This window comes from Lampetra planeri, chromosome 6, assembly GCF_965212315.1.
Source record: "Lampetra planeri chromosome 6, kcLamPlan1.2.h2, whole genome shotgun sequence".
NCBI classification, from domain to species: domain Eukaryota; kingdom Metazoa; phylum Chordata; class Hyperoartia; order Petromyzontiformes; family Petromyzontidae; genus Lampetra; species Lampetra planeri.
In genome coordinates, this window is record NC_136112.1 from 17,899,770 (window position 1) to 18,043,948 (window position 144,179).

Sequence of the window (144,179 nt, forward strand, 5' to 3'; positions counted from 1 at the left end):
GTATATTTAAGCTGGGTTAGGGGAGCAAGGGTGCCTTGACAAAGGAATTTGCATATCACCAGATACATTTAGCATATTTATGGAAAATTCTGATATGGGATTAGTCACTACTTGTGGAATGCGTAGGAGGTGGGGGGGGGTCTCAAAGTCATATTATGCCCGTGCATTATGTAGGATTAGCAGCAACAAAGGGAGGAGGTAGGGTTAGAAGTAATTAAGGGAAGGAATTTTTATAGTAAGGAGCAGCAGCAGCCAAACTACCACATAAAACACTAAAATATAAACTACATCAATATCATCAATATACTAAATATACTCTCCAATAAGCTGAGCTACTAACAATAAGTCATACATTACAATTATATGTCGCAAAAAATATAATATGCCTCCAGCTAAACTTTTTCCTTACATCACACGGATCGACCCCATACTATATACTGCCATAGACAAACCCAACTTTAAATTAAATACTGCATTACTATATACCAGGGGCGGTTTCTTCATTAGGGCGATTGGGCGACGCACCACCAATCTCAGCCGTTACTGTGCCTCTGGATATAGTCCAATCAGCGTCATGTCACGTTCTGTGGAGTACCGCCTCTTTTGGGGCGATTTCACTCCGGCTGAGAATCGCCCCGAGTGGCCCCATAGACTTACATTCAAAGATGCTTTTTTTTGAACGGGGGCGCTGCAATGCATTTCTCTATGGCTTCCGGGAGGGCTCGCACTAACGTGCTTACGTCATCATACGTAAGCACGTTTCATCCAACAATATTATTTGTCGCCACCTAGTGGAATCTTTAATAAAAAAAACTGAGTGGATTGTAATAATAGTGAGATAGAAACAAACAAGATGTATTGTAAGAGTCACTTTATTTTTCATTAATATTAAAGAAGTGAAATTGCCTTTACATGCTTAAGCTGTTAATTTATCCATTGCATGGGTGAACCTTATCCTTATCAATCATCCAGACATTTGCCCCCCCTGAGAGATTTTGCAGGAGCCGCCACTGATTCTGACCACAAGTATTGTGGTTAATGCAGACATGATTCCCTTAAAAGGTTTCAGTTTGGTGTTTTAACATCTTCACACCTGTTTTGTTGCCAGAAAAATGGGAACCCTATTCTCATAACACAGAGGTTGTATTGGGCTGTGTGAAGGTCAAGGTTATGTAATTCAACTCCTAAGTCAGGGCAGGAAGCATGAGTGACTGAAGAACGGTTATTTTTGTCACGGCCTGCAGCTGAGATTAACGTGCAATGTAGAAACAACTCAAAAAAACAAACGCAGCACCTGTCTTAACAGTTAAGCTGTTATTTGCAATCTTAGATTACTCTCAGAGTTTGGACATTGTAAAGTCGCTCCATCGTTACTTCTTGTCCACGGCTGCTGCGTGCTACACTTTCCCCTTCCAAGAACATCAGCCGCTGTTCACCGCTCATGGGTGGTGATGTCACCACGGCGCTTGTGGCATGCGAGGTGCACTTTGAAGCCACATGAAGTGTCAACGGCACGCTGGCACGTACGGGAACAGACTCAGGTGCCATGGGTTGACTGAGATGACTTGGCAGATTCACCAACTGTGCTCCCCACTGTGCCAACTTTGCGTTTTATCCACCCGGCGCTCCATACTTTTTGTGAGGGTCGCTCCTCTGCCCTCCGTTGTTGTTGGAGGGTGACTGCCTCCAACGCATCAGCAGCGTCCTTCACGAACCTCCTTCATTGCTGGTACCGGTCATCCGCAAGTCCAATCAGCTCCACATCCTTCTGTACCACATCAGTTCATCTCTTCTCTAGCCTGTGCTGCAGCAATTTAGCCACCTCTATCCAGCCGAACAGAAGCTAATTTGGCATGCGGTGGCTGGGCACGAGCTAGAGCGCCTTACAACACAGCACCTTACAACACAACGTGAGTCGATCCATATTAAAGGTTTTTGGGTTAGATCATGTAAATATGAATGTGTCGTTAAACCCGCCACCACCCGACACAGCCAATTAGTAAGGTTTGTCACGTAAGCAAAACAATCCTATTCTTTACTAGTTCAGCACACCGGAGTGTTGGAGAGTAAACCCACAACAGTCTACCTCTATTATGTTTAACACGAAGGCTTTCGCAACCAATATTATTCATATTATTATTCATATGAGTCTAATTTGCTAGACTCATATACATTGAAATGAAGACATCTTACAATCCTCGCTCTTGACAAACGTAATTGATATCACATTGCTAATATGTACTGCACTGAAATCCATACAAGTCTCCAGTATCACTCACAATTCTCCGTTTTGCATATTTCTGCGTGTCTCGTGGCAAAGGATGTTCACGTTTTTTATTATTATTTTACACGCTTTTATTTAACTCACCCTGTTGTCGTATCCTCAACTCTTGTAACTCAATTTTAACCCACTTCCCAATGTATCGACTGCAAACTTGGTATACGTATGTTATACTGATGACAATACTATATTCTATCATAAAATATATATATACAGTATTTTTAAAGAATATTTGTATATGTTTATTTGTCCACGCTCAACTCACGTTGGCTGTAAATCACCACGGTCCCTTACGTTATGGCAAGGTTCGTGGCCACTTCCTGGAGTTCTGCCATTACTCGTACGGTACATTTCATTAAAGCGTATTTTTAAAAGTAGTTTTAAATATAATTTTTGTTGCTTACCTGAAAATATCTCATTCGGTCCAATTTGTTTTCGTGCAGCGGCTTCTGCCGTTGGTTCAGGACGTGCGTGTATGTGTCAAGCTCAACAAGGGTTGTCTTTATGTACAGCATTTCTATAAGGAGTAAGCGAGAAACTCATAACTATATAAGATACATATTATATGGTATTTAATTTACGATGTGGGTTATCACTATCAAGTGTAAAGTAGCCTGTTTCTGCTAGAAAAAAACTCATGATAACCTCGATGTCTTCACCAGTTAACTGGTAAATGTTTCTGTGCCTCACTTCGTGGGTTTCTCTCTTAGTTTTTGGGTTATTCAGAAGGTGCCTCGCCACTTTGACCCCTTTTGCGGTTGACGTGTGTAAGATGTCCACATGAGGATTGCACACTAATTTGCATGTTTATCTTTCACGTCAGTTTTATGGTGTGCAATAACCAGGAGGGTGTGGTTCACAAACCGCTCAAGTGTAAATATAAGTCGCGGACATTTCGCTTAAAAAGCAGTCGTGATTGCAAAGGCATTTGGTCAGTATTGTTGGAAAAGTAAGTACAGTTTTCTGAATTAACAGTCTGCTGAAACGTGTCACGTATTGATGTTTTGCTATGAAGGCTTATGTCAGTTATACTCTGCATTTAGATTACAATAAAAAAAAATTCTGCTGCTAATTATGGTTGTGTTCTGTAAAATCATGTTCATGAAATAGCGATGTGTTTCACCAGCATACAACTCGAACTCTTGTGCGTGAGTGCACGCCGATAATACTGTGCTCGAGGCAGGGTTGGTGGGTGGTGCGGTGCCTCCAAAGCTTCGTGATTGAGTTTGGGAGCCAGCGGGCCACGATTGGGCAACACCATAGCAACCGGAGAGCACAGACATAGATATTTATTTGACTTATCGCTATAACAACACATATTTAAGAATGCACAATTTAAAGTAATAAGTACATAACAAATATTCATAACAAAATGTTGAAATTATATATTTTAGTTTACTTAAAACCGTATGAATGATTCTCCAAATGCTGTGACACTTTCAATATCGGACCAAGCTACTAACTAACCAACTGATCTACGAGAGGGGGGAACAAAGTAGCAATTGAACGGCAATACTTGAACGCCATCTGTCTGGGTATGGTACAAAAGGTACACTGTCTGTTTAGATGACACAACGTTGTTTTAAATAAAACCTTATGGTTACACTGTAAAAAGTGGCAGTTAAAGGACATTGCATCAATCGAAATACGGTAAAAAGCCATTGTGAAATAATGTTATAGCCCAAACACTAAATTTGACACCTTAGATAAAACAAAATGTTTCAATGTAACTGTTGAACCAAAGTATGCAGTGAAACTCCTCTTGTATGCAATAAATGAAGAAAGTGATGGATGTGGATGCAGATAAGAAAATTTGTGAAGAAGTTTAATCCTGTAGACAACACAACACATATTACATGTTCATCACTTACACATTATATGCCAGCTAAGGGAAGGAATTTAGTTCCTTGTGTCTCTTATATTAAAATATGTAATTAATTTTCCTCCCTGACTGTAACGTGGATATAAAATAAAGTAATGCAGCAGACTTTCAAGCATATTTGAGCAATGAAAATCATTACATTTTTCATATTATCACTGGAATTTGTTTTCGTGACCGGAAAGACATAAACAGAGCGTCTTTTGTGCAACTACAGTATTGCACACAATGCACTGGTCCTGCTTATGTGTATGACTCAGGGAGTTGCGGATGACAGGATTTAATTAGAACATGACTCACTATTATTCTGATTATTATTATCCAAGACATGCAATTATGAGGATAATGTTTTTTTACGTGGAATACTTCAACCATTTCCCATAATTCACTGTCATTGGTTAACAATATTTCTCCGTTTCTATTTTACTTGTATATGTGTTTAGTAATTTTGGCTAATCTCAGGATTTGCATTGATGTTTCCTCTATATTCATTTATGTAACTAGTTATTTCTGCACAGCATCTAAATCTGTCCATAGTATTCATTTGGGTTGCGGTGATGAGGAAAAACGACAATTAATGTTATGATAACAAATCTTCGACGATAATGATATCTTCCATTTTGTAAATTATAATTTCATGTGATTATCATTGCTCTTATTTTTTTTTACTTCTTTCACAATACCTGTATTTTTGAAAACACACAATAATTACAAATGTACAACAACAACAAATAAAATCTTCCATTTTGTAAATTAGAATTTCATGTGATTATCATTGCTCTTATATATTAAAAAAAACTTATTTCACAATTCCTGTATTTCTGTAAACACACAACAGTTATAAATGTACAACATACGTAGATTTCAGCAATTAAAGCAGTACTTTACAAAACGTTTTCCGCAATAATTGGCATGATTTTGTGGGTCTTGTTTTTTTATGCTTTCTCGTATAACTGACAACGTAAGCTTTATGTATCATAAAGTTACTATAATTAGAGGAATTATGGGAGAGTAATGTTGAGTAAACTGCAGTTTAAGATCTTTCGAATAACTTTCGTATGTATTGAAAGTACAGTATTGGAAAAACCTAAAAATACCAAAATATTAATAATTCTAAATACAATTACAAAGCTTTAGGAAACCGAAATGAATGATTATTGTCATATCGTAAACATGAAGATCGTGTCGTGCAAAAATACATTTGTAGCAACCCAGGTATGAAGACAGTAAGTTGTGAAAATTATTATAATTATGGTGACCATGTTATCGGAAAATACTCTATAGCTAATCCTCTGTCTGCATTGTATGGCATTAATTCTCCAATAAAGCTTCAGGAAATCTATTTTAATGTTACTGTGACAGTGAATCTAATTTTTCTTCTGCTTCTCTCTTCATATGCAATTAAAGTAGAGGCTTCTTTGATTTTCTTTTTTTTCTTTTAGAATTATTCGGTGACCCAGGCTACTCTTGCAAATGAGACTTATCCTAGTTTCTTGAAATATTTTCAGATTAAAGACATCTCTTTATAAGGCTGAGGAACCGTTGGAGACGCAATTATTTTACAGCACACCTTGTGTTTTTACTGCCCATTGCATAACTTATTAGGCAATTCAAGGCAAGTTATACATTTTTATTTCTTCTAAATTTAGGTGTTAAAAGTTATAATTTTGATAAACATGTTGTTGGTAAGTTGCAGTGCGTGAACATTTTTTTGCGGGCTGACAGTCGCTTTAAAACAAATGCCCTGGCTCAGTGTAGGTGATGAAACTTAGTTTCTACTTTCAATTTAAAGCTTTCGTGACTGCAGGGATTCATCTTGTTGGTTCTTGGTTCTTTCGGTAAAGTCACGTAGAAGGGAAATAATATTAATATTTCCCTGTTTTATAAAATAATATTTCCCTGTTTTATTTTTATTATTTCCCTTCTACGTGACTTTACCGAAAGAACCAAGAAGATTTCTACTTTCAGTTAAGTCATATTTCTTAAACATCCATTGTCCTGTGTGCTGGATTGTGCGATATGCAGCTATCGTCTGAGTCACTCGTTCACCGCTTCGCACGGCATGAGGGCACTGCTTCTACTTGTGCTCCAGTGCATCCTCATCTCCTACTATGGAGGTGACTGCTCTCACTCGGTCCACAACTTGTCAAAAATCAACCCAATTAATTTAGTTTATTAAAGAGTCCTCACATATGTATTTACCAAAACGATGTGAAATTCATATATTTTTTTTCATATTTTAAATATTAAACTTTATTTAACATTACATTTTCTACTTTTAAAAGACTTTCAGGGAAACCTACGCGACAATCAAAATGGCAGACTCTTATATGCAAGATCGTCCTCGACTTACGAACATCCGACAACCATACTCTTAGTTCTTTCGGTAAAGTCACGTGGGTAAAAAAATGAAATAAAAATTAATAAAAATAAAACAATAAAAATCACGACGTTTCGGAGGCAACACAAGCTTCCGTCTTCAGGTGAAACTGTCACAGCAAAATATCTGTCCCAAGAGGTACGAACTTATATAGTAGTTAAGGGGGGAGGAGCCATGGAAGGGCAGCGGGGGAGGAGGAGTTGTGTACCCACGGTTGTGATGATGGGTTTGTACCCATCATCACAACCGTGATGATGGGTACAAACCGTGATGATGGGTACAAACTTAGCAATCATTGGAAAGATGTTATCAACCATGCAAAAAAGATTTAATTACACATTTTTGGACCATCTTATCTGACAGGCACTATTTTACTTTACCGAGTGTTAACATCCCCAACGTTTAACAGTACTCTCTTTATTGTCAGCCAACACTGGTATAAACATGGGCATTTTCGTTCCTTTTCTATTATGTACATCCACAGTGACTTGCGCACAAACACGTCCTTGACCACGAGTACCCCGTCCCTCTGTTAGCCCCCCCCCTCCCGATATGTTCCATTCATTGGCTACCACATTCTGATAAGCCTCTCCCCCCCTCCCCCCTTAACTGGTACTTAGTGTTAACATCCCCAGCGTTTAACAGTATTCTCCAGCAGCATAACAAAATGCTGCTTAATCGTATTTAATTAATTTACCCACCCAGCAGCATAACAAAAAGGAGTACTTGACCACTTCACAACTCCTCCTCCCCCGCTGCCCTTCCATGGCTCCTCCCCCCTTAACCACTATATAAGTTCGTACCTCTTGGGACAGATATTTTGCTGTAACAGTTTCACCTGAAGAAGGAAGCTTGTGTTGCCTCCGAAACGTCGTGGTTTTTATTGTTTTATTTTTATTAATTTTAATTTAATTTTTTTACCTACGTGACTTTACCGAAAGAACTAAGAGTATGAATCCTTGCAGTCACGAAAGCTTCAAATATAGAATCCGACAACCAGTTTCCATGAAATAAAAAAATACATTGACTTACATTTTGACTTAAAACTTTCGTGACTGCAGGAATCCATACTCTTTGGTTCTTTCGGTAAAGTCACGTAGAAAGAAAAAGAATAATAAAAAATAAAGTGAATAAAAATAATAAAAAACACTAATGTAGACTGGAGCCTGGTTCTTAAGCTGGGCGAGTGTACTGGCAATCTACAATGTAGACTGTAGCCTGGTTCTTAACCTCGGTGAGCGTACTGGCAGTCTATAATGTAGGCTGTAGCCAATACGCTCACCAAGCTTAAAAACCAGACTACAGTCTACATTATAGACGGCCAGTACACACACCGAGGTAAAGAACCAGGCTACAGTCTACATTATAGACTGCCAGTACGCTCACCGAGGTTAAGAACCAGGCTAAAGTCTACATTATAGACTGCCAGTACAATCATTCTGGATGTTTGATTTTCTAACTGTTATTTCGAATTATTTCGCGAATTACAGCTGTTGACACAACAACTCAAGTCTTCACTTCAGCAATTACTGCCACCTCATCTCAAGGTGATCCAAAACTTTACATCATTAGCTAGTTTCCAATGTGCACTCAGTAGAATCTTTATGCATTTACTTTTTTATAAAAGCCCATTTGCTGAAAATGTATTCCATGCTACAATAAGGGAAATATTAATTATTGTAATTGTGCATAACAATTACAATACACGTTTAAATTGCAAATTCAATTGAAGAACCGCTACAAGGTACATTACAATACATCTTAATACCTAATTCGAAACTGAAACGCACATCCAATCAAAAAAGACCACATCCCCTTCTCATACGCAAAGCTAATTTTGAGACGTCATTAAGAAATAGGTACGCTTTGAGGCATGCCTTAAACCAAAGGATTGGAGTCCCCTGATCGATGTGCCCTAGACAGGTCAGCACTACCTAAATGCTCATTTTGGGAATTTTATTTGATATTTGACTAAACATTACTTTTTATAATTTACTAATGTGTTATTTGCATATTCTGAATCACAGTTGTCGAGACAACAACTCCAGTCTCCACTTCAACAATAACTGCTTCCCCATCTTATGGTAATCCAATAAAGGAATTGTGTACAATAATTACAATACATTCAAAGTGCACATTTCATTGAGGAGCTAATACAGGGCACCATACAACATGCCTCTTCAAAATACACCTTCACACCTTATTCAAAATATAAAATATGCAACCAACTAAGAGCACATCCTCTTCTCATAAGCAGTGCTCATTTTCAGAATTCCTTTGCCATGCTTTGAGACCTGACTAAAAACTAAAGAAGGACTTGAAGTTAGAATAATGCCTCATTTCCTTATTTAAAACTGACTACAGACCTGTTATCCTTTTATCGCACATGTATCAATTATCCCCAAAGATAATTGGAAACAGAATAACAAAGGCTAACCAAACATGGGAGCCAGCAGATTTATCTACCAACTACCATCCATGGGATAACCGATATCACTTATTCTTATAGAGTTACGATTGGACCAGAATCACCAATGTTGATTTTATCTTTCCAGAATTAGTAGTATTGAAGTGCAGCCCTGACATTACATACTCACGCGACTGCGGGTAGAAGGGCCCCCAGTTGAGGGAACTCGAGATAACCCTTCAAGTTGGCCCGCTCTTCTACACTTCCAGAAAGTGGAACTTATTCAGACAGGTGGCTTTTTGAGGTGCGTGCCACCCATTAGCAATTATTTATTTCTTATTTCTGTTTCTTCCACACAGCTGTTGACACAACAACTTTTTCCACTACAAAAACCACTCCTCCAAAACCTCCTGGTAAGATTTGTCATATATGTTTTCGGACTGTCCACATCTAATCATATATGATGACAAAGATTTGATGAAGATATGGTTTATCATTGATTGGATGGCAACTTAGGAGAGGTAATGGTGTGATAGTTTGAAAATGTAGTTCTCTTGCATAGATTCAGTGTGCACATTTACAGCCTTTTTGTAAATCCACTGCTGGATAAGAAAATTGAGCACGTTTATTAGAGAACATATACAGATCAGAGACATCATACTGCGCTCATTAGAGTAAACAGGCTTGGGCAGGACACATCACGAAAAGGTTTGATGGCCGATAGTCAAGATTAATGATGGAGTGGTGGCCAAGGGAGGGAATGCGCCTGAGACGATGTCCACGGTGAAGATTGAGAGATTTCTGCGTTGCAGGAATGAGAGACGGTGATGCCTTGTGCCCTTTATCTACCAATATGTTTATCATGGCTCATAATGATGATGGTAATACTAATAAATAATTTCAAATTGTAACGCGGCACACATCATATTCACTCGCTTTCGAATTAAGAACGACTCAGAGGCGTGAAGAACCACAGCCAAGCGGCAAGGCAGCAGTGAGCTGGTGCCAACAATTGTCCAAGCTCTGCGGTCCTCTATATATTAATGCAGTATCAGCCAATTAATGAGTGTTTACGTGTAGAATGAAACCAGAGCACCCAGAAAAAATTTCTCAACTACAAATTTCGCTTTCCATGTGGGAAAAACTGTAAGTTTTGATACATTTCTTCTTTTCATTCTACGCATCACCAGGCCATGCGATTCACATTCAGAAGGTGGCAAGTCGACCGTACTCGTAACTTTTTGAGACTGGCCCCTTCCATTGGAATGTGGAATTGTTAATGCTGTAAAAAATATCACTACCTCAGTGCTCACTTGATCATTGTTATGATATTTCACTAATACTTACGTTGCATGTTTTTTTTTATTAACTATTGTTACTTGGGATTATGTTATGAAACAGCAGTCAACTCCAGTTTTCACTGCAACATTCACTGCTACCTCACAGTAACCCAACATCTTTAGTTTCCAATATGCGCTAAGTTTTCAGATTATCCATTTAGGTATTTATTTACGTCCATATGCTCAAAATGTATTACATGTTACAATAAGGGTACTTGTAATGACTTGTGCATTCTAATAATTGATACATCTCCATCTTCATATCCATCTCACTCAGAAATTAATCATATATCCATAAAATAAAGCCCATATCCCGTTTTCATCTCAAGTTTGTTCTCTCATAAATGTGTCCCTCTTTTTATTGCTCAGTGTAACATTTCCAGCATGCATCTCTCCGTCCTTTGCACACTTTTCAGCTTTTGTTATGTTTGTTTGTCAATGGGTCCATGTTTCTAATACATGTCAAGATAGGCAATACTGACAACATAAAATTTCCAAAACCTCTCCATGCTGCTCTCACTCTTTGGCTTCTAAGCACTCTCTTCATATCATTTTGAAACATGATCCACCTTCAGCAGTTGCCATAATTATACTTTGTTTTCTCGTTTCTAGTTTTACCTCCAACAATAATTGGAAGCAAAATTGTTGTATAATCTTTATTTTGTTAATATTTAACTTTGGCCCATTTTGCAACTTTATTTGTTAATTTAAAGAATAACTCTGAGATGGTTTGTAATGTATGATGTTTATGCCCTAATTTTTCTAATCTAATGTTGAAAAAGTCATCTTCTGACTTAGCAAAAGGTAACTTTATTTTTGATATCAGTGGAATTTTTTCGTGACTTGATGTCTTTTTTTCTTCTTTTATCACAGATATAACAACAACGACAACAGCAACAGTAGCTCTGCCACGTCCTGGTAATTCGAGACTACATGTAATTTCCTCTTGACTAAAATGTTCATTGTAAAAACTATGCATGTGCTTCCATAGAAACCCTCATTGATAATGTAAAATGCACAAAGAAACACGGAGAGCTGCATAGTTAGAATACTGAGATACAAAAAGGCACACAGTGGATCAGGGAATAAACAAATTGGAGACATCAAATTGTTAAATTAAGAAATGTAAATGGGTTAGGGCAAGACAGATCCCTGCATGGCTGGTGGGCGAGCCAAATGAGAGAAGTTGTCCAAGCAGAAGATCGTAGCAGAGATGGAGCGATGAGCTCATGGTGCATTCGTGAGATGGATGGTGGCAGCACTGCACTATGAGGGCTGGTGATGGCGGGGGGAGGCCTTCATCCAGTAGTGGATAGACAATGGCTGATGATTGTCAATAAATGTAATATCTTAAGATAAATATAAAATACTACAGATTGATGTTTTAACATTTCCCATTTTAAAACAATTATAAATACGCATTCGTATTTAATATGTAAAATCAGTATTCTTCATGAATTAGAACATTTGTATTATTTGAGTGGATATTTACATTTCATATTCATACCTTTTAAGTCATACCTTCTGCTATGGAAAGTGCATACAGACCTCATTTAATTTAAAACACAAATAGCAGTGTGCTACTATGTGGTCGATATCACAGTAAAGATGTGGTTTTCAAACTTCTCTTTGAGTTGCAAGTTATAGTGGTACATTTTTACTGAAATGATCTTACCTTTCTCACAGCGTTTGTAATTTATGATCCTTGAATGTTGTGTGGTGCGGCTGCATTCAAACCAAATGGCGGTTGCAGCCTCGTTAAATCAGTGATGGAGGTGGAAAATGAAAATCAACCTCCTGACACCACAGATAAGGGTGGAATGATTCAACCCCTGCGAATCCATGACTTGCCCAGATTCATGGTCGCAATTCCATTTGTTTATAGATACTATTTATTTAACACTGCAGTGAATGCTATTGCCTACCACTCATTACTGTAGGGATGATGCGAACCCATTATATTAAGCATACACGAATAGAAAAACATACATTTTTACAAACACGATTCAATGTGTATATTGTTGAGCATAAGGATCACATTGATCGATGTTTTGAACCACCCCTTCGGGATAATTAAAATGGCTGCACGGGTAAGTTGGTCATCACTTTGGAGAGAATGGGAGAATGGTCACCGGGAAGTGAACAGAAAATTCTAAAATCTCTTTCAGTCACTACAAGATGCGTGATACAGGGAGACCCACATTACATGACGTTTGATGGACTCTATTACGACTTCATGGGCGCATGCATCTACACAACAGCCAAGCTGTGCAACATCTCCTCCCTGCCCCACTTCAACGTGGAGACGAAAAACGAACACCGTGGCTATCCAAGCGTGTCTTATGTCCGAGATGTTCACGTGGACGTGTACGGACACAGGGTCACCTTGTCTTTACAGCACGCCCTCCTGGTTAGTATTACACCTCGTGTTAGCGCCGAGATTATAGAACAAATGAGTTAAATGTAAAAGACAATTATGCATATACATGGTGTGGACTCAAGCAGAGGCGATGGAACAAACTAATATTGGGGAGGACAGACGAGACGAGCATAAGTGGAAGTGGGTGTGGCAGGCCTGGATTTAGCTTGAGCCTGGTTAGCATTTTGATGGGTGACCCATAGGGATCGCCAGGTGCTGTAGGCATGGCACTGTGAGGTGGCCAATAGATGGCAGGTCCGTTTCTCTGGTTTCCTTATTTATATAACTGTTCAAACATCTCAACGCAGGATCCTCTGAAACTAAAAGATGAATCAAGGTTGTTTTTGATAAATAATTTCCATTAATATATTTAGAATTATTAATAGATGAGAGAGACAAGGAATCCAGCCTCAAAAGTAATGTGAGGTTTTGTGTTAATCGAATGTGGCTTGATGTGATTTGGCTTCAATTATACACAAATTCTCAATAAGAGAATAGGGTACAATACTTAGGTCTCGAAAGCCCAATTCTTGAGCAGAAGTCATGAAAGTACTTTTTTACCAGAAATAATCAAACGTATATTAAACCAAAGACCACTGGGATATACAAGCATTATAAAGGGGAATCATTATTTGCTTAACGCTTGAATCACTCATGTGCTATGATCTACAGTTGGATGGGGAGCGGGTGACGCCCCCACTGGTGTTACCGGGGATGCATGTGTCTCTGAGTGGCTCATACCTCGTGCTCATGACCAACTTCAGCCTCACGGTTCGATTCGATGGGAACCATCAAGTGGAGGTGTCTGTACCAATGGAGTACGCTGGGCAGCTCTGTGGACTCTGCGGTGAGACCCTGCCCTGAAGATGTCGTTATTATTTTGTTACATGAAAATTTGACAAAGTACTTTGTGCAACCGGTGTGATGAATCCATGAGAAATCTCTCGTTGAAAATCCAGCTGTTCCCAGTACAGCTTCCAGCATTGGCATGAGCAAGGAATTACAGGGCTGTACCTTTATTATTTACCCATTTGTTTTATGGATCATGTGAATTTAGTCTTCTTTTCAACAGGAAACTTTAATGGTGATGCTGGGGATGACTACCTAATGTCGGATGGGATGGTAGCTGCTTCCTCAACTGAGCTGGGAAGTAGCTGGATATCAGACAATAGCTCTGCTGAGTAAGTGATCACTTGCCCATTATTCACACAAGCATTTCCATCACACGCAGCATTCCAATCACACGGCATTTCATTTACACAGCATTCCGATCACTCACAACATTCTGAGAACTCACTGTATTCCAATCACACACAAGCATTCCAATCACACTAACAGCACCAACAGCGGCAGCAGTAGCTACAACAACGGCAACAACAGTAGCAACAGTCGCAACAATAGCAACAACAGCAGTAAGAACAAGACTAGCAGCAACAACAAGAACAGCAGCAACAACAGCAACAACAAGAACAACAACAGCTTGCGATGGCGAGGATGCGACTGCTTCTGCTGCTGCCCGGCTGTCTGCGGCTGGGCCCTGCTCTCGCGGGACTCCGGCTAAGTGAGCTGAGCGGTCTGGTAAAGTGATGCCTCCACTCCTTCCTGGAGAATGGGGGGCATACCGGGAACTTCTCTTGGCTTGGATCGAAGAACCAGTTCCATTTCACCAAAACGTTGCCGATACTGCGATGGAACTCGCCAGCAGACTCGGCCCAGCATCCAACGTGCAGAAGGCAGTGCTGATTGGCTGAATTTTACACTTCAAGCGACTCGAATTCTGCTCCCACTGTGCTACGATTGTCTGTGGAAATGCTGACCACTACCCGACCGTTTTAGTCACTTGTTGTAATGCCTCACACATGGTTGTGCTGCAGATCTGGTCAGTTCTTCTTTTTGCCCTACATCCACACGATCATGGAAAAGAGCAGCTTCATCACCATAATGCTGCTGATGTTGGGTATCGAGCCAAACCTCGGACCAGGGCTCCTCAATTTTGGATTTGTCATTGCACGCTCAAAAGTCAACAAGACGGTGCTGATCCACGATCTTATCAACAATTGTGGAATCGACAATATTGGCCTTTTGCGAAACCTGGGTATATGACGACTCACCGGACGTAATTAAGCGTGAGGCTGCACCTAACGGATATGTTATTGTACATCAGCACCGTCGTGGGAAGCCTGGCACCGGAAACCCGCATGGTGGTGGGATCGCTCTGATTCACCATGAAGACATCTGCGTGAAAGTTCTGAACGACTAATGAACAACCACATTATTCCAGCTGCTGCTTGTGAAAATAACAAACAGCATACTGGGGCTTAAGTTTGTTGTCATCTATCGACCGCCGTTTTCACTACTGTGGAAATTCTTTCCCGAGCTTTCTGGTCTGCTGGAGTGTGGATCACTTGGCTCTCGCTAGAGTCGCTACATCATCTGTGGTGAGCTGAACTGTCCCGGACCGACTGGTTATTGTGGTAAAATCAACAGCTAGTGATCTTGCTAAGAGTCACAGTTTAACCCAGCACGTTAGCAGCGAAACATAACTGGGAAAATATACCAGATAACATCTTCACATCTGCCAATGCCGTAACTGTGACCTAAAGTGTTATTGAAGACATGGGTATTTCAGATCACAGTCTCGTGACTGGATCACGATGCTTTCCATCACGAGATCTGGTCATCATCGGTATGTCTAAATCCTGCATCGATGGTCGATTAATTTGCAGCTCAATTTAAAAATGTCATCACTGCTGTTCTTGATAAACTCTTGCCCATCTGAACAAGCACAAAGAGAACGGGGAAAGCGCACAGTAACTTGCTATCACCAGAGGCGATCGCTGCAAAGCAGACAATGAGTGGGCTGGAGCATCTTTGGAACAAAATTGGTTTTGAAACTGTCTGACTCACTTACAGAGCAGCCTGCAGATCTGACAACCGACTTATTATTGAGTCTCACAGATCGTTCTATGCTCTGTGAGTCAATGAGTTGGCTCTTGACCCCTGTGCTCTGTGACGCATCGTGAAGGGTCCTGCTGTACTTCAACCACCCATAAACTAGTCAACCTAGTATGTGCACAGTACTTGCGACATTCTTCAGCAATAAAATAGTGACGATCAAGATGGCAGTTTATAACTTGAAGACAACGCATTCTCCTGGTCTGCCATCTCAGTTTCATCAACCTAGAACCAATGCAGAACTCGAGACCCTGGCACCAACGTGGATGGCAGAGGTGTTGATGTTCATCACACAGCTGCCAAATAATATTTTGCACTCAACTACATCCACATGTTGATTCTCAAATCATGCTTGGACGTGCCTGCGACATTTATTGACCAACTGGCAAATCTTTCTTTGAGCAAGGGCTGTTTCCCAGACTGGTTCAAAATGGCACAGGTAACACCGCGCCTGAAAAAAAGTTGTCTAGAGCCATAGTGACCCTGCAAACTATCGCCCGATCTCAAACCTGAGTACAATTTAAAATGCGCCTATGTCTGATAAGGTTACTTCCCTCCGTCGCTGCGAGGGGCAGATTCAACCCATTGCAGTAGGCATACCAGAAGTTCCACAGCACTGATACAGCTTTGCTAAAGATCACTGATGACCTCTACAAGATCATTGATGACCAGTGTGCTGCAGCGTTGGTTGACCTTGATCTCTCAGCCACCTTTGTCACCATCGACTATGACATACTCATCGGGTTGCTATGGTAAAGGTTCGATGTATTGGGTATGGCACTGGGGTGGATTGAGTCATACATACATGGTCGATCATTGTTCGTCAAGCTGGGTAACGAACAGTCGTCGCCTATGCCATGTCTATTTGGCGTACCACAGTGGTCCATCCTCAGACTCTTCCTATTTTCAACATACGTCTCTCCGATCGCTGATGTCACCTCATCTTATGACATCAAGTTCCATCAATATGCTGATGATACGCAATTGTACACTGCAGTGAAGTCAAAGATTCCACGTGAGCTGTGCATGTGTAGATTGCATGAAACAAAATACTGCTTAATCCAGAAAGAGAGGAGGTTCTGCGGGTTGGCACTCAAGCTCAGGGGAAACAAATGTGGGAGGATGAGGTATGGCGGTCGCAGACTTCAGGATTCAGTTTTCTGCTTATCTAAAGTGCCTTGGCACCATACTCGACCAGAATATGCCGTTTGATCACCACGTGCAAAATATTGTTAGGTCCTACAATCTGCATATGAAGGCTCTATGACACATTCTAACACGATTGAATCGTGACACAAACAACACGGGTGGCGTGTATTACAATATCGACAAGGCTTGATTATTGCAATTCACTACTCTATGGGACGTCCGGAAAACACATTACCAAACTGCAGCGTGTATAAAATAATTTGGCATGTGTTGTGATGGGTACTGCAAGATTAAATTATGTCTGTCCAGTGCTCACTGAGCTGCATTGGCTTCCGATTGCTGAACGATACATTATAAGGTTGTACTTATTATACACACAAAGTGCTTGCCACAAATTAACCACAATACCTTGCTGATCTCGCTAAGGAGAATAAACCATCTTGCAAACTCCAGTCATTCACACAGTTGCTTTTGGCCAACCATTTAGAAAGACAGTCACTGTATCACACGCTTTCAGATCCGTTTTTGCGGCCTTCTTGAACAGTCTTCCTTCCGATATTAGGAAGCCACTGGAGCTACGCACTTTTAAATATATATTGAAAACTAATTCATTTCGAAATGCTTTTTAGGAATAGTTTTCTGTCCTTCCCCCGCACCTCTGATTAGAATGGTTGGCTGCATATGGTGCGAAAGTAATTTCAGCGTACATTTTCATCTGAAATCGTGTTCATCAATGGAGCACTTTTTGTTAATTTAATGTTTTACTGGACAGTTTTGTAAGTGGTAATTATCAGCAAATCTAATTTCCCGTTTTTTATGATAATGTTTTTACACCAGTCTGTCATTCAAATTGTGTGGCATTAGAAGACTGCCAAATGCATGTCACGGTGTAATTTATGCCCATGGATAAAGCCGACCATTCAATCTCACCCTCTGTTGTGGAATACCATGGAGTTTATGGATCTTGAATTGCGTCTTACCTCGACCCTAGCCTCACCTACATTGATTCATTCCCCCTGTAGACTCAGGCACAGCCAAATGTCCTGCACAGGTTGTGAAAATATCTTCTTAGGTTTTTTCGGTAAAGTCAAAATATCCCTGTGTGGATTGCAGTTTGTGGAATTGAAAACATCCATCATTCAGGTGGGGTGGATTGATGGCCAAATTAATTAGAAGATTTGTGTCCCATGTCTCTGATTCAGTTCGAAGAAGTCCAAGGTACTCCTGGAGACAATGCAAATATGATGAACGGAATTATGTTGATGTAGTAAGAGTTTGTTTTTGTTTTATTTGTAGCTGCGTCATTGACTTTGAGCCTCCAGTTCCCTGTGATGCAGGAGAACAGGCTAAGTTTGAATCGGAGGAATTTTGTGGAAAGATACATGATGTCAATGGTAAGTTCATTCTGTTCTGAATATTGAATCCTTCATTTCCTTTTCAACATTAAACAACTTTGTTTCAATTAACATTCCCTAATAACATATATGTTGATGATTTTGGTTACAAATGCTGTTGTGATGTAACTGATATTCATGTTGCTTGTGAACAGGAGCATTCCAAGAATGCCATGCAGTGGTCAATCCAGAGCAATTCTTCATCACCTGCGTTCTTGACCAGTGCTGGATGGATGGGAACGAGCAGTTCCTCTGTGCCTCCATGCAGACCTACGCTGACCAGTGTGCCCAGCATGGGGTCATCGTCATGTGGAGGAACGACACCTTCTGCCGTGAGTGCACATCTGTCTGAGCTTTAATCCGTAACACATCACATTGCATGAGACTGGGCCTTGTTTTTATTTTGTGGAAGCACAATGTACATCTGTGTGGTTTGTTCATTTGTATAGCTGCTTGCAGTTGTGTATCCCCATTGTAATTGATCTCTGAGTATGTTTATCATTTGTGTTGACAGCGCTCGAATGCCCAGCAGACAGCCACTATGAGAGCTGTGCCCCATCATGCCCAGCCACGTGCAGCAATGTGACCCTCCCAGGTGCCTGCCAGCAGCCCTGTGGGGAGGGCTGTGTCTGTGACGAGGGTTTTGTCCTCTCAGGAGACAAGTGTGTCCCTCAGGATCAGTGTGGCTGCATGGACCACAACGACTTCTATCACCCAGTGGGTTAACCCTTCACATCATGTTTCTACGACAACATTTTACTTGAAAATCTCAATAATCAATGAGTATATTTTTGGGTATAATCAAGTTTCAGATTAAATTAACAATGGTGCCCTATTGGCCAATATTATAGCTTATGCATTCTATACATTGTATTTTACCATTGACACTCATAATGCATTTCAAACCATAGAGAGTGTTTTGTCATTGTTCATTGAAAGAGTGATCCAGAATCCAAGTAAAAATCAGCAAATTCTTCTCTATGATAACAATCCAATACTTTGGATCAAACCACCCATATCAAAATGTATGTTGAACAACCTCTATCATCTAAAGCCACGCCAGTTTAATTTAAACAGGATGGGTGTCATTTACCCAATTCAACTGGGTTATTATCTCCATTAAGCAGTGGTAGATTAGATGTAATTGGGAAGAGGCTCTAGGCTTCAACTTTCGATTGTGTTGCAGCTTCAACTCCCCATGCATCCTAGCGCTACCATCCTCTTGCAAACTCCATCCATTCCTGATTTCTAAATTAAATCGTCATCTTCATCAGCGGTGATCTTTGCATGACTGGAGGAAGGCCACCTCAAGATGCCACCACATCTTAATGCTGCAAATTACCACAATCCATCTTTCTGTGCACACCAGCTGATCTCACTCCTCAGTCTTATCGGTAGTCTTCCTCTCATATTTGATGACGTTAATACAATCATATTCATCATGTAAATTAAGAGAAATGAGCCTCAGAAAATTGTTGAAGAGCTTAACAAGGAAACTGCAAAGTTGTACTGAAGATAAATACGAGATAAACTAAAGCCATATCAACAAGTTTGTTGAAAAAAATCTAAGGGACACAGGTGGAAAATATTTAAACGAGCATGTGTGATGAGTATGTGTGACACGACTGCTGGACCGGCCCACTATCCTTAACTCACTTTTGTGGCTGCATTGTGTGATTTGAAATCTATCAATGTTATTAAGAGTAAACAAATGCACTGCCTTTAATATGTTGAATCTGTACACTCATGTATCGGCTTCATTCTCAGATAGCTTGTCAAATGATATAGCAATACTTTACTGGATTTGTTATATGGAAATGAGTATGTTTGTGCCGTCTAAAAAATATTACTTCTATAACATAATCATCATGTGCAATTGTTTTGCTGTAAATAACATCCAGGATTCCCAACATTCATGTGTTTTTTTTGTAGCTTGGGGACAGCTGGTTTGCAACACAGAACTGCAGTCTGCATTGCTCCTGTGGCGCTGCTGGAGGCGTGGTCTGTGAGCCCTGGCAGTGTGGAGCCTCAGAGAACTGCAGTGTGCAGAACGGCATTTTCGGATGCCACAACGTTGGTAAGCTTTCACTTAATTTAGTGTCTCGATATGAATGTGGATTGTACACATCCAGAATGCGCGTGTTGTATTTTAATTTACCATCCCGTTGGTCTCCCCGGCTGCAAAAAGTCCCCAGTGTAAAATTCTATTTGGCTCACAGTCCTAGTGTTGGCCCATTAGGTTATTGGTTGTCCACAGAAATAAAGATTGCTGCTGCGCTTGATACAGTTTTGCTCAGAGATCGTAGACATGAAGCAGGATCATTAAGTTATTCCACTGTTAGAGCATGTGGCCTTAATACAAAACATAATCAGGTAGTCTACAGGGGACTTTACCGAAAGAACCAAAGAGTATTGATTCCTGCAGTTACGAAAGCTTAAAATCAGGATTGATGTCACCATCCCGGTAAAGCAGGTTTGATTCCAGATTGTATTTACGTTGAGAAGTTAATTAGGTTTGCTAAGCCTGCAATGACCACCGATGTTCTAATAATTCAGGTGTATACAGTAAGGTCTCAGAATACGCGGGCTCAAGAGTACGCGGAATCGCTCATACGCGACCGACGCCGCTTCATACTTAACACTTGCGACTCGACACTGTCGCGACACACACGGGGTGGGAAGTGAAGAGTCAAATCGCTCCCAGCCATCACGCCAACGTGGATTTGACGGCGTCTAACTGAAGTGCCTGCGCAAGAACCGAGTCCTAAACAAATATCATGTTCGATCTGACCTGATTGCTTCCAATGATTAGTGAATCATTAACTGTACAGTACTGCACTTTAACAAAAATGTATGTACATTTATATACATTTTATATATCCTCATATTTTATATATACACTCGTTTCGGAGAAACGAGGGTTAGGTGCACGGAACCTAACCCTCGCCGCATACTCTGAGACCTTACTCTTTCTTGATGCCGTGCAAGTCATCTGCAGCAATGAATATGCTGTGTATGTTTCTCTCCACAGCCGTTGACACAACTCCATCCACCATTCCCCAAACGATTCCCCCATTACATCTTGGTAAGATGCTATTTATTACATATTGGTCAATACATGTTGCATGAAAACTATATATTTTTGTGCATATTTAACAACTTTGCTGACATTTATTCTCAATACATTTTATATTAAATAAGAAATGAAGGCTAATGTCAAGAGTTTGGTCTATAATCTTAAATTAAGTGACAGTGAATAAAGGCTTCAAATGCTACCCTGCATCTTCTCAACACATGTCCAAACCATCTAAGTCTGCTAAAGCTCTAACATCTTCATTCCACCTCCTTTCACTTGTGAGAATAAAATACAGGTCTTAAAACCAATTCCTATATTTAAGCTTTCCTTAGTGGCGTGCACAATAAGCTATTCAATCCGGCGAAATTATGCATTTCTTGGCAACTGATTGTGTTATTGTGTGTGGGTTTGTGGCCGATGTTTTTTCATTGTGTTACATTACAGGTGTGCACTGGACGCAGTGGTTTGATCACGACAACCCCCATGAGATTGGTGACTTTGAGACAGTGAAAACACTCAGAGAGGAATATCCTCAACAAATCTGCTCCAATCCCATTATAATAGAGGTGTGTATTAAGCTGGTGGAAAATATTTCAATGACATTTTTTTTTAAAGGACATGAATGTTATTTATTTGTATACGAACATATGTACGCACATTTTGCCGAAAATAGGCTAGGACACTGGATGGAATTCTTGCTGAGGCGACTGGGCAAGTTTTCTACAGTAACTCAACATATGGATTTCAGTGTTTTAACCACCTCCAAGTGGACGGAAAATGTCATGACTATAAAGTCCGCTTCCTGTGTTGGGACTATGGTGAGTTCTGGAACATCTGGGCATTCTATGGTGGATACAGAATTTTAGAGAAATGCTAACATGTATAACATAATTAGTATTGCATTGCATGGATTAATGTGTGCATACATGGATTAATGTGTGCATACAATATTCTTAGTGTGGACGTGGCTGTGTTAATGTGTGGCTAAATCATAATGGCAGATAATGTATACTTCTACATTGTGCAATGGATGTTTGCAGGCATGATTTATGTTTGTGCAAGCCCATCACTTCCTGGGTTTTTATTTTGGTATTTTATAGTGTATAAACATGGACAATACTACTTTTGTTCAAAAATTGGTGTGGCTGACCAACAACTGCACATGTTACGGAAAATTGTGATGCCAAAATTTTAAACAATTGTTATCAGTCTTGATTTGAAGTTTTCGTGACTGCAAGAATTCATACTCTTTGGTTCTTTCGGTAAAGTCATGTAGAAAGAAAAATAAATAATAGATCACAACGTTTTGATCGCAACAAAGAGCATCGTCTTCAGGTGAGAGAGAGAAACAAGCCGAAAAAGAAAGAAAGAAAAAAGATGAGAAAGTGTTAACTGTTGTGTTAGCCGACTCTCTGAGTTGCATTACATTTCTAAGTTTGCTAAGTTTTATTTCTCATCTTAGTTTCTTTCTTTTTCGGCTTGTTTCTCTCTCTCACCTGAAGACGATTGCTTGTTGTTGTGATTGAAACGTCGTGATCTATTATTTATTTTTCTTTCTACGTGACTCTACCGAAAGAACCAAAGAGTATAATTCTTATCGGATTCACCATATTTAACGATGTCGTTAAGATGTATATGCACAATATATTTATAATGCTGTTTCATAACAGATGGACACTGGACACAGTGGTTTGATCGTGACAGCCCAACTGAGGATGGAGATTTTGAAACACTGCAGTGGCTGAGACATGAATATCCTGATCAGATATGCCCCCGTCCTGTTGAAATAGAGGTGAGTGTTAAGATATTGCAACAGTTGTTATGATCTTATTTTGTAAAGACAGCTGATGTCTATTTCTAACTGAAATATTCACGTACAAACAGGTTATGACACTGGATGGAGTACCAGTTGAGCTGACAGCAGAAGTTACCTTCAGCAACGCAACATATGGATTCGAGTGTTTTAACCACCTCCAGGCGAATAATCAGTGCCATGACTACCAAGTTCGTTTTCTATGTGGGAAAAGGGGTGAGTATTGAAGACCTGTTATTCGTAGTAAAACATTAAAGGCTTCATATTAAGCACAATTGCCTAGCTAACTAAGAGTTTCAAAGATATATCATCATGTGCTGCATATGTTGTTTGTAACAGACACATTTTTTACTTTTCCAGACGATCTTTTGGGAAACAATTGCCCAAGCTCTTTGGACTGGGCTGTGTGTATATATGTTGAACTTCTTTCACTAATCGTAATAAAGCCATGGGCCTTCTTACAATGGCATCGGAATGTTCAAAATTAGAGGTGCAATTGTTAAAATATGACTCGACCCACAGATTTAACATAGAAAAGTGTAGTTATATTTATTATTTTATTGTTTCCCTTCTACGTGACTTTACCGAAAGAACCAAGAATATGAATCCCTGCAGTCACGAAAGCTTTAAATAAAAATGTATACCAAGTAGTATGGGGTAAACAAACAATACGTTTTAAACATTGCTTGTATAGTTTTTACTTTTATTGTTTTTTTTACAGACATCACTGCAGCTCCGTCCGGAGCTCCATCATCTGGTAATCAGAGACTACACAGCACAATACCATGTATTTATTCTCACATAATTCCAGTGTAAATATACAATATCGCATTGTCAAAATAAACAAACTAAACATTTATATTTGGACATCATTTTACATCTTCTAGATAAATGAAGGTGCAAACAAAAAAAAATGAACGTTAATTTATATACAGCCCAAATAACAGAGACAAAACTGTGATGAAAACGAATAGTTAAAATGGTGGCATGGACGGTCACCGTGAAGTGAACGGGAAATTTGTGAATTTCTTTCAGTAGCTGCAAGATGCTTGGTGACGGGAGACCCACATTACACGACATTTGATGGGCTCTTTTACGACTTCATGGGCGCGTGCATCTACACAACAGCCAAGCTGTGCAACATCTACTCCTCCCTGCCCCACTTCAACGTGGAGACGAAAAACCAGCGCGCCAGCCCAAGCATATCTGTGCTCCAAGATGTTTATGTGGACGTATACGGACACAGGATAACCATGACTGCACGGGACACCCTACTGGTTAGTATTACACCTCATGATAGCACTGAGGTTTAAAGCATCAGTAATATGTGACTCTGGTTCTTTTGGTAAAGTCACGTAGGTATAAAATAAAATAAAATTAAAATAAATCACGACGTTTCGATTGCAACACAAGCAATCATCATCAGGTGGGAAAACCACAGCAATAATTTTTTTTTGCCAAGTTAATTGCATCCCCAGCGTTTGGCATTGCTGCTGCATTGGCATTGTTGCTTCATTGGCATTGTTGCTGCAGTGGCGTTGTTGTTGCATCCTCCCCCCGCGCATCCTCAGCTCTCTCAGCCTCCCACTTCCAGTCCCGCCCACTTCCCCCCCTCTCTTACCTATATAACCTCTTACCCACTTCAGCAAAACATTTTCTTGCTGTGGTTTTCCCACCTGATGATGATTGCTTGTGTTGCAATCGAAACGTCGTGATTTATTTTTATTTTATACCTACGTGACTTTACCGAAAGAACCAGAGAGTATGGATTCCTGCAGTCACGAAAGCTTCAAATCTAGTAATATGTGAGTTAAATGTTACATTATTAGCCTATTAGTTTGAGCTAGTGTAACAGACGGTGCAATTATACATCCACGTTGTGTTGACGCATGCAGAGGCTAATAGGAGGCACCAACCTAAGCCGAGTGTATATTCCACCACCAATTCATCTGTTATTTCTGCATTCTCACTTAACTCGCTGGTGCTTGGCTTCTAAGAAAAGAATGCAACATTTTCCTGGTTGTAATTCCCTACTGCCCACAATGGCAGTTCCTCCAAATATGATCTCACAGGCTGGAAATGGCAAATTGCGGCAACATCTTCATGATAACAGTAATTAGTAAACATCCTTAGACCATCATCTCCGGATGCTCAGGAACCCGGTTTATATTAAGGTGGCTGCCTGAATCTGAATTGAGCATCTCAGCAGAGGTGTCTTTTTAGATGTGCCCTCTTAACTTGAGTCCAACCTTCACCATTAAATGAATGTGAGCCTTTGTGTTAATTGAAGGTGGCTTCATACGATTCTGCCACTTACTGCATGAACTGTACACAAATGCTCAACAATGTGGTACTCGGGTAATCTCAATTTTTAATTAGCAGTAATTAAAGACCATTAACCAACCAATAATAAATCTAAATTTATATTTAGACTCCTGAGATGTACAAGCATTATTATCAAAGGAAATCATTTCCTTAACACTTGAATCACTCATATGCTATAATCTACAGTTGGATGGGGAGCGGGTGACACCCCCACTGGTGTTGCCGGGGATGCACGTGTCTCTGAGCGGCTCATACCTTGTGCTCATGACCAACTTCAGCCTCACGGTTCGGCTCGGTTGGAATAATCAAGTGGAGGTGTCTGTACCAATGGATTACGCTGGGCAGCTCTGTGGACTCTGCGGTGAGACTATGATCAAAATGTTCATGAGCATTATTGAAACCTGACTTGCGGTAGCATCAGTTACTAGATGAAACATTCCCCTTCAAATTGAAATTAATTGAGAATGGAAAGGTTGGTAGTGAATCCTATAGTTCATCAGCTTGTGATATGAACCTTATGGCGGTACCCCGGGGTACCATAGTACCCCGGCTCTCGCATAATGTCCGTGGTGCAGTCATTATTAGTCTGTTAATAGTCGGCGTTGTGGCAATCGACTCATCTCGACGAGCTGTGCACGATGCACTATTCAAAGTTGAAATTCTTCTGTACAACTGTAGTGACTGTGATTGTCACTGTGTGGTGCCGGGCTTACAAAGCCACGGCGGATAATGTCTTGGCATTACGTGTCGCCCGCTTACTGGGCATAGTACCAGCCCTAGCGAAGCTTGGGTGAGCGTTGGTTAACGCAGAGGCACCGCGTACAGTGTGCGGTGTGGGCTCCGGGTGAAGGAGCGGGAGGGAGTGTCAGCCAGCCAGGGTTACGTTGGGGCATGATACACTGGTTGACCTGCCGACACGTGACCGGAAGATATTGGAGGGTGGCAACATGAGCATTCAACACCCAAGTGTAGGTTGTGTTATGTTACGTTGATTTATTGAATGAATAGTGTTGCTCCCAAGGTAACGTCTGCGACTCAGTTGGACTCACTACACAACTGTTAAATGATGGGTGCTTCATCGGCCAACGAGATAAGCTAGAACCACTGGGATATAGATTTTAATCTAGGTTACAGCCACTTATCATTTAATTGGGTTATCAAGTGCATTTGATTGTCTAAGCCCAGTCACCAATGACTATATATGTGTAGAGGTGTTACGGAGGGCTTAACAATCACACTGGGCGTGGTTATGCCCATACGCCGAGAGGCGCTTACATCGACGTCCGCACCGTTCAGCCTGGGGGGCTGACACGGAGCTGGGATCCCCCACGGCCCCACCCCTCAGTGGGGGAGCTGCTATATAAGGCGGTGAGCCGGAGGGCTCGGGGTTCAGTGTTCAGCCTTAACCAGTGAAGCAAGAAGACCTGCTAGATAGGCCCTGGGACTCCCCTGGCTCGCTGTCCTTCTCAGGACCGACCAGGGCAAGCCAGTGGCGTGGCCCCGAGAGCCCAGAGCCGATGCTCTTGTAAGAGCCGGTCTGGGGACTCAGGGTGCCGTAATCCCAGCTTAACCAGGGCTGGGTTAGCTAGCCTCCCCTAGCCCAGTAGTGGAGGACCTAGGAGTAGGCTAGCTGTGACATAGAGTGTTGATCTCCCAGTTATACGGGTGAAGGGGCCGATACCCCTTCAAGTGTTGTACATCTCGGCCTGTTATGTACTTTGTGCTTAATAAATAAGTGTGCCTCCAACTACATCGTCCAAGTCTCCTGGAATCTACTACAACTGGCGTCAGAAGTGGTCTTCTAAGGATGGATAACAAGACGGACGGCTCGTACCAGGGAACCGGGGGAGGAGGAAACCTCGGCCGACTCAGAGCCCGAGATTGCGGAGGGCGAATCCGAGCAACCGGGGCCGAGTCCATCCACACCGCAACGGCAGGACGGATGGGGACCGTCGGCTGATGGACTACGGCTGGCTCACTCCCGCCTGGCGGAGCTACTCTACGCAGCAGCCGCCACGTTGGAGGAAATTACTCGCCTGGGGGCTGGAGGAGCGGCACGGGGCGATGACGGACGACACGTGGCGCCGGTTCCCGCCATTTCTACGGGCCTGGAAGTCGGATTTGCTGCCATCAGTTCAGTGGGTGCTGAGGGCGGGGCCGGGCTACGTCAGGCGACCGACTCTCGCCAACCAGGAACCGCCACGTCATCAATGGCGGCCAGCGTGTCACCAGAAGAGCAACCGCCGATGCCACCCGCCCTTCCCGCCAAAACTGTACGGAGTGGCGGGAACGACGGGGCGCGATCTTCAACTGCGGACGCCGCGTTACAGCAGCGATTACCACCTCTCAAGGAGTTCGTGGGGAAAGACGGTGACTGGGGAGGCTTCCAAAGGCGCTTCCTCGCTCACCAAGAAATGGCACAATGGACGGATGACGAGGCGCTACGCGCGCTACCGGCGATGCTCGACAGTGACGCCCTCGCTACCCTCACCTCGGCGCCAAGAGCGAAGCGCGCCATGCTGCAAATGGCGCTTCAACTCCTGTCTGCAGTCTATGGACCACCTTCGGACTGCAGGCAGCTGTTCTACGATCGCCAGCGGGGCGCCAAGGAATCGCCTTCGGCATACCGCACAGCTCTCCTGGCCCTAGCGAAGGCGGCTTTCCCTCGGATGGACGAGGAAGGGGTGGATTCCATGGTGGCAGAGAAGATACTGCTGTTGGCGGACGATTTGGACATTGTCGTCTTGGCGCAAGACGACACGGAGATGTGTTCCCTGCCAGCCGCGCGGCACATCCACGCTAACTTGCTTTCCCAGCGTCGCAAGGCCAGCAAGGCGGCGGCCGGGCATACCATGGCTGCAACCACCCTCCCATCGGAAGAGGTCTGCGCTGTGGATCGCCCGATGGAGTGGAGAGCCGGGGGACGACCGGCTCGGGACGGACCGAGCCGCCGGGATCAGCCCAAGCCGTCTGGGGCGCTCACGCGCTGCTACAACTGTGGCCTCCGGGGCCATGTGGCTTTGGGATGCCGGGCTTCTCGACAGCGCGGGGCGACACCTTGGCCGGACGTCGCGCCTCTACCCAAGCCTCACCAGCAAACTCCGGCGAGTCGTGGCACCCCACATGTTTGGCCTACGCACACACCTATGACACACTCACGCACTGCAACGAACGGGGGTCAAACATTGCCTGTCGTCGCGCCGAAACGTACCACAGTGGGGAGTGCGTTCCAACCGGGCCAGTGGTCCGAGTTGGCCCATCGTGTTGTTGCCACGTCGTCGGGGTCGTCGGTCGTTGTGGGGCATTTTGATGGGGTTGAGGTGCGGGTCTTAGTTGATACGGGAGCATCGGCAACTATTGTGTCCGATTTGATTTATAACATTCTCCCCGTTCAAAGCCGTCCTTTGCTCCCCGTTGATGTTCCATGCTACGCTGCTAACGGGGGCTCGCTGGGCATTATCGGACAGATCTGCGTGCAAATTTGTATTGGGGACATAAAATTATCCGGCCCCATATTGGTCTCCTCCTCGCTGGCGGTTCCGTGCCTGTTGCGGACGGATTTCTTGGCCAAAATGCCGATTCGTATCTTGGTCGACCAGGGTTGCATCGAACTCCCGTCGGGCCGACGTATGATGTTTTTGTCCTCTCCCGCTACTGTCCGTACGGCATTTGCGACGGTACAGGCGCTGGTGGCGAGGACGGTACGCGTACCGCCGGGAGCTCAGATGCTCGTGCCTCTTAGGCTGCGGCGACCATTTGCCCAGGGCGTTGGGGATCGGGGGGTTCTGTTGGGACCATCTAGGGCCGGGGTCAACGGACCCGATATGATAGCGGCCCAGACCATTGTAAAAGCGGACGGGGATCCCTTCATCGCGGTCCTCAATGTGGGATCGCGAACGGCTGTGGTTCCTCAAGGGACCGTGCTTGCGCATGCGACGCCGGTACCCTGTGAGGAACCGGTTATTGGTCAGGTGAGCGCCGCACCGCCGGCGCGACCGCATTCGGACCGTGACGAGGGGTGGCTGGATGCGCTTTGTGCGGGATCATCGGACCTGTCAGACTTACAGCGTGAGAGGCTTCGAATCCTCCTGCGCGAGTTTTCCGACGTTTTTAGTCAAAACAAATACGATATTGGGTGTACTAAACTGCTGCGACACCATATTGACACGGGTGACAGCGCGCCAATCCACCAGAATCCTTTTCTGTTGAGTCCCGCCGAAAAGGATCATGTCAAATCGGCCGTAGACGACATGCTGGCTGCGGATATTATATCTCCTTCTACCAGCCCTTGGGGTGCGCCGTCTTGGTTAAAAAACACTACGGCTCATTGCAGTTTTGTGTCGATTTTCGTCGCCTGAACAAGATTTCTGTAGCCGACGCATACCCGCTTCCTCGGATGGATGAATCGCTTGATGCCCTGGCAGGGGCGCGGTTCTTCTCCACATTGGATTTGTTGTCCGGGTTCTGGCAGCTCCCTCTGGATGATGAATCTAAACCGAAAACTGCTTTCCGTACGCCGCACGGCCTTTTCCAATTTAACCGGTTACCGAAGGGGCTACATTCAGCGCCGGCAACTTTTCAGCAATTAATGGAATTGGTCCTGGCGGGGTTGCAATGGGATTCATGTTTGATTTACTTAGACGATGTCATCGTCTTTAGTAAAACATTCGATGAACACCTACAGAGGTTGCGTGCCGTTTTTCTCAAAATGTGGGTTGCTAATTTGAAATTCAAGCCCCAGAAGTGTAATTTGCTCCGCGAATCGGTGCGGTATTTGGGTCACATTGTCGGGCGTTCAGGTATTGCCACAGATCCCGCCAAAACGCAATGTGTCAGCTCCTGGCCGACGCCCACCTCGGTGGGGGAGGTCAGGACTTTCATTGGATTCGCGTCGTATTACCGTCGGTTTGTCGCTGATTTCGCTACGATTGCGAAACCCTTACATGCCTTGACATCCAAAGGGGTCAAGTTTCATTGCGGTAAGAAGGAGGAGGCTGCTTTTCGCTCCCTCCGGGACGCCCTAGTGGGGGCTCCGCCGTTGAGTTACCCTGACTTTACGAAACCCTTCTTGCTCGATACGGATGCAAGCAACACGGGCATTGGGGGCGTGCTTTTGCAGGTTGTTGGGGGCGTAGAGCATGTGGTTGCGTACAGCAGTCGGGTGTTGTCTCCGGCGGAACAAAGGTACTGTGTTACCCGTCGGGAACTATTGGCGATCGTTTACTTCATTCAGTAATATCGCCCATATCTGTACGGTCAACGTTTCACCGTCCGCACAGATCATGCGGCGCTGCAGTACGCCTTGCGGGTTCAACAGCCATCGGGCCAATTGTCTCGATGGTTGGAGATTCTCCAGGATTTTGATTTTGAAACTACTTATCGTAAGGGCGTTTGCCACACGAACGCAGACGCTCTGTCGCGTTTGCCGCCCACCTCCGAGTGCGCTTGCCTCCTGGGTTCGGGGCATTGCAGACCTCCGAATGTGATCGCTGATTCGGTCCTTGCGGCCGCCGCTGATGCGCCTTCGGTTGTCGGTCCTATTGAGCATGATGGGAGGGATTCTTTGCTGGGGTTGTTGGTTGCGGAGTGGGGGCGCCTCCAAATGGAGGACACCTCCCTCCTCGCTTTGCGCCGTCGCATCAGGGGAGTTGGTCGGGGGGCGGAAAATGTCGACTCGTGGGGGTTATTTCAAGGTCTTTTGATGCATTGGGACGGGAGATCACGCCGCCACCGGCTGGTGGTTCCTTCCGCATTGAGGGGTAGAGTGGTGTGGGCTGCGCACGAGCGACTCCTTCACCTGGGGACTCACAAAACCCTTGCCATGCTCCAGCTGGATTTTTCTTGGCCGGGCATGGCAAGGGACGTGGATGACCTTTTAGGGTCGTGTACTCAGTGCGCGCAACGGAAGCCACCAGCGCGGGGGTCCAACCCACCATTGCAGTCTATCAAAGTCTCGTTGCGCTTGATATTCTGGGCCCATTCCCCGCTACACCTAGGGGAAATAGATACCTATTGACCGGGGTAGAATATTTTAGGCGATGGCCTATGGCCTGGCCCCTCGCCAACCAGTCGGCAGCAGCCATCACGGAGGCCTTTGTCCAGGGCTACGTCCTCGACAAGGGTGCTCCGGAGCGGCTGCTGACCGACCAGGGTAAAAAAATTTTGGGTAAACTTCTCCACGAAGTATACGAGCTCCTGGGAACGAAGAAAATTCGTACCTCCTCGTCTAAGCTGGTGCGGCCGTGGCGGGGGCCCGTGGAAGTGGTGCAGGTCTTGCGGCCACAATGTGTGCGTATCCGGTGGGGGAAGCGTAGGTGGTTCGTGCACCCCTCCAGGTTGAAACCGTTCGTTGCGCCCCATGTTCCTACCACACACACGCGTGGCCAAACATGTGAGGGGTCCACCGACTCCCGGAGTCCGACTTCGCTGCTTTCGCCTAACTTGCCACCAACTGTTCCACCTCCAGGTGCACCAGGATTGACGTGCTCACGACCGCCAACCCCTCCCGGGGGGGTCGGGGGTCGCTCGGCAGGGAAACCTGACTCTCTCACACCCGGACTGTTGACACTCACCACTGGGCCAACCGGGGTTGCCCCTTGTGACGGCCCCGCTGCAAGAACGCGCGCCAAAACGCGCAGACTTTTGTGAGGTCGGCCGCTTATGCGGCCCTTGCGGGGGTCGGGGAGTGGGGGGGGTCCTGGAAATTGTATATATGTTGGGTTTTTACGGGATGCGGTATTTATTCGGGGGGGGTGCGTCAGGTTATTGTTCTCTTTCTTGTTGTTCTTGTTCATTGTTGTTCTTGTTAAATTATGCGAGGCACACACGGATTTGGGGGGATGCATCTTTATTGAGATTTTGTTGCAGCCGGGACGGCTGCGGGCTGTACAGGGGGGGGGTGATGTAGAGGTGTTACGGAGGGCTTAAAAAACACACTGGGCGTGGTTATGCCCGTACGCCGAGAGGCGCTTACATCGACGTCCGCACCGTTCAGCCTGGGGGGCTGACACGGAGCTGGGATCCCTCACGGCCCCACCCCTCAGTGGGGGAGTTGCTATATAAGGCGGTGAGCCGGAGGGCTCGGGGTTCAGTGTTCAGCCTTAACCAGCGAAGCAAGAAGACCTGCTAGATAGGCCCTGGGACTCCCCTGGCTCGCTGTCCTTCTCAGGACCGACCAGAGCAAGCCAGTGGCGTGGCCCCGAGAGCCCAGAGCCGATGCTCTTGTAAGAGCCGGTCTGGGGACTCAGGGTGCCGTAATCCCAGCTTAACCAGGGCTGGGTTAGCTAGCCTCCCCTAGCCCGGTAGTGGAGGACCTAGGAGTAGGCTAGCTGTGACATAGAGTGTTGATCTCCCAGTTATACGGGTGAAGGGGCCGATACCCCTTCAAGTGTTGTACATCTCGGCCTGTTATGTACTTTGTGCTTAATAAATAAGTGTGCCTCCAACTACGTCGTCCAAGTCTCCTGGAACCTACTACATATGTATAAAAAATTGCAGGTTAAATGTTCAATTTTATTTGGCTGAATAGCAGATCTGTCATGAGAAAAATCTCATCGCTGCACACACATTCATACACAAAACTCATTAATTTGGTTTTAACTTACTTTGTATTCCAGCATTGAAAGCTTAAAAATCGGTTTGACTTTCATGGGAAAAGCTCATCGCAGGGTGCATGGGAGAGTTCGACCACGAGTTTGTAAGACATCCTGCATAAAATAATAACAATTCGCCTGAGACTTCCAAATGGCTTCTTCGTCTCATCATATGGCGCTACGACCTTGAAATAAATTGGACAGAACAAAAGATCCCTTTTTTTCCGTTTCACGTGCACAGTTTATGGCAAACGGGCAGCGAGCCTCACTCATCTTTCAAAGGGAATTTAGCGACACTCTTGCACCACGGTACCCCACAGTACACCCGAACAAAATCGCTACCCTCAGGGGTGTAAAGATTCACTCTACTCCCCCACCCTTCACTCCCCGAAAAAATAGTGTCCCAGAAATAAAATATTTAATTGCCTCGGCCATGTTGTATTATTTGCTACTCCGGGGTACCGCCATCAGGATCATATGACGGATGAGACACAGCACTTTGTGAAATGGATTGGCGAAGACACACAAATCCTATGTGGAGAAATAAGAGAGTAAGACAGTTCAGAACATAGGGTCACTGATTTGGGCATTTCAGAAAGGCTAGAAACATAAAAGTACTGTAGAAGAACACAACACATAGCAGCAGTACTGTAGCAGAGGCAGCAAAGAGATGTGATGAAGACAGTCCAGGTGCTCAGACAGAGCTACATCATCCATCGGGAGGACAGCGCTTGATTTAGTTGCACCAAGCAGTTGTAGTGCTCACTTTGATGCACCATCCCTGAGGTGGGAGCATTACTATATTTTAGGCAGACCATTGATTTGTTAGTGTTTTGAGTTAAAGCTGCTCAACAGATTGTGTGCAATCTTTTGCTTCTAGAATCCATGATTTTAAAATGGTCCAGCCCCTTGTGAATCCACTGCTAGATGAAGGCCTCTCTAAGTTGCGTCGGTCATGGGGGTTGTTTGACCATACTTCATGCTGGACACTGCATGTTGCAATGGGGCCCAGGACCGTTTCATATATCACTCACCACTCATGTTAGCCCTGGCTGGCAAAGTTTTCTTTTCATGTATTATTTGTCATTTTGTAATGTCACATAATCTTACAATTCCAAATGTTTGCTCCTTATTTTATGAGGAGCAGTATTCTGGGAGTGAAGCCACACGTTTGGTGGACCATTTGAATGTTGTTGTCTTTTGAACAGGAAATTTTAATGGTGATATTGAGGATGACTTCCTAATGCCAAATGGATCATTGGCTGCTTCCGAAACCAAGCTGGGAAACAGTTGGATATCAGATAACAGCTCAGCTGAGTGAGTGATCACTCACCTATTTTGCATCTTTGTTCACGAAAACTGCACTTTCTGTTTGCTTTGTGGCTTCATTGACAGTTTCGCTGGTGGTAAATTGCTGCATCCCATTTCACGCTTTTTACGATATTTAAAATTATTTTAGAAGTCAAGATTTGTGCCGCTCAATCCACTCAGCACACATAGAATTTGAAGAATCTGCCAAATACACGTCATTGTGTATTTTCTGCCCATGGACAAAGCTGATCATTCAGTCTCAGCCTCTATTGCCGAATGCCATGGCTCTGTTCATGGACTGGTGGACTATGAATTGCGTCTTAGCTTCACTATAACCTCACCGACTTTGATCCATTTCTCCTTGTGGACTCAGGCACAGCAGAATGTGCTGCACAGGTGGTGCAAATACTGCTGCGTGGATTGCAGTTTGTGGACCTGTGATAGGTTCTAGAAAGCACCCATCTTTCTGCCTAAGTAGGGAGGATCGATATTCACATACATTATATTTGGGTCCCTTGTCTCCGATTTAAAAATGGTTACAGTAAGTGACCGGTTTTTCTGAAGGCAATGCAAGGGTGATGAATGGAATGATGTTGATGCGGTAATAAGAGTTTGTTTTTTGTTTTATTTGCAGCTGCGACGTTGACGTTGAGCCTCCAGGTCCCTGTGATGCAGAAGAACAGGCTAAGTTTGAATCGGAGGAATTTTGTGGAAAGATACATTATGTCAATGGTAAGTCCAGATATGTATGACTGCTGAATGCATAATTTCCCTTTAAACAACTTTGTTTCAATTCAGATATAATACAGAAATATACGTTGATAGTTCTAGTTTAAGTTGATTGGTTTAGTTTTACTCTATGGGATGTCTAGCAAAACATTAGCAAGCTGGAGCATGTTCAACGGGTACTGGAAAATCCGACCATGCCCATCTATTTCTCGCTGAACTGCTTTGGCTTTCTGTTGCTGAACGAATACATTACAAGTTCACACACACTACACACAAAGTGGTTGCAACACATATGAACCACAATACCTTGCTGATCTCATCAAGGATCATAAACAATCAGGCATCCTCACAGCAGCTTTTGGCTAACCATCGAACAAAGATGGCCACTGCATCAAGGGCTTTCAGATGCACTTCTACAGCCGTCTGGAACACACTTCCTTCCAATATTAGCAAGCCACTGGAGCTCTGTACTTTTACATTTAAACTCATTACTTTAGAACAGTTTTATTGTTTAGTTTGTTGTCCTTCCCCCGCACCTCCGATTAGCACGGTTGACGACATACGGTGCGACAGAAGGTCAACATACGTACATACGTAGTTACAAATATCGCTGTGTTGTAAATTATATTCACGTTGCTTGTGAACAGGAGCATTCCAAGAGTGCCATGCAGTGGTCAATCCAGAGCAATTCTTCATCACCTGCGTTCTTGACCAGTGCTGGATGGATGGGATAGAGCAGTTCCTCTGTGACTCCATGCAGACCTACGCTGACCAGTGTGCCCAGCATGGGGTCATCGTCATGTGGAGGAACGACACCTTCTGCCGTGAGTGCACATCTGTCTGAGCTTTAATCCGTAACACATCACATTGCATGAGACTGGGCCTTGTTTTTATTCTGTGGAAGCACAATCTACATCTGTGTGGTTTGTTCATTTGTATAGCTGCTTGCAGTTGTGCATCCCCATTCTAATTTATCTCTGAGTATGTTTATCGTTTGTGTTGACAGCGCTCGAATGCCCTGCAGACAGCCACTATGAGAGCTGTGCCCCACCGTGCCCAGCCACGTGCAGCAATGTGACCCTCCCAGGTGCCTGCCAGCAGCCCTGTGGGGAGGGCTGTGTCTGTGATGAGGGTTTTGTCCTCTCAGGAGACAAGTGTGTCCCTCAAGATCAGTGTGGCTGCCTGGACCACAACGACTTCTATCACCCGGTGGGTTAACCCTTCACATCATGTCTATTCAACAGTGATCATTTATTAATATCCACAGAGGCAAGCTAAGCCCTGTATTGTTTTGGTATATGACGTACCAGTGAACATCTTCCTTTTTAAGACTAATATATGAGTAAAGATGAGTGCATTAAGTTTCACGCTGGAGTAAAATGGTGAAAATTATGAACAAAATGAATAAATGCAATGTATGTATGTTACAATGCTGTTGAAATATATCAGATAATGTTTCAGTAAGCTTTTCCTAATATGTACAGTATATTTCATGATTCTCATCGTGCATTGGTTTTCACAGCTTGGGGACAGCTGGTTTGCAACACAGAACTGCAGTCTGCATTGCTCTTGTGGCGATGCTGGAGGCGTGGTCTGTGAGCCCTGGCAGTGTGGAGCCTTTGAGATCTGCAGTGTGCAGAATGGAAGCCTGGGCTGTCACAGCAATGGTAAGATTTTCCCTACATGTCCTCCCCCAATGTAAGAAATAATCAAAACCGCTCATTTGCAATGACTTTTCGGCCCATAAAATGATAGTGATATTGCAACTAAAATTATAATATTGTATGCGTATTTTGTGTTCATCTTAAAATTATGCTTCCATTTGTGATTCATCAATATATGTATTTGTGTATATTTATGTATGTTGTACTTCTTTCGCTAATCGTAAGAAAGCCATGGGCCTTCTTGCAATGGCATCGGGATGTTTAAAATTAGAGGTGCAATTGTTAAAATATGACTCGGCCCACAGATTTAACATAGAAAAATATAGTTATACCGAGTAGTATGGGGAAAACAAGCAATACTTTTTCAAACATTGCTTGGCAGCGAGAACACTATAGTTTTTACTTTTCTGTTTTTTTACAGATATCACCACTGCAGCTCCATCCACAGCTCCATCATCTGGTAATCAGAGACTACACAGCACAATACCATGTATTTATTCTCACATATCTCCAGTGTAAATATACAATATCGCATTGTAAAAATAAACCAACTAAACATTGAAGCTTGGACATAATTTTATATCTTCTAGATAAATAAAGGTGCAATAAAAAAAAGTGAACGTTAATTTATTTACAGCCAAATAACGAGGACAAAACTGTAAAGCAAAGGAATGGTTAAAATGGCGACATGGACTGTCACCGTGAAGTGAACGGGAAATTTGTGAATTTATTTTAGGAGCTGCAAAATGCTTGGCGATGGGAGACCCACATTACACGACGTTTGATGGGCTCTATTACCACTTCATGGGCGCGTGCATCTACACAACAGCCAAGCTGTGCAACATCTCCTCCTCCCTGCCCCACTTCAATGTGGAGACGAAAAACGACCGCCGTGGCTCTACAAGCGTATCTTATGTCCGAGATGTTCACGTGGACGTGTACGGACACAGGGTCACCTTGTCTTTACAGCACGCCCTCCTGGTTAGTATTACACCTCGTGTTAGCGCCGAGATTATAGAACAAATGAGTTAAATGTAAAAGACAATTATGCATATACATGGTGTGGACTCAAGCAGAGGCGATGGAACAAACTAATATTGGGGAGGACAGACGAGACGAGCATAAGTGGAAGTGGGTGTGGCAGGCCTGGATTTAGCTTGAGCCTGGTTAGCATTTTGATGGGTGACCCATAGGGATCGCCAGGTGCTGTAGTCATGGCACTGTGAGGTGGACAGTAGATGGCAGTTCAGTTTCTCTGGTTTCCTCATTTATATAACTGTTCAAACATCTCAATGCAGGATCCTCCGGGAAAAAAAAGATTCATCAAGGTTTTGTTTTTGGTAAATAATTTATATTAAAATATTTATAATTATTAATAGATGGGTGATTGTCATGACACTGAGAGAGACAAGGAGACAAACATGAAGTCTTACAGATGCTGTGCTCCCCTCATTTGAATCCAGCCTCAAAAGTAATGTGAGGCTTTGTGTTAATCGAATGTGGCTTGATGTGATTTGGCTTTAATTATACACAAATTCTCAATAAGAGAATAGGGTACAATACTTAGGTCTCGAAAGCCCAATTCTTAAGCAGAAGTAATGATAGTGTTTTTTTACCAGAAATAATCAAACGTATATTAAACCAAAGACCACTGGGATATACAAGCATTATTATGTAGGAAAATAAATTCCTTAACGCTTGAATCACTCATGTACTATGATCTACAGTTGGATGGGGAGCGGGTGACGCCCCCACTGGTGTTACCGGGGATGCACGTGTCTCTGAGCGGCTCATACCTCGTGCTCATGACCAACTTCAGCCTCACGGTTCGTTTCGATGGGAACCATCAAGTGGAGGTGTCTGTACCAATGGAGTACGCTGGGCAGCTCTGTGGACTCTGCGGTGAGACTATGATCAGAATGTTCATGAGCATTATTGAAACCTGACTTGCGTTCGCATCGGTTACAAGCTTAAACATTCCCCTTCATATTGAAATTAATTGAGAATGGAAAGGTTGGTAGTGAGTCCTGAAGTTCATCAGCTTGTGATATGATGGATGAGACACAGCACTTTGTGAAATGGATTGTCAAAAACACACAAATCCTATGTGGAGAAATAAGAGAGTTCAGAAGATAGGTGCACTGATATGGGCATTTCAGAAGAGCACGAAACATAAAAGTACCGTAGAAGAACACAACACATAGCAGCAGTACTGTAGCAGAGGCAGCAAAGAGATGTGATGAAGACAGTCCAGGTGCTCAGACAGAGCTACATCATCCATAGGGAGGACAGCGCTTGATTTAGTTGCACCAAGCAGTTGTAGTGCTCACTTTGATACACCATCCCTGAGGTGGGAGCATTACTATATTTTGGGCAGACCATTGATTTTTTAAAGTGTTTTGAGTTAAAGCTACTTAACAGATTGTGTGCGAAACAGCGTAAAAAAACAACGCAACATTCACAGAGGCACTCTTACGAATTATAGGATAAGGCAGAAGATAAGGAGTTTTCAAGGATAACACATTAACGGCAATGGTAAAGAGAAACCGATTATGAAGACATTCACGATGGATTTGAATAAGTTATTATTAATCTTTTGCTTCTAGAATCCATGACTTAAAAATGGTCCAGCCCCTTCTGAATCCACTGGTAGATGAAGGCCTCTCTAAGTTGCGTCAGTCATGGGGGTTGTTTGACCATTCTCCATGCTGGTCACTGCATGTTGCAATGGGGCCCAGGACCAGTTTGTAAGTCACTCACCACTCGTGTCTGCCCTAGCTGGTAAAGTTATATTTTGATGTATTATTTGTCATTTTGTAATGTCACGTAATCTTACAATTCCCAATGTTTGCTCTGTATAAACGTATGCTCCTAATTTTACGAGGAGCAGTATTATGGGAGTGAAGCCACACGTTTGGTGGACCATGTGAATGTCATTGTCTTTTGAACAGGAAACTTTAATGGTGATATTGAGGATGACTTACTGATGCCAAATGGATCATTAGCTGCTTCCGAAACCAAGCTGGGAAACAGTTGGATATCAGATAACAGCTCAGCTGAGTGAGTGATCACTCGCCCATTTTGCATCTTCGTGTAAAATATTGTTCACAAAAACTGCACTTTCTGTTTGCTTTCTGGCTTTCTAGAAAGTTTCACTGGTGTTAAATTGCTGCACACCATTTCCCGCTTTTTACACTTTTTAAAATTATTTTATGAGTCAAGATTTGTGCCGCTCAATCCACTCGGCACCCATGGAATTCGAAGAATCTGCCAAATACACGTCATTGTGAATTTTCTGCCCATGGACAAAGCTGACCATTCAGTCTCATCTTCTGTTCCCGAATGCCATTTCTCTGTTCATGGACTGGTGGATCATGAATTGCGTCTTCGCTTCACTATAGCCTCACAGACTTTGATCCATTTCTCCTGTGGACTCAGGCACAGCAGAATGTGCTGCACAGGTAGTGCAAATACTGCTGCGTGGATTGCAGTTTGTGGACCTGTGATAGGTTCTAGAAAACACCCATCTTTCTGCCTAAGTGGGGAGGATCGATATTCACATACATTATATTTGGGTCCCTTGTCTCCAATTTAAAAATGGTTACAGTAAGTGACTGGTTTTTCTGAAGGCAATGCAAGGGTGATGAATGAAATGATGTTGACGTGGTAATAAGAGTTTGTTTTTCGATTTATTTTCAGCTGCGACGTTGACTTTGAGCCTCCAGGTCCCTGTGATGCAGAAGAACAGGCTAAGTTTGAATCGGAGGAATTTTGTGGAAAGATACATGATGTCAATGGTAAGTCCAGTTATGTATTACTGCTGAATGCATTATTTCCCTTTAAACAACTTTGTTTCAATTCAGATATAATACAGAAATATACGTTGATAGTTCTAGTTTATGTTGATAGTTTTACTCTACGGGATGTCTAGCAAAAACATTAGCAAGCTTCAGCATGTTCAACATTATTTTGCAAGTGTTGTGACGGGTACTGGAACACGTTCCTTCGGAGTGGGCAGGTAGGAACTCGGTTGGACAGCGCATTCGTGCACGACAGGAAAATATTCCCTGGTGGGCAGTGTGGAAGCTGTTGTTCTTACCTGTATAAGTGTAGTGTGTTGTCGTGTATAGTGTAGTGTGTAGGTTAAACGTTGAGTTTTATAAGGGCACCACGAGGTGACCAGCCCCTCCCCACCCAGCCCTCCCCACCCAGCCCCTCCCCACCCTCCCCTCCCCACCCAGCTCCTCCCTCCCCACCCAGCCCCACCCCTCCCAACTCTAACTGAATCACCTTAAGGCTGGGAATGTTGAAAGAAACACGAGGCAAAAAGATCCGCTTTTTTCTTTTCAAGGCTTCCATTTTATGAATGGAGCCACCCTCCCCCAGTTCCATTTTGTGAAGGAAACATCGCCCGTCTCCTCATTGGCCCGAGTCGCGGCGGTGCCCCCCCCCTCCCACCACTAACTTCCCCCTCTACCAACCCCAACTGACCGCTCCCATTGGTCGGCGCCCCCGAGCCAATGGGAGGGCTCTGGTGGGGCGGGGCCATGCACGACAGACAGACAAATAATCCCTGGTGGGCAGTGTGGAACTGTTGTTCCTATTTGTAAAATCCGTCCATGCCCATCTATTTCTCGCTGAACTGCATTGGCTTCCGGTTGCTGAACGAATATATTACAAGTTCACACTCACTGCACACAAAGTACTTGTTACAAATGAACCACAATACTCTGCTGATCTCATCCAGGAGCATAAACAGTCACGCAGCAGCTTTTGGCTAACCATCGAACATAGATGGCCACTGCATCAAGGGCTTTCAGATGCACTTCTACAGCCGTCTGGAACACACTTCCTTCCAATATTAGGAAGCCACTGGAGCTCTGTACTTTTATATCAAAATTTAAAACTCATTACTTTAGAACAGTTTTATTGTTTAGTTTGTTGTCCTTCCCCCGCACCTCCGATTAGCACGGTTGACGACATACGGTGCGACAGAAGGTCAACATACGTACATACATAGTTACAAATATCGTTGTGTTGTAAATTATATTCACGTCGCTTGTGAACAGGAGCATTCAAAGAGTGCCATGCAGTGGTCAATCCAGAGCAATTCTTCATCACCTGCGTTCTTGACCAGTGCTGGATGGATGGGAACGAGCAGTTCCTCTGTGCCTCCATGCAGACCTACGCTGACCAGTGTGCCCAGCATGGGGTAATCATCATGTGGAGGAACGACACCTTCTGCCGTGAGTGCACATCTGTCTGAGCTTTAATCCGTAACACATCACATTGCATGAGACTGGGCCTTGTTTTTATTCTGTGGAAGCACAATGTACATCTGTGTGGTTTGTTCATTTGTATAGCTGCTTGCAGTTATGTATCCCCATTGTAATTGATCTCTGAGTATGTTTATCGTTTGTGTTGACAGCGCTCGAGTGCCCAGCAGACAGCCACTATGAGAGTTGTGCCCCACCGTGCCCAGCCACGTGCAGCAATGTGACCCTCCCAGGTGCCTGCCAGCAGCCCTGTGGGGAGGGCTGTGTCTGTGAGGAGGGTTTTGTCCTCTCAGGAGACAAGTGTGTCCCTCAAGATCAGTGTGGCTGCCTGGACCACAACGACTTCTATCACCCGGTGGGTTAACCCTTCACATCATGTCTATTCAACGGTGATCATTTATTAATATCCACAGAGGCAAGCTAAGCCCTGTATTGTTTTGGTATATGACGTACAAGTGAACATCTTCCTTTTTAAGACTAATATATGATTAAAGATGGAGTGCATTAAGTTTCACGCTGGAGTAAAATGGTGAAAATGATAAACAAAATGAACAAATGCAATGTATGTATGTTGCAATGCTGTTGAAATATATCAGATAAGGTTTTAGTAAGCTTTTCCTGTTATGTATATTTCTTGATTCTCATCGTGCATTGGTTTTCGCAGCTTGGGGACAGCTGGTTTGCAACACAGAACTGCAGTCTGCATTGCACTTGTGGCAATGCTGGAGGCGTGGTCTGTGAGCCCTGGCAGTGTGGAGTCTCCGAGATCTGCAGTGTGCAGAATGGAAGCCTGGGCTGTCACAGCTATGGTAAGATTTTCCCTACATGTCCTACCCCAATATAAGAAAGGATCAAGACCGCTCATTTGCAAAGACTTTTCAGCCCATTAAATGATAGTGATATTGCAACTAAAATTATAATATGGCGTATTTTGTGTTAATCATAAAATTATGCTTGCATTTGTGATACATCAATATATTTATTTGTGTTTATTTCTTACCACAGATACCACAACAGTTTCACCGCCAACAACAACTGCTCCTCCAAGCATAAGTAATCAAGGACTACACATCGATATCTTTTGCCCAGGATATTTACTTACAAAATAAATGTTTCAGAACTTTTGCTCTAATATATATTGCTCTGAATGTGTTCAACAAAGCATGGAGCCTTCAAAACTGGTCCAAATGCTGGCAATTTACTAATTTATTCTCATTGTTCAAAGATTGCATGTTGATGGTTCAAACACGGATTTGAGAGATTGAAACAAATCTTGCCTGTTTTTAACTTCATTTAGTGTAGTTCTGATTTGAGAGGAGAATTTTTTAATATTAACGGAGAAAAATAATGGCTCCATCTCGAGTTCATGAAGATATTCTTGTTTCATCTTCTTGGTTCTTTCGGTAAAGTCACGTAGAAGGAAAATAATAAAATAATAAAAATAAAACATAATAAAATAATTCTCACGACGTTTCGGCCACAACGCAAGCAGCCGTCTTCAGGTGGAGAACAGGTCTGTCAAGTAGACAGAGTCTGAATGGCACGCTCCAGGCTTGGAGCGACTATTTATGCTGGGATGGAGGGGCGAAGAGCGTCTTGACAAAATAATTTGCATATCAAGAGGAATTTAGCATATTCATGGGAAATGCAGATATGCGATTAGTACTACTTGTGAAATGCGTAGGAGGTTTGGCGAGGGGTTTAAAGTCATTATGCCCATGCATTATGCAGGATTAGCAGTATCAAAGGGAGGGAGTAAGGTTAGAATTAATAAAGGGAATGAATGTTAGTAATATGGCGCCGCAGCAACCAATATGCTTATTGACTATACATTGTCATATTACACTGTTTTATTCTACCCACTCAACTGTATAACACACTGCTATATATTCACTATAAAATTACGATACTATATATTACCTTATACATTGTATTAAACATTACACTTTAATACTGTTTATTATTATATAATATGCTATACACTATACCATTAACCGTCGCGTGAAAGGTACTAAGAGGAAGCAACTAAATATGTCAATGGGAGAGTGGTGGTAGGAAGCTTGCAGTGGAGCAAAGAATCCATTCCCTGCGGAGTGCATATCAAGAGGAATTTAGCATATTTATGGGAAATGCAGATATGCGATTAGTACTACTTGTGAGATGCGTGGGAGGATTGGCGAGGGGTTTAAAGTCATTATGCCCATGCATTATGCAGGATTAGCAGTATCAAAGGGAGGGAGTAAGGTTAGAATTAATAAAGGGAAGGAATGTTAATAATATGGCGCCGCAGCAACTAATATGCTTTTAGACTATACATTGTAATATTACACTATGTATTATTCTACCCACCCAACTGTATACCACACTGCTGTATATTCACTATACAATTACGATACTATATATTACCTTATACATTGTATTAAACATTACACTTTAATACTATTTATTATTATACAATATGCTATACACTATACCATTGACCGTTGTGTGAAAGGTACTAAGAGGAAGCAACGAAATATGTCAATGGGAGAGTGGTGGTAGAAAGCTTGCAGCGGAGCAAAGAATCCATTCCCTGCGGAGAATACAAGATATATAGTCAATGTCAGTGAGTGGACTGCGGTCTGAAAGTCACCGTAAACGTGAACACAATCAGTTAAGATTCGAAATGGTTTATTACGTCCTTCCAATGATTGCTGAGCCAGAATCCATCTTCTCGGTTTAAATTGTCTCTGTGTTTGTATATGTGGATCGCCTCATGGACGAATCTCTCATGGTAGCCGGATGGCTTGCAGAGAACCTCTGTCTTGGAGAAGTCAATATCATGTGATTCTAGATTTGAAGCTTTCGTGACTGCAAGGATTCATATTCTTAGGTTTTTTCGGTAAAGTCACGTAGGTAAAAAATGTTAAATTAATTAAAGTAAAATAAAATAAAACAAAATAAAAAATCACGACGTTTCGGAAGCAACACAAGCCTCCGTCTTCAGGTGGAACCGTCACAGCCACGACAGCTGTATCAAGTAAATGAGAGATCACAAGAAATACCACCCCGTATATATAATGGTTGAGGGGGGAAGGGCCAGGAACGGCACACTTTTTATTAATATGGTAAGGTGAGGCTTAAGACTAAGAATAGACTGCATAACAAAGGACTGAGCCTTTGTTATGGAGAGGTGCGGTTTGTAACTAACACCTAGCATACATAACAAAAGTGTGAAAAAAGAAAGCAAGTAAAAACTTAAACTGGTGATACAACAAACTGGCTGTCTATCAATAACCTGTAATAGTTGTCAAATAAGATGGTCCAAATAAGTGTAGTTGCATCTTTTTTGCATGGTTAATCACATCTTTCCAATGATTACTCAGTTTGTAACCCTCATCACGGTTGAAATTATGTCTGTGTTTGTATATTTGTATGGCTTCGTGTACAAACCTTTGATGGTAGCCAGGAGGTTTGCAGAGCACCTTGGTCTCGGAAAAGACAATTTCATGAGAGCCCACAGAGTTGTAGCAATGATCGGCAACAGCCGAAGAATCAGTTCTGCCGTGTTTCAGATCTGACTGGTGCTCGCGGACACGATCAGAAACATGACGTTTCGTTTCTCCAATGTAGCAATCACCACAACTGCAACTCAGTTTGTAGACTCCAGGATACTGTAAGTCATGAATAACATTCTTCACAGATGGAATCAGATCACGGATTTTATGCACTGTACTGAATCGGACTTGGATCTTATGTTTGTTTAGAATTTTGGAGATCTTTTTGGTCACGCCTGCTATGTATGGTAACGTGATAGTTTTGGTCGGAGTTTCATGTGGCTGTTTCTGTATGGTGGGAGAAACAGCTTGGCGTATGGTGCGGTCAGAGTATCCGTTCATCCTGAGGGCCCGATGTACATGTCTTAATTCACCGGCCAGGTGGTGTTGGTCAGAAATGCCATGGGCTCTGTGGTATAGCGTTTTAATGAGAGAATTCTTTTGAGATGGGTGGTGGTGGGAATCCGGTTTCAAGTAGGAATCTGTGTAGGTGGCTTTCCTGTACACAGAATGTCCCAAGGATCCGTCAGGTCTCCTCTCAAACAGAATATCCAAGAATGGTAGTTTACCATCTTTCTCCACTTCCATGGTGAATCTGATGGATGGGTGTCTGGAATTGATGTGGTCCAAGAAGTGGTTCAATGCTGGGAGGCCATGTGGCCAGATGACGAAAGTGTCATCCACATACCTCTTCCACAGGGAAGGACGCAGGGTGGATGTCTGGATGGCGTCTGATTCAAACTTTTCCATGAACATGTTGGCTATCACTGGTGACAAGGGGGAGCCCATAGGGGTACCCTCATTCTGTTTGTAGAAGGTACCATTCCAGGTAAAATAGGTGTTGGTGAGGCAATGCCTAACCAGCACAGGTACATCAGTATTCAATCCATGTTGGACTAAGTCCTCAATTATTGTTAGGGTGTCCGGTACTGGGACTTTGGTAAACAGAGATACTACATCAAAACTGACGAGGATGTCATCAGGAGATAGTACCATGTCCTTAACCATAGAGACTAATTGGGTTGAGTTGAGTACTGCCGAAGAGGTCTTGCCTGTGAAGGGAAGCAGAGTATCTGATAGAAACCGGGCTAGTTTGTAAGTAGGGGAGTTTGTCGTCGACACGATGGGTCGTAGCGGGGTGCCTTCTTTATGGATCTTGGGAAGACCATAGAGTCTGGGAGGTCTTGCCGCCGATGGTTTTAGAGAGGCGGCAAGTTTGAATCAGACGCCATCCAGACATCCACCCTGCGTCCTTCCCTGTGGAAGAGGTATGTGGATGACACTTTCGTCATCTGGCCACATGGCCTCCCAGCATTGAACCACTTCTTGGACCACATCAATTCCAGACACCCATCCATCAGATTCACCATGGAAGTGGAGAAAGATGGTAAACTACCATTCTTGGATATTCTGTTTGAGAGGAGACCTGACGGATCCTTGGGACATTCTGTGTACAGGAAAGCCACCCACACAGATTCCTACTTGAAACCGGATTCCCACCACCACCCATCTCAAAAGAATTCTCTCATCAAAACGCTATACCACAGAGCCCATGGCATTTCTGACCAACACCACCTGGCCGGTGAATTAAGACATGTACATCGGGCCCTCAGGATGAACGGATACTCTGACCGCACCATACGCCAAGCTGTTTCTCCCACCATACAGAAACAGCCACATGAAACTCCGACCAAAACTATCACGTTACCATACATAGCAGGCGTGACCAAAAAGATCTCAAAAATTCTAAACAAACATAAGATCCAAGTCCGATTCAGTACAGTGCATAAAATCCGTGATCTGATTCCATCTGTGAAGGATGTCGTTCCTGACTTACAGTATCCTGGAGTCTACAAACTTAGTTGCAGTTGTGGTGATTGCTACATTGGAGAAACGAAACGTCATGTTTCTGATCGTGTCCGCGAGCACAAGTCAGATCTGAAACACGGCAGAACTGATTCTTCGGCTGTTGCCGATCATTGCTACAACTCTGTGGGCTCCCATGAAATTGTCATTTCTGACACCAAGGTGCTCTGCAAACCTCCTGGCTACCATCAAAGGTTTGTACACGAAGCCATACAAATATACAAACACAGACATAATTTCAACCGTGATGAGGGTTACAAACTGAGTAATCATTGGAAAGATGTGATTAACCATGCAAAAAAGATGTAACTACACTTATTTGGACCATCTTATTTGACAGACAACTATTACAGGTTATTGATAGACAGCCAGTTTGTTGTTTTACCATTTTTAGTTTTTACTTGCTTTCTTTTTTCACACTTTTGTTATGTATGCTAGGTGTTAGTTACAAACCGCACCTCTCCATAACAAAGGCTCAGTCCTTTGTTATGCAGTCTATTCTTAGTCTTAAGCCTCACCTTACCATATTAATAAAAAGTGTGCCGTTCCTGGCCCTTCCCCCCTCAACCATTATATATACGGGGTGGTATTTCTTGTGATCTCTCATTTACTTGATACAGCTGTCGTGGCTGTGACGGTTCCACCTGAAGATGGAGGCTTGTGTTGCTTCCGAAACGTCGTGATTTTTTATTTTGTTTTATTTTATTTTACTTTTATTAATTTAAAATGTTTTACCTACGTGACTTTACCGAAAAAACCTAAGAATATCATGTGAGCCCACTGAATTGTAACAGTGATCTGCCACGGCTGAGGTGTTTGTCCTACCGTGTTTCAAGTCTGCTTTATGTTCACGGATGCGGTCCGAGACATGTCGTTTGGTTTCTCCAATGTAACTGCTACCACAGAGGCAGCTTAGTTTGTAAACGCCAGGGTACTGTATGTCTGGAACCACGTCTTTTACAGATGGGACCAGATCACGGATTTTATGTACTGTGTTGAATCGGACCTGGATCTTGTGTTTTACCAGGATTTTGGAGATCTTTTTTGTGACCCCAGCAATGTAGGGTAAGGTGATGGTTTTGAAAGGCTCCTCAACAGGATCCTTCTTGGTGGTTGGAGTGATGGCTTTGCGGATTGTGTAGTCGGAGTAACCATTAGCCTTAAGAGCTTGGCGTACGTGTTTGAGTTCACTGGCAATGTGTTCCTGGTCGGAAATGCATTGGGCTCTATGGGTATAGAGCAGGGGTCGGCAACCTACGGCTCCGGAGCCGCATGCGGCTCTTTACGAGCTGCTTCTTGACGATGAGTACGTATGTACTCAGATGCATTGCGGCTCTTGAAATACTGAATTTTGTACCGAATTGGAAAGAAATGGCTCTTCTTGTTATTTTGGTTGCCGACCCCTGGTATAGAGTCTTGATGAGGGAATTCTTCTGGGATGGATGGTGGTGGGAATCCGGTTTTAGGTAAGCATCCGTATGGGTGGCTTTCCTGTAGACAGAGTGGCTCATTGAACCATCAGGTCTCCTTTTAATTAGGACATCCAAAAAGGGTAGCTTGCCATCTTTTTCGACTTCCATGGTGAATCTGATGGCTGGGTGTATGGAATTGATGTGGTCAAGGAATTGTCAATATCATGTGGGCTCAAGACAGAGGTTCTCTGCAAGCCATCCGGCTACCATGAGAGATTCGTCCATGAGGCGATCCACATATACAAACACAGAGACAATTTCAACCGAGAAGATGGATTCTGGCTGAGCAATAATTGGAAGGACGTAATAAACCATTTCGGATCTTAACTGATTGTGTTCACGTTTACGGTGACTTTCAGACCGCAGTCCACTCACTGACATTGACTATATATCTTGCATTCTCCGCAGGGAATGGATTCTTTGCTCCGCTGCAAGCTTTCTACCACCACTCTCCCATTGACATATTTCGTTGCTTCCTCTTAGTTCCTTTCACGCGACGGTCAATGGTATAGTGTATAGCATATTGTATAATAATAAATAGTATTAAAGTGTAATGTTTAATACAATGTATAAGGTAATATATAGTATCGTAATTGTATAGTGAATATACAGCAGTGTGGTATACAGTTGAGTGGGTAGAATAAAACAGTGTAATATGACAATGTATAGTCAATAAGCATATTAGTTGCTGCGGTGCCATATTATTAACATTCCTTCCCTTTATTAATTCTAACCTTACTCCCTCCCTTTGATACTGCTAATCCTGCATAATGCATGGGCATAATGACTTTAAACCCCTCGCCAAACCTCCTACGCATTTCACAAGTAGTACTAATCGCATATCTGCATTTCCCATAAATATGCTAAATTCCTCTTGATATGCAAATTATTTTGTCAAGACGCTCTTCGCCCCTCCATCCCAGAATAAATAGTCGCTCCAAGCCTGGAGCGTGCCATTCAGACTCTGTTTACTTGACAGACCTGTTCTCCACCTGAAGACGGCTGCTTGCGTTGTGGCCGAAACGTCGTGAGAATTATTTTATTATGTTTTATTTTTATTATTTTATTATTTTCCTTCTACGTGACTTTACCGAAAGAACCAAGAAGATGAATCCCTGCAGTCACGAAAGCTTTAAATCGAAATATTCTTGGTTCTTTCGGTAAAGTCACGTCACTTTACCGAGAGAACCAATAATATAAATTCCTGCAGTCACGAAAGTTTAAAGTCAAAATTTATAAAGATAATTTACCAATCACCAGAAGTATCCCTGTTGTACAGGACATTGGGCTACCCTGTGGTGCAATTGATTCACACATGTTGCAACCACTCAAGGAACCACATTCACCACAAAAGTAACAAAATCATTATTTATTGCATCAAATTGTGATCCTGAAGTGTGACAATTCATTGACTTGCAATAGGAGCAACTGTTGCATTCTTCATACACTGTAATATATCTGAGCTGCTCATATAAACTAAAGTAAACCAAACAGAGTATTCAGTTGATACAGGCCATGTATCTCATCAATTTAATCACATACGGACTATGGGAACCTACTTTTGGTAAATATATCATGGTGGCAATTTAATCTAAAACGCTGACTGTAGTTTATTGAAATAAATCATAATTAAGTGGGCTATGACAGAGTGACATTAAAGTGAATGTTTAAAAATCTCTTTCAGTGCCTGGAAACTGCATCGTGCATGGAGATCCACACTACGTCACGTTTGATGGGCTCTCACTGGCATTCATGGGAACGTGCACCTACACAACAGCTAAGCTGTGCAACAGCTCGTCTCATCTGCCCTACTTCAATGTGGAGACAACCAACGAGTATCGCAACCAGGGCTCCATCTCTTTTGTCAGAGAAGTTCACACAGAAGTCTATGGACAAAACATCACCTTGTCCTTGGGTCGTACCCTTCTGGTGAGAATTCAACTTTGCACAATTGAAGAATTGAAAGTGGCTATACGTCTGTCAAATTTTCTTGATGATTGCATTGGTCTAAATCCTTCAATTGTATCAAAAATGATGTATATTGCAGGAGGAAATATGTTTCCATTACAGTGCTGATTTGCATGAGTTTTTCTAATATGGTATTCATATGAATGCATCAATGTTTTAAATTATCATTGTCTAGAATCCTCACAAGCATATAATTTTGCATCCGACTTCAAACGTATGCTGGTTTTATTTCTACCCCCTTCGAAGAGTTCAGTGAGCACTGATTCACATTCAGAGTGGACTCTACTATTCGATTAGATAATATCACCATCATACTCTACGTTTTAGAATCCTTAAGTTGGTTGGAAACACGGTCATTGATAAGCAACTTAAAATATAATTAAGCTTACAATTAAAACAAGATAAAACCATACATATCCAGACAATGTACATATCAAGTCCAACTTTCCACCAGTGCAATGCAGATGAGAGGTTCAATTGTATTTTGGAAATAAATTAGTCAATTATGTGGTACCCACTAATTATCTTTGCAACATTATCCATTGATCGTGAGGTAACCAAGAGTAGAACCCACGTGGAATGACTTGCGATGCCTGTGTTTCCTGTGCGCTGATCTACAGCTGAATGAGGAGCTGGTGACGCCCCCACTGGTGTTGCCAGGGCTACATGTCTCTCTGAGTGGCTCATACCTCGTGCTCATGACTGACTTTAATCTGATTGTTCGATTCAATGGAGACAATCGAGCAGAAGTGACTGTGCCAAGAGAGTATGCAGGGGAGCTTTGTGGCATCTGTGGTGAGACCATGTTTGTGAGAGTTCCATAGCAGTGCTGAGACAAGGCTTTAACTGCTCTATTTACGTTCTCTCTTCAGAAAGAACTGCTGTGTTATTGCCATATAATCACCGTGCAGGATTAATTATGTCAACTGCCAATATTTAGGTTTTTTTTATAATTAAAATATTACACCATTCACGTTATGAAATTGTTCACTTAATTTGCAATCTGAGCGTAACGTACACTCACTTTACTGAAGACATTGCTTCTCGTTACATCACACATTTTCATATTGACTCTCCCGCCCATCCTGAGGAATGTGCTTTGGGGTTAAGTATTCTAAGAATAAAAAGGTTGCATACATTGGAAGATATATATATAGAAACATTTCAATTCAATTTAGAAATTCCCAATTACACCCCTTCACATGTGGCAATGTGTAATGTATGGATGTCCTTGCTAACGGACTACGATAGTTCTCCCCCGTGGACATGCGCAAAACGCCACTGGAGGTGCGCTCCCCACTCTCCCCTCCATTGAATCGCGATGGCGCCACCTACCGGGAATATTAGGCAGCACATTGAATGTCACCTTTTAACATTCTAATGTAAATGTATTTAGCTAGCAATGTTTTTATCAAATCAGGGCCTGGCTTGGCATATGCATAGTTGACCGCACCTCCGATTAGCGCGGGTGGCTATGTACGGTATAAAATAAGTTTAGCGTACATCCATACATCACACATGGTTCTGGAAGTGGTTTTAGTTGTTATAAGTTCATTTTACATTCATTCCTGTATTGTTGACTTGAATCCAGTTTTGAGGCAATACATGTGAACAGTTTAATCTGTGTTTTAACAGGAAACTTTAATGGTGACCGTGCTGATGAATATCTGATGCCCGATGGGACGCAAGCTTCTTCACCAACTGAGCTGGGAAACAGCTGGAAAACAGACAACAGCTCCGCCTAGTGAGTGGCCACCTCTCTATTGTTTACCATCACCTTGAGTCTTGCCTCTGGTTTGTGGTTATGGACTTGTACCTTTGTCTATTTGTAGCTGTGACGCTCCACCTCCACCTCCCTGTGATGAAGATGAGCAAGCAGAGTTTGAAACAGAGACATTCTGTGGAATCATCACAGATGTGAATGGTCAGTGTCATAAGTTATTTTTATTGCAGCAATAGTTATTGAAAGTGTGCTTCATAATCAATGAAGAGGACAATTGAGTCAAGCAAAATGTGTGTCCCTTGTGAACAGGATTGTTCACAGAGTGCCATGCAGTGGTCAATCCAGAGGAGCTGTTCACCAGCTGCGTGCTTGACCAGTGCTGGACACATGGGGACAAGGGGACCCTCTGTGGCTCCCTTCAGGCCTATGCTGATGAGTGCGCGGAAAATGGCATCGTCATCATGTGGAGGAATACCACCTTCTGTCGTGAGTGCAAACCCCTCTGAGCTTTAATTCGTAACACATCACATTGCATGAGACAGGGCCTTGTTTCTATGCTATGGAAGCACAATGTACATCTGTGTGGTTTGTTCATTTGTATAGCTGCTTGCAGTTGTGCATCCCCATTGTCATTGATCTCTGAGTATGTTTATCGTTTGTGTTGACAGCGCTCGAGTGCCCAGCAGACAGCCACTATGAGAGCTGTGCCCCACCGTGCCCAGCCACGTGCAGCAATGTGACCCTCCCAGGTGCCTGCCAGCAGCCCTGTGGGGAGGGCTGTGTCTGTGAGGAGGGTTTTGTCCTCTCAGGAGACAAGTGTGTCACTCAAGATCAGTGTGGCTGCATGGACCACAACGAATTCTATCACCCGGTGGGTTAACCCTTCACATCATGTCTATTCAACGGTGATCATTTATTAATATCCACAGAGGCAAGCTAAGCCCTGTATTGTTTTGGTATATGACGTACCAGTGAACATCTTCCTTTTTAAGACTAATATATGATTAAAGATGGAGTGCATTAAGTTTCACGCTGGAGTAAAATGGTGAAAATGATAAACAAAATGAACAAATGCAATGTATGTATGTTGCAATGCTGTTGAAATATATCAGATAAGGTTTTAGTAAGCTTGTCCTTTTATGTATATTTCTTGATTCTCATCATGCATTGGTTTTCGCAGCTTGGGGACAGCTGGTTTGCAACACAGAACTGCAGTCTGCATTGCTCTTGTGGCGATGCTGGAGGCGTGGTCTGTGAGCCCTGGCAGTGTGGAGCCTCCGAGATCTGCAGTGTGCAGAATGGAAGCTTGGGCTGTCACAGCTATGGTAAGATTTTCCCTACAATGCCTACCCCCAATGTAATAAATAATCAAGACCGCTCATTTGCAATGACTTTTCAGCCCATAAAATGAAACGTCGTGAGAATTGTATTTTATTATGTTTTATTTTTATTATTTTATTATTTCCCTACCATGTGACTTTACCGAAAGAACCAAGAAGACATAAAATTATAGTGGTATTGCAACTAAAATTCTAATATTGTATGCGTATTTTGTGTTAATCTTAAAATGATGCTTCTATTTGTGATACATCAATATGTTTAATTGCGTTTATTTTTACCACAGATACCACAACAGTTTCACCGCCAGCAACAACTGCTCCTCCAAGCATAAGTAATCATGGACTACACTTCGATATCTCCTGCCCAGGATATTTAATTACAAATCCATTTTTTAAGAACTTGTACTGTAATATATTTTCGTTTCCTTGATGATAAACACATTCAAAACATAAAATGTTCATCGTGGGTTGAGAAGGGAATTGGTTACTTATATTGTGAATGTATTTAACACAGGATATATCCTGCAAAACTGAGTTTCCTTGTTCAAATCCTGGCAGTTAACTGCTTTATTATCATTGTTCAAGGATTACATGTTGATGGTTCAAATACGAACCAAATTGATTGAAACAAATCTTGCCTGTTTTTAACTTAATTTAGTGTAGTCCTAATTTGATGGGAGAATTTGTAAATATTGACGGAGAAAAAAATGACTCCATCTCTAGTACCCCTGTTGCACAGTAGCTTGGCCTACCCCGTGGTTAGATAAAGAAGGATATTTCATCCCAATATGGCTTGATGAGTTTGATGGGTAGGTTCCCTCTTTGTGAATATAAAAATAATAAGCATTTATTTTATTAGATGCTAAAATACAAACACGATCTCAAAACAAAGTAATAACACGATTAAAATGGCTGCATAGACGGTCACCGTTAAGTGAATGGAAAATTCTCAAATCTTTTTCAGTAGCTGCAAGATGTGTGGTGCAGGGAGACCCACATTACACGACGTTTGATGGGCTCTATTACGACTTCATGGGCGCGTGCATCTACACAACAGCCAAGCTGTGCAACATCTCCTCCTCCCTGCCCCACTTCAACGTGGAGACGAAAAACCAGCGCGCCAGCCCAAGCATATCTGTGCTCCAAGATGTTTACGTGGATGTATTCGGACACAGGATAACCATGACTACACATCATATCCTACTGGTTAATATTACACCTAAAAGCGCTGAGGTTTTAAAGTATTGATCAGTAATATGTGAGCTAAATGTTACATTATTAGCCTATTAGTTTGAGCTAGTGTTACAGGCGGTGCAATTACACATTCATGTTGTGTTGACGCATGCAGAGGCTAATGGGAGGCACCAACCCAGGCCGAGTGTATATTCCACCACCACTTAATCTGTTATTTCTGCATTCTCACTTAATAACTCATTGGTGCTTGGCTTCTAGGAAATGAATGCAACATTTTCCTCTTTGTAATTCCCTACTGCCCACAATGGCAGTTCCTCCAAATATGCTCCCACAGGCTGGAAATGGCAAATTGTAAACATCCTGAGACCATCATCTCCCGATGCTCGGGAACCCGGTTTATATTAAGGTGGCGGCCCGAATGTGAATTGAGCATCTCAGCAGAGGTGTCTTCATAGATGTGCCCTCTTTACTTGAGTCCAACCTTCACCGTTAAATGAATGTGAGCCTTTGTGTCAATTGAAGGAGGCTTCATATGATTCTGCCACTTACTGCATGAATTGTGCACAACTGCTCAACGATGTGGTACTGGGGTAAAACTCACTTCTCAATAACCAGTAATTAAAGCCATTTAACCAATCAATAATAAAATCTACATTTAAATTGAGATCACTGGGATATACAAGCATTATTATGAAGGGAAATTATTTCATTAATGCTTGAATCACTCATGTGCTATGATCTACAGTTGGATGGGGAGCGGGTGACGCCCCCACTGGTGTTACCGGGGATGCACGTGTCTCTGAGCGGCTCATACCTCGTGCTCATGACCAACTTCAGCCTCACGGTTCGGCTCGGTGGGAATTCTCAAGTGGAGGTGTCTGTACCAATGGAGTACGCTGGGCAGCTCTGTGGACTCTGCGGTGAGACTATGATCAGAATGTTCATGAGCATTATTGAAACCTGACTTGCGTTCGCATCGGTTACAAGCTTAAACATTCCCCTTCAAATTTAAATTAATTGAGAATGGAAAGGTTGGTAGTGAGTCATAGAGTTCATCAGCTTGTGATATGACGGATGAGACACAGCACTTTGTGAAATGGATTGTCAAAAACACACAAATCCTATGTGGAGCAATAAGAGATTTCAGAAGATAGGTGCACTGACTTGGACATTTGAGAAGAGCACGAAACATAAAAGTACTCTAGAAGAACACAACACATAGCAGCAGTACTGTAGCAGAGGCAGCAAAGAGATGTGATGAAGACAGTCCAGGTGCTCAGACAGAGCTACATCATCCATAGGGAGGACAGCGCATGATTTGGTTGCACCAAGCAGTTGTAGTGCTCACTTTGATGCACCATCCCTGAGGTGGGAGCATTACTATATTTTGGGCAAACCATTGATTTGTTAAAGTGTTTTGAGTTAAAGCTGCTGAACAGATTGTGTGCGGAACAGCATAAAAAAGCAACTCAACATTCACAGAGGCACTCTTACGAATGATAAGATAGGGCAGAAGATAAGGAGTTGCCAAGGATAACAAATTCACGGCAATGGTAAAGAGAAATCGATTATGAAGACATTCACGATGGATTTGAATAAGTTATTATTAATCTTTTGCTTCTAGAATCCATGACTTAAAAATGGTCCAGCCCCTTCTGAATCCACTGCTAGATGAAGGCCTCTCTAAGTTGCGTCGGTCATGGGGGTTGTTTGACCATACTCCATGCTGGTCACTGCATGTTGCAATGGGGCCCAGGACCAGTTCGTAAATCACTCACCACTCATGTTTGCCGTAGCTGGTAAAGTTATCTTTTGATGTATTATTTTTCATTTTGTAATGTCACGTAATCTTACAATTCACAATGTTTGCTCTGTATAAACGTATGCTCCTTATTTTATGAGGAGCAGTATTATGGGAGTGAAGCCACACGTTTGGTGGACCATGTAAATGTCGTTGTCTTTTGAACAGGAAACTGTAATGGTGATATTGAGGATGACTTACTGATGCCAAATGGATCATTGGCTGCTTCCGAAACCAAGCTGGGAAACAGTTGGATATCAGATAACAGCTCAGCTGAGTGAGTGATCACTCGCCCATTTTGCATCTTCGTGTAAAATATTGTTCACAAAAACTGTACTTTCTGTTTGCTTTTTGGCTTTTTAGAAAGTTTCCCTGGTGTTAAATTGCTGCACACCATTTCCCGATTTTTACACTTTTAAAGTTATTTTATGAGTCAAGATTTGTGCCGCTCAATCCACTCGGCACACATGGAATTCGAAGAATCTGCCAAATACACGTCATTGTGTATTTTCTGCCCATGGACAAAGCTGACCATTCAGTCTCAGCTTCTGTTTCCGAACGCCATGACTGTTCATGGACTGGTGGATCATGAATTGCGTCTTAGCTTCATTATAGCCTCACAGACTTTGATCCATTTCTCCTGTGGACTCAGGCACAGCAGAATGTGCTGCACAGGTGGTGCAAATACTGCTGCGTATATTGCAGTTTGTGGACCTGTGATAGGTTCTAGAAAACACCCATCTTTCTGCCTAAGTGGGGAGGATCGATATTCACATACATTATATTTGGGTCCCTTGTCTCCGATTTAAAAATGGTTACAGTAAGTGACCGGTTTTTCTGAAGGCAATGCAAGGGTGATGAATGGAATGATGTTGATGCAGTAATAAGAGTTTGTTTTTTGTTTTATTTGCAGCTGCGACGTTGACTTTGAGCCTCCAGGTCCCTGTGATGCAGAAGAACAGGCTAAGTTTGAATCGGAGGAATTTTGTGGAAAGATACATGATGTCAATGGTAAGTCCAGTTATGTATGATTGCTGAATGCATAATTTCTCTTTAAACAACTTTGATTCAATTCAGATATAATACAGAAATATACGTTTATAGTTCTAGTTTAAGTTGATAGTTTTTCTCTACGAGATGTCTAGCACAATATTAGCAAGCTGCAGCATGTTCAACATTATTTGGCAAGTGTCGTGATGGTTACTGGGAAATCCGACCATGCCCATCTATTTCTCGCTGAGCTGCATTGGCTTCCGTTTGCTGAACGAATACATTACAAGTTCACACTCACTGCACACAAGTACTTGCTACAAATGAACCACAATACTCTGCTGATCTCATCCAGGAGCATAAACAGTCACGCAAACTCTGCTCATCCTCACAGCAGCTTTTGGCTAACCATCGAACAAAGATGGCCACTGCATCAAGGGCTTTTAGATGCACTTCTACAGCCGTCTGGAACACACTTACTTCCAATATTAGGAAGCCACTGGAGCTCTGTACTTTTATATCAAAATTTAAAACTCATTACTTTACAACAGTTTTATTGTTTAGTTTGTTGTCCTTCCCGCGCACCTCCGATTAGCATGGTTGACGACATACGGTGCGACAGAAGGTCAACATACGTACATACGTAGTTACAAATATCGCTGTGTTGTAAATTATATTCACGTCGCTTGTGAACAGGAGCATTCCAAGAGTGCCATGCAGTGGTCAATCCAGAGCAATTCTTCATCACCTGCGTTCTTGACCAGTGCTGGATGGATGGGAACGAGCAGTTCCTCTGTGCCTCCATGCAGACCTACGCTGACCAGTGTGCCCAGCATGGGGTCATCATCATGTGGAGGAACGACACCTTCTGCCGTGAGTGCACATCTGTCTGAGCTTTAATCCGTAACACATCACATTGCATGAGACTGGGCCTTGTTTTTATTCTGTGGAAGCACAATGTACATCTGTGTGGTTTGTTCATTTATATAGCTGCTTGCAGTTGTGCATCCCCATTGTAATTTATCTCTGAGTATGTTTATTGTTTGTGTTGACAGCGCTCGAATGCCCTGCAGACAGCCACTATGAGAGCTGTGCCCCACCGTGCCCAGCCACGTGCAGCAATGTGACCCTCCCAGGTGCCTGCCAGCAGCCCTGTGGGGAGGGCTGTGTCTGTGATGAGGGTTTTGTCTTCTCAGGAGACAAGTGTGTCCCTCAAGATCAGTGTGGCTGCATGGACCACAACGACCTCTATCACCCGGTGTGTTAACCCTTTACATCATGTCAATTCAACGGTGATCATTTATTAATATCCACATTAGCAAGCTAAGCTATGTATTGTTTTGGTATTTGACCTACAAATGAGCATTTTCATTTTTAAGACTAATATATAAGTAAAGATGGAGTGAATTAAGTTTCACGCTGGAGTAAAATGGTGAAAATTATCAACAAAATGAACAAATGCAATGTATGTATGTTGCAATGCTGTTGAAATATATCAGATAAGGTTTCAGTAAACTTTTTCTAATATGTACAGTATATTTCATGATTATCATCGTGCATTTGTTTTCGCAGCTTGGGGACAGCTGGTTTGCAACACAGAACTGCAGTCTGCATTGCACTTGTGGCGATGCTGGAGGCGTGGTCTGTGAGCCCTGGCAGTGTGGCGCCTCCGAGATCTGCAGTGTGCAGAATGGAAGCTTGGGCTGTCACAGCTATGGTAAGATTTTCCCTACATGTCCTACCCCAATATAAGAAAGGATCAAGACCACTCATTTGCAAAGACTTTTCAGCCCATTAAATGTTAGTGATATTGCAACTAAAATTATAATAATGTATGCGTATTTTGTGTTAATCATAAAATTATGCTTGCATTTGTGATACATCAATATATTTATTTGTGTATATTTCTTACCACAGATACCACAACAATTTCACCGCCAACAACAACTGCTCCTCCAAGCATAAGTAATCAAGGACTACACATGGATATCTCTTGCCCAGGATATTTACTTACAATATAAATGTTTCAGAACTTTTGCTCTAATATATATTGCTCTGAATGTGTTCAACAAAGCATGGAGCCTTCAAAACTGAGTTTCCTGGTCCAAATGCCGGCAATTTACTAATTTATTCTCAAACACGGATTTCAGAGATTGAAACAAATCTTGCATGTTTTAACTTCATTTAGTGTAGTTCTGATTTGAGGGGAGAATTTTGTAATATTAACGGAGAAAAATAATGGCTCCATCTCTAGTTCATGAAGATATTTTTGGTTCTTTCGGTAAAGTCACGTCACTTTACCAAAAGAACCAAGAATATGAATTCCTGCAGTCACGATAGTTTTAAGTCAAAATTTATAAAGATAATTTACCAATCACCAGAAGTATCCCTGTTGTACAGGACATTGGGCTACCTTGTGGTGCAATTGATTCACACATGTTGCAACCACTCAAGAAACCACATTCACCACAATAGTAACAAAATCATTATTTATTGCATCAAATTGTGATCCTGAATTGTGACAAGTTATTGACTTGCAATAGGAGCAACTGTTGCATTCTTCATACACTGTAATATATCTGAGCTGCTCATATAAACTAAAGTAAACCAAACAGACTTAATTTGTAGCTTTCGTGACTGCAGGAATTTCTCTTTGGTTCTTTCGGTAAAGTCATGTAGGGTGTTGACTGTTATGTTATCCGACTCTCTGTTGTATTACATTACATTTCTAAGTATACTAGATTTGTGTTTCTATTTCATTTATACATGTTGATGATTGCTTGTGTTGCAATCGAAACGTCGTATGCTAGTATTTAATTTATTATTTTATCTTTATACGTGACTTTACCGAAAGAACCAAAGAGTAAACCAAACAGAGTATTCAGTTGATACAGGCCATGTATCTCTTAAATTTAATCACATAAGGACTATGGGAACCTACTTTTAGTAAATATATCATAGTGGCAATTTAATCTTAAACGTTGACTGTAGTTTATTGAAATAAATCATAATTAAGTGGGCTATGACAGAGTGACATTAAAGTGAATGTTTAAAAATCTCTTTCAGTGCCTGGAAACTGCATCGTGCATGGAGATCCACACTACGTCACGTTTGATGGGCTCTCATTGGCATTCATGGGAACGTGCACCTACACAACAGCTAAGCTGTGCAACAGCTCGTCTCATCTGCCCTACTTCAATGTGGAGACAACCAACGAGTATCGCAACCAGGGCTCCATCTCTTTTGTCAGAGAAGTTCACACAGAAGTCTATGGGCAAAACATCACCTTGTCCTTGGGTCGTACCCTTCTGGTGAGAATTCAACTTTGTATAATTGAAGACTTGAAAGTGGCTATATGTCTGTCAAATTTTGTTGAGGATTGCATTGGTCTAAGTCCTTCAATTGTATCCAAAATGATGTATATTGCAGGAGGAAATATGTTTCCATAACAGTGCTGATTTGCATGAGTTTTTCTAATATGGTGTTCATATGAATGCATCAATGTTTTAAGTTATCATTGTCTAGAATCCTCACAAGCATATAATTTTACATCCGACTTCAAACGTATGCTGGTTTTATTTCTATCTCCTTAGAAGAGTTCAGTGAGCACTGATTCACATTCAGAGTGGACTCTCCTATTGTTCGATTAGATAATATCACCATCATACTCTACATTTTGGAATCCTTAAGTTGGTTGGAAACACGGTCATTGATAAGCAACATAAAATATAATTAAAAAAGCTTACAATTAAAACAAGATTAAACCATACATATCCAGACAATGTACATATCAAGTCCAACTTTCCACCAGTGCAATGTAGATGAGAGGTTCAAATGTATTTTGTAGATAAATTAGTCAATTATGTGGTACCTACTAATTTTCTTTGCAACTTTATCCATTGATCGTGAGGTAACCAAGAGTAGAGCCAACGTGGAATGACTTGCGATGCCTGTGTCTCCTGTGCGCTGATCTACAGCTGAATGAGGAGCTGGTGACGCCCCCACTGGTGTTGCCAGGGCTACATGTCTCTCTGAGTGGCTCATACCTCGTGCTCATGACTGACTTTAATCTGATTGTTCGATTCAATGGAGACAATCGGGCAGAAGTGACTGTGCCAAGAGAGTATGCAGGGGAGCTTTGTGGCATCTGTGGTGAGACCATGTTTGTGAGAGTTCCATAGCAGCACTGAGACAAGGCTTGAATTGCTCTATTTACATTCTCTGTTTAGAAAGCACTGCTGTGTTATTGCCATCTAATCACCATGCAGGATTAATTATGTTAAATGCCAATATTTAGGTTTTTTTATAATTAAATTATTACACCATTCACGTTATGAAATTGTTCACTTAATTTGCAATCTGAGCGTAACATACACTCACTTTACTGAAGACATTGCTTCTCGTTACATCACACATTTTCATATTGACTCTCCCGCCCATGCTGAGGAATGTGCTTTGGGGTTAAGTACTCTAAGAATAAAAAGGTTGCATACATTGGAAGATATATATATAGAAACATTTCAATTCAATTTAGAAATTCCCAATTACACCCCTTCACATGCGGCAATGTGTAATGTATGGATGTCCTTGCTAACGGACTACGATAGTTCACCCCCGTGGACATGCACCACACGCCACTAATTACGAGGCACCAATCTGTGCACAAACCCTAATCTCAGGGAGGTGAATCACCTCAGCTGGGAAAGCCAACATCGCTTTCCAACCTGTGCTGATGGAGGTGCGCTCCCCACTCTCCCCTCCATTGAATCGCGATGGCGCCACCTACCGGGAATACTAGGCAGCACACATTGAATGTCACCTTTTAACATTTAAAGTTTATCGAAAAATGGCATTGTTGAAAATTACTGATATATTGAACTAAAATGTATATGTATTTAGTTAGCAATTTTTGATCAAATCAGGGCCTGGCTTGGCATATGCATAGTTGACCGCACCTCCGATTAGCGCGGGTGGCTATGTACGGTATAAAATAAGTTTAGCGTACATGCATACATCACACATGGTTCTGGAAGTGGTTTTAGTTGTTATAAGTTAATTTCACATTCATTCCTGTATTGTTGACTTGAATCCAGTTTTGAGGCAATGCATGTGAACAGTTTCATCTGTGTTTTAACAGGAAACTTTAATGGTGACCGTGCTGATGAATATCTGATGCCCGATGGGACGCAAGCTTCTTCACCAACTGAGCTGGGAAACAGCTGGAAAACAGACAACAGCTCCGCCTAGTGAGTGGCCACCTCTCTATTGTTTACCATCACCTTGAGTCTTGCCTCTGGTTTGTGGTTATGGACTTGTACCTTTGTCTATTTGTAGCTGTGACGCTCCACCTCCACCTCCCTGTGATGAAGATGAGCAAGCAGAGTTTGAAACAGAGGCATTCTGTGGAATCATCACAGATGTGAATGGTCAGTGTCATAAGTTATTTTTATTGCAGCAATAGTTATTGAAAGTGTGCTTCATAATCAATGAATAGGACAATTGAGTCAAGCAAAATGTGTGTCCCTTGTGAACAGGATTGTTCACAGAGTGCCATGCAGTGGTCAATCCAGAGGAGCTGTTCACCAGCTGCGTGCTTGACCAGTGCTGGACACATGGGGACAAGGGGACCCTCTGTGGCTCCCTTCAGGCCTATGCTGATGAGTGCGCGGAAAATGGCATCGTCATCATGTGGAGGAATACCACCTTCTGTCGTGAGTGCAAACCCCTCTGAGCTTTAATTCGTAACACATCACATTGCATGAGACAGGGCCTTGTTTCTATGCTATGGAAGCACAATGTACATCTGTGTGGTTTGTTCATTTGTATAGCTGCTTGCAGTTGTGCATCCCCATTGTAATTGATCTCTGAGTATGTTTATCGTTTGTGTTGTGTTGACAGCGCTCGAGTGCCCAGCAGACAGCCACTATGAGAGCTGTGCCCCACCGTGCCCAGCCACGTGCAGCAATGTGACCCTCCCAGGTGCCTGCCAGCAGCCCTGTGGGGAGGGCTGTGTCTGTGACGAGGGTTTTGTCCTCTCAGGAGACAAGTGTGTCCCTCAAGATCAGTGTGGCTGCATGGACCACAACGAATTTTATCACCCGGTGGGTTAACCCTTCACATCATGTCTATTCAACGGTGATCATTTATTAATATCCACAGAGGCAAGCCAAGCCCTGTATTGTTTTGGTATATGACGTACCAGTGAACATCTTCCTTTTTAAGACTAATATATGATTAAAGATGGAGTGCATTAAGTTTCACGCTGGAGTAAAATGGTGAAAATTATAATAAAAATGAACAAATGCAATGTATGTATGTTGCAATGCTGTTGAAATATATCAGATAAGGTTTTAGTAAGCTTGTCCTTTTATGTATATTTCTTGATTCTCATGCATTGGTTTTCGCAGCTTGGGGACAGCTGGTTTGCAACACAGAACTGCAGTCTGCATTGCTCTTGTGGCGATGCTGGAGGCGTGGTCTGTGAGCCCTGGCAGTGTGGAGCCTCCGAGATCTGCAGTGTGCAGAATGGAAGCTTGGGCTGTCACAGCTATGGTAAGATTTTCCCTACAATGCCTACCCCCAATGTAATAAATAATCAAGACCGCTCATTTGCAATGACTTTTCAGCCCATAAAATGAAACGTCGTGAGAATTGTATTTTATTATGTTTTATTTTTATTATTTTATTATTTCCCTACCATGTGACTTTACCGAAAGAACCAAGAAGACATAAAATTATAGTGGTATTGCAACTAAAATTCTAATATTGTATGCGTATTTTGTGTTAATCTTAAAATGATGCTTCTATTTGTGATACATCAATATGTTTAATTGCGTTTATTTTTACCACAGATACCACAACAGTTTCACCGCCAGCAACAACTGCTCCTCCAAGCATAAGTAATCATGGACTACACTTCGATATCTCTTGCCCAGGATATTTACTTACAAATTCATTTTTTAAGAACTTGTACTGTAATATATTTTCGTTTCCTTGATGATAAACACATTCAAAACATAAAATGTTCATCGTGGGTTGAGAAGGGAATTGGTTACTTATATTGTGAATGTATTTAACACAGGATATATCCTGCAAAACTGAGTTTCCTTGTTCAAATCCTGGCAGTTAACTGCTTTATTATCATTGTTCAAGGATTGCATGTTGATGGTTCAAATACGAACCAAATTGATTGAAACAAATCTTGCCTGTTTTTAACTTCATTTAGTGTAGTCCTAATTTGATGGGAGAATTTGTAAATATTGACGGAGAAAAAAATTACTCCATCTCTAGTACCCCTGTTGCACAGTAGCTTGGCCTACCCCGTGGTTAGATAAAGAAGGATATTTCATCCCAATATGGCTTGATGAGTTGGATGGGTAGGTTCCCTCTTTGTGAATATAAATATAACAAGCATTTATTTTATTAGATGCTAAAATACAAACACGATCTCAAAACAAAGTAATAACACGATTAAAATGGCTGCATGGACGGTCACCGTTAAGTGAATGGAAAATTCTCAAATCTTTTTCAGTAGCTGCAAGATGTGTGGTGCAGGGAGACCCACATTACACGACGTTTGATGGGCTCTATTACGACTTCATGGGCGCGTGCATCTACACAACAGCCAAGCTGTGCAACATCTCCTCCTCCCTGCCCCACTTCAACGTGGAGACGAAAAACCAGCGCGCCAGCCCAAGCATATCTGTGCTCCAAGATGTTTATGTGGACGTATTCGGACACAGGATAACCATGACTACACATCACATCCTACTGGTTAATATTACACCTAAATGCGCTGAGGTTTTAAAGTATTGATCAGTAATATGTGAGCTAAATGTTACATTATTAGCCTATTAGTTTGAGCTAGTGTTACAGGCGGTGGAATTACACATTCATGTTGTGTTGACGCATGCAGAGGCTAATGGGAGGCACCAACCCAGGCCGAGTGTATATTCAACCACCACTTAATCTATTATTTCTGCATTCTCACTTAATAACTCATTGTTGCTTGGCTTTTAAGAAATGAATGCAACATTTTCCTCTTTGTAATTCCCTACCGCCCACAATGGCAGTTCCTCCAAATATGCTCCCACAGGCTGGAAATGGCAAATTTTAAACATCCTGAGACCATCATCTCCCGATGCTCGGGAACCCGGTTTATATTAAGGTGGTGGCCCGAATGTGAATTGAGCATCTCAGCAGAGGTGTCTTTATAGATGTGCCCTCTTTACTTGAGTCCAACCTTCACCATTAAATGAATGTGAGCCTTTGTGTCAATTGAAGGAGGCTTCATATGATTCTGCCACTTACTGCATGAATTGTGCACAACTGCTCAACGATGTGGTACTGGGATAAAACTCACTTCTCAATTAGCAGTAATTAAAGCCATTTAACCGATCAATAATAAAATCTACATTTAAATTGAGATCACTGGGATGTACAAGCATTATTATGAAGGGAAATTATTTCATTAATGCTTGAATCACTCATGTGCTATGATCTACAGTTGGATGGGGAGCGGGTGACGCCCCCACTGGTATTACCGGGGATGCACGTGTCTCTGAGCGGCTCATACCTCGTGCTCATGACCAACTTCAGCCTCACGGTTCGACTCGGTGGGAATTCTCAAGTGGAGGTGTCTGTACCAATGGAGTACGCTGGGCAGCTCTGTGGACTCTGCGGTGAGACTATGATCAGAATGTTCATGAGCATTATTGAAACCTGACTTGCGTTCACATCGGTTACAAGCTTAAACATTTCCCTTCAAATTGAAATTAATTGAGAATGGAAAGGTTGGTATTGAGTCATAGAGTTCATCAGCTTGTTATATGACGGATGAGACAAAGCACTTTGTGAAATGGATTGGCAAAAACACACAAATCCTATGTGGAGAAATAAGAGAGTTCAGAAGATAGGTGCACTGACTTGGGCATTTCAGAAGAGCACGAAACATAAAAGTACTGTAGAAGAACACAACACATAGCAGCAGTACTGTAGCAGAGGCAGCAAAGAGATGTGATGAATACAGTCCAGGTGCTCAGACAGAGCTACATCATCCATAGGGAGGACAGCGCTTGATTTAGTTGCACCAAGCAGTTGTAGTGCTCACTTTGATACACCATCCCTGAGGTGGGAGCATTACTATATTTTGGGCAGACCATTGATTTGTTAAAGTGTTTTGAGTTAAAGCTGTTTAACAGATTGTGCGCGAAACAGCATAAAAAAGCAACTCAACATTCACAGAGGCACTCTTACGAATGATAAGATAGTGCAGAAGATAAGGAGTTGCCAAGGATAACAAATTCACGTCAATGGTAAAGAGAAATCGATTATGAAGACATTCACGATGGATTTGAATAAGTTATTATTAATCTTTTGCTTCTAGAATCCATGACTTAAAAATGGTCCAGCCCCTTCTGAATCCACTGCTAGATGAAGGCCTCTCTAAGTTGCGTCAGTCATGGGGGTTGTTTGACCATTCTCCATGCTGGTCACTGCATGTTGCAATGGGGCCCAGGACCAGTTCGTAAGTCACTCACCACTCATGTCTGCCGTAGCTGGTAAAGTTATCTTTTGATGTATTATTTTTCATTTTGTAATGTCACGTAATCTTACATTTCCCAATGTTTGCTCTGTATAAACGTATGCTCCTTATTTTATAAGGAGCAGTATTATGGGAGTGAAGCCACACCTTTGGTGGACCATGTGAATGTCGTTGTCTTTTGAACAGGAAACTGTAATGGTGATATTGAGGATGACTTACTGATGCCAAATGGATCATTGGCTGCTTCCGAAACCAAGCTGGGAAACAGTTGGATATCAGATAACAGCTCAGCTGAGTGAGTGATCACTCGCCCATTTTGCATCTTCGTGTAAAATATTGTTCACAAAAACTGCACTTTCTGTTTGCTTTCTGGCTTTCTAGAAAGTTTCACTGGTGTTAAATTGCTGCACACCATTTCCCGCTTTTTACACTTTTTAAATTATTTTATGAGTCAAGATTTGTGCCGCTCAATCCACTCGGCACACATGGAATTCGAAGAATCTGTCAAATACACGTCATTGTGTATTTTCTGTCAAATACACGTCATTGTGTATTTTCTGCCCATGGACAAAGCTGACCATTCAATCTCAGCTTCTGTTCCCGAATGGAAATGCTCTGTTCATGGACTGGTGGATCATGAATTGCGTCTTCGCTTCACTATAGCCTCACAGACTTTGATCCATTTCTCCTGTGGACTCAGGCACAGCAGAATGTGCTGCACAGGTGGTGCAGATATTGCTGCATGGATTGCAGTTTGAAGACCTGTGATAGGTTCTAGAAAACACCCATCTTTCTGCCTAAGTGGGGAGTATCGATATTCACATACATTATATTTGGGTCCCTTGTCTCCGATTTAAAAATGGTTACAGTAAGTGACCGGTTTTTCTGAAGGCAATGCAAGGGTGATGAATGGAATGATGTTGATGCAGTAAAAGAGTTTGTTTTTTGTTTTATTTGCAGCTGCGACGTTGACTTTGAGCCTCCAGGTCCCTGTGATGCAGAAGAACAGGCTAAGTTTGAATCGGAAGAATTTTGTGGAAAGATACATGATGTCAATGGTAAGTCCAGTTATGTATGACTGCTGAATGCATAATTTCTCTTTAAACAACTTTGATTCAATTCAGATAAAATCCAGAAATATATGTTGATAGTTCTAGTTTAAGTTGATAGTTTTTCTCTACGAGATGTCTAGCAAAATATTAGCAAGCTGCAGCATGTTCAACATTATTTGGCAAGTGTCGTGACGGGTACTGGTAAATCCGACCATGCCCATCTATTTCTCGCTGAACTGCATTGGCTTCCGGTTGCTGAACGAATACATTACAAGTTCACACTCACTGCACACAAGTACTTGCTACAAATGAACCACAATACTCTGCTGATCTCATCCAGGAGCATAAACAGTCACGCAAACTCCGCTCATCCTCACAGCAGCTTTTGGCTAACCATCGAACAAAGATGGCCACTGCATCAAGGGCTTTTAGATGCACTTCTACAGCCGTCTGGAACACACTTACTTCCAATATTAGGAAGCCACTGGAGCTCTGTACTTTTATATCAAAATTTAAAACTCATTACTTTAGAACAGTTTTATTGTTTAGTTTGTTGTCCTTCCCCCGCACCTCCGATTAGCATGGTTGACGACATACGGTGCGACAGAAGGTCAACATACGTACATACGTAGTTACAAATATCGCTGTGTTGTAAATTATATTCACGTCGCTTGTGAACAGGAGCATTCCAAGAGTGCCATGCAGTGGTCAATCCAGAGCAATTCTTCATCACCTGCGTTCTTGACCAGTGCTGGATGGATGGGAACGAGCAGTTCCTCTGTGCCTCCATGCAGACCTACGCTGACCAGTGTGCCCAGCATGGGGTCATCATCATGTGGAGGAACGACACCTTCTGCCGTGAGTGCACATCTGTCTGAGCTTTAATCCGTAACACATCACATTGCATGAGACTGGGCCTTGTTTTTATTCTGTGGAAGCACAATGTACATCTGTGTGGTTTGTTCATTTGTATAGCTGCTTGCAGTTGTGCATCCCCATTGTAATTTATCTCTGAGTATGTTTATCGTTTGTGTTGACAGCGCTCGAATGCCCTGCAGACAGCCACTATGAGAGCTGTGCCCCACCGTGCCCAGCCACGTGCAGCAATGTGACCCTCCCAGGTGCCTGCCAGCAGCCCTGTGGGGAGGGCTGTGTCTGTGATGAGGGATTTGTCTTCTCAGGAGACAAGTGTGTCCCTCAAGATCAGTGTGGCTGCATGGACCACAACGACCTCTATCACCCGGTGGGTTAACCCTTCACATCATGTCAATTCAACGGTGATCATTTATTAATATCCACATTAGCAAGCTAAGCTATGTATTGTTTTGGTATTTGACCTACAAATGAGCATTTTCATTTTTAAGACTAATATATGATTAAAGATGGAGTGCATTAAGTTTCACGCTGGAGTAAAATGGTGAAAATGATAAACAAAATAAACAAATGCAATGTATGTATGTTGCAATGCTGTTGAAATATATCAGATAAGGTTTTAGTAAGCTTTTCCTGTTATGTATATTTCTTGATTCTCATCATGCATTGGTTTTCGCAGCTTGGGGACAGCTGGTTTGCAACACAGAACTGCAGTCTGCATTGCTCTTGTGGCGATGCTGGAGGCGTGGTCTGTGAGCCCTGGCAGTGTGGAGCCTCAGAGATCTGCAGTGTGCAGAATGGAAGCTTGGGCTGTCACAGCTATGGTAAGATTTTCCCTACAATGCCTACACCATTGTAATAAATAATCAAGACCGCTCATTTGCAATGCCTTTTCAGCCCATAAAATAATAGTGGTATTGCAACTAAAATTATAATATTGTATGCGTATTTTGTGTTAATTTTAAAATTATGCTTCTATTTGTGATACATCAATATAATAATTTGTGTATATTTTTTCCACAGATACCACAACAGTTTCACCGCCAACAACAACTGCTCCTCCAAGCATAAGTAATCATGGACTACACATCGATATCTCTTGTGCAGGATATTTACTTACCAATAAAAATTTTAAGATCTTTTACTGTAATATATTTTCGTTTCCTTGATGATAAACACATTCAAAACATAAAATGTTCATGATGGCATGAGAGGGGGATTGGTTGCTTATATTGTGAATGTGTTTAACACAGCATATATCCTGCAAAACTGAGTTTCCTTCTTCAGATCCTGGCAGTTAACAGCTTTATTCTCATTGTTCAAGGATTGCATGTTGATGGTTCAAATACGAACTTGAGGGATTTAAACAAATCTTGCCTGTTTTTAACTTCATTTAGTGTAGTTTTAAATTGATGGGAGAATTTGTAAATATTGACGGAGAAAAAAATGACTCCATCTCTAGTACAGTCTGTTGCACAGCTTGGCCTACCCCGTGGTTAGATAAAGAAGGATATTTCATCCCATTATGGCTTGATGAATTGAATGGGTAGGTTCCCTCTTTGTGAATATAAAAATAACAAGCATTTATTTTATTAGATGCTAAAATACAAACACGATCTCAAAACAAAGTAATAACACGATTAAAATGGCTGCATGGACGGTCACCGTTAAGTGAATGGAAAATGCTCAAATCTTTTTCAGTAGCTGCAAGATGTGTGGTGCAGGGAGACCCACATTACACGACGTTTGATGGGCTCTATTACGACTTCATGGGCGCTTGCATCTACACAACAGCCAAGCTGTGCAACATCTCCTCCTCCCTGCCTCACTTCAACGTGGAGACGAAAAACGAGCGCTTCAACCCAAGCATATCTGTGCTCCAAGATGTTTACGTGGACGTATTCGGACACAGGATAACCATGACTACACATCACATCCTACTGGTTAATATTACACCTAAAAGCGCTGAGGTTTTAAAGTATTGATCAGTAATATGTGAGCTAAATGTTACATTATTAGCCTATTATTTTGAGCTAGTGTTACAGGCGGTGCAATTACACATTCATGTTGTGTTGACACATGCAGAGGCTAATGGGAGGCACAAACCCAGGCCGAGTGTATATTCCACCACTACTTAATCTGTTATTTCTGCATTCTCACTTAATAACTCATTGTTGCTTGGCTTCTAGGAAATGAATGCAACATTTTCCTCTTTGTAATTCCCTACCGCCCACAATGGCAGTTCCTCCAAATATGCTCTCACAGGCTGGAAATGGCAAATTGTAAACATCCTGAGACCATCATCTCCCGATGCTCGGGAACCCTGTTTAAATTTAGGTGGTGGCCCGAATGTGAATTGAGCATCTCAGCAGAGGTGTCTTTATAGATGTGCCCTCTTTACTTGAGTCCAACCTTCACTGTTAAATGAATGTGAGCCTTTGTGTTAATTGAACGAGGCTTAATATGATTCTGCCATTTACTGCATGAATTGTACACAACTGCTCAACAATGTGGTACTGGGGTAAAGCTCACTTCTCAGTAAGCAGTAATAAACCCATTTAACTGATCAATAATAGCATCTAAATTTAAATTGAGACCACTGGGATATACAAGCATTATTATGAAGGGAAATTATTTCCTTAACGCTTGAATCACTCATGTGCTTTGATCTACAGTTGGATGGGGAGCGGGTGACGCCCCCACTGGTGTTACCGGGGATGCACGTGTCTCTGAGCGGCTCATACCTCGTGCTCATGACCAACTTCAGCCTCACGGTTCGTTTCGATGGGTACTATCAAGTGGTGGTGTCTGTACCAATGGATTACGCTGGGCAGCTCTGTGGACTCTGCGGTGAGACTGATCAAAATGTTCATGAGCATTATTGAAACCTGACTTGCGTTAGCATCGGTTACAAGATTAAACATTCCCCTTCAAATAGAAATTAATTGAGAATTGAAAGATTGGTAGTGAGTCCTGAAGTTCATCAGCTTGTGATATCACGGATGAGACACAGCACTTTGTGAAATGGATTGCAAAAACACACAAATCCTATGTGGAGAAATAAGAGAGTAAGACAGTTCAGAAGATAGGTGCACTGATTTGGCCATTTCAGAAGAGCACGAAACATAAAAGTACTGTAGAAGAACACAACACATAGCAGCAGTACTGTAGCAGAGGCAGCAAAGAGATGTGATGAAGACAGTCCAGGTGCTCAGACAGAGCTACGTCATCCATAGGGAGGACAGCGCTTGATTTAGTTGCACCAAGCAGTTGTAGTGCTCACTTTGATGCACCATCCCTGAGGTGGGAGCATTACTATATTTTGGGCAGACCATTGATTTGTTAAAGTGTTTTTAGTTAAAGCTGCTTAACAGATTGTGTGCGAAACAACATTAAAAAGCAACGCAACATTCACAGAGGCACTCTTACGAATGATAAGATAAGGCAGAAGATAAGGAGTTGCCAAGGATAACAAATTCACGGCAATGGTAAAGAGAAATCGATTATGAAGACATTCACGATGGATTGAATAAGTTATTAGTAATCTTTTGCTTCTAGAATCCATGACTTACAAATGGTCCAGCCCCTTCTGAATCCACTGCTAGATGAAGGCCTCTCTAAGTTGCGTCGGTCATGCGGGTTGTTTGACCATTCTCCATGCTGGTCACTGCATGTTGTAATGGGGCCCAGGACCAGTTCGTAAATCACTCACCACTCATGTCTGCCGTAGCTGGTAAAGTTATCTTTTGATGTATTATTTGTCATTTTGTAATGTCACCTAATCTTACAATTCACAATGTTTGCTCTGTATAAACGTATGCTCCTTATTTTATGAGGAGCAGTATTATGGGAGTGAAGCCACACGTTTGGTGGACCATGTAAATGTCGTTGTCTTTTGAACAGGAAACTTTAATGGTGATATTGCGGATGACTTACTGATGCCAAATGGATCATTGGCTGCTTCCGAAACCAAGCTGGGAAACAGTTGGATATCAGATAACAGCTCAGCTGAGTGAGTGATCACTCGCCCATTTTGCATCTTCGTGTAAAATATTGTTCACCAAAACTGCACTTTCTGTTTGCTTTCTGGCTTTCTAGAAAGTTTCACTGGTGTTAAATTGCTGCACACCATTTCCCGCTTTTTACACTTTTTAAAATTATTTTATGAATCAAGATTTGTGCTGCTCAATCCACTCGGCACACATGGAATTCGAAGTATCTGTCAAATACACGTCATTGTGTATTTTCTGCCCATGGACAAAGCTGACCATTCAATCTCAGCTTCTGTTCCCGAATGGCAATGCTCTGTTCATGGACTGGTGGATCATGAATTGCGTCTTTGCTTCACTATAGCCTCACAGACTTTGATCCATTTCTCCTGTGGACTCAGGCACAGCAGAATGTGCTGCACAGGTGGTGCAGATATTGCTGCATGGATTGCAGTTTGAAGACCTGTGATAGGTTCTAGAAAACACCCATCTTTCTGCCTAAGTGGGGAGGATCGATATTCACATACATTATATTTGGGTCCCTTGTCTCCGATTTAAAAATGGTTACAGTAAGTGACCGGTTTTTCTGAAGGCAATGCAAGGGTGATGAATGGAATGATGTTGATGCGGTAATAAGAGTTTGTTTTTTGTTTTATTTGCAGCTGCGACGTTGACTTTGAGCCTCCAGGTCCCTGTGATGCAGAAGAACAGGCTAAGTTTGAATCGGAGGAATTTTGTGGAAAGATACATGATGTCAATGGTAAGTCCAGTTATGTATGACTGCTGAATGCATAATTTCCCTTTAAACAACTTTGTTTCAATTCAGATATAATACAGAAATATACGTTGATAGTTCTAGTTTATGTTGATAGTTTTACTTTACGGGATGTCTAGCAAAAACATTAGCAAGCTGCAGCATGTTCAACATTATTTGGCAAGTGTTGTGACTGGTACTGGAAAATCGGACCATGCCCATCTATTTCTCGCTGAACTGCATTGGCTTCCGGTTGCTGAACGAATACATTGCAAGTTCACACTCACTGCACACAAGTACTTACTACAAATGAACCACAATACTCTGCTGATCTCATCCAGGAGCATAAACAGTCACGCAAACTCCGCTCATCCTCACAGCAGCTTTTGGCTAACCATCGAACAAAGATGGCCACTGCATCAAGGGCTTTCAGATGCACTTCTACAGCCGTCTGAAACACACTTCCTTCCAATATTAGGAAGCCACTGGAGCTCTGTACTTTTATATCAAAATTTAAAACTCATTACTTTAGAACAGTTTTATTGTTTAGTTTGTTGTCCTTCCCCCGCACCTCCGATTAGCACGGTTGACGACATACGGTGCGACAGAAGGTCAACATACGTACATACGTAGTTACAAATATCGCTGTGTTGTAAATTATATTCACGTCGCTTGTGAACAGGAGCATTCCAAGAGTGCCATGCAGTGGTCAATCCAGAGCAATTCTTCATCACCTGCGTTCTTGACCAGTGCTGGATGGATGGGAACGAGCAGTTCCTCTGTGCCTCCATGCAGACCTACGCTGACCAGTGTGCCCAGCATGGGGTCATCATCATGTGGAGGAACGACACCTTCTGCCGTGAGTGCACATCTGTCTGAGCTTTAATCCGTAACACATCACATTGCATGAGACTGGGCCTTGTTTTTATTCTGTGGAAGCACAATGTACATCTGTGTGGTTTGTTCATTTGTATAGCTGCTTGCAGTTGTGTATCCCCATTGTAATTGATCTCTGAGTATGTTTATCGTTTGTGTTGACAGCGCTCGAGTGCCCAGCAGACAGCCACTATGAGAGCTGTGCCCCACCGTGCCCAGCCACGTGCAGCAATGTGACCCTCCCAGGTGCCTGCCAGCAGCCTTGTGGGGAGGGCTGTGTCTGTGATGAGGGATTTGTCTTCTCAGGAGACAAGTGTGTCCCTCAAGATCAGTGTGGCTGCATGGACCACAACGACCTCTATCACCCGGTGGGTTAACCCTTCACATCATGTCAATTCAACGGTGATCATTTATTAATATCCACATTAGCAAGTTAAGCTATGAATTGTTTTGGTATTTAATCTACAAATGAGCATTTTTATTTTTAAGACTAATATAAGTAAAGATGGAGTGCATTAAGTTTCACGCTGGAGTAAAATGGTCAAAATTATAAACAAAATGAACAAATGCAATGTATGTATGTTGCAATGCTGTTGAAATATATCAGATAAGGTTTCAGTAAGCTTTTCCTGTTATGTATATTTCATGATTCTCATCATGCATTGGTTTTCGCAGCTTGGGGACAGCTGGTTTGCAACACAGAACTGCAGTCTGCATTGCTCTTGTGGCGATGCTGGAGGCGTGGTCTGTGAGCCCTGGCAGTGTGGAGCCTCCGAGATCTGCAGTGTGCAGAATGGAAGCTTGGGCTGTCACAGCTATGGTAAGATTTTCCCTACATGTCCTCCCCCAATGTAAGAAAGGATCAAGACCACTCATTTGCAAAGACTTTTCAGCCCATTAAATGTTAGTGATATTGCAACTAAAATTATAATAATGTATGCGTATTTTGTGTTAATCATAAAATTATGCTTGCATTTGTGATGCATCAATATATATATTTGTGTATATTTCTTACCACAGATACCACAACAATTTCACCGCCAACAACAACTGCTCCTCCAAGCATAAGTAACCAAGGACTACACATGGATATCTCTTGCCCAGGATATTTACTTACAATATAAATGTTTCAGAACTTTTGTTCTTATATATATTGCTCTGAATGTGTTCAACAAAGCATGGAGCCTTCAAAACTGAGTTTCCTGGTCCAAATGCCGGCAATTTACTAATTCTCATTGTTCAAGGATTGCATGTTGATGGTTCAAACACGGATTTGAGAGATTGAAACAAATCTTGCCTGTTTTTAACTTAATTTAGTGTAGTTCTGATTTGAGGGGAGAATTTTTTTATATTAACGGAGAAAAAAATGTCTCCATTTCGAGTTTATGAAGATATTCTTGCTTCTTTCGGTAAAGTCATGTGACTTTTCCAAAAGAACCAATAATATAAATTCCTGCAGTCACGATAGTTTTAAGTAAAAATTTATAAAGATAATTTACCAATCACCAGAAGTATCCCTGTTGTACAGGACATTTGGCTACCCTGTGGTGCAATTGATTCACACATGTTGCAACCACTCAAGGGACCACATTCACCACAAAAGTAACAAAAGCATTCTTTATTGCATCAAATTGTGATCCTGAATTGTGACAATTCATTGACTTGCAATAGGCGCAACTGTTGCATTCTTCATACACTTTAATATATCTGAGCTGCTCATATTAACTAAAGTAAACCAAACAGAGTATTCAGTTGATACAGGTCATATATCTCATCAATTTAATCACATAAGGACTATTGGAACCTACTTTTGGTAAATATATCATAGCGGCAATTTAATCTAAAACGTTGACTGTAGTTTATTGAAATAAATCATAATTAAGTGGGCTATGACAGAGGGACATTAAAGTGAATGTTTAAAAATCTCTTTCAGTGCCTGGAAACTGCATCGTGCATGGAGATCCACACTACGTCACGTTTGATGGGCTCTCACTGGCATTCATGGGAACGTGCACCTACACAACAGCTAAGCTGTGCAACAGCTCATCTCATCTGCCCTACTTCAATGTGGAGACAACCAACGAGTATCGCAACCAGGGCTCCATCTCTTTTGTCAGAGAAGTTCACACAGAAGTCTATGGACAAAACATCACCTTGTCCTTGGGTCGTACCCTTCTGGTGAGAATTCAACTTTGCACAAGCATTGAGGACTTGAAAGTGGCTATCCATCTGTCAAATTTTCTTGATGATTGCATTGGTCTAAATCCTTCAATTGGATCCAAAATGATGTATATTGCAGGAGGAAATATTTTTCCATATCAGTGCTGATTTGCATGAGTTTTTCTAATATGGTATTCATATAAATGCATCAATGTTTTAAGTTATCATTGTCTAGAATCCTCACAAGCATATAATTTTACATCCGAGTTCAAACGTATGCTGGTTTTATTTCTATCCCCTTAGAAGAGTTCAGTGAGCACTGATTCACATTCAGAGTGGACTCTACTGTTGTTCGATTAGATAATATCACCATCATACTCTACATTTTAGAATTCTTAAGATGGTTGGAAACACGGTCATTGATAAGCAACATAAAATATAATTAAGAAGCTTACAATTAAAACAAGATAAAACCATACATATCCAGACAATGTACATATCAAGTCCAATTTTCCACCACTGCAATGCAGATGAGAGGTTCAACTGTATTTGTAGATACATTTGTCAATTACGTGGTACCTACTAATTTTCTTTGCAACATTATCCATTGATCGTGAGGTAACCAAGAGTAGAACCCACGTGGAATGACTTGCGATGCCTGTGTCTCCTGTGCGCTGATCTACAGCTGAATGAGGAGCTGGTGACTCCCCCACTGGTGTTGCCAGGGCTACATGTCTCTCTGAGTGGCTCATACCTCGTGCTCATGACTGACTTTAATCTGATTGTTCGATTCAATGGAGACAATCGGGCGGAAGTGACTGTGCCAAGAGAGTATGCAGGGGAGCTTTGTGGCATCTGTGGTGAGACCATGTTTGTGAGAGTTCCATAGCAGCACTGAGACAAGGCTTGAACTGTTCTATTTACGTTCTCTGTTCAGAAAGCACTGCTGTGTTATTGCCATCTAATCACCATGCAGGATTAATTATGTAAAATGCCAATATTTAGGTTTTTTTTTTATAATTAAAATATTACACCATTCACGTTATGAAATTGTTCACTTAATTTGCAATCTGAGCGTAACGTACACTCACTTTACTGAAGACATTGCTTCTCGTTACATCACACATTTTCATATTGACTCTCCCGCCCATGCTGAGGAATGTGCTTTGGGGTTAAGTACTCTAAGAATAAAAGGTTGCATACATTGGAAGATATATATATAGAAACATTTCAATTCAATTTAGAAATTCCCAATTACACCCCTTCACATGCGGCAATGTGTAATGTATGGATGTCCTTGCTAACGGACTACGATAGTTCACCCCCGTGGACATGCGCCACACGCCACTGATTGCGAGGCACCAATCTGTGCACAAACCCTAATCTCAGGGAGGTGAATCGCCTCAGCTGGGAAAGCCAACATCACTTTCCAACCTGTGCTGATGGAGGTGCGCTCCCCACTCTCCCCTCCATTGAATCGCGATGGCGCCACCTACCGGGAATACTAGGCAGCATACATTGAATGTCACTTTTTAACATTTAAAGTTTATCGAAAAATGTCATTGTTGAAATTTACTGATATTTTGAACTAAAATGTAAATGTATTAAGTTAGCAATGTTTTATCAAATCAGGGCCTGGCTTGGCATATGCATAGTTGACCGCACCTCCGATTAGCGCGGGTGGCTATGTACGGTGTAAAATAAGTTTAGCGTACATCCATACATCACACATGGTTCTGGAAGTGGTTTTAGTTGTTATAAGTTAATTTCACATTCATTCCCGTATTGTTGACTTGAATCCAGTTTGGAGGCAATACATGTGAACAGTTTAATCTGTGTTTTAACAGGAAACTTTAATGGTGACCGTGCTGATGAATATCTGATGCCCGATGGGACGCAAGCTTCTTCACCAACTGAGCTTGGAAACAGCTGGAAAACAGACAACAGCTCTGCCTAGTGAGTGGCCACCTCTCTATTGTTTACCATCACCTTGAGTCTTGCCTCTGGTTTGTGGTTATGGACTTGTACCTTTGTCTATTTGTAGCTGTGACGCTCCACCTCCACCTCCCTGTGATGAAGATGAGCAAGCAGAGTTTGAAACAGAGGCATTCTGTGGAATCATCACAGATGTGAATGGTCAGTGTGATAAGTTTTTTTTATTGCAGCATTAGTTATTGAAAGTTTGCTTCGTAATCAATAAAGAGGACAATTGAGTCAAGCAAAATGTGTGTCCCTTGTGAACAGGATTGTTCAAAGAGTGCCATGCAGTGGTCAATCCTGAGGAGCTGTTCACCAGCTGCGTGCTTGACCAGTGCTGGACACATGGGGACAAGGGGACCCTCTGTGGCTCCCTTCAGGCCTATGCTGATGAGTGCGCGGAAAATGGCATCGTCATCATGTGGAGGAACGGCACCTTCTGTCGTGAGTGCAAACCGCTCTGAGCTTTAATTGGTAACACATCACATTGCATGAGACCGGGCCTTGTTTTTATTCTGTGGAAGCACAATGTACATCTGTGTGGTTTGTTCATTTATATAGCTGCTTGCAGTTGTGCATCCCCATTGTAATTTATCTCCTTGAGTATGTTTATCGTTTGTGTTGACAGCGCTCGAATGCCCTGCAGACAGCCACTATGAGAGCTGTGCCCCACCGTGCCCAGCCACGTGCAGCAATGTGACCCTCCCAGGTGCCTGCCAGCAGCCCTGTGGGGAGGGCTGTGTCTGTGATGAGGGTTTTGTTTTCTCAGGAGACAAGTGTGTCCTTCAAGATCAGTGTGGCTGCCTGGACCACAACGACCTCTATCACCCGGTGGGTTAATCCCATCTTAAAAAATTTTACTTTCCAACTTTTTCCTTTCATACTGAACTTTTTCAGTTGCAGAACAACCTTTGATTACTTTAGGATACCTGTTGAATCGGTGTCATCAATTTTTTTCTTCTGAATTGTTTGAGAGCCTGACAGCTGGATATTTTTGGTTATCTCAATAACCATACATGTTTAATAGGTGAAACATGAGTTAATGCCATTCCTCCCTCCCCTTCACCATCCAGGCCACTATCCAAGCTGTCCAAGCTCCACATGTACTCCATAATATAGGTTGTTTGGGTTAAATCGCGATCTAACACAAAAAACCTTTATTATGGATGATATTGGTCGTGAAAGCCTAAGTGTTAAATCCACATGTACTGTTCCGCACTCATGATGTGAGCGCTCCCATTATCAATTCTGATTAAATGCTTCCAAGGACAAACACGTGCTGGAAAGCATCACAATACAAGCATGTGCATGTTCCCCACTCTCTCCATTTTGAATAGTGTTAAAATTTACAAAAATACGATGTTTCGCTGGTGATTACAATCAGCTAATCGCCTCATGAAGCTGGCTGTAATCGCCAGCAAAACGTCATACTCAAATTGTAAATGTTGTGGGTTACACTCCAACACACCGATGTGCCTTATTAGTAACTAATTGGCACGTTTTGTTTACGTGACAAACCTTATTAATTGGTTGTATCGGGTGGTGGTGGGTTTAACGACAGATTTATATTCACATAATTTAACCCTCAAAAAGCCGTTTATTACGGATAATATTGGTCGTGAAAGCCTACGTGTTATATATTGGCACAACTGGCTATAAAGACTGGCCGACTTGTTACAGAGCCACCTCCAGATCTGCCAACCCACTCATTGACTCGCAGATCATAGAATGGTCTGCGACACTCAATAATGAGTTGGCTCATTATTGAGTTCGCAACCCCCATGCTGTGTGACGCGTCTTGAAGCGTCTGCTGTACTTCAACAACCCATCATCCAATCAACCCGGTTGTGTGCACAGTACTTGCGGCGTTCTTCGGCAATAAAATTGTGACGATCAAGATGGACATTTTTAACTTGAAGGCAATGCATTCTCCCGGTCTGCCATTCGAGTTTCATTAATCTGGAACCATTGCAGAACTCAAGACCCTGGCACCAACGTGAATGGCAGAGGTGTCGATGCTCATCGAACGGCTGCCAAATAATACATCGCCACTCGACTACATCCACACTGTCGATTCTCAAATTATCCTCGGACGTGGTTGCATCACTCATTGTTCACCTGGCAATTCTTTGTTTGAGCGAGAGCTGTTTCCCAGACCGGTTCAAATTGGCATAGGTAAAACCGCTCCTGAAAAAAGTTGGCTTGAGCCATAGTGACCCCGCAAACTATCGCCCGATCTCAAACCTGAGTATGATTTCAAATGAGTACCTTTGAAGCGGGCACTTCCCTACGTTGCTGCTAGGGGCAGATTGATTCAACCCTTGCAGGAGGCATATCGGAAGTTGCATAGCATTGACACAGCTCTAATCAAGATCAATGATGACCTCTACAAGATCATGGATGACCGGTGTGCCACAGAGTTGGTTGGCCTCTTAGCTGCCTTCGACACTATCGATCATGAGATACTCATTGGGTGGCTAATGTGTATTTGGCATGGCACTCGAGTGGATTGAGTCAAACATACGTGGTTGATCACAGTTTGTCAAGCTGGGTGACGAACAGTCCTCGCATATGCCATGCCTAGTTGATGTACCACAGGAGTCCGCATTCAGGCCCTTCCTATTTTCAACATATGTCTCTCCGATCCCCAATGTCATCTCAACTCATGATATTAAGTTCCATTAATGTACACAATTGTACTCCGGAATGAAGTCAAAGATTCCACGTGAGCATTGCACATGTGATTTGCACGAAACAAAATGCTGCTTCATCCAGAAAAATTGGAAGTTCTGTGGGTTGGCATTCGGGCTCAGGCGAAAAAAATTGTGGAAGGATTGGATGTGGTGGTTACAAACTCCGTGATTCAGTTTTCTATGAATCTAAAGAGCCTCAGCACCATACTGGACTAGAATATGTCGTTTGATCACCATGTGCAAAATATAGTCAGGTTCTGCAATTTCCATATCAGGGCTCAGACAGCGTCGACCACTATTGAGTGGTGACATAGCCAGCATGGTGGCATGTAGCATAGTATCGACAAGGCTCGATTATTGCAACCTACTACTCTATGGGACGTCTGCCAAAAGCATTACCAAGCTGCAGTGTGTACAACATTCTTTGGCATGTGTCATGACGGGTACTGCAAGATCTAACCATGTCCGTCCACTCAGCTGCATTGGCATCCAGTTGCCGAACTAATACATTATAAGGTCGTACTCATTATCCACACTAAATGCTTGCCACAGATGAACAAAAATACCTTGTTGATCTCAAGGAGCATAAACCATAACGTGGTCATCTTCTTAGCAACTTTTGGCAAGCCATCGCGCGCATTCAGATGAGCTTCTATGGCCATTTTGAGCGCTTTTCCTTCCGATCTTAGCAAGCCACTGGAGTTATGCACTTTTTAATCATCTAGATTGAAAACTAATTTATTTCAAAAGTTTTTTTGTTTTTAGTTTGTTTCCTTCCTTTTCTGATTAGCACGAATGGCTATATACGGTGTGAAAGAAGTTCAACATACATACAAAGGACTATTCTATTCCTATGCATGGTAATGTGCTCCAGAGCTGAATGCCAATGTCACGGTCTGTTGACCGCGAGAGGGCTTCAAGACAGAGTTTGTGTGGTTTTGCTGTTCCTCCTCCGTTTAAGGAGCGCAGACTACAGTGGTTTACTATGCAGTCCACGGTTTGGGTTGCATGGCCACATTCACCTTGTGGCTTGTGTCTTTAATTTTCCATTCATGAATGAGATGTGTGCGAGAGCCTGTTGATGTTCTGATGCGGTTGATGATTGCTTTTATTATCTAAAGATATTTGCTTCAAATAATGATAAAATCTCATGATCCATCCAGCATTATATGTATGATAATCATAGTTGATGAGGATAATGATGACATGCATTTGTTTTGTTATTTTACAGCTTGGGGATCACTGGTTTGGAACACAGAACTGCAGTCTGCATTGCTCCTGTGTCAGTGTGGGAGATGTGGTCTGTGATCCCTGGCAATGTGGAGCCTATGAGATCTGCAATGTGCAGAATGGCACTCTGGGCTGTCATGATATTGGTGAGCCTTCCAATGTTTTCATGTTCAATTTATATATTTTCTGATATTAGCATTGAAAAAACATTTATATTTTGCCAACTTCCTATCAGTGTTTTGTTGATAGATTCATGTCGAATTTTTTGGCAAAAAGGCAGAAAACCACAATTTAATATTCCTTGTTGAAATTGCTTCTAATATAACTTATTATACTTTAAAATTCACGTGCTGCCTAAACATACTCATACAAATGAACTCTATATGATTGTACTTTCTTCAATATACATTTTTCTATATTTTAACTTTCATGACAAACTTTGGAGTAAATCATATTTTGAACGGGGAAGAGTTAGCCAATTCTAGATTCGGGAAAGAGCCAGTTCTAGATCTGTGTTGATGATAACACGCAAGGTTTCATTTTGTAAAGAAGCTCCTTGGAGGCATTCATTTTCAGGGGAGTTGAGTTTTATTTTTCCGAAAGTATATACAGTTTGAGCATAACGACTGCTACACTGATTATGGCTATGGCTCTTCAGTCCTGGCAGTTTCCACTATGTTGAGCCTTGGACAGTGAACCCCGATGGTTTCCACTATGTCGATCTCGAACAGTCGGCCCCGATGTCGTCCACCTCTGGTCGTCGATTAGTCCTCGAGCAAGCCCCTCGACTGCGGGCCTCGCGCTCCCTTATATAATGCTTGGCCCTGCCCCTATTGGACAGTGTGCCCCCCCCCCCCCCACTTAATTATAACACGTGTGACAGTGCCTTCTGGTCACCTGTTTTCAGCCACCTCAACCTGTTTTCAACCATCTCAACTCGGCCTTCTAGAGCCTTCTCTTGTACAGTCCCCTACAACGTTATGCTTTAAGGTCAACAAACTGTGGTCATGATTAGCACAATTTTATTGTTAGTCTGTGCAATTTCTCTTACATAAGTTGAACAAACATGAATGGCTTCGGGCAAATTTATTTTCAGCATAAATACATATTTGTGAGAAATAATTTTTAACAAAATTGAGAAAGAAAATGGCTGAAATGCTTTATCAACATAAATACATTTTAGCGTGTTTAACGCGTAGGCTTTCGCGACCAATATCATCCATAATAGAGGTTTTTTGGGGTAAATCACGTAAATATATAAATGTGTCGTTAAACCCACCACTACCCGACACAGCCAACTAGTAAGGGTTGTCACGTAAACAGAACATGCGTCACTAGTACAGCACCCCGGTGTGCTGTACTAGTGTCGGGTGGTGGCGGGTTTAACAACACATTTATATATTTACGCGATCAAACCCAAAAAAACCTCTTATGGACATTTTAGCGTGTATATATACATGAAAATTGATATTGTGTATTTCAGAAACGTCAAGTTCTCCAAGCACATGCATACCAGCTCCAAAACCAGGTACACATTAAACATTGGATGTTTCATTGTATAATTTTATCTATGGTATTGTCTATTGTGTTTTGATTAGCTCCAAGTGTTTTTTTACATGTTTGTGTAAGAAAAAAACAACCCAAACAAAAGGACAATTCCCTGGAAAGTTTAGAATAGCAGCATTCTTAATAACCAACGAGGGAAAGCTTTACTTTATCTCAATACTTTTCAGAAGGGTTCTGCTTGGGATGTCGGGCCTTGTTTTTAAAGCAAACTACTTCATGCACCGACTTCCAAAAGCTCTCTTCACCCTGCAGGTTGGGTCTCATGTAATGTTTAAGTGATTCAACTTCTCGTAAAAAAATGCAACATTTCAGCCATGTGTCACTGCTGAGTGTCACCGCCATAAAATTGAGTCAAAGATAAAAAGTAAGAAAATGTTGAGCTTATTCATTCAGTTTTTAAACCAAATATTCATACATGTATATTATACCAGAGCCATGGCTAACATCAATTGCATTTGAACCAGTCCTGGTGCCCATTACCCACATCCTGTTAACCAAACCACTCTCAAGAGTGTGGTGAAGGTCAAACAAAATGACCCACACTGTGTGGGGAGTCCTTCATCCAAAAGTTGATTGATGAATGGCTGCACAATTTTGTTGACGCTGTATATTTATGAGAGAAAAATATTAAATACATTGCTTTTCTTCATAACTGAGCCTTCTTTAATGTGTTTGATATTCGTTTTTGCTCTCTTGATAGAACCGCATCTCAGCTGTGACTTTGATGATGAGGAATCCCCGTTGTGCAGCTGGGTGCAACTCAGTGCCGATGCTGCGGACTGGATCAGGCACTCAGGAGAAACTCCAAACCCTTATACTGGACCAAGTGGTGATCACACCACAGGCTGTGAGTGAAACACACTTTTGTGGGTCGCACTGCTCGTTGTGTTGTATTAATTGTGCTACGAGCTTCTTGTGTGTGTGTGTTGTGGACAGCAGTAGTGTAGTGGTTACAACACTGCACTGCGAAGCTGGTAACCCGAGTTCAACCCCTGCTAATGGCCACCATTGACAAATATCTGCAATGGTCCTGGGCCTCCCCTAGGTCAACTGAGCCTCAAATGAGTACATGGTGGTGCAGTGTGTAAAACTAGCAATGGGGAGATGGTGGCCAAGCATGGTCCTTGCTACACCACCTACTGATGTGCTGTGGGTGGGATGAGTTGGTATGATGGTTAGTGCAGGGCACTATATTGATATATCCCAAGTAAGCCTGGGTTTCTGTCACATCAATTCAGGCTACAATTATTGCTTCGTGATAATTACTGGGAAGACAAAGGCAGGTGAATAGTTTTGACCGCCACCACCTCGATATGCAAAGCCACGTATGCGTAGTATCAGTCACAGTATTTAAGGTGGCAATGTTAATTTGTAGTATATTTGAGCAGAGCTGCCTCCATGTTGGGATTTTTTTCATGTCCCAATGTAAGACAATTAAGCTGTTGCCAATACCTATTCAAATTAGTAAGTTTTCTTATCACATAATTCACCATAGGTGGTACAGTGAGGGAAAAAAGTTTTTGATCCCCTGCTGATTTTGTACGTTTGCCCACTGACAAAGAAATGATCAGTCTATAATTTTAATGGTAGGTTTATTTGAACAGTGAGAGACAGAATAACAACAACAAAATCCAGAAAAACGCATGTCAAAAATGTTATAAATTGATTTGCATTTTAATGAGAGAAATAAGTATTTGACCCCCTCTCAATCAGAAAGATTTCTGGCTCCCAGGTGTCTTTTATACAGGTAACGAGCTGAGATTAGGAGTACACTCTTAAATGGAGTGCTAAAAATCTCAGCTTGTTACCTGTATAAAAGACACCTGTTCACAGAAGCAATCAATCAATCAGATTCCAAACTCTCCACCATGGCCAAGACCAAAGAGCTCTCCAAGGATGTCAGGGACAAGATTGTAGAACTACACAAGGCTGGAATGGGTTACAAGACCATCGCCAAGCAGCTTGGTGAGAAGGTGACAACAGTTAGTGCGATTATTCGCAAATGGAAGAAACACAAAAGAACTGTCAATCTCCCTCGGCCTGGGGCTCCATGCAAGATCTTACCTCGTGGAGTTGCAATGATCATGAGAACGGTGAGGAATCAGCCCAGAACTACACGGGAGGATCTTGGCAATGATCTCAAGGCAGCTGGGACCATAGTCACCAAGAAAACAGTTGGTAACACACTACGCCGTGAAGGACTGAAATCCTGCAGCGCCCGCAAGGTCCCCCTGCTCAAGAAAGCACATATACATGCCCGTCTGAAGTTTGCCAATGAACATCTGAATGATTCAGAGGACAACTGGGTCAAAGTGTTGTGGTCAGATGAGACCAAAATGGAGCTCTTTGGCATCAACTCAACTCGCCGTGTTTGGAGGAGGCGGAATGCTGCCTATGATCCCAAGAACACCATCCCCACCGTCAAACATGGAGGTGGAAACATTATGCTTTGGGGGTGTTTTTCTGCTAAGGGGACAGGACAACTTCACCGCATCAAAGGGACGATGGACGGGGCCATGTACCGTCAAATCTTGGGTGAGAACCTCCTTCCCTCAGCCAGGGCATTGAAAATGGGTCGTGGATGGGTATTCCAGCATGACAATGACCCAAAACACACGGCCAAGGCAACAAAGGAGTGGCTCAAGAAGAAGCACATTAAGGTCCTGGAGTGGCCTAGCCAGTCTCCAGACCTTAATCCCATAGAAAATCTGTGGAGGGAGCTGAAGGTTCGAGTTACCAAACGTCAGCCTCGAAACCTTAATGACTTGGAGAAGATCTGCAAAGAGGAGTGGGACAAAATCCCTCCTGAGATCTGTGCAAACCTGGTGGCCAACTACAAAAAACGTCTGACCTCTGTGATTGCCAACAAGGGTTTTGCCACAAAGTACTAAGTCATGTTTTGCAGAGGGGTCAAATGCTTATTTCCCTCATTAAAATGCACATCAATTTATAAAATTTTTGACATGCGTTTTTCTGGATTTTTTGTTGTTATTCTGTCTCTCACTGTTCAAATAAACCTACCATTAAAATTATAGACTGATCATTTCTTTGTCAGTGGGCAAACGTACAAAATCAGCAGGGGATCAAATACTTTTTTCCCTCACTGTACATATTTCTGCTGTGGCACACAGACTAAAAACAGCTCACACAGTAGGGAATGGCCTGTAATGTTATCCATGCCAAAAAAGAAATCGAAACTAAAAATTCAACTGTAAAAAATAATAAAAGATCAAGGTCTTGAACAGTAATGGATTGCCTCTTTTTCAGCGACCTCCTACATCTACTCGGACTCAATAACCCTCGTCTCTAGAGGAGCAGTGCGACTTCAGAGCCCCAGCATTAACTCCCACCAAAATATCTGCCTGAGCTTCTGGTACCACATGTCTGGCGACAACCTGATGACGCTAAACGTGTACGTCCTGGACGACGACATAGAGACGCACGTTTGGAACGTCGTAGGGCAGCAGAGCAGTGCCTGGTTGCAGGGATCCATTACCATCCAAGCCGCGGCCAGCAGTCAGGTCGGTTTACTCTCACATAATATTGATTACATTTTTGTATGTGCGTATGTGTGTTGAACTTCTTTCGCACCTTACATAGCCAATCGTGCTAATTGGAGGTGCGGAAAAAAGGCAAATGTCAATGACGAATGACAAAAGTACTAAATAGTCATGACTAACTTTAGTAACTGTCCTTCAGTAATCTAGTAATATTAACGTTGTACTTGTTGTGTGTTATTCATGAACACTGTATGAGGGTGAATTCCACACATTGAAATTGTGAATTGATGTCGTCTCTAGATCATCATAGAGGGAGTTAGCGGATACACAAAATCAAGTGACATAGCCCTGGATGACATCATGGTAATAGCAGGAAAATGTGCAGGTGAGCACACAATATCAGCATTCACTACATCCATACGGTAGCCAGTGTTCTCATGTATTGGGCGGTTCTGAAATCCATGAATGGTCCTGGTCTAGTAGTGTAAATTCCACTTTCCTATGGTAATGGTCATTATATCCATTAGACAACCACTGTTGATTTTCCTGCAAAAGTATGTCAGCCTAACCAGGTGGGGCTCATTTCACTGGCTCCAGTAGGATGACGAGGAGGATCATGTGATGATGATGGAGTTGAGCTGATATTAACCAAGAATTAAACTCACGAATGGGACCTTGTCTTACCAACTGTTATTTGCTCACTGAAATATAAAATTAAATAGATATGCATGCATTTTTTTAAATTAAATATTGTTTGTGCAACATTCCCATTCCTAAAAAAATGCAGGCGATAATAAAACAATCTTTACACAAGCCCAATTGTATTACCTCTGCTGGGAAGGTTTTTTTTACACTTGTGCTATTGCTGCGTTTTATTGAAGGATTTGCACAATTCCAGAATCTTAATTACTAAAATAAATGTAGACAATGCACTTTTAGTGATTGTAATGACCAACTTTCCATTTTCCCCATTTTCCAAATGCAACAGTGTGTGTGAGCGGGTGTGATTTTGACAAGAACGAGGGACTGTGTCAATGGCGCAACAGCGAAGAGGATGATGGAGACTGGGAGCTGTGGCTTGGACAGACAGATACAGAGGGCACGGGGCCCGATGATGACTTCACTCGACCTGGCTGTTTGTACCTTTCATAAAATTTACAATTTACACCAAGCTCTCAAGATGAATGGATAATCAGACCCTATCAAAACCATTACCTTGCCATACGTAAAAAGATTTCCAAAATCATGAGCAAACACAAGATCCAGATTCGATTTAACACAGTACATAAAATTCGTGATCTGATCCCATCTGTAAAGGATGTGTTCCCTGACATGCAATACCCCGGCGTCTACAAATTAAGCTGTGTCTGTGGCAGTAATTACATTGGGAAAACTAAGCAACATGTCTCGGACCGTGTTCGTGAACATAAGGCAGATCTGAAACACGGCAGGACCAATACCTCGGCCGTGGCTGATTATTGTTTTAATGCGGTGGGCTCACACGAAATAGATTCTCTAAGACGAAGGTACTTTGCAAACCCACTGGCTATCAACAAAGATTCGTTCATAAAGCCATCCATATATATAGACACAGACACAATTTCAACGAGAAGATGGGTACAAACTGAGCAATCATTTGAAGGACGTGATTAACCAGTTTAAGTCATAACTGGCTGTGATGTTTCCATCCTACCTTCCGAAGTTAGTAGTTATTTTCGACTCTCTGGTTTTATATGAACAGGTTAAATGCCTCACACTAACACAGCCTCCGTCGCTCGTGTCCTCGATGTGGCGGTGGCTCTGCGATCTTATATTGACATCCTAATCTCTCACAATACAATAGCCACCTCCGAATCGTCGTCATGGATGTAGCTCTCCGACCTTACATTTACATGCAAATTTCTCACTTTAACATCACTAGCCCCGCCCACTTCGTTTATGACCCTTGGGCTACACCCATTTCAAACCTTTAAAAACAGCCTGCCTCAGCAGCTTTACCACTCTTTTTTCTCCTGATGACGATTGCTTGAGTTACGATCGAAACGTCGTAGTTTTTTGTTATTTTGTTATTTTCTTTGAACCTATCGACGTGACTTTACCGAAAGACCCAAGAATATGAATTCCTGCAGTTACGAACGCTTTAAGTCAAGATTCAAATTTACAACTTACAACAATGGGTGTTCTGCCTCCCTAAGACCTACCCATCCCAACTATTGATTTCTGCCCCACCTGTTGTCTTATCACTACCCTTTGCCACCCCCAGTATCCAAGCCTGTGTGTGCATGTGTGCATTTTATTCAACACTAAGGGTGATGTGTAGTGGTTAGCGCACTGTACTACAGTGCCAGCAACCTTGGCCCATGATGTGCTGTGAATAATGTCGATGGCAGTCATAGGATCTCTACACACAGAACACTGGGCGGTGATCATCCTCATCTGTGGAAATTCCATATTTCCAACACAATTTATAGATTCTCTGGCACAGATAATTCAACATTGCCAAAACAGGCAGAAATTGAGTCAATATAAATCGGTACTTATATATGTTAGTTACTCATCAAAATGCTTTATCTGTAAAACTAGTCAGATGCAATCTGTTGAAATAAAATTACATTTATGGAATAAAGTTCTCATAACTTCACAATTATGGTAGCCACTAGCCCAACTTGTAAAACATGTAAGTATATTGTGCTGTATAATCATGTTCAATCTATCACCATCATTATCATCACTACCTTCATCACCATGATCAATCAAACCATAATTTCCACTAATCCACAGTAGGAAATGAGTAGAGCGCTAAGGCACAGATTAACACAGAGGGGGCATTTGCAACGGGACTATTTTGTTATCTTTGAAATTGCGACACTTAACGGGCATTTTGCGGTCAGATTCCAGCCAAAGGCAATGGGAGTTGCCAATAAGAGGCGATTCCGTCTGTTGTGTGTGCAAGTGCATCCATGTTTATCAGTGTATTTCCACTTTATGGGTTGTGTAGTTGGGAATTACCTCCTGCTGGACTCGTATTACACCAGCCCTGGGGACAGACTGCAACTGGAGAGTCCACTGCTCACCTCCCCTGGCTGCTTGGTGCTGCGCTTTCACTACTACATGTTTGGGACAGCAGCTGACATGGCAATCAATGTTTACGTTAAAAAAGGTAAGCTGAATTTATTATTTGTAAACTTAATTGGACTAGCTACGTGACGTAATTTGACATGAAGTACAATCCTCAGATTGTATATTTCTTATTGAAGTTCTTCCTTTACTCCAAGTGTAGTGACACAGCGCTAACTGCTGGCCAGCGGCAGCAACTGCGGTGGACAGTTAGCGCACACGCCGTTGAGTATATACACGGGTGTGCAAGCAGGGCGGAAGAACTGGGGCAGGGGTCACTAGAGACCTCACCGAGAAGCCCCTGGAACCCGCTAGTTGTTTCCAGAAGGAAGGTGCGGCGAGGGCGGAGCCAGGCCTCGCCGAGTAGGATATAAGCAGCAGAGAGCGAGAGCTCCAGGCTGTCGGTTCTGGGATTGGACTCGTCTCGTCGTCGCTGTCGTCTTTGCCGCCTTCGTCGCTGCCGCCTTAACTCTGTTATTGCGCGGCCAGATAGTTGGCTGTCCCGGTCGACGCCGTCAGTTTAACGCGGTTAGGGTTGTGTTAGGCTGGGCTATACGACATCGGGAAGCTGCGGGCGAACATTTCAAGTTGAGAGTGATAATAACGAAGGTGCCTCCTGCAACTACCTCGTCTCCGACTTGTGCTACACTACACAAGTGATACAACCCCCCGTTGTGTCCTGATTTGTTATAAGTTGCGGTGGGCGCACTTGCTCACCCATAAAATAAAAAAAATAATAAAAACTGTCTCTTTATTATTTATTTCAATTATGTGTATTTACTCCTTACCTTTCTTATGCTATTCATTGCACGCGGCTGCACTTTATTTTGCGCGTGGTTGCAATTTTGTCCGCTCAGTTGGTGTTAGCTGCTGAGGGCGTCACGGAGTTATTTTCTAACTGCTGTTGTAGTATGCCAGCGGTACCGTTCTGTTGTGATGTGCACTGATGCCTACTTTAGGGCAATATTGCCACATAAAATAAAGATTGATTAAAGTTTCCTGCAGCAAAATATTTGATACCTTATCGTAACAATAGTTTCAGCCCTCAAATCCATTGCCCTTCAGTGAAGATGCGGAGAGCTGGACGCTTCATCTTGATGGTTGTCACGAAGAACAGTGATTATAATCTTGATTTGAAGCTTTCGTGACTGCAGGAATCCATACTCTCTGGTTCTTTGACTTTACCAAAAGAACCAGAGAGAACAGTGATTATGTTACATTCTCAAATTACAGTCAGCATGTCCTATGAAATGTACGCTAATGAACTGGTTATTATATTTGCTATATTATTGTAATACAGTTGGTGGTTTCATTTTCAAACGCTGCCATTGCTTTAAAATGTTATGCTAAATTTACAATATTTCATCTCAAGATTTGCAGTTCATGATTTAGATCAGTAACCATTTTTAAAAATACGTATTTTTGTCGTTAGTAATACATTAATAATGTTAAGGAATCATGCGAAGTAATTATGCCGCATTTGTGGTAGAAGCTTAAAGCATTATTTTTTTTACCATACTTGCACTCTTGGGCCTTACACCCACGTTCCTGATCAATAAGCTGGGTGACTTGGAGGTCGGGTTGTTGGATCATGCAGGAATGGATGTCCTATAAGCGTGATACACTTGAGTCATTCGCTTTACCCATCATTACAATTATTTAAAAAAACAAATCAATAAATGCTGATAATGAATATCATTACATGGAGTCCTTCAATGAGAATTTCTGGGATAACGTTTTGAAATTGAATAAAATGTCGTAAACTGTAATCTATATATTTTTTTATTCCAATTCTTACAGGAGGGCTCACAGGGCCTGCTGTTTGGTCTCTGCGAGGAAACCAAGGGAAGGCATGGATTCTAGCTGAAATCATGTACTCTGAGACTGGAGAAGTGCAGGCAAGAACATGCAATCATATGCTTTACTGAAGGTTTTATAGCAATCACATGGCTACAGGGTTCTCTTTTTAACTTCAAACTATATTTCTGCTAACTGACCCAGTGGGATACCAAGTGGCTCTGTATCTTAGTTGACTCAAAATGCTTGTGTTAGAGCACTGAACCATCAATGTTGAGATTATGAGCTTGAATCTGGGCTATGCCTGTGATTAAACTAGGTTATCAAGTGTGTCGAACGAATAGTCTTTAGTCAGCAATAACTGCCATATCAATTTACACTTTATATTTTTTGGGTCTTTTGGTAAAGCCACGTAGATAGAAAAATAATCAAATTATCACGACGTTTCAATCACAACACAAACAATCGTCATCAGGTGAAAAATATAGCGAGAGAGCTGCCAAGGCAAGATAAAATACAGCGGGAGAGCTGCTGAAACACGAAGTTATATAGGCTTGAGATGTGCTCAGCCCAAGGGTAAGTGTGCGGGGCTAGAGGTGGAATTTGCATGTAAATGTAAGATCGGTGATGTACCTCCACGACGACGACGCAGCTGTGGAGGTGGCCATTGTATTGTGAGAGATTAGCATGTCAATGTAAACGAACCAACGCAACGGTGGCTGTGCTAGTGAGACATCCAGCTCATAAAAAAAAAACGAGGGACAACACCACATCGAGGAAAAGGAGCAGCGGTGGCTGTGTTAGTGAGACATTTAGCGTGTATGTAACTCAGAGAGACAGAAATAACTGCTAGCATCAGCAGATAGGATGGAAACATCACAGCCAGTTATGACTTAAACTGCTTAATAACGTCCTTCCAATGATTGCTCAGTTTGTATCCATCTTCTCGGTTGCAATTGTGTCTGTGTTTATATATCTGGATGGCTTCATGAACGAATCTTTGTTGATAGCCAGTGGGCTTGCAGAGTACCTTCCTCTTGGAAAAATCTATTTCGTGTGTGCCCACAGCGTTGAAACAATGATCAGCCACGGCTGAGGTATGGGTCCTACCGTATTTCAGATCTGCCTTATGTTCACGAACACGGTCCGAGACATGTCGCTTAGTTTCCCCAATGTAACTACTGCCGCAGCCACAGCTTAGTTTGTAGACACCGGGGTATTGCATGTCACTTTATGTTTCACGTTTGGCCTGCAGCAGCTGTAGGTTATACAACCGATGAGTCACAAAGCATGAGCAGGTGCCACCAGGTCACTCTCTGGCCGGTTAAACAACATTCACTTGATCTAGTATCAGATGTGGGTGACCTTTTGAAATTATTCCAGAAGTAGTTATGATATCATCTGCGGCTGTTCTTTGATATAATTGTATACGACGCTCTGCTATCTGTAGGAGTTCCATGATCTTGATCTATCTAGCATGACTCAAATAGAATGGTTAAGTTAATTAAAAACATTTGTTTGCAAAGGTTCCACTGGCATACCAATGTATGCACAAACGTTGTGACACAGAAGGCAGCGAGCACATCGGAACACAACGCATCATTTAAATACACCAAAACATAAAGGCTGTGCAATATGAATTTTGAAGATAGTGTAAGGGCCTTTTAATGACTCCTGTGTATGTGGACGTTGATGTAAATCAAGTTTTGGTGTTGTTTTAATTGATGTTTTAGTTTTTAGTGGAAGGAGTTCGCGGACATACAGACGGGAGTGATATTGCCCTCGACAATTTCTGTGTCAAAGTCTGCGATCCCAGAGGTAAATTTGCATGGGAGTAATTGGTGAATGGCAAGTTTGTTATGGAATGCCATATTTTATTTTATTTGTTGTACATCATGTGCTAATTGTGCTGTATGATTTTAATATTGCAGATATCTGCAGTACAACTCCAACTCCTCCCCCTCCAGGTAAAAAAAACCACACACTTTATAAAATGTACATGCCATATATATGCATTTATTTTAGACAAGAGGAATTGTATCCACTCTCCTCCACCTGACGACAGCCGATAAATAAAGTTGTTGTGTAAAGAAACGCGCCAATTTATTACCGCTTCAGCAGTACTGACGGTGTTGGAGAGCAATCGCAGAACATTTAACAATTGGGAATGCGTTTCACTGATATTTACGACATTTAAGTTACGTGATCTGACCCAAATTTCAATTATGGTCGCGAAAGCCTACGTGTTAAAGAGATTCCTAGGATGTGAAATGTAGATTCGTGCAGCATCTCCTTCAGCCATAAAACAAACTCCGTTCATATGAATAGGATTCTATTTGATGATCCTTAGGCTGTTAAAGCATACCATGAATTGGATTATATGACAGATTAATAATCATCCAAATATTCTCATTAATGAATTGAAAATTATTGGATGTCCATCAGGTAAGATTTTAGTGACAATTTTATGATATCCACTAGATGGGATGCTTTTCTAACAACCTATTGAAAATACTGGTTATTATAGAATTCCAATGATCTCGCTATCTCATTAGGCATTATTTGATTCCCACAAACATATTGTAATTTCATGAGAATTTCCCAGAACGAATGTTGGCCAGGAGCAATCTAGTTTCGTGTACACAGCAGTACTACAACTGCTTAACCACAATATTTTCTTCCCATTTGTAGTGAGTGCCACGTGTCACGTGGCTGGAGATCCTCACTATTTCACGTTTGATTCTGCACTGATAACCTACATGGGCACGTGCACCTACCAACTGGTGAGCGTCTGCAATGCCGACCACGTGACACCCTTTACCATATTGGCTAAGAACGAAGAGCGGGGGCAGCCGAATGCCTCCTACCTCAAGCAAGTTTACGTGGACATTGGCAGTGACCGCATCCAACTAAAGAAAAAGAACGTGATTCTGGTATGCACAACTGCACATGAACCGCACATGAACCACACATCAGCAGATCTGCTTTATCCCATCCATGTGAGACTTTGAATAACTGTAAATATTCAACGTGATGTTTAATATCTGTGCTGCATGTTTTGGCAATTACTTAATTTCACACGCATCTAATTTTTTTGTATTGACATTTTATCTTTGTTTTATAGCTCAATGGAAAGAAAGTCAAGACCCCAATTATCAAAAGTTTGGTTCCTGGAGTGCAGTTCAGCATTATTGGAAGCTACGTGCATGTGGTGACAGACTTTGGGTTGGTGATCAAATTTGATGGTGTGCATCACCTCTCAATAACTCTACCAAGTGCTTATGCCAATAAGGTAATTGCAGTTTTCATTGTAGCAGACCTTGGTACAAGTGGTAAACATTCTGTACATGTTTCCTACACATGCTGTAAACGTGGATGGAAATGCAGAATCGTATGCTAATTTGCACGCTTAAATGTATGCAGGCGTCTATAATGCAGTCAATCTTTGGCTGAAACTATGTGCCGCTACACGTAGATCCTGCTATACGTGTTTATCCGTGCGTTTAACTTCTCTCGTGTAAGCAGCAATGCACTGATAAACGTGAATAGGGAGATTGTGCCGCCATTTCCGAGTCACTCCTATCCGTACGAAAGCTCAGGGAATAGATAGAATGACGTGCTTACAGGAGACCGCTCCTGGATTATTTCCAGTTCAAAGTCCTCGGATAAGTGTGGATAACAGGATATACCCCGTAGATAGATTTACAATGCCTCAAAAGAAGCGGGGGCTATGCGCACATGCATACAGTGCACATGGAGAAGGCTGAATTGGTTTTCATAGGCATGCTTAATAATTCATATGTTAAAATGTATTTGTATTACACTTTATACATGTAAAAATCTTTGTTTTACAACTTGTGCAATTCAAATTTAACAAGTATGCTTTCGCAACCAATATGGTTAAATGTTGTGGATCGCAGTCATTGGCACGTGTCCCCTTCTTTATTGGCTATGTCCGATGGAGGAGATTTTCTAACATAAATTAAACTTATGAAATCTTATCCAAAAATGTATTATAAATCATAAATGAAAATGATATGACAATTTAAATTAAGGCTAATTTAAACAAATGGGATGAACCAAATGATGAACAATACAATTGATGTGAGAGAATGCATTCTCAGATCAAATTTCCCACCCCACATCAAAATTGTAACTATAAACCGCATCGAGGAGAAATAAGGCATTTCAAGCTAGCCATGAGGTAGTTTTAATGATCAAGGTGACAAGTTTTGTATGTAAATTTACCGTGCTCTCGTTTATGTTGTGTTGTGCTACTACAACAGGTGTGTGGTTTGTGTGGAAACTACAACTTGAACCACACTGACGATTTATTGATGCCCAACGGCTGGCTGGCATCCGATAACAGTGAGCTCGGGAACAGCTGGAACGTGGAGGATGCTGATGATAAGGAGTGAGTGGAGGCTTGTACAGGACATACATATGGCCTATTCGTGTACACTACTGTACTGTAATTTGAAATGCATGTTTATATAATTATGAAGGTAAACCCGTAATTTGCACAGTATTGTTTGTCTACAGTTTGCCCCAGAAAATAATATTGTAAGTAAATCATGAGGGCAAACACATTTATTGTGGTAAATCTGTAAAATGCAACAGCACGTGTGCCACACACAGCAATCATCAACCGAGTCGCCATTAACCACGTGACTGGTGTCCAAGTCCGGTTAATCAATAACAGTTTCTCCTAAACCAAATTCTCCTACTGATAAACCATCTTTGTCTTTGACAATAACCCTTGAACGTCACTATTTGAATATTACTGTAATCCTAAGCTGTATGTCTATCTATACCATCCTTATATCGGTATTTAACACCCATTACCGGTACTGTATGTGTACATACTCTTTGCGTCTTTCGGTGAAGTCACGTAGATTTATAATAATACAAAATCACGACGTTTCGATTGCAACGCGAGCAATCGTCTTCAGGTGAAAAAATACAGCAGACGAACTGCTGAGGCAGGAGAAGTATAGCGAGAGAACTACTGCAGCAAGAGGTTATATAGGTAGAAAAATGAAACAAAATAAAAAATAATATATCACGACATTTCGATCGCAACACAAGCGGTCGTCCTCAGGCGGAAAAAAATATAATCCAGCAGTGGAACTGCTGAACCAGCGAGAGAGCTGTTACAACAAGGTTATATATGTGGCGATGGGCAAGCAAGCGGGGTCTGAGCTGGAAAGGAACTCCATCTACGTCGTAGGGAGAGATGGATTAGGGAGGGAGATTTGCATGAAAGCTCTTCCGTCGCCGGATAAGAGTATCATGCCGGCATATGCGCACAACAGCAGTGTTAATAAGAGATTAGCACCATGAGAGTGCAATCCAAAGGACATGTGAGCCTGAGAGGTGCAATCCAAAAGACATGTGAGAGATCTAAGAGAGAGGCAAATAGAGAGAGAGACACAGAGAGTCGAAAATAACAGCTGACATAGGCAGGTAGGATGGAGACATCACAGTCAGTTAAGACTTTACCTGGTTAATAACGTCCTTCCAATGATTGTTCAGTTGTACCCATCTTGGTTGAAGTTGTGTCTGTGTTTATATATCTGGGTGGCTTCATGAATCAAATTCGTGTCAGCCCACAGCGTTAAAACAATTATCAACAACGGCAGAGGTATTGGATTGCACCGCTCATGCTCACATGTCCTTTGCATTGCACTCTCATGCTCATATGTCCTTTGGATTGTACCTCTCAGGCTCACATTCCCCTTTGGATTGCACTCTCATGTTCACGTCCTTTGGATTGCACTCTCATGGTGCTAATCTTTCATTAACACTGCTGTTGTGCACATATGCGGGCTTATGCGGCGACGGAAGCGCATTCATGCTAATCTCCCTCCCTAATCCCTCTCTCCCTAATCTCCCCCATTAACACAACTGACGTGCTTACGTCCGTAAATGGAGTTCCTTTCCAGCTCAGACCCTGCTTGCTTGCCCATCGCCACATATATAATCTTATTGTAACTACTCTCTCGCTGGTTCAGCAGTTCCACTGCTGGATTATATTTTTCCGCCTGAGGACGACCGCTTGTGTTGCGCCCGAGATGTCGTGATTTATTTTATTTTATACCTACGTGACTTTACCGAAAGAACCGAAGAGTATGGGAATTTAAAGTTCAAGCAAGAGCTGAATGTGTCCACTGAAGCGATCAGTCTCGTTGCAAGCCTCAACCGTTGAGTTCTCTCATTTCAGCTGCAAGCTGGGTGTGGAGCCTGTACAGTCCACTTGGAGGCATGAGAAATCCTTTAACAAGAGGTGCCAAGTCCTCACTTCACCCACTGGCCCTTTTGCAAGTTGTCATCATGTCATCAACCCCCAGGACTACGTCACGACTTGCACATTCGACATGGGTCAATACAGCGACATGGCGAGCATCCTGTGCGACAGCTTACAGGCATATGCGGAGGCCTGCCGTGTTGAGGGAGTGAACATTCAGTGGCGTAATGAGACCTTCTGTCGTGAGTCTATATGGAACATATACACCTCACCCGGGATTGTATGTGTGGCCAGTTTACAGTGCTATAACTATTATATTAATGATAGACATACAGAGTACTTACCAATATATATTTCACGTAGACACAAAATTGCACCTACGTACAGGTTATAAAACGCGCATTAAATTGTATTATGAATGGTGCTGAAGGGATTGAAAGCATATTGCAAGTAGAGATAGCAGCTAAACACAATAACTGTGTTGAGATTTATTATGGTAAACTTTGCTATTACTGTGTAAACTTTAAATATTTGTTTTATTATCAACTGCTTGTTTTATGTTGTGGTTTACATCTTGGGCTGAATTTATATGTTGGCAGAGGAGCACATTCTGCAGTTATTTGGCTAAACCAACTGCTCACATTGTCACAATTATTCACTGACTTGCTCATTTTTTTCCAGCAATAGGCAAAAAAGCAGAATTTTACATACACATTAATTGGGCCTGGTGTTCAGTGCAGAAAGTATTCCAGTCTAACCGTTGCTCGTTGTTGTTGTTAATGTCCATTAGCGCTGTCCTGCCTGGCAAACTCCCACTACACGGATTGTGCCTCGCTTTGCCCAAACACCTGCCTGCACGCAAGCACAGAGGGCGACTGTCGGAGCACAGAGGCGTGCACAGAGGGTTGCGTCTGTGACAGCGGCTTTGTGCTCAGCGACAGACTTTGTGTACCACAGCAGGATTGCGGCTGCTGGGACCATGGAAACATCTACCACACGGTGGGTAGCTCCGCTTGTCCTCTGAACCAGCACGAATCCGGCTCCACCATTTTTTGATGCGCATATGCGTGCGGTGTCATCACCACTGTGCATTTGCCCAGCAACAAAACCTAAAATAATTATATTCCTATATTAAATTAAACAACTTGTATGACTCTACTCATTGTCCTGTTTTATTAACTGACATTTCAGTTGAGCATACTTATTGATTGTATCCTACGGTTTCAGATCATTTTAGCATTGTATTTCCACAGCTCGGAGAATCCTGGCTGACAGACAACTGTAGTACTCGGTGCAGGTGTATGGGCCCTGAGGATATGGACTGCAATCTGCACAGCTGCATGGCTGAGGAGAGCTGTGCTTTGCAGAACGGGCAATACAAATGTCAGCCTGTCGGTAAGCTCGTTACATGTCTTGCAGTATATATTCTAGGTGTTTAAAGAAAGTTCAATCATATTAAACACCACTTTAAAGAAAGTGTTTAATACAAAATTGGAGATGCTAAGAAAAAAATTGTGCAACTAAAATTTGCTCAACCAATGTAAGATAATTTATATTTGATGGCAAAAGACAGACCATTTTTAGGTAAATAACCACATTTTCTGCTTATTTGGTTATGTGAGAGATGTGGAAATTGCACATTCATTTCCTGCCCACAATGTGGTATAATAACCAAGCCTCAAAATTTCAACTAGGATTTTGAGTTGAGCGCTCCGCCAATACAACTTTAACAGTTCATATACTGTCATGATGAAAATGATGCTGAAGTTAACAATAACAAATTTTCTGCTGGTTTCTGCTGATAAATGAATAAGAAGTCCGCTGCATGTAAAGCGCTGCATATAGACGAATCAGTGTGCTGGTGTGTTTATTTCATTGTCAAGGACTGCTCATGAGACTTTGTCACTTGTTATGCACTTTTCAGGTTTCAGTACTTGCACCATCTCTGGAGATCCACACTATCAGACCTTTGATGGATTGCCTTACAACTTCATGGGCAATAACACTTACGTTTTGGTACAGACCAGTGGCGATAACCCCAACCTCATCCCCATAAGTGTGCGTGGGAAAAACGCCAATCGTCATGGTTTAAGCGACATCTCATATTTGGATGAGGTTCACGTGAATGTGTTTGGACACGAAATACGTTTTACCAGCAGGGATGATTTTGAGGTGAGAGTTATGTAGACATGCAAGGTAAATGCTGTAATGGGAAGGGTTTCCGGCTTGAACAAGTGCTGAGCATTGCTCAACTCTGTTGGCCCTGAGCCAGTGGTGGAAATTACACATTCCTATGGCAAATGTCAGTCGCCCTATGTAACAATAACTTCACTTCCTATGATGTGGTCATTATTTTTAATGACCCATGAGGGGTAATGGCCTAAGTTGATCCCTAGAGCAGTGCTCTTCAATTGGTGGCTTGTGGGCCACATCTGGCCTCGAACGGCTCTTAGAATGCCCTGCTGAGCATCCCGTGACATCTATTGATACAGATTAGTGAGATGAAAGAGAGATATATAAGAGAGCTGTATGAATGTAAATGCACTCTAGAGTGTATTGCGTGTACGATACTGAGTATACAAATTTAAACTATGCAGCAGTTCATATACATTTGTGATTGACTGCTAACAGCAATTATCTCTTAATGGACTCAGTTACAGCTGTAAAACCACTGGCTCATCGTTGTACTAAATGGAGATGGACTACGACTAAATGGGCAAATGGAATTGTGCGTGACAATATACCGACATCCGCACCAGTATGGCGATGACCAATCGCCAGAAACTCTGGCAATTGGGCACATGGAACCAGCCTTAATGAAGTCTCCAGTTGCATAACGAGTGTGGCTGTGTCTGTTTTGCAGTTTGACGGGGTGAGGATGAGGCCTCCGATGTTCCCCCGTGAGGGTCTGTCCATTCAGCAGTCCTCTCACAGGATCATCCTGCAAACCGACTTTGGTCTCACTGTCATCTACGACCGCAGGGAGCATGCAGGTCAGTGCTGTGGTCCTAATGACAGCAAGCTTTCCAAATCATATGTTAGTTTCATGGAATATGCAAGTTAAGTAAAACAATATAGATTTGAAGTTTTCGTGACTGCAGGGATCCATACTTTTTGGTTCTTTCGGTAAAGTCACGTAGGTTGTTTCTTGCTGTGGTTGTCCCACCTGATGAGGGACGCTTGTGTTGCGCCCGAAACGCCGTGATTTAATTTATTTTATACCTACGTGACTTTAAGTAAAACACTCCAAGTTGCCCCATGCTCAAACTTGCATTGGTAGTGCTTGTGTAATGAGTCCACCAGACGACGGTTGAGATGACACACTCTTTATTTTCCACACACGCTCATGTTGCGTGCGACCACTCCACTCCAAATCCCACCAGGAAGCACCCCGATCTCTCCGCCTCATCCAGTGACATGAACACTCCCCTGCTGGACGTTCACTCTCTCTCACGCCCCGCCTTCTCTTTTCTTTCGTTTGTGACGTTATCTTTAACAGTAACCTGGGATCCCGTGGGTATTCCTACCCCCGGATCGCATAAGTATTTAAACTACACTTGTATCTTTATAGCCATTGGTCACAATTTGGTAGTTGTGAGCCACTTGTAAAATATTTATTTTTGTTTGGGAGAGGATAGTCTATCCTCAGATAATCACAACTGACTCCAACTTAAGCTCATTACCCGTCATTTAGAGATAATGGGACAGATTTGACAATGGTTGGGATTTTGACTCTCTTACACAGCCTGGATCTGGCATATTTGACACAGACATCACTAGTCATTTAAGATAGTACGATTAAGGGCTCTTCATTGGTCATAATTTATAACATATTTACACAAAAACATTTATTTGCCGTAATCCTAAGAAAGTTGGACAAAACTACCATGTTTGTTTGTTGTAGTACAGAGTTAGACTGATGGCCTTAATCTAAGTTGTCTTGTGGTTGTTGTTGTTTGACTTGCATCCCACTGGGATTTTTGCACAGGGTTGGTGTATGGTGATTTTTCTGCAATATTTTGCTGTCTTTTCTTGGATTTTCTGTTTGCACATAGTCACTTTAAGATGTTTTCTTGTTCATGTTTTTGTTTTTTGTTTGTTGCGGTTGCACCCGATTCAAGAGCCGAATGGCTCACAGGGCTATACCTAATAAATGAACTTTTAACTTTAATAATATAAGATGGCTAAGTTTAAATTCATTTGAAATCACATTTCAGAACTAGCGGTCAACTCCATGTATTTGTATGGTTTTAGGATTATGTTTTGTCAGAGCCGCTATAAATGTAATGATGATGTTGCACTGTTATTGGGAAAGCCGGGGATTACTATAGCGAGACATGAATATTTTTTACAAATGAAACGCAACACTTGACCTCTTCAGAAGTGTCACAAATTTGTTTTATTAAAATGTATTTCATGCAACACTCCTTGCCAAATTGGCTCCCATCTTGTCTGTTTTGGTAGCCTGTAGCCTGCACACTCACAACGGAGTGAGTTTACATGGAGCTGACCTTTCGATTCTCATAGAAATTGGTCGAATTGCCTCTCAATCCAAACCAGCATGAGGGATGTATGCTTCTCCTTCAATGAACCTGAATCAGTGGTAGAAAATACACATTATAGTGGCAGGGTTTTTCCCAATGCAAATCCCTATTGAATTCCCACAAAATGATACACATTTTGTCTACTCTGGAGGTTTGATGACCTCAATATGTTGAATATTGTTTTGTATGATTTCCATATATTCACGTGTTCATTTATACAAACAGGTGAAACTCTATGAAGCCGTATATAGTTTATAATGTAACATGTATTTTCCTAATTCTTCAAATGGATAATAACGTAAGGTTTCTTTTTTCTGTATCGTGTCAACAGCTAAATGAGTTTCCCCTTACAGAGAATAGCCAGATACAAATAATGTATGAATACTTTCTTAGATTTATTTTTACCTTTTGTACAAATGCAAACATTTATATGTAACTGCTAAATCCTGTGTTGTATTTTTGTTTGGCACGATGCAATATAGATGTGATTATATCCAGCTCTTACATGAATGAGGTTAGTGGATTGTGCGGGAATTACAATGGCGACCCCAACGATGAATATTTTGGACGTAATGGACAGCAAATTCCTTCCATAAAGGCGTTTGGCGAGAGCTGGGCAATGAATGGTGCTAGTGAGAACCTGGCGCCTGCTGTGAGGTAAACCACAAGCACCCGCGGCACGGTGGTTGGACACAAGCAGTGTCGGTCTCGTGGGTTTGCAACGTTGCGTCATGAGCATATTTCATAGACTGTACTTGCACATACATGCAAACTAACCAATGTTACTCATATATACACTGTATAAGGGAAAAAAAGATGTCCACATACACAATACATATGTATAACATACACAATCTGCACAATATGCATGTATTGTATGTCTTAACTTGTGTATTTTTTTACTTTAAGCCAATATAAATTCTCCATCTCTGAAGACCCATTAAATGACCCAACCTGCAGTGAGACACAGCTGATCGAACTGCAAGGCATTAGTTCCTGTGGGATGATCAAAGATATCGCTGGTCCCTTCCAACCATGCCAAGAGACAGTTTCTCCTGATTCATACTACGAGTGAGTCTAACAAGACACCAATAATGGCCTGCAAAACCACCGACACATTTTGCATGATGGTGCACACCTGCAATACAGAGTTTTGTAGGCAATGATTTATGAATCACATAGATCTATAAAATTCCTAAACCCACTGAATTCTGAGTTGGCCAGGAGATGGCAGTGCATGACTTGTGTTTGTGTACTCACCTGCCTAAATATTTCCTTGCCATGCTCTAATGTGCATTGGTTTTAACCGGGAACTCACATTTCCTTTCACAAGCAAAGCAATAGAATTGGGTTTGCTTCTCATTGCATAACTATCCTAAAAACAGTATTGTGACTGAGGTTTTTGGATATAATTATATTGCGAATATGAATTGAAAATAAAACGAATGTTTAAAATGTGCATATACGAAAATTGAGCAGCCAATTACAAGGTAAATACTGTACCTTTGAAAGCAAACCATTCGTATCTGCTTTGATGATTGAGTGATGCTAAGCAGGATTTTTGTAAACATGCTGATCATGTTACTAGCCTGCTCATAGCTAATACTGCATGTCCTTAGGAACTGCTTGTACGACATGTGCGCAAACTTTGGAGACAAGGAGACACTGTGCAACAGCCTGGCGGTTTACACTGCATCTTGTCAGCGGAAGGGCATCACTCCAAGCAACTGGAGGAACTTTTCAGGCTGCGGTAATGTTAAACACTTTTATGATGTTTTATTTGTATTATTTTAGTATTTCCCTTCTACGTGACTTTACCGAAAGATCCAATAATATTAAACACTGCTATTCACCCCTGTGTTCTTTTTTAGATTTTTACACACTTTTATTGAACTTGCCCTGTTGTCTGTTTATATTCTTTCAAACCTTTGACGCTTATGAATATCTTTGGATCTACGAAGCCTAACGAGCTGAAATTTTCTACATAGACTCATCTCGCGTGACAATTCAAGATTACATTAAAAAAACGGTCCAAGTCCTGCCTGATCCTAGGCCTGTTCGTGTTTTTTACTTCATTTTAATAATTAATACTCATACATTCTCCCCTTCTTTTTGTAATCTCAAATGGTCGTGCCCAGCTACGAGGGAAAACGTCTTGTCCAATCAGAGTGGCCGGTGTGGTTCCCTCTTCCTTAGCGCGAGACTAACAATTAGAATAATTATAATGACTACTATTGCTATTGTTAAAATAATTACATAGTTATACTTGTAATAAATAGGATTATGATTTGCTGTCATGCCGCGTTGAGCGAGCAGGTGAAAACCATGACCATGTTTTCAAATGAAATGTCGTAAAGTTAACACATATTTCTATTGGCAAAATGTTCTTATGATTGTTGATATAAATGCTTTAAATTAAGGTGCTAAATCTGTGCACGTTGATTCAAGTCTCGCCATATGCACTGTTGTCCATATACGCACATTGCTATAGCATCGCAGTCTGTGTGTCTTATCTTTCATAAAGTTCAGTACTTAATGATCTCAAATACGACAAATGTTCTTCTACATGTCATTTCACGACTTTGCTCTAATTGTAATAGCTGCGCTGCTTGCTATCAACCTTTCATTACGTAGACTGTTGTTGTACAGCAATGCGCATGCTTTCATTTATTATAGGGTCAAGGGTTGACATAGGCAAGCCATCATTGCCATCTCTACAGGGTCATAAAATAAGTACCATTTTGTGTAAAGTCGTCAGTGGCTGTTAAAGCTGCCCCCTACCATGGGAATCTGGAACTACCACTGGTGGAGATAAGTGCCGCACAATGTCCCTAGGAGCATAGAGACCGTTTATCAATCCACTGCTGGATGAGGGCCTCCCCACGCCCTGCTGATTGTGGAGGGTGTTTGACCATACTTCACCCTGGCTGGTCAGTGCGGATCGGTAAAGGTGGGCAGCATAGATGTACCTTACAAATGGATATAAACACAACATGGCCCTGCAGCCCTCTGACCAACCTTTTTTTTTAATGGGGGGCACCCATCCAGGCACTGTCCAAGCTCAGATCTACTTGGCTTTCGAGGTCCGACCAGATCGGGCACATTCCAAGTCCAGGTGATTTGTTCATAGGCGTTGAGGGTTATAGTGATGCTGTTCTTAACAGTTAACATCTCGCGGTGGCGCGATGTTAACTACCTCGCCTGGTATACAGGAGGCCGTGGGTTCGATGCTGACCATCACAATATATATTTGGAGTTTGCATGTTCTCCCCGTGGTCGTGTGGATTTTTCTCCAGGTCCTCTGTTTTTTTTGCTCCACATGTTTAGAAACAAAAATGTTTAGAAACATGTTTAGAAACATGTGCGTCGAGTATTTGGCTGCTATAAATTACCACATGATAAGCCACGTTATTGGGCTATCATTTGTGGCCAGGTCGCTTCTGAAAAAGAGCTACATGCTCGAGTGGACATTACCTAGTAAAATAAATAGCAGTTAAAATAGTTACAATAATTTTCACGGTAAAAAAATAGGTAATACACAAGTTTTTTTTCAATACACACACTTTTATTTGCACTCAAACGTTAAAAAAAAATTGGACCCTAGAATTAATCAAATGTGATGTGCTGAATACAAGTGGGTGGCTTCCTTTCGACATCTTTAATTTTATTTATGCAAGCCACCCACTTTTATTCAGCACATCAAATACATTTAATTCTGGGGTCAAAATAAGAAATTTTCTATGTTTGAGTGTAAATAAGTGTACATTGAAACATTTATTTCTTTACCTTTTTTTCTGCCAAATTTATGCTGACTGGATTTTTGGTGTCATGTCATGAGACAAAACATCCATTTGGATCCCTCGAAAAGCACTATAACCCTTTGCGTCAGAGAATACGGATATCACCGAGTTACCTCTTAGATCCCTTTAAGTAACCTCTGATTCACACAGTATGGGCAGCACTTTCCAATCCACTCAGCCACTCGGAGTAAAATCCATTGCATGACAAGTACATTGATAATTTTAATTCTCGGAGCTGGAATTTCGTCAATTTAAGTGCGGAATGATATGTAATATGAGGTTTTTTGTGCAGTCCTTATAACTGGGCAGAGGCCATCAACTCTATACATTAACCCAACTTTATCACGGGTGGCTGCCTGGATTCCAATCCATGTTTTCATCTCCACGCCCTCACCTCCGAGCCACCCAGCCAGCTCCACACCACCACTACTACTGTGTTCTTATTGGCAGTCCCTCACTTTCCAGGGCACCAAGCCCTCATGGCCTGCATTCAGAGCACTATCCATGTGATATATTTAACAAAATGGGTGTTTTAGTTTATAATTGATTATAAGGGGTTTGTAATTAAAAGTCTTTGAGAGGGAATTCTGTATTACAATATATGTTCAGATTGACTCCATTTACAGTAATTAATTTCTCACCAGACCTATCACTATTCATCTATTAGCAGTTTCTCGGATACCACGATGATCCATTTTGAGTAAATGTATGTGTGTATGTTGAACTTCTTTCGCACTGTACATCGCCGACCGTGCTAATCAGAGGTGCAGGGGAAGAACAAACTAAACACAAAAAAGCAGTTCTAAAGAAATTAATTTTAAATCTAGATGTTAATTAATCTAGATTTTTTTTGTGAGGCATATCTGTGTAACGAGTGGTCTCCGACACGGTAAGTAAATTTGTAGGTTTATTCAATAGAGTTTGGTACAGCCACAGTCTCCGTCTATTTATTTCTTTACGGACTCCACCCTTCGGGTGGCTACGCTGCCCCGCGCCACGTGGCGCTCACCCGCTCTCCGACACACCGCTGGCTGACAGTGCGCCGGGGAGCGACTGAGCGGCTGGAGGACAGCCGCCACGTGGTCGATGGAGATGGCGGGGCAGCAGCAATGGGGCTCCTCTTCAGTCTTCAATCACCGACCCCTTGCGTTGCTCTGTGTCCGGCTTATATCCCCCTCTCGGGACTAAGCCCCGCCTCTGGCCACGCCCTTCCTGGAACGTTCCCGAACGTTCCAGAGGCTTCCCTGGTGGAATTGCCTCTCACCTTTCCCCTAGATGTAAACCCTACTATGGATAAGCCTGGGCTGTAGAATGAATGTATGCCCCCCTGATAATCCAGGCGATGGCGCTCTCATTACACCTGTAATGAAACACTTTGGCACCAGGGATGGTGGATCCTGCAGACTTTGTCAGTTGCTGTGATTCTTCTAACCTGCTGTGCTATGGTATTACCAGGTAGGAAATGTGAGCTGATCTATATGTATACTTTATTGGGGTTATGCACTCTTATTTATGGGTTTTCTCCAGGTAATCCAGTGTCCTCCCACACGTTTCGTGAACTATTAAAACATCCAAAATGCACGAACCTTCCAAAAATAATCTGGAGACTCGGTAAAGCTTTCTTAGATGTACTGTTACACATTAATACATATTTTCTTAGCAGAGATAAAACGGATATACTACATTACATCCATCTCCTTATGTAAGAGATCTGATATAAACACATGGCACACACTTAGAAGACACGGCAACATATGTTTGCAAAGGCATATCATTCATAACTCGTTTGCATTGTGTGTATGTGTGTGTATGAACGCACAGATGCGGCATGTCCTCCGAACAGCATCTACACTGAGAGCATGAATGCTTGTCCGGCCTCCTGTGGGAATCTCGCTGCGCCTGAGGAGTGTGGCCTGCCCAGAATGGAGGGGTGCCAGTGTGAGCTGGGGTTTGTGTGGAGCGGCTTTCACTGCGTGCCCTTCAGGGACTGTGGCTGTTTTCATGATGACACCTACTATGAGGTAGCAACAACACACACAAGACAATAAAACACTACACTGTTCTAGAGTGTTTTTATGTCATATACTCTGTGGGTTGTCACATGGTTTCCAATATTAGAAATGTAACCAATAGCAATGATTCTCATGCAAATATAAATGCCCTTCACCTGTTTGTTGGCAGCACCTTGTGGCAGTTATCAACGAGATAAACAGACCACACCGACTACCTGTACACGTTGCATTTGTGGTAAACTCTTTCAGAGGGTTTCCATAGCAAGTGGGTTAATTAAACGCATGTTCTTATCCATTCTCTGTGTGCATTTCCCGTGAAGGTGGGCAATGAGTTTTACTCACCCCAGTGCAGTAGTCGGTGCCAGTGTGTGAACACGGACACAGTTATATGCAGAAACAAGGGCTGCAACGCAGAAGAAGTTTGCTCCATCAGCAACTACACCTTTGGCTGTTTCAATCGTGAGTCTCGAAGGACACTGTTCCACCTCTCATCATACTCCATGTAGAAAGCAAATGTGCATATTTTTATGTAACCCTCTTAAGACGAGTTGATTATATATGGCTAGTCCAGTTTATTCTCAAATGCAACACTCACATTCAAATTCTGAAAAAAGGTGCGACTCTCAGGAAGACTTCCCGAAACTATTGAGCACTTATTTGGTGCTTGCAGATTATAGTTTTACGAAACATTGATTCTACTCCAATAGCTAGACAATGAGTATCAAATAAACCCTTATAATGTCAAAAAAATCCGTGGAGAAATTGGTTTAAGTTAAACGTTATTATATTTCAATGTTTACTGATTTACACTTCAAAGGTAGATAGTGATGATTTCATCCATAAAATAGCCGATTCACAATAACAATGGATGCATACCTTTTTCCCCATAATGCAGTTAGACATTGTTGTTGGATCATTTGATATAAATGTATGAGACACTTTGAATATTGTGGGGGTTACGTTCTTGGAAAGTGTCGCGAAAGGGGAAACCGCGGTTTTCAATACTCAAGCCTGACCTAAATAATGGGGTAAAGCAAATGACAACCAAAAATAAGACGCATCACAATTGAAATAAGTACTGAACTGCATGTCATAAAATAAAGTAATTGACATAAACAGGTAAAAAGCCTGTACAGAAAACGGAGGTACTCGGAAAACCTACCGGCTGCCTTCAGAGATTTGGATGGGTACAAACTGAGCAATCATTGGAAGAACGTTATTAACCAGGTAAAGTCTTAACTGACTGTGATGTTTCCATCCAACCTGCCTATGTCAGCTGTTATGTCGACTCTGTGTCTTTCTTTCTATGTCTCTCTCTTAGATCTCTCATGCTCACATGTCTTTTGGATTGCACTCTCATGCTCACAGGCCCTTTGGATTACACCCGTTGGGTTGCACTCCCTCGTCGAGGAGGCCGCTCTTCTTCTCCTTTTTTATAGTTACATGATAGTTTCTCACATTAACATCATGCTAATCTCTCACATTAACATAGCCACTTCTGTGCCCTCTAATTTATCACATTAACATCACGCTAATCCCTCACATTAACATAGCCACTTCCGTGCCCTCGTCTAGGAGGCCGCTCTCCTAGCTTACTTTACATGCTAATTTCTCACAATAACATCATGCTAATCCCTCACATTAACATAGCCACTTCCCAAAAAAAACTCTTATGAACATTAATGATGTTTGTGCTTGTGCACAACTGCCAATGTAGTCCATTAACGTTTTGTCCAACTAGGCTACTGGAATGTGCTGCTACGCTTCAATTGCACAACTCGTTCTTTCCTACCAAGGAGTTTTCAAAATAGTTTTTCTGGAGAAGTGTATTTACTAAAAGTAGTGTCAAAGAATCTGTCGATATGCTTGTTAATGCTCATATTCGTGGCATTCTGAAAGGAGGAAAATGGTTAGTTTTATTTTCTTAGGTCACCATCAACAGAAGTGAGCAATTGTGACCGAGTGAACTAAGATAAGGAGACCGCAATGCCCTTCTTCAGAAAATGCTGTGATAGTTTTTTCACATAGACCACGTGCTCTGTACGTATCTGAATGATGTTTTAAACTTAAGGAAGCAAATGGAATCGTACAGAATGAATCCATTGATAACTGCGAACAACCCATCGGCTGTGTTGCAGTGGACGCTTGTGATTCCAGCCCATGTCTGAATGGAGGAACCTGCACAGACAACGGTCGAGATTTTGAGTGCCACTGTCCACCCACACACAGTGGGATCGTTTGTGAACATCCAGGTACGTGCATAGAATAAGCCAACACTTATAACATTCTCTTGCTGCAGTATCTGTATATGTAACAATACCATGCATGAAAGGTTTCTCACACTTGAGATGTTAAAAAAATATGTACTACAGGCACAAACACTTGGATAAATATATTTTAATCTTTAAATATCCAAGTCTGCTTGGATTATCGATTAGATTAAATCATTGGTTAGAAAGATGTATCATGATATGTAGGTATGTAAGACAAGCTTGTCTTGCTGTTGAGTGATATTGATGGAGTCATTTGTCGTTTAACTATAATTTAATGTATATATTTTGGCATGTTTCTATTTTCTTTTTGTTATGATTTATGGTTAATCAGGCCTCCATTGAGAAATAAATGTCTCTCGTATGTATGTTGAACCTCTTTCGCACTGTACGTAGCCAGCCATGCTAATCGGAAGTGGGGCAGAATGACAACAAACTAAACACAAATAGCAGTTAAATTAAATCATATCACATACAATATCAGATAAGTTTTAAAATGTCCTATTCATCATTTTCGTGTTTCTCAATTTTGATCAAGTGTGGGATTTGTATGTAGTGCAATGACATCATTAGACCTTTCTCCTGCATGGTAATTATGCCATAGTCTGCACCCCTGAAATGGTTCAGGGAAGCGCAATTCGTCTCTTGAGAACTGCTACTGTTTGCATTTTGGTTGAATAGTAAGGATTGTTTCTGCCAATATTGACAGTCAATGGAATTGACGCATCACAACATAATTTGTGCCCCAGTTGTTCCCTGTTTATGTCGCATTATATTGCTGTACTTGATCTGCACTGGTTATATTATGCTGCGTGTGCTAATATTACAGTTGTATACGAATATGAAGCTGTGCCAAATGCTTGCATTAAATCGACTTTTTTTTGCACTTAAGGGAATACACCACCACTCAACACTGTCACCATCGTCATCATAGTGGTCTGCACTGTTGGTGGAATCATTTTGATCTCCGTGACCATTGTACTTGTCAGGTTCCGCCATGGGAGGTAAGTCCATTATTGATCAGAATGAAATGTACTTGCATTCATTTCTGGGGACGTTATTAGCAACAAAGTATTTCATTTATAATGCCTAAATATGGCCGAATCTCCAGACGATCTGTGAGAGATATGGCAAGCACTGGAGAGGTTAAAGGATATATAAGGGGTGTGTGATGGTGACTTGTGTCCAGGGCACCCGAAGAAAAGGAAAGGCCTGATTGGGAGAAATTGCTCCCCTGATCTGTACCCGAATGGTGAGATGTTATTGGAATTCTGCGCTAGTCACGGAATGTCAATAACAAACACCATGTCTGAACACAAGGATGCTCATAAGTGTACTTGGTACCAGAGCACCTTGGGCTGAAGGTCAATGATTGATTTGTGGACACTCGGGTTAATGGAGGGGCAGAGCTTTAAACTGATTACCACCTGGTGGTAAGTTGGATCCGATGCTTAGGCCACCGACCAAATAGACGCGGAAGGGCCAAACGAATAGTGCGGGTTTTCTGGGAACATCTGGTGGAAGACCCAGTGCAGAAATATTTTACCTTCCACCTCCAGGGGATATTGTGGACATTGAGTCCGAGTGGACGGTGTTGAGGACTGTGGATGCAGCTGTGAAAAGCTGTGGCCTGAAGGCAGTTGGTGCTTGTCAAAGCGGCAACCCTAGTACCCACTGTTGGACACCGGTGCTGAGGGAAGCTGCTAAGTTGAAGGAGGCTTTCCGAGCTAAGCTTGAAAAAAGGTCTCCCGACTCGATTGAGAGGTGCTGGCTTGCCAAGATGGCGGCAGCTGCAACAGTCGCTGAAGCGAAAGCCCGGGCGTGGGAGGAGTTTGGAGAAGCCATGGAGAAGGATTACCGGGCAGCCTCAAAGATGTTCTGGCAAACCATCTGATGTCTTAGGCGAGGTTGACGGGACGTCGCCCAGGCTATTTTCAGTAAGGGTGGTGTAGCATTGACCTTAACTAAAGAGATAATCGGGAGGTCGAAGGAACACTTTGAGGAGCTCTTCAACCCGGTGGACATTCCCACCTCTCGGAAGGCAGCCCTGGAAACAGCTGGGGGGTTCGGATCCATCACGGCTGCTGAAGTCGCTGCGGTGGTCGAGGACCTCTGTAGCAGCAAGGCTGCTGGGGTGGACGAGATTCGCCCAGAGTTGTTGAAAGTACTGGACTGTGTTGGAGTGTCGTGGTTAACATGCCTCTTCAATGTTGCATGAAAGGTGGGTACAGTACCTCTGGATTGGCAAACTGGGGTCGTGGTTCCCATTTTTTTTTAAAGGGGACCAGAGGGTGTGCTCCAACTACAGAGGGATCACACTCCTCAGTGTCCCAGGTAAAGCCGATGCCAGAGTGCTGGAGAGGAGGCTCCGCTTTGTGGTCGAGCCTCAGATTCAGGAGGAACGATGTGAATTCCGTCATGGTCATGGAACAATGGACCAGCTTTTTTCCCTCTTACAGATATTTGAGGGGTCATGGGAGTATGCTTCCCCAGTCTACCTCTGCTTTTTAGACTTGGAGAAAGGTTATGACCGTGTTCCCCACAATGTTTTGTGGGAGGTGCTGCGGGAGTATGATATTCTGGTGCCACTTTTGTGCGCTATCTGGTCGCTATATTCCTGGAGTGAGAGCTGTATCTGTACTCTTGGTGTTAAATCAAAGTCGTCCACTGTGGGTGTTGGACTCCACCAGGGGTGCATCTTGTCTCCACTTGTTAGTGATTTTTATGGACAGGATATCACAGTGCAGCCAAGGTATGGAGAGTATCCAGTACGGAGCCATCAAGGTGGCATCACTGCTTTTTGTAGATTAAATTGTTCTCTTAACTTTTTCAGTCTGTGATTTCGAGCATGTACTTAAACTTTTTGATGCCTAATGTGAAGCAGCTGGGATGAGAATCAGCACCTCCAAATCTAAGGTCATGGTTAGTGGATTGTTTTCATACAGGTGAGGGGAAAACCGCTGCCCTTAGTGGAGGAGTTTAAGTACCTTGGGGTCTTTTTTGCGAGTGGTAAGTGGGAGCAGGAGATCGGCTGGCGGATCGGTGCAGTGTCTGCAGTGTTTCGGGCACTGTACCATTCTGTGGTAGTGAAGTGGGAGCTGAGTTCTCGAACAAAGCTCTCGGTTTACAGTTCGATCTACCTATAGTCATGAGCTTTGGGTAATGACCGAAAGGATGAGATCGCGGGTACAAGGGGCCAAAATTAGTTTTTCCGCAGGGTTTCCGGGCTCACTCTCCATTATAGGGTGAGGAGCTCAGTAATCTGGGAGAGCCTCAAAGTTGAGCTGCTGCTCCTCCGGATTGAGAGGAGCCAGCTGAGGTGGTTAGGGCACCTGGTAAGGAGCCCCCCGATAAATTTCCCCTGGAACTCTACCGAGCACGTCCCACACGGCAAAGACCCGGGGGCCGGCCCAGGATACGCTGGCGGGACTATATTGCTTGGCTGGCCTAGGAACGCCTGGGAATTCTCCAGGTTGAGCTCAAGTCTGTTGCCAGGGAAAGGAAGGTCTGGACCACCCTACTCAACATGCTGCCACCGCGACCCACACCAAGACAAGTGGATTGAGAAATGAATGAACAAACACTTATATATCTGCTTATAATGTAGCCTACTGGAATAGCACTGACACCTTTGTTTTGGCAGGAAACACATGAAGCTCGAAGAAGTATATGACACTAAATCAAGTGCATCTTCCGAGGATGGCAATTTTAATTACCGTCATGAAGATGTTGTAAACAGTGACGTGTGGGCTGCTTACATCAAAACAAATGATACAGGGATATTAAAGGTGCCAGATATCACATCTAGTGCCTTCTAGTAGGTACAGTATTTGTGACTTCGTATAAGGTGGGCTCATTATGAGAGCCATGTTGGTCCAGTAAAGCTGGACAAGGCTATGTGAAATACATACGAAATTATTTAGAAAATGATGAAGCCTGCCGATTCAAGTTACTGGTAATTAATAGTAATTAATAGTGTCTATAATGTAGTAAATGCGTATATTCGCATTTCCATGACAGTTATAACAAATCTGCAGTAATTACAATCAATTCAAATGTATACATGTACTCTCACAATGGAAAAGCAAATTACGTGGCTCAAGTCGTGCATCAATATATTGTAATAAACGAACTATATCATTTGTGCCTGTGTGTATATATTTTTATTGATACGTTGCTGTCAAAGTTGTGAACACTGAGACAGCTTATATTTTCATAATTTTTGGTTGATGATCCATGCCCTATCATGCGTAATCACCTGCAAAACATCGTACTCAATTTGTAAATGTGGGTTACTCTCCAAAACACAACCGGTGTGCTGAAAAAATAACTAATTGGCATGTTTTGTTTACGTGTAGGGTTTAACGACACGTGTTTCCACGATCTAACCCAAAAAAAAACTCTTATGGATAATATTTGTCGCGTAAGCCTGCGTGTTAAACAGGTCTTGTATATCATGGGACCTCCGTTGCCAGTACCAATATATGATAATAGGTTTTTCCCCTTTTTCTGGCAACAAAACAGGTGTTAAGATATTAAAACACCAAACTGAAACCTTTTACAAGGAATCATGTCTGCATTAACCACAATACTTGTGGTCAGAATGCAAACAAAAAACATACTCTGATAATATATGCATTGTCCTTGAAACTGATTGGTCCACACCTCTGGTCTAAACACCATTTGAGACGAGGCTCAAAAGAAAGCTGGTCCACACCAGAGACAGCTTCATCACAGTCAATTAAGACTTTAACTGGTTAATAACGTCCTTCCAATGATTGCTCAGTTTGTACCCATCTTCTCGGTTGAAGTTGTGTCTGTGTTTATATATCTGGATGCCTTCTCTCTCCCCCCTACTGCCGAGGCCTATATAAGCTCGTGCCACAGCAGATCTCTCGCATTCTTCAGCAGTTTTATCTTGCTGTGGTTGTCCCACCTAATGACGATTGTGTGGTGCCACGCCCGCGGAGCAACTCCACCAATGCCGCCATCCACACGAACACACGCACACCCCCACTAAACACACACATGCACCCACGTAGGGTCTCGTGGGGGGTCACCTGGTACCATGTCGGGGATTTCCCACGGTTTCCCAGTGCCAGGAGATTGGTCGACCCCCCCCCCCAGGCCGGATTACATGGCGGCCCCCCTAAAATCAACGTTAAAAAGTCGTAGGGGCGCATAGAGCTTTACAGGCTGGCCACGATGAAGCATACATGACACGGGAGGTGGGGCCTCAAGGCAAACACCCTGCGGGCAGTGTAAACAGTGGGGTGGGAGGGAAAACCCCTGGGCACATAGGAGGCGGCTTTAAGAGAGAGACCTAGGGAATTACCTAGGTCTCTCTTGAATCAGAGATGAGGAACGCAGATACAGAGACAATGGAAAGGGGGGGGGGCGTAACGGCCAGAGCGTTCAAAACGGCCGGTAAAAAGCACTCGATTTGACGCGCAGGATGACATCCCACTCTACTCCTCTCCACACACTCACCTGCCTCTCCCCTCTCATCACACTACTCAACTCACTCACCTGCCTCTCCACTTTCATCTCACACTACTCTGCTCCACAAACTCACCCATCTCTCCCCGCTCATCTCACTCGACTCCGCTCGACATCCTCGCATGTCTCTGCCCTCTCATCTCTCTCTAGGCCACACTCATCTGACTCTCCCCTTTCACCTCACTCTACTCTGCTCCACACACTCACCTGTCTCTCCACTCTCATCCCGCTCTACTAACCTCAACAAACTCACCTGTCCCTCTCTCACTCTATTCACCTCCACACAGTCTCCTGCTTCTTCCCTCTCATTAAATTCTACTCCCCTCCACAAACCCATCTCTCCATGTTCATCCCACTCAACTCCGCTCGACACACTCAACTCTCTCTCCCTTCTCATCTCACTCTTGGCCACATGTACCTGTCTCTTCCCTCATCTCACTCTACTCCTCTCCACACACTCACCTGCCTCTCCCCTTTCATCTCACTCTACTCCCTTCCACACAACTGCCTCTCCCCTCTCATCCCATTCTACTCCCCTCCACACAATCACCTGCCTCTCCCCTCTCATCCCACTCTATGCCACACTCACCTATCTCACCCCTCTCATTGCACTCTAGGCCACACTCACCTGTCTCTCCCTTCTCATCTCACTCTCGGCCACATGTACCTGTTTCTTCCCTCATCTCACTGTACTCCGCTCCACACACTCAACTGCCTCTCCCATCTCATGCCAATCATCACCCCTCCACACACTTTGCTCCTCTGTCCACTCTCATCCCACTGTACCCCCTCCACAAACTCACCCATCTCTCCATGTTCATCCCACTCTACTCCACTCTACACACTCAACTCTCTCACCCATCTCATCGCACTCGAGGCCACACTTCTCTGCCTCTCCCCTTTCATCTCACTCTACTCTGCTCCACACACTCACCTGTCTCTCCCCTCTCATCCCACTCGACTCCCCTCAAACTCACCTGTCTCTCACCTCTCATCTCACTCTATTCACCTCCACACACTCTCCCGCCTCTCCCCTCTCATCTCACTCTACTCCCCTCCAAACACTCAACTGCCTTTCCTCTCATCCCATGCCACTCCCCTCCACAAACTCGCGTATCTCTCCCTGCTCATACGAATCGACTCACCTCTACACACTCACCTGTCTCTCCCCTCTCATCTCACTCTATGCTCCTCGACACACTCACCTCTGTCTCTCCTCTCATCCCAATCATCTCCCCTCCACACACGCCCCTGCCTCTCCCCTCTCATCCAATTCTACTCCCCTCCACAAACTCACCCATCTCTCCATGTTCATCCCACTCGACTCCACTCGACACACTCACCTGTCTCAACCCTCTCATCATACTCGAGGCCACACTTCCCTGCCTCTCCCCTTTCATCTCACTCTACTCTGCTCCACACACTCACCTATCTCTCCTTTCTCATCCCATTCTACTCCCCTCAAGAAACTCACTTGTCTCTCTCCTCTCATCTCTCTACTCCCCTCCACACACTCAACTGCCTCTCCCCTTTCATCTCATTCTGTTCACCTCTACAAACTCACCTGTCTCTCACCTCTCACGCCACTCTACTCCCCTCAACAAACTCACCTGTCTCTCTCCACTCATCTCACTCTACTCCCCTCCACACACTCAACTGCCTCTCCCCTCTCATCCCAATCATCTCCCCTCCACGCACTCTGCTGCCTGTCCCCTATCATCTCACTCTACTCCCCTCCACACACTCCCCTGCATCTCCCCTTCATCTCACTCTAGTCAGTTTCAGTATACAGAGACTCCTCTACTTACAACCATTCGACTTATGAGATACGAACAAACCTGTCCATATGTCCAGTTGCCTGTTCGGTCCGAGAGTCATAAGTTCGCCGCCGCCGCACAATGGATGGCGATTAACAAACCCCAACGGGTCCCCCCCCCCTCCGTCCACCCACCACCCTCACGTCGCGTGCGGCGGCGGTCCCGGGTCAGGACGGCAGCACGAAGACGCAGCTGCCTTGAGACTGAGCAGCAGATGCGGGCACCGGTGAGGAAGCGGGGGACTCGGAGAAAGCCAGCCTTGACTCTCGCCTCCTGTGGCTCGGCGCCAGTCTCAAGCTGTGACCACCCTGGGTGATGCATTGTAAACGGCGTCACAGCTGCTCAGACTGTGGCGTGCGACAGTGCGTCGCTCCTTTTCACACGTAGTAGTAGCAGTCGTGTTTTCACGACGCAATACCATCCACAAGAGGTTTTTATTGGGTTGCATCGCGTAAAAATGAATGTGTCGTTAAAACCGCAACCACCCAACACAGCCAATTTGTAAGGTTTGTTACATAATAATAAATACACCTCTATTATGGACAATATTGGAGCGAAAGCCTCATACGTATTATAAACCCTGCACCGGACTTCACCCTGGCGGACTCTGAAATGCGATGGTTACCCATTGTCGCAATGACACGTGGAAATCAGAAACGTGGACAACAAATGAAAACGGAGAGTGCAAGAAAATAGACAGCTGTTCACAGCGGCGTGGAGAGATGGGATGCTGGAAATTACACTGAGATACAGACAAAGGTACAGAGTATATTAGACAATACGCCAAATTATAGACGCAAATTTGAGCTTTACGCAGCATTGACTGAAACATGATGATAATCATGATGATAAAAACATGCTCGGAACAAGGAAAAGAGAGAGAGGAATAAGTATGGATTGGAGGGGGGAACACAATTTGGACAAATCGCATTGAGCTCTTAATGCAGCAGCAGATAGAGCAGAGCGAATATTATGAAAGTGTTGAGAGAAATGCCTGCTGGGAAATATGCAGAAGAAAGAGGAAAGCGTGGATTATATGACAACCCCACATTAGAGAGGCATCGTTTATGGTTATTATCCATCAGCGGATAGATCATGGCTAATGAAGATGACGGATGAGTGACTTAGGTCCTGCCCTGGTGTCACCCAATTTCTCCACGCAACGTCATCGGCCAAAGCACGTTAAGTCACACAATGGCTAGAGGAGGCTCATATACAGTACTCTCGATTATCCGATTTGCGGATTAACCGCGCACCTGAGATTTTGATATAAATTAATAACTCGTGGATTTGCCCTTAAACCCTAATTAATCATCTAAAAAAAATTCTCCATTGTTATTCTTGGAAATGTTTATTACAAGTCACGTGCTTAAACCGAACAAATATGTTGCTCCGGTTAATCCAAAACCCACATGATCGCCTCTAGAGTGCAGTAGTTGCAGATCTTTAAAACAGTGGGTGGAGTTTGATTGATGGTGATTGGCGTGGCTCTGCTGCCGTCCACTTAGTGGGCCGAGTCTTCTGCACGGAAGCAGTAAAGTGTTGTCACTGAGCACGCAGCATCATCAATCGGTCGATTGTTCGTATTCATTTTAAATCGAAAGAGTAACAATTTAAATCGTCAATTGTGCTTGATTGAATGACACAGAGATCCGCAGAAAATGGAGATTTTTGGATATCCGCGATTTTAAATGATCCGCAACCGTCCTTCCCTAATTAGCGCGAATAATCGAGAGTCTACTGTACTTGGCTCCCATTGCCACTGCTTTGCAGCACTGAGTAATGAGCGAAAGCCCACGAGCACAAGGGGACAACATTCACAGGGCCGGGGACAAAATTCACAAGGCCGCACAGACAAGTCACGTGCCCCAACTTTCTATACTGCCACCTCTCAGCCCCATCAGTTTACAGGCACGTGCCACCACTTCGGTCAGCTCAGTAAATGCAATCACGTAAAATTGTCCGTTGCACTGATTGATGTTGATTGACGTGGCTCTGCTGCTGTCCCCTTTGTGGGCCGAGTCGTCTGCGCAGGAGCAGGAAATTGTTATCATTGAGCACGCGCATCGATCTATCGTGAGTTCTACAATTTTAGTTTTAACAAACTACATTTTTTAACTTAAACATAACTTATACCCCTATACTTTAGTGGTTTTTGGCATAGAGATCCACGGAAGATGAATATTTTGGATTATCCGCGGCCATCCTCCCCGTCATTAGTGTGGAAAATGGAGAGTCTACCGTAATTAACAATCTTTTTTTGGCTGAATATTGAATAATCCTTTGATAAACACACACCTGGTTTGTTTTAACAAGATAAGTCCCAAAGAGCAATAGGATTTCATACCAACCCCTCTTGTACATTTGATCGCCTTTTCAAGTTGCTGCGATCCCCACCAGAGGGAGAAGAAGGGCAAACGGACAGTCGGTCGCACAGAGGTGATGCGTCAGTGCTTCAGCCTACAACACGCCATGGCAACGTAACCAGTACTGTGCAACTATCTGAACGCTGGAATAATAAAATAAAAAGTATTTCTTGCACCCAAAAATGGCAGGATGGATATGCATGGTGTGCATACATAATGTGAACGTATGTCTGTTAATTATCCTATGAATAACCCAACCGATATTGGATATCCATTGTAATTTTTATGCATTTATAACGCCCCCCCCCCGGCCTTCGCGCCTGATTGCCCCACAAGTGAAACGTCACATTTATCTCTTAAGAGCGAAGCAGGAGGGTTTCTCAACAACCCTGGCCTGTTGATGCGAGTTGGAATTAATGACAAAACGTCGTACTCGAATTGTTAATTTTATTTTAGAACTACGTGACTTTACCGAAAGAACAAAAGAGTATTCAATTGTAAATATTGGGGGTTTACTCTCGAACAGACCACGTTTTGATTACGTGACAACCCTTACTAATTGGTTGTGTTGCGTGGTGGCGGGTTTAACGATACATTTATATGTACGTGATCTAACCCAAAAACCTCGATTATGGATAATGGTCGTGAAAGCCTGAGGCCTTCCTGGGGTAAACAAACTCATGAATATGTATGTTGAACATCTTTCGCACCGTACATAGCCAACTGTGCTAATCGGAGGTGTGGGAATAGAAAAAACCTTGGTTGGAACGCAGCTAAAAGGCCTGGTGACAGAAGTGACCTGTCTGCTATTTTACATCTCTAGGTTTCAATCAACTCACCAACACCACCTGGCCAGTGAATTAAGACATGTACATCAGGCCCTCAGGATGAACGGATACTCTGACCGCACCATCCGCCAAGCTGTTTCTCCCACCACACAGAAACAGCCACATGAAACTCCAATCAAAACTATCACGTTACCATACATAGCAGGCGTGACCAAAAAGATCTCCAAAATTCTAAACAAACATAGCATTACTCTTTGGTTCTTTCGGTAAAGTCACGTATAAAGATAAAATAATAAATTAAATACTAGCATACGACGTTTCGATTGCAACACAAGCAATCATCATCAGGTATAAATGAAATAGAAACTCAAATCTATCAATATACTTAGAAATGGAATGTAATACAAGAGAGTCGGATAACATAACAGTCAACACCCTACCTGGTTGATTACGTTATTCCTGAGAATGCTAAATTTGAGAGAGAGATAAAACACAGAACCAGAAACATATAGACAGACATATAAGCAGACAGATATCACAGAGATACATAGAGAGAGAACAAACATAGGCACACAGAGAAAGCAACGCCTCTGTGTCGAGGCCTTAAATAGAGAGAGGGGGCAGGGGCAGAGAGAGAGGGAGGGGTTAGATAAAATTAGCATGTCAATGAGTAGCACGACGAGTGGTACGGTGGGTGCGAAAGCTTGAAAATTAGGAGACAGGGAGAGAGACACACTACATTAAATAACCTAGCAAAATATCGAAATGTAATGTAATGCAACACAGAGAGTCGGTCAACACACAATTAACGCATAGCCTGGTTGATTACGTTTTTCAAAGATTGCTAAGTTAGAATTTAAGTACTGTATGAAATTTTAAAGAGAGACAAGACACAAACACGAGGAACAGACAAAGGCAGAGAGGGAGAGGGACAACAGCCGAGACACACAGAGAGAGCAGAACATAAGAAAGCTTCAAATCTAGAAATAGATCACGTTACACTTTTTCATGAATGGAAAACGTGTTTCTCTAGTCCATATCACGGGCCACCGGTCCAACATTCCTCGGAACATTCATTAATTCCCTTTCGGCCGCGCAACGTGCTGCAGGTCAACGTTTTGGAGGGCGTTGGCTCTGCGTGGCCAATCGAGGCCCAGAGTCCTGGGCTGGGCAACAGTCGAGACCGACGCGGGTCATTGGCACGGAGCGACCCCAACGAGTCACAACGCCGCTAGAGTGAAAGCTCGCGACCGAGAGTCGCCGCGCGATCCGAACGAGCCACGTCCCACATGGTCAGGGCTGTCAACGTTCTCGCCCAACTCACGGCGGCTCGCTTTGACGCTGCTGAGCACGCTTCCACACGTGCTCGGCATGGCGGCGGACCGTTAACACTACGTGTAGAGCAAACGCGAGCGCTTCCATTTAACTCGGCTGTCTGCGCCGCGATCTACAATGTTAGCCAGAGCGCAGACTTACTGAGGATCTGATAAAGCAGGCATGTCTAAAGTCCGGCCCACGGGCCAATCACGGCCCGTGGTCAGATTTTATACGGCCCGCAGCTTCGGTCTTATAATGTGTTATTTATGGCTCGCTAGCTCTGTCAGAATAAATCTTATATATAAAAGTCTCCGTGCGCTCGCGCTTGCGGGGGATTTGGCTCTCTTACGGTGGGATTTAAGACCAAAATAATTTGCCAGGCGGCACGCCCTAAGCCCCGCGGTGGGAATAGGCTATTCCGTTTTCCCGTCCGTAAACTTTAAAGTAGTTTAATTAACACATTTATGCCGTTTCTATTATTCATTATTTACTTATTGCACGACATCGACCGTACCAAGTGACGCCAATTGCGTGGGGGGGGGGGGGGCGGCGGACCCTGCCAAGTCATGCGTGCTCGCTCCAGCTCACGGGAGACATTTTCTTTTACGCGTTTTACAGTCAACACATACACACATCATGCAGCGCATATTTATTCACAGTGTCATGTCCTCTTCAACCCCCCTCCCCCAACACGATGCACTCAGTTTATACTACAGACTCCGTAGATAATAATATTTTACTGCTTACATAGCATTATTCTTGCACAGCCGGCAGATGTTGGGGGGGGGGGGGTAGCGGCCCAGCCCCTAGCCTGGCAACGTGGCAACTCCGCGCCTCGCCAATGTAGGCCAGGACGGGGGCTACACATCGCACAAGGCCTCAACACGCCTATGCTAAGTACACATTTCCTTGCTTCTTACGCTAACAACTCAAGTCAATTGTTTATTATTGTTAAACACATTAGTTGACAAACATTACAATAATGATGCTTGTGTGCAGATTAAAACTCAGCTTCATTGTTTACCATTATGAAACAAGTTCACAGATGTTACAATAATTATGTTTGCGTGAAGATAACAACTCAGGTTCATTGTTTACCATTATGAAACGAGTTGACATGTTACAATAATTATGTTTGTGTACACAAAACTCTTTTTGGATTTTTGGGTTGCTCAATTTCCCCTTTTTTTGCTGCGCTTTTATAACGCTGCCACAGTCTACTGCCAGCCTGTGATTTCTGCTTATTTCTTCAATGCATTTATATTGTTTCCATCGCTTACGTCACGCTATTTACTCATACGTAGTACTGCGATACTGATAGCTGTGCCATCATCGGGGATTGCTGTGCCCGTCGATGTGTGTGTGTGAGTCCATATGTGTTTGTGTGAGTCCATATGTGTGTGCGTGTAGAGCCATGCGTGTCTTTAACTCCATGTGGGTGTCTTTTTTGAACGGACAACGTCAAAGTGTTTATGTGTGTGTGTTAGTCCATGTGTGTGTGTCAGTCGATCTGTGTGCATGTACGTCGATGTGTATGTGTGTGTCCGTCCATATGTGTGTGTTAGTCCACATGTATGTGTAAGTCTATACATGTGTGTGTCACTCGATATGTGTGTGTAAGTCAATGCGTCTATGTGTGAGTCCATATGTGTGTTAATCCATTTCTGTGTATCTAAAGTAAATATCTGTGTGTCACAGTCCATATGTGTATGTGTGTAGGGCTATGTGTGTGTTAGTCTATGTATGTGTAAGTTAATGTGTGTGTGTCTTAGTCCATATGTGTTTGTGTAAGTACATATGTGTGTTTACGTCAATGTGTGTTTGGGTCCACGTATTGCTGTGTGCGAGTCGGTGTGTGTGTGTGAGTCGCTGTATGTGTGTACGTCCATATATGTGTGTGCAACTCCATGTGTGTATATCTCAAGTGGATGTCTGTGTGACAATCCACATGTGTATGTGTGTGTACGGCAATGTGTGTGTCACTCTATGTATGTGTGTGTGTCGCTGTATGTGTGTACGTCGATATGTGTGTGTAACTCCATGTGTGCGTATCTCAAGTGCATGTCTATGTGTGTGTGAGTCCATATGTGTGTGTCTGTAAGTCGATGTGTTTGTGTGTGTCAGTCCATATGCGTGTGTGTATCTCAGTCCATGTGCGTGTGTGTTAGTCGATGTGTGTGCATGCCTCCATGTTAATCAGTGTAACTCCATTTCTTTGCGTGTCTGTAGGTCCATGTGTGCATGTTAGTCCATGCGTGTGCTTTATTGACCTGCTCAAGGCCTATGATACCATCAGTAGGCCTGGCCTCTGGGTTGCTCTTTGTGCTTTCCGAGTCCCTGACCCTCTTCTCACGATCATTAAGGACCTTCATGATGGTGAGTGGGCCCGGGTAAAACTACGTGGCCGGGAGTCAGAGCCTTTCCCTGTACACCTTGGGGTGCGACAAAGATGTCCTCTGGCTCCCACATTATTTAACATCTATTTCGACTGCGTAGTTCGTGAAGCCTTCAATAGCTGTACCGGGGGAATTTCCATTTGGTACAGATATAATGGGAGGCTGATCGACGCCCGGGTGCGATCAAGGGATGGCTCCCTATTGGTCAACCACGTTATGTATGCCGATGATTTGGTAATAGCTGCTCATTCAGAAGAGGAGTTGGAGACGCTGCTGCTGAGACTGGAGCGTGCCACTAAGAGGTGGGGCCTTACCATCAGCCCCACCAAAACTAAGCACCTGCCTGGGTATTTTGTACCATCGGACACTCCACCCCCACAACTCCCAATCGGTGATGGGGCAGTTGTGGAGAGAGTGGAGAGTTTCCCATACCTGGGCAGTGTGCTTATGACCGGCTCCAGTTTAACAGCAGAGATCTCACTCCGAATCAGTCGAGCGGCAATATCTTTTCATCGGTTGCGTAACGCTGTGTGGAAGCTACCTGGTTTGTCGCTCCGCACGAAGCTTCAGGTCTTCTCGGCCACGGTCATTCCCTCCCTTCTCTACGCTTGCGAAACGTGGACCCCCCTAATGGAGCATCTTCGCCGGTTGGAAACATTTAGGCTGGCCTGCTAACGATCCATCCTGGGTTTAACCAGGCTGGATTGTGTGAGGAGCTCACAAATCCTTGAAAGATCTGGGCAAAGTCCCATCGGTGAGCTCCTCCGGCAGGCAAGGCTGCGTTGGCTGGGTCATGTAGCCCGCATGCCCAGCCACCGCATGCCTAAACAGCTTTTGTTCGGCCGGATCGAGGGGGCTAAACGGGCGCGGCACGGGCTAGAGAAGAGATGGAGTGATGTGGTACAGGAGGACGTGGAGCTGAGTGGACTTGCCGATGACTGGTACCAGCGGTGTCAAGATCGGCCTCAGTGGAGGAGGCTCGTGAAGGACGCTACTGGGCAGTTGGAGGCAGTCGCCCTCCAACAACAACGGAGGGCGGAGGAGCGACGCTCACAACAACGAGCGGAGCGCCGGGTGGCTAAAGCACAGCAAGTTGGTACAGTAGGGGGCACAGGTGGTGCATCAGCCAGTCATTTCGGTCATCTCGGTCAGTCGACCCGTGGCACCTGGGTCTGCCCCGTGACCTCCTGCCAGCTGGCGTTCAACACTTCACGTGGCCTCAAGGTGCACTTGGCCTGGCACAAGCGTCGTGGTGACGTCACCGCCACTTAGTGGCGAATGGCGGTTGTTGTTGTTGTTGTGTAAGTGTATAGAGGTGTGTATCGGTGTGTGTGAGTGTATAGAGGTGTGTATAGGTGTGTGTAAGTGTATATAGGTGTGTGTGTAGGTGTGTGTAAGTGTATAGAGGTGTGTGTATGTGTGTGTAAGTGTATAGAGGTGTTCGGGTGAGTAACCTTGGCAGCGCAACGCTGCTGGCGTCTCGTGCTGCCGCCTGTACCTCGCCTTGTCCACCAGAGGGCATCGCCTACCCACGGGTTGTGTGGCGTCAGGGTGAGAAGTGGAGGGTGGGGGGAGGGGTCCGGGGATGGGGGGGGGCGACTGCTGCTGCAGCGCTCAGCAAGGGGTCGTGCTTGGTGCACCACTGCCAATTCTTTATTGCATCGATCTATCTCATTCTTTGTCTCTGCTTCTATTTCCTTGCGCCCGAGTATGCACCGCTACTTGTGGTACCCTCTCTGTACTCATTGGAGAGCCACGTCCAAACCACTAAATCTTCTTGTGTCTTGTGTGAAGCCCTCTCCAATATATTATTTTATTTCTGCAAAAGGGCTGCTGCCATGACTGTGGAATGGTTGTCACGATTGACTTAAAATGTCGCGGTTCGATCTCCCAGCCTGGCCTTGAAAACATTGACCAGGATTCTTACAATTCCCTGTTTTTATCCACCCACAGTCCATCAGTGGGTCGCGTGCAGTGGGCTAAATGGCGAGTACTCCCACCTCTTTCAAGACGAATGGTCAGTGTGGAAAAGTTGGCCAAAACATACCCACCGGATCGGCACTCTAGACCTCCCTCTAGTGGAGGTTCTTTCACCAGCAGTTGCATGAGCAAGTAATTACAGGACTGCACCATTAACCTCACGTGTACAACAATCATCTGGTTTCCGTGCATTTCAGAACTCCTTGATCCAGACTCCAGCATCCCAGTGCTGCAGGCTCAGTGCTCTGCATCGGTGTTACCATTGCGCCGTTGCTTCTCTGCAACCCCATTCCACCCGTTGCCGTGTGTGACGTCGCTGCGCCCTGTGCACCGCACGTGTCCCCAGCCCCTGCCGCTGCTCCGCCGGGACACCGGCTTGATGCTGACGATGTCTCAGGAGCAGGCCGCCTGCCTCCTGGCCAACGCCTTCTTCTGCACGTTCCCCCGGAGCATTGCCACCGAGACCCGGAGCGAGGACTCTGCCTGCCCCGACATCAACGTCAACAGGTGCAGCAGCAGCAGCCCATCACTGTGCATTACACACCGTACACCGTGTGTCATGCAGTACACACACACAGATGCCATGCTCTCTCTATGTAGAGTATTTCTTGCTGTATATGTAGCGTCGGAAATGCAAAGCACACACCACCCTGTATGCTTACCTGTAGTTGCGGGCACGAGTCTGCAGGGGGTGCCACCCTGAGTTAGAGAGAGAACCGGGACCGTTGAGAGGCCGAGTTGCCCCCCGACCCCAGGTGAGGGGTTGGGGGGTTATTCCAGAGCCACCTGGAAGGTTCCAAAAAGGGGGCGGTACCGGGGGTGGAGAGTCCCCGAGGTGGGTATAAAAGACGGACCCCAGGACGGCCCGAGGCAGTGCTCTGAAGACGAAGACTGAAGACCAGCTAGGCTAGGACCCTGGGACCCTGGGACCCCGGGACCCTGGGAACCCGGGACCCGACGTCCTTTTATGGATGGTGTTCTTGGGGTCATAGGCAGCATTCCTCCTCCTCCAAACACGGCGAGTTGAGTTGATGCCAAAGAGCTCCATTTTCGTCTCATCTGCCCACAACACTTTCACCCAGTTGTCCTCTGAATCATTCAGATGTTCATTGGCAAACTTCAGACGGGCATGTATATGTGCATTCTTGAGCAGGGGGACCTTGCGGGCGCTGCAGAATTTCAGTCCTTCACGGCATAGTGTGTTACCAATTGTTTTCTTGGTGACTATGGTCCCAGCTGCCTTGAGATCATTGACAAGATCCTCCTGTGTAGTTCTGGGCTGATTACTCACCGTTCTCATGATCATTGCAACTCCACGAGGTGAGATCTTGCATGTAGCCCCAGGCCGAGGGAGATTGACAGTTATTTTGTGTTTCTTCCATTTGCGAATAATCGCACCAACTGTTGTCACCTTCTCACCAAGCTGCTTGGCGATGGTCTTGTAGCCCATTCCAGCCTTGTGTATGTCTACAATCTTGTCCCTGACATCCTTGGAGAGCTCTTTGGTCTTGGCCTTGGTGGAGAGTTTGGAATCTGATTGATTGATTTATTCTGTGAACAGGTGTCTTTTATACAGGTAACAAGCTGAGATTAGGAGCACTCAGATTTAAAGCTTTCGTGACTGCAGGGATTCATCTTCTTGGTTCTTTCGGTAAAGTCACGTAGAAGAGAAGTAATAAAATAATTAAACATAATAAAATCATTCTCACGACGTTTCTGCCACAACGCAAGCAGCCGTTCTCAGGTGAAAACCAGGTCTGTCGAGGCGACAGCGTCTGAATGAAACAGCACACGAGCTTGGAGCATATATATAAGCTGGGCGCCTTGACAAAGGAATTTGCATATCAAGAGGAATTTAGCATTTCCATGGGAAATGCAGGAATGTGATTAGTACTACATATGCCTGTGCATTATGCAGGATTAAAAGTATCAAAGGGAGAGGATATGGGAAATGCAGGTATGTGAATAGTACTAATTCAGCATCAAAGGGAGGGGATAGGGGTCGCATTAATAAAGGGAAGGAGTGTTAACAGTATGTAGCTGCAGCAACTAAAACCAACACGTAAACAACTAAAGTATAAACCACATAGTATCATCAGTATACTTACTATACTCTACAATAAGCTGAGTTACTAACAGTAAGTAATACATTACAATTCTACGTAGTAAAAATTATATAATATGCTTCCATCTAAACTTTATTCTCTTACATCACACTATTTACTGCCATAGACAAACCCAACATTAAATTATATACTGTATTGCTATAAACCATATAACACTATGTATTATTCTACCCACCCTAATGTGTATCACACTGCTATATATTTACTATACAATTACGATACTATATATTACTTTGTACATTGTATTAAGCATATAAATGTTATACTATTTGTTATTATACACTGTACCATTGACCGTCGTGTCAATGGGTGAGTAGTAAAGGAAACTTGCAGCGGAGCAAAGAATCCATTCCCTGCGGAAAATACAATGCCAGTGAGTGGAACGCGGTCTGAAAGTCACCGTAAACGTGAACACAATCAGTTAAGATCCGAAATGGTTTATTACGTCCTTCCAATGATTGCTAAGCCATAATCCATGTTCTCGGTTGAAATTGTCTCTGTGATTGTATATGTGGATCGCCTCATGAGAGGTTTAGAGGGTTAGGGTTTTCGGTGTATTTGGGTTAGGATTTCAAAGGGTGAGTGAAGACGGATAGGGTTTTAAGGGTAAAGGGGTTGAGGTTTTTTTATTTGATTAGAGTTTAGAAGATTATGGGTTTAGGTTCGGGAGAGTTGGGTGTTTAGAGGTTTAGAGGGTTCATGGGTTTTGATTGCTCGGTGTATTGGTTTACAAGGTTAGGAGTTTTAGAAGGTTATGGGTTTAGAGGATTTGATGTTTAGCGGATTAGGGGTTTATAAGGTGAGGGGTTTAGTGGGTTAGGGTTTTACAGGTTTAGGGGTTTAGACGGTTTGGGGTTTATAAGGTTAAGGGTTTAGGCAGTTAAGAGTGTTGGGGGTTTATGGGTTGCGGTTTTATAGGGTGAGGTGTTTAGACGGTTGGGGTCTTAAGGGGAAAGTCCTTCAGAGGATTGGGTGTTTAGAGGGTTAGAGTTTAGAACGTTTTGAGTTTAGAGGGTTTAGAGAGTTACGTGTTTAGAGGTTTATGGGTTTTAGAGGGTTAGGGGGTTAGAGAGTTACGTGTTTAGAGGTTTATGGGTTTCGATTGTTGGAGGTTGAATGGTTTAGATGGTTAGGAGTTGAGGAGGTTATAAGGGTATGTGTTTAGGGGTTTAAAGGTATCGGGGTTTCAAGGGTTAGGGATTTACAGTGTTAGGGGTTTAGTGGTTTGAGAGTTGAGGGTTTAACACGTAGACTTTCACAACTAATATTGTCCATAATAAAGTTTTTTTGGGTTAGTCTCCAACACTAAATGGCACTTTTTGTTGATGTGACAAAGTTTACTAATTGGCTGTTTCGGGTGGTGGTTGGTTTAACGACACATTTATATTTACATAATCTAACAAAAAAAACCTTTATGGGTTTAGAGGGTTACGGGTGTAGTGGATTATGTGTTTAGAGGGTTAGCATTTTAGGGGCATAGGTGTTTTAAGGGTTAGGCGTCTAGAGGGTTCGTTCGTTAGAGGGTTGTGGTTTAAATGTGTTGGGATTAGGTTACGGATTTAGGGTTTTAAAACGTTTGGGTTTTGAGAATTAGGGTTTTAGAGGTTGAGGATTTAGGAGGTTATGAGTTCAGAGGTTAGGGGTCTAGAGGTTTAGTTCTTTAGAGGGTTATGGTTTAAATTGGTTGGTATTTAGAATGTTAGGGATTTAGGGTTTTAGAAGGTTAGGGTTTCAAGGTTTAGAGGTTTAGGGATTCAGATGGTTTGGTTTTTATTGGCTTAGACGGTTAGGGTTAAAAGAATACGGGGTTTAGAGAGTGAGGGTTTTGGTGGGTTAGGATTTGAAGGGTAAAGGGGTTGAGGGTTAGGGGTATAGGAATTTAGAGGGTTAGGGGTTGAGATGGTTAGGGTTTTGGGGGTTTAGAGGTTAAGCTTTTAGAGGGCGAGGGGTTTAAATATTAGGGTTGTAAGAGTAAAGGGGTTGAGAGGGTTAGCGGTTCAGATGGTTATGGATTTAGATAGTTAGGGGTTTAGAGGGTTTTAATTGTTCGAGGTTTAGTGGTTAAGGTCTCTGTGCGAGTCCAACATGTTTGTATGAGTCTATGGTAAGATAAAAAGAGTTCAATTTAATTTGTATATTTCGAAACAATTTGTTTACCTTTCCTGTGATGTTTTTGTATTGTATTTTTGTTGTTATTTTCTGACCCACCCGATTGGACGTCTGTGAAAACAGATCGTTATAGCTCATCAGATTCATCCAGTATAAATAAATATTAAAATTAAAATTCTATTGACCTCTGTGCGAATCTATGGATTTCTGTGTGAGTTTTTGGGCCTTTGAGTGTATGGATCTCTGTGTGAGGCTATGGGTCTCTGTGCATGTCTATCGGTCTCTGTGAGTATGGGGTCGCTGTGTGAGTCTGAGTGTCTGTAGTAATGTATGGGTCTCTGTTGGAGTCTACGGGTTTCTGGGTATGGTTGTTTGTGCGAGTCTTACATGCACAAATTTAACTTAAAATGGCCATTGAGGGTTGCGGAATCCAAGTTGAATATTAAGTTCCCTGCAGTGCAAGCCAGCTCTCTAGTCGTGTCATCAAACAGCCCCTTTAATTCTTTATAATAATAAAATAGACTTACTCCAGAAAATCCACACTGAGTCACAGTCGGGTCATGAATATTTTTTTTTATGTTTTCGACGAATGAATGATGAGTTCTTACACAAGTGGGGAAAACCGGAGCACCTGGAGAAAACCCACGCATACGAGGGGCAGCACTTTAAACCGTACAGGCAAAGATGGCGATTATCCCACTTTCTGTACTGCCTTCTCCTGGCCAGCCAGCCAGGAGAAGGCACCTCGAAGCGCACGGGAAGGGGGTTTCACAACATTCACTGTGTGATCCACTCACCCTTGCTGCCTTCCACTGCTGGATTACAGGCTTGCAACACCACCGCCTGGCGAATAATAGTAATAATTAAAAGTTTTATAGCATGCACAAGAACGACTCGGAGGCAGGAGGAACCACAGCCGTGCAGGAAGGAAGCCATGTGGTGAGCCAGTACCAACAATTGTCCAAGCTCTGCGGTCCTCTATGGAGGCATTATGCGCTAATTAATGACGAGTGTTTATGCCAGTGGGGGAAACCGGAGTACCCGGAGAAAACCCATGCGTGTGAGGGTGAAACACTCTATCCCTGTACAGGTGAAGATGGCGATTAGTCCACTTGCTCTACTGCCTTCTCCTGGCGAGTCAGGTTATGGCACCTCGACGCCCACGGGAAAGGGATTTGCCAACATCATTGTGCGGTGATTCACCAACCCTCGCTACCTTCCACAGTGCTGGATTAGAGACGTACACTACCAACACAGGCGAATGATAACAATAATAATAACTTTCTACTTCTAACTACTAACTCTCTCACTTCCTCACCAACCTACCAACACACCAGCGACGTGCGGTCAGGAGAGGCAGAGCCTCACCTGTCATACTCCAATGACAATAGTTGTTACGAAAAGTTAAAAAAAGAGAATAATAAAATTAAAATTAAAATTTTTCCACTGATCTGTGTTATAAATGTCATTTCTGTACGATTCCAATCATTTTTATAGTCAAAATCGCCAAATTTGCGGAGCTCCGCTGCAAATACAGGAAGAGACGAGAGGTGAGGCAGCAAGGAGCTCAACCTCCCCTGATTACGCAACCTCTCAGTAACTGGATGGAGCGCGGGCAATAAGCGCGTGCCTGTTACTATCACAGTATGTCACCAATGTAATGTTTGTAGACCCCTTCATTTCATGTCCTCGCCTTCCATACTCCAGGTAACTTATTTCACGTATGTGTATTAAGATATTTAGGCTCTAGATTTGAAGCTTTCGTGACTGCAAAGATTCATACTCTTAGTTCTTTCGGTAAAGTCACGTGGGTAAAATTAATAAAAATAAAACAATCAGACGCCATCCAGACATCCACCCTGCGTCCTTCCCTATGGAAGAGGTATATGGATGACACTTTCGTCATTTGGCCCCATGGCCTCCCAGCATTGAACCACTTCTTGGACCACATCAATTCCAGACATCCATCGATCAGATTCACCATGGAAGTGGAAAAAGATGGCAAACTACCATTCGTAGATATTCTGTTTGAGAGGAGACCTGACGGATCCTTGGGACATTCTGTTTACAGGAAAGGCACCCACACAGATTCCTACTTGAAACCGGATTCTCACCACCACCCATCTCAAAAGAATTCTCTCATCAAAACGCTATACCACAGAGCTCATGGCATTTCTGACCAACACCACCTGGCCAGTGAATTGATACATGTACATCGAGCCCTCAGGATGAACGGATACTCTGAACGCACCATCCGCCAAGCTGTTTCTCCCACCATACAGAAACAGCCACTTGAAACTCCGATCAAAACTGTCACGTTACCATACATAGCAGGCGTGACCAAAAAGATCTCCAAAATTCTAAACAAACATAAGATCCAAGTCCGATTCAGTACAATACATAAAATCCGTGATCTAATTCCATCTGTGAAGGATGTCATCCCTGACTTGCAATACCCTGGAGTCTATAAACTGAGTTGCAGCTGTGGTGACTGTTACGTTGGGGAAACGAAACGTCATGTCTCTGATGGTGTCCGCGAGCACAAATCAGATTTGAAACACGGCAAAATTGAGTCGTCCGCCATTGCCGATCATTGCTACAACTCGGTGGGCTCTCATGAGATTGTTTTCTCCGAGACTAAAGTGCTCTGCAAGCCTTCTGGCTACCATCAAAGGTTTGTACACGAAGCCATTCAGATATACAAACACAGACATAATTTCAACCGTGATGATGGGTACAAACTTAGTAATCATTGGAAAGATGTTATCAACCATGCAAAAAAGATTTAATTACACATTTTTGGACCATCTTATCTGACAGGCACTATTTTACTTCACCGAGTGTTAACATCCCTCACGTTTAACAGTACTCTTTATTGTCAGCCAACACTGGTATAAACATGGGCATTTCCGCTCCTTTTCTATTATGTACATCCACAGTTACTTGCGCAACACGTCCCTGACCACGAGTCCATTCATCCCACAGTGACTTGCGCACAAACAGCATAACCAAGAGCGGCTTAATCGTATCTAATTCAGTTACCCACCCAGCAGTATAACAAAAGCAGTAATTGACCACTTCACAACTCTTCCTCCCCCGCTGCCCTTCCTGGCTCCTCCCCCCTTAACCACTATATAAGGTACAGATATTTTGCTGTGACGGTTTCACCTGAAGACGGAAGCTTGTGTTGCCTCCGAAACGTCGTGATTTTTATTGTTTTATTTTTATTAATTTTACCCACGTGACTTTACCGAAAGAACTAAGAGTATATATATTTAGGCTCGCTGGTCTCGACATGAAACTGCAATAAAAAAGCACCAGGGGAGGCAGCCATCACATTTGCCTCACTGAGGGGGATGCGTCTAACACGCCCCCCTCCGTGAGGCCACGTCCCCCTCAGTGTGTGAATCTGGCTCTGACACAAGCCAGTGCCTCCCCAGCCATTGACCTCACCACACGTCACTGCAACCCACCCACCTATCTACTCACTCAACCACCCACCCAGTCGATCATCCACCCACTAACACTCACCCACCCAACAACTCACTAACCCACCCAGCACTCACTCACCGAGCCAGTCACTCTCTAACCCACCAACTCACTTTTAAACTGACTCTCTCAACTACAACTCACCCAGTTACTAACCCACTCACTCAATTTATTACCCACCCACTACCCACGTAACCTCCTACCCACACACTCACTCATCCACAAACCCACTCACCCCCTCACTCATCTATCCACTCACATACTCACCCAGCCACTTACCTACTCACCCAGTCACATACACATCCACTCACCATGCCACCCACTCAATTTCTAACCCACCCACTCGCCCAACCACTCCCTCAGCAACTCACCCACTAACCACGTAATTATTCACCCACCCACCCATCACTCAACCACCCAATAATTCAACCACCAAAACATTCCACCACCCACTAACTCAACCACCCACTACCACCCACTAACTCAACCACCGAGCCACTCACACTCACCCACTCACCCACCCACCCACGCACTAACCCGCTCACTCACCAATACACTAAACTAAATCTAAATTGTGGTTATTTTACCAGGTAAGGCCGACAGAGCTAAACATCTTTTTCAGAAATGACCTGGTTAAAAATTATAGGTCAACGAAGTGGCTTATAACATGTATTGCAGCCAAATCATATAAATGCTTGTTGATTTTAAATGTGGAGGGAAATATACAGGTGTCAGGGTCGGGATCAAACCCACAACGTTCTGCATACCAGGCGAAGTAGTTAACATCTCGCCACCGTGGTGCCCCACTGTCTGACTCTCCCACCCACTAACCCACACACTCACCCACTCACTCAATCACCCACTCACTCACTCAACTACTGAGCCATTCATACACTGACCCACTCACTAAGCCACCCACTCAATCTCTAACTCACACTCATGCACCCAGCCACTCACTCACTCAGCGACTCACCTACGACGCATCAACCCATCCACTCACTCATCCACCCACGCACCCACCCACTCACGCACGCACCCACTCATCCACACAATAAACTAATATTTAATTGTTTTTCATTTTACTGGGTAAGGCCCTGAGCTATAGATCTTTGTCGGAAGCCACCTCAGCACAAATGACAGTTCAAAAAAGTGGTTTTTCACGTAGAATGTTATTGCAACCAAATTATATAAATGCATGTTCAAATGTGGAGGGACAACCTGGAGAAAATTCCACGCGACCACGGGGAGAACATAGAAACTCTAATATCCAAGCGGAAGGGCTGGGATAAAATCCACAACCTCCTGTATACTAGGCGAGGTAGTTAACATCTCGGCACCATGGTGCCTCACTCTCCGACTCACCCACCCACTAACACACGAACTCTCCTCCCATATTCACACACCCATCTACCCAAAAACTCAACCACCCACACAACAATCTACTCACCCACCCACTCACTTATTCACCCACCCACTAAACCATGCACCTGTCCACTCACCTATTCATCCACCCACTCACACACCCATTAAGCAACCCACCCACCCACTCAATCTCTAACCGACTCACTCACCCAGCCACGCAATCTCGAACCCACCAATTCACTAATCCTCTCACCAACTCACCAACCCACGTCTCACCCACTCCCACTCATGCGCTCACCCACCCACTCACTCACCTCAACCATTCACCCACCCACCCGCCCACTCGCCCACCCACCCGCCCACTCGCCCACCCACCCGCCCACTCGCCCACTCGCCCACCAGCCCACCAGCCCACTCGCTCGTCTATTCACTCCCAAACAACACACCCACGGCTTACCCTATCACCCACAATCTCTAACACACTCACTCACCTACTTCCTCAATCACTGACCCACACTCACAGACCCACCCAGTTAATCACCCACTCTATGTGTAGTCCTTACCTCTTCTGGTAATGTGAGATATTCTTTTACCAGGTAAGGCCCACTGAGCTATAAAGATTGTTTTCAGAAGCATCCTCGCCACAAATGATAGTTCAACAAAGTCGCTGTATACATTTATTGCAACCAATTCCTCTTATTACATGTTTCTAAATGTGGAGTGAAATATACAGGCGTCAGGGTCGGGATCGAACCCACAACATTCTGTATAGTAGGCGAGGTAGTTAACATCTTGCCACCGTGGCGCTCAATTCTTTAACTCACCCACTCAACTACTAAAGCCACCCACTAACCGACTCACAAACCCACTCACCCTGCCACGCACTCAATTTCTAACCCACTCACTAAACCACTCATCCACGCACCCACCTGCACATGCACTCACTAACTCACTCACCCAACAACCCACCCACCAACTCACCCACCCACTCACTGACCAACTCACGCACCAACCCACCCACTCACACTGTGACCTACTCCATATCTAACCCAACAACTCACTCACCCAGCCCCTCACCTACTAACCTAACCACCCACCAACTCACTCACCCACCTACGCACTCAAATACCCACTCACCTAACTGTAAACTAAATTTTGTTTTTTACAAGGCAAGGCCCACAGAGTTTTAGATTTGAAGCTTTCGTGACTGCAAGGATTCATATTCTTAGGTTTTTTCGGTAAAGTCTCGTAGGTAAAAACATTAAATTAATAAAAGTAATAAAAGTAAAATAAAATAAAAATCACGACGTTTCGGAGGCAACACAAACTTCCGTCTTCAGGTGGAACCGTCACAGCCACGACAGCTGTATCAAGTATATGAGAGATTGCAGGAGCTACCACTCCGTTTATATAATGGTTGGAGAGGGGGGAAGGGCCAAGTACAGCACACTTTTTATTCATATGGTAAGGTGAGGCTTAAGAGGGTGAGCCTTTGTTATGGTTTGTGACAACTAAACATGGTGAACATGGTAAACATGGTACACCTGTAATAGTTGTCTGTCAAATAATAAATAAGATTGGTCAAATAAGTGTAGTTAAATCTTTTTTGCATGGTTAATCACATCTTTCCAATGATTACTCAGTTTGTAACCATCATCACGGTTTAAATTATGTCTGTGTTTGTATATTTGTATGGCTTCGTGTACAAACCTTTGATGGTAGCCAGGATGTCTGCAGAGAACCTTGGTCTCGGAAAAGACAATTTCATGAGAGCCCACCGAGTTGTAGCAATGATCGGCAACGGCCGAAGAATCAGTTCTGCCGTGTTTCAGATCTGACTTGTGCTCGCGGACACGATCAGAAACATGACGTTTCGTTTCTCCAATGTAGCAATCACCACAAATGCAACTCAATTTGTAGACTCCAGGATACTGTAAGTCAGGAACGACATCCTTCCCAGATGGATCTGATTCCATCTGATTCTATAAAAAAATATATATATATACAAAATAAGATGAATTGAAAATAATAAAAGCAATTTCTTATTTCTTTTATTTTCATTACTAATTTTTTTTTATTTTTTGGTTTTCTATTTACGTGACTTTACCGACAGAACCAAGAATATGAATATTCGTTTAAAGTGTTTGGCTGCTTCTTCTTCTTGGTTCTTTGATGCTGCTAATCCTGCATAATGCACGGGCATACGTAGTACTAATCAGATACCTGCATTTCCCAAAACATATGCTAAATTACTCTTGATATGCAAATTATTTTGTGAAGGCGTCCTTCCCCCCTTCCAACCCAGCTTAAATATACGCTCAAAGCGTGGTGGTGTTTCATTCAGACGCTGTCTCCCCGACAGACCTGGTCTTCACCTGAGGACGGCTGCATGCGTTGTGGCCGAAACGTCGTGAGAATTATTTTATTATGTTTAATTTTTATTATTTTATTATTTCCATTCTACGTGACTTTACCGAAAGAACCAAGAAGATGAATCCCTGCAGTCACGAAAGCTTTAAATCGAGATGTAGAGGTGTTACGTACCGGGGTGTAGCAAGCCATTACGTTGCGGTGTCTACATCAACGTCCGAATACAGCCCCGCCCCTCGGGGGGCAGTTGGCTATATAAGGCGGTGCGTGAGAGAGCTCGAGGCAGTCGTTGGAGCAGAAGAGCCGTTGAAGACTGAAAACCAGCTCGCAAGCCCTGGGACTTCCCTGAGTCGGTCTTCTGCAGGAGTGGAACCGAGCTGTGGGTGAGTGGTGGCTGTGTGAGTCTCTGTATGTGAGTCTCTCCGTGTGAGTCTGTGTGTGTGTGAGTCTGTCTGTGTGGAACGGTCATGGTGGGGGTATTGAGGGGGGGCATGAGGGGTCTCGGGTGGGGGGCAATCAAGTTGTCCTTACATTTGGTCGACATAGCGGCAGCTGAAGAGGCAGTCATATTGTCTACATATTCCCAATCCGATGTGGACATTGTTGCAGTCAAAGATAAGTGTGATTTGTAGAGTGTCTTGTCTAACTGATCTAGTTCGGTGCGCGTAAGTCTGATTTTCTCTGAGATAAGAGCTAAGCTAGTTCTAGACAGAATTCGTTTAGCATTAGAAGAAGTTATGTGGGGGTCGCTAGCCCCCGAGATCCCTCCCTCGGTACCCCTAACGGCCGGGTTAACCTCATTACTCGCCCCCTCGCTGCTAGGCGAACCGCTGCTGCGTTCTTCACCCATGGGGTGAGAGCCGTCGCTCCAGGATTCTCCTCCCCCGCGGGTCCGCGTAGTAGGCATGTTTAATTACGTACGCGCACACCCACACACAGCTCTGCGCGGCACTCACTCAACCCTGACCACTCACGCTAGGATCGCGCACCTGTATTATACACGTCGTGAACGTGCGCGCACACACGCCTACAGCTCCACACGCGATACCCACTCTTGCGCCGCTCTGCGCCGCGCTCGCCGCTCACGTTATGATCGCGCACCTGGAGTACGCTGATTACGCACGCCGCGAGCTTACGCATACACAGTACCACACGCGTTCACACTTATAACACGAGATCACACGAGGCCACGATCAGCTATTAATGATTTATTATCCGCTACCTGGAACTAGATGTTAAATCAGTGAGTCGACGAGGCTGGCCTACGCTGATACCTCTATACCTATTCCCGATTTATCTGCTATGATTCTAATTCACCTTCTTACTCACTGTTAAGTGTCCACGGCGGTCCGCTGATCCTTGTGCTAACAGCGTACCTCGGTGCGTCGCACGGACGTCCGGGTCGCTGGCTGGAGCTGTGTCTCGTCGCCTTGCGCTGGAGTAAGAGAGCTATTTCCCCTTTTTGCCCCACTATTTATCCTCCCTACATCAAAGGGAGGCTGCGCTGAACAATGGGCTCGTGCACCTCGAGCCCGCGCACGGCGGTTCCGGCGCTTTTGATATGCTAATCAGTGAGCGGCGTTGGCGGCGTACATCCTAATTACTCCCTTACCCTTCCTAACAATGGGGCCTGTGCGCTCAAGCATAATGTTCCCAACCCTCCATGACTATGCGCAAGAGTCCATGCGGTCCCGCTATTCATGCTGTCCCCTCCCTCCTCCGCCTGTCTCGTCGACCCGTGGGGGTGTGTGTGGGGGGAAAATGCGCCTCCACCGCGGTGGCCGAATGCCCCATGCCGCGACCCCACCATATTAAGGCTGGTCGCAGCGCCGCGGCGCCACGTAGCACGGGGGAGGTCGTCCAATTCCCTGATCGCCGGAAACCGTGAAAGTTTAATCCCGATAAGGGCTTCTCGGATAAAAACCGGTCGGCCAGGTGACCTCCCCACGAGCTCTATGGGGGGGGGGGGGAATGCGTGCGGGTGTGTTCGTGCGAGGTGAGGTGAGGGGGACGCGGGGTCGGCTCCGTCGCTTGGTGGTGGCGAGGTCTTAGATGGGGCGCCTGCTGAACGGCTTCGTGGCGGCGGCATGACAGTTACAGCAGCAGAGGTTAGTGTAAATGCGATTGGTATTACCTTAGAGTCGCGGCATCTCTTCAGAAAGGTGAGAGACTCGATTAGCTGAGCCTCCTTTGTCTTTGGTGTCCCATACTGGCAGGGGGAGGAGTGGTGGTGTTAATGTTGGTGGTATTAGTGGGGGTGGTGCTTGTGATGGTGGTGGTGTTAGTTTTAGTGATGGTGGTGTTAGTGATTGTGGTTGTTATTAGTGGTGATAGTGGTGGTGTTACTGGTGTTATTGATGGTGGTGTTGGTGGTATTAGTGGCGGTGGTGTTAGTGAGGTGGCAGGATGCCCTGGTGGTCCCCATCTTTAAGAAGGGAGACCGCACAGACTGTAACAACTACAGGGGCATCTCACTCCTCAGTGTGCCGGGAAAGGTCCTGGCAAGGATTATTCAACACCGCCTTGCCAGGCATGCTGAGGAAAGGCAGTTGTTGCTTTTTGTGTTTTTCGTATTGTGGGTGACTGGTGAGGATGTGAGTCTGTGTTGATGATGAGAGTCCGCATTGTGAAGTGACGTGTGTTTAGACGTGGGCGTGTCACGCCCCTTCGACTCTGTGACCTTCGCCTCTGTCTCCCGCTCTCCACGCAGAGACCCGGACCGCGCGAGAGACACCGTGAGCTCTGAGCACCCTAGTCTGCAAGTTGCTACCATGGAGGTACATGTGGCTCTTCGACTTGTGTGGTGAAATATGGGTGGACGTGTGTTCTCCCCTCTGCGTGTGCCTACCTGTGACCTGTATGTGCTTCTCCTTGCCCGCCTGAGTGGGTGTGCGTCTATCAGTGTCTCTCCGAGATCCTGTTGGTGTACATGCCTGTCTACGCGTGAGCATCTACAGCACTGTTATCTATCCACTGATGGATGAACGCCTCGCTCCCTGAGACCCTGCTATCCCTCACATCCTGTGATGGAATAATCCGCTAAGCGCCGGTTTCGTCGCACCATCTCTCTGGCGGCTCTCCTCTCTGATGTGTTCCGTTCCTTGGTTGTCGCTGTTATTATTCTTGACTGTCAGCCATTGTTGTCCATCCTGGCCATGGCTCGTCCTGCCCGAGTCCCACTCACTCCTCAAGCCCTAGTGGTGGACCTTTTTGTGTGTGTGTAGATCAGCCGAGCTGGAGAGGCTCGGAGTAACGGCGAGTCTTGCACCACGTGGAGTGCGCTGTCCTCGGCGCGCACCGCCTCCATCCGCAGCAAATCGCCACAAGGCAAGAACAGAAATGAGTGACGTCAAGATGGCCACACTGAATGGTGGGACATCACGACGGTCATGTTTCAAGGGGGACGTGACAGTGACCATGATGCATGGGGGACTTCATGGTGGCCATGTTGCATGGGTGATGTACCGTTCGACTTTTGCCATTCTCTGGTCTCACACCGGCGAGACAAGGTCATAAAGAAGAAGGCTGTCTCTGGTGCAGGCCAGTCAATTTCAAACACAATGCATATATTATCGGAGCATGTTTGTTTGCATATTTTTCCACAAGTACATGTGGTAAATGCAGACGTGATGCCTTGCAAAAGGTATCTATTTGGTGTTTGAACATATTAACACCTGTTTTTGTGCCAGAAAGGGTAAAAGCTATTCTTATTTCATAAAATCCTTGGCATATCTGTGTTATATTTATCTAATTCATTAACCCCGTTGTCAAATCCAAGCAACCTAAGACGTCATCAAAGCTGCATATAGCTGGACATCGAACGAAGATGGTCACTGCATCGCACGTTTTCAGATGTGCTTCGGCAGTCATCTGGAATGTTCTTCCGACATTAGGAAGCCACTGGAGCGATGCTCATTTAAATCTATAATTTTTGCGAACTTTTAGTTTATTGTCCTTCTCCCTCACTTCTGATTAGCAGGGTTGCCGAAGCACGGTGCAAAATAAGTTCAACATACAGACATAACTGGAATTGGCCAAAACATCCAAATCCCCTGCAAATTCCTCAAATTGGGATCACACAGCAGACGTAATGGCAGCAGCGTCACCCCCATTCTCTGTAAATCATCTGCAGGAACCTCCTGAAAAGGAATCTAAACAAATGATCACCGACAGCTGTTGTTGTTATTCTCTTTCCTGCAGCAATCCTGGCTCTCTTTGGCCCTCAAATGACCCACCGGGAGAAGCTGGAGCTTGTCGCCATACAGGAAGTATGGTACTTTGCGCTCCGCAACAGATCCCGGGAACCAAACAACGATGGATACGACGACCACGAACATCATTACATTCCGGTGAGACTCGCCACAAAGCCCCCGCGCCGTGGGAGCGGTCACAGGCGCAGCGGTCGCGAGGTTCGTGGCTTCTTGTCATTGCACCTGAAGTACCAACCAACCAGAGACAGCACACATGCACTTTCCCACACACTTCACAATCAAGTTTATTTCCCAAGTTAAGCCCATTGAGCTAATGAGCTTTTTTAAGGGTGTCTCAGCCAGCAGACATCAGAGCATTCCACAATTACAGATTTAAGAAAACCAAACACTTAATAAAACAATTATTTCGTAAAATAATGCTCACACTTCTCACATGTTGTGATTTTCAAAATATAGTCAGTCTAAATG

General features: G+C 43.4%; 1 protein-coding gene across 9 annotated transcripts; it reads left to right on the forward strand.

Moving 5' to 3' along the window:
• Nucleotides 1-3,093: 3,093 nt before the first annotated feature.
• Nucleotides 3,094-116,023, forward strand: LOC144719638 (IgGFc-binding protein-like). Of its 9 annotated transcripts, none has more exons than XM_078595766.1 (107): nt 3,094-3,230; nt 6,186-6,277; nt 8,031-8,087; nt 8,568-8,624; nt 9,307-9,360; nt 11,161-11,205; nt 12,456-12,697; nt 13,379-13,553; nt 13,779-13,887; nt 18,107-18,204; nt 18,360-18,536; nt 18,719-18,921; nt 20,137-20,281; nt 21,236-21,289; nt 21,725-21,846; nt 21,954-22,098; nt 22,951-23,072; nt 23,165-23,309; nt 23,815-23,850; nt 24,129-24,370; nt 25,605-25,779; nt 34,219-34,327; nt 34,956-35,053; nt 35,698-35,874; nt 36,057-36,259; nt 36,573-36,717; nt 37,136-37,174; nt 37,451-37,695; nt 38,442-38,616; nt 39,666-39,774; nt 40,414-40,511; nt 41,784-41,960; nt 42,143-42,345; nt 42,655-42,799; nt 42,996-43,043; nt 50,549-50,793; nt 51,453-51,627; nt 52,468-52,576; nt 52,665-52,756; nt 52,865-53,041; nt 53,224-53,426; nt 53,736-53,880; nt 54,180-54,227; nt 54,860-55,101; nt 55,835-56,009; nt 57,059-57,167; nt 57,804-57,901; nt 58,577-58,753; nt 58,936-59,138; nt 59,453-59,597; nt 59,798-59,845; nt 60,947-61,191; nt 61,858-62,032; nt 63,018-63,126; nt 63,215-63,306; nt 63,415-63,591; nt 63,779-63,981; nt 64,288-64,432; nt 64,732-64,779; nt 65,412-65,653; nt 66,387-66,561; nt 67,611-67,719; nt 68,385-68,482; nt 69,158-69,334; nt 69,517-69,719; nt 70,029-70,173; nt 70,373-70,420; nt 71,051-71,292; nt 72,025-72,199; nt 73,253-73,361; nt 74,001-74,098; nt 74,775-74,951; nt 75,134-75,336; nt 75,644-75,788; nt 75,989-76,036; nt 76,902-77,146; nt 77,814-77,988; nt 78,976-79,084; nt 79,173-79,264; nt 79,373-79,549; nt 79,734-79,936; nt 83,030-83,174; nt 84,512-84,556; nt 85,295-85,441; nt 87,862-88,115; nt 88,395-88,479; nt 89,083-89,229; nt 91,093-91,254; nt 93,012-93,109; nt 94,742-94,826; nt 94,940-94,975; nt 95,700-95,941; nt 96,133-96,300; nt 97,295-97,422; nt 99,232-99,497; nt 100,046-100,254; nt 100,509-100,650; nt 101,180-101,427; nt 102,119-102,248; nt 104,282-104,456; nt 104,709-104,870; nt 105,419-105,549; nt 109,421-109,620; nt 109,932-110,070; nt 111,750-111,863; nt 112,774-112,885; nt 115,525-116,023. In XM_078595766.1, exons 1-107 carry the CDS (start codon nt 3,109-3,111, stop codon nt 115,697-115,699), a joined length of 15,513 nt encoding a protein of 5,170 aa, XP_078451892.1. In that variant the 5' UTR covers nt 3,094-3,108; the 3' UTR covers nt 115,700-116,023. The 9 variants fall into 9 exon arrangements, with proteins under 9 accessions (XP_078451892.1, XP_078451894.1, XP_078451896.1 ...); XM_078595768.1 differs by having other exon boundaries at nt 71,054-71,292; XM_078595770.1 differs by having other exon boundaries at nt 65,415-65,653.
• Nucleotides 116,024-144,179: the final 28,156 nt, after the last annotated feature.

Coding starts and splice junctions, on each gene's coding strand:
- LOC144719638 (XM_078595766.1), top strand. CDS start 3,109: ATGGTGTGCAATAACCAGGAGGGTGTGGTTCACAAACCGCTCAAGTGT. Junction 35,054..35,697: donor AAAGATACATTATGTCAATG/GTAAGTCCAGAT, acceptor GCTTGTGAACAG/GAGCATTCCAAGAGTGCCAT. Junction 89,230..91,092: donor TGACTTCACTCGACCTGGCT/GTTTGTACCTTT, acceptor TGGGTTGTGTAG/TTGGGAATTACCTCCTGCTG.